Below are 122,503 nucleotides of genomic sequence, written 5' to 3'. Positions count from 1 at the left end.
GACACCGGCCCATCAGAAATCCAGGTTTTGTCACTCAGAAGATGTTAGAATTTAGACTTTCAGCCCCACAATTTGGTTAGCTGTTGGTCTTTTTTTTTTTTTCAAACAAAAGCTAATGTAAATATTGGTGGGATTTTCCTTTGTTCACTAGAATGACAAATTTAAAGTTTTTTCACACTGATGTGACCCCTAATACAGGGGTGGGGCCTCAAGGGCTGGCGGCTGAGTTCACTACCAGGCCTCATGTGAACTTCAAATTATTAAAGAGGACTACTGGTCCTAACTGGTCCAATGAGGATCAAGTGGATAACTAAATGCATTTTAAAATGTTGCAAAGCCACAATCTACTCATAAAACACTCACCATGAACTCCTGCACCAAGATGTTGCAATTGTCTTTCACACAGATGCGGAGCACTTTGATGAGACTCCCTTCGAGCATTAATGTCATCCTAAAGTATTATAACAAAGAAAACAGAGATTTGTGAACTTTTCAGTAGCACAGAAGAAAATGATCCCAGACCAAAACATAAACCAGTCAACATGCAACACCAGCATCTACAAAGCAATATCAAAAGTTCCTGTTTGACATCAACTTTATGGATATATAGTTTCCAGAACATTTATTTTTTTAAAAAGATCAATTTTTCTCAGTGGGCCAGTAAATGCATGACGAAAATTATGGCATCCTTTTGGTGGAATCAGTACTCACAGGTAATAGTTGACTGTTTCAATGGATGCAGCATAAAAATCTTTTACTGACCTAATGCAATACATATACACTTTGTAGTTAAAGAATTTTAAAGTTCTTACTGTCATCATGGCAGCTACATCCTTTAGCTTTGTGCCCTGTTCCCCCGATCACTTTGCAAACACTTTCAGCAGACTGTCAGAGAGAAACTCAGCTCCGTCAGAAACCTGTAAAGGCATGGTTGGGATGCAGTGGAATGCTGCATTTCATCTGAAATGACATAAAATTATTTTGAAATAACAGCAGGCACTGTGCTTGGTTAATAATCAGTAATGTTTTGTTGAATAAAAACTGTGTTTCCAGATCTTATGGGATTAAAAAAATCCAAAGATGTTTATTTCTGATTTGCAACCCAAGAACCCACAAGTTACAACCTCATTTTAGTTCAAGTGTGCATTAATGTGAGTCCAGTAATCACCTTTCTGACGATACATACAGGTATAAGTCAAACCTATGGCAGATTTTGGATTTCTCAGTTGTATTAATAGGGTGGTCTATTTGAGTATGCATGCACCTAATAATTATAAAAAACCTATTATAATTAAGTTACAGAAACCTTAAGCGAAAATAGAATATACTTTCTTACCATAACACCTTGAACCCACAATCCATCAGCTGACTCCTGGTGAAATGCAGAATAGATGTGGTCTCTCAATGTGCATCAACAAAAACAAAAACAAAAACAAAAGGACAGCAGGTGAGGGCAGGAGGGGTAGGGATGTAAGCTAGCATAATACCGCTGATGATATTAGCTAAAGCTGTTCAATGTCCAAAATCTCACTAACACCACGGTGCAGTAAATACACAATGTAACTGAAGAGTCAGTTGACAAATCTATTCACACAGAAAACCAAATTATGTTATGAGTGCCTCGTAATTAGGTTTAATGTGATATTACGGCTCTTGTGCCAAAGACAAATTCAAACGAAAAAGCGCCAATTCTTTGATAACAGATAAAACAGCAAATAAGCTAACGGCTCTTTTTTAGCATGTTACATGGCGGCACTTTAGACGTTTAACTACATTTGGCTGAAATATGGTAAATATTAATTCAAAAAATCAAGACATACCAAAAAACGTAGAGTTGGCTGCTCGACTTGACTGAGATGGATGCATTTTTTAAACCACGATCCAAAGCCCGCGAGATGAAATCACGCGTGGTTTCACGAGATTTAACGTTGCTATCTTATTGACTTACTTCACCTGAACATGATATAAACAATTTAATACACCCTTTCTGCATATCATGTAGTTTTTACACTATATAGTTACATTTATCTTTAAAACATGAGGCAATTATGTTAAATACATGCAAGATGCTTACATAAATCCAAGAGATGGCCAGTCCCTTTTTTTCAGTGTATAATTGAGTGATTTGTGTATATTATTATGTATTAGATTTGTAAACTTTGTACCATATTGTGTTATTTAAAAAGTTTAGTCTGTTACTGTTACTGAAAAATCTGGGAGATGAAAGGATTTCTTTCAGTTGTAGTTCTGCATTTGGCCATTGGGGCAAATATTCCATCCACAGCATCAGCTCTAATACAGTTTCTAATAGTAAACGATGACGCAGCCTCTGGATTTTGACCCACTGCGGCACTCCTTTGCCAGTGTTACACTTTACTTTAACACTAGTTACAACAGTATTGACACTTGATATGCACCTGTCATCATTTCCTTTTTTTTCATTTTTTTTCTCTACGCTTTCTGCTGCTGTTGTGCAACACAAATCTCCGATACTTCATTCCTCTTCTGCATCAGCTGCTGTTTGGCAGTTTTCCCTTTCTCCTTCATCCTGTCGCATGTGACGGCACGTGTTGGATACATAAACCCAGAGTCCAGGGCCAGGTTTTGGGTTTTCCTTTCAGTCATCACTGCTGCTCCTCCTCCTCCTCTTCATCCTCCCTCCATTCAGGCTCCAACTTGGAGAAAACATGTCAGTTTTTGGCTCTGTGGCTGTTCTCAGCATGCACGTGTGAAGAGAACGGATGTGTTGTGATGTGGGCGGAGCTTGTGTGTGTGTTTTTGTGTGTGTGTGTGTGTGTGTGTGGCTTCCCATCGTGCTCAGGTCCAGGAGCAGCGAGGCCACCGAGGACGCTCTGATTTCACGAGTTTTACTGCGAGCACGTGCAACAAACCTCAGTGACCCAAACACATTGCTGCTGTGATCAGTGTGTGCATTGACAGATGTCCCACTGACAGACGCTCGTCACAGTAGTTTGTCCAATTCTGTGTTTGTGAAACATCCCCGGCTGATATACATTCCTGTCGTTCCTGTCAGTACAACCCTCAGAGATCCTCCCACACAGGTTCCACATCCAGATGCTGCTCTGTGAGCCAAACAACAAAACGTCTGTTATCAACATCATTTAGGTGATGATGGTGAAACATGAGGCTACAATTATACAGAAATTAAGTACAATAAACACTCTTTATACCACAAGAGGTAACTCTTCTCAACAAGCTGTCAACATGTGCAGCCCTTACATATATGATTAAATTACTCAATGAACTGGAAGGGGCTTCAAGGTCAAGGGCCCCTGGGCCTTATCATACTCAAAACCACAACTAAAGGACACAAAATAACAACAAAGTGTAACAACATCTACACAATTAAAAAGCCGCAAGGAGAAACAAAACAACAAGAAAGACAAAAAACAATAAAGAGAACTGAAAGAAATCCAAAAAAGTCAAAACAACCACCAACAGCCACAAAACAGAGATTAAAAATGATCAAAAAGAGTCTAAAAGACCACAAAGCAGAGAAAACAAAAGGATACGATGTAACAAAAATGCAAAATGATACAACAAACTAACCACAGAGCCACAAATCAACACTAACAAAAAAAGTCAAAAAATAGCTAAAAAAAAAATAGATAAAACTGCTAAAAATTGAAACAAGAAAACAACAAAAAGACACAAAAGAACTGAAGAAAGAAACAACATGAAAAAACAAATTGTGCACAACCAGAGTGTCATGATTCGGCCGTGTGGCAGGCAGGATGAGGACCCAAATTGCAAACTCACAGACACGGGGGATAAACTCAAAATGCAGCTTTATTGCTGACAGGTGATAAACAATAACGATGATACAAAAGCAACGCAAAACTACACTAAACTGGGAAAAGCTAAAGTAACATATACCGGAAGACACGGGGAGAACCACACACGGCATGAGGGAGAACGCGACGCCGAACAGAGGGAGACGCAGACAGAAATACACAGAGGGTAAACGAGGAAAGTTTGAACACACGGGGAACACAGGTGACGCTGATAATCATAACGAGACAGGGCGGGGTGAACTGAACATGACATGTACAGGCGTGAGAGTCACAAAGTAAACAGGAAGTGCACAGAGGTTCAGACAGGAGGAGAGAGAGCACGGGGAAAACACAGGCATAACGGGCTGGGGAAACATGGAATAAAACATAAGGAGAGACGAGGGCTCAGATACACAGAGGGGCACACAGGGGGTGAGAGTCACAACGGGAAAACACATAAGGAACAACGTAACAGATCAACCCAGGAAGCATGGCCTAAATAAAGAACAAAATACAAAAATACATGAAAACTAAGAATACTGGGCCCACATGGCCCAGGACCATGACAACGAGAAATGTCTCTTACACTAATATGATTTTCTAACTTTTACATTAAAAAAAAGTCTTGGCACAGATAAACACGGGTGTTACAAACAAAGAACAGACACTAAATGGATGATTTCACTGTTGACACAGTTTCTGACGTGTTTGTGGTTCTTTGTGATCACAGCCTGCTGCTAACCTCCTGCTCTGAAGTGTCCAACAGCCAAACCCTGGAAAACAACAAAATGAGGAAAGGGAGGGGTGAGGAAGGAGGAGGAGGTGTGCATGATGAAAAAAGCAGAGAGGGGGTAAAAGAGAGAGAGAGAGAAAAAAATCATGTTTGAGGTCCAGAGAGAAAAGGGAGGGGTGCAGGCTGCCGAGAGAGGAGGGCATGTACAGTAACAGAGGGCCGTATGTGGGGCTTGGAGATGCCTTCCAGGCCACGCCCACCTGCAGAAGCTATAGATGTTGCCGTTTCAGTGGTCCCCCTCTTCACAGCGAGGACGTCCAACAGCTGAACAAGTCCTAAGTCCGACTGACCAACTGCAGGGAGAGGCACTTAGTGAAGTTGTCCAGCACCTGGTTGCTCCTCATCCTTTAAATCTGCGCCCCATCTTCATCTCCAGGCTAATCCCAGAGGCTGCATCCTCGCCTTCATCCTCGTCTCCTGCAAGCTGAAGCTTTGAGAGGTCATGCCGGGCATCGCTCCCCTCCTCCGAGTCCTCCTGCTGCTGCTCGAGGGCACGACTCTCCTCAGCGGCATCCCTGCACAGAGGATCAGAGGCAAGTGCACAAAACGGCATGCAAAAAAACCCAAGTTGCATAGCGTAATGGGAAGTCAACGGGGTAGCACGGGCATGAAAGAGAGCAGAAATAAGTAAAGTAACAGAGCTGTAATAATAAAAATGCAAAAACTAAAAGAGTAAATGGCTCATTTCATGCATGAATGAAACAGATTGGCATAAAGTTGTGAAACAAAAGATGGTGACATGCTTACAAGTAGTACTAAGCAATAGGAGGTTTGAAATAAATGAGGAAAATGTACAGAAATAAATGCTAAAAGAATGGAAGTAAGTGGGTGAAATGTCTACAGAAAAGAAACAAATAGTTGTGAAACAAAGTGGCATCAACTTGATAACAATGTAATACAGCAAATGTAGAATAATGTTTGCAGCAACAAAAATGTGTCCGTGGGTCTGTCAAACAGGATGGATGTAATAATTAATATGTGAACACGTGTGCATAGGATGGCAAAGTCGTGAGGTGTGAGAAGAAAAAAAGTCAGGTTTAAGTCACGAAAATGTGGAAAAGTGCAAAGATGAAAGTAAATGGATGTAGGAGATTTAGGCAGGAAGCAATGCAGGTACACAAGAGTGAAAATAAATGGTTAAATTATAAAGTAGGAGTAGGGATGAAAAATCTGTCCACAGAAGACGCATAAACATAAGAGAAAAAGAGAAAGCATTAAAGTTATGAGGACAACGCTAGAAGTGCTAAAGTCAGCATGATGATTGGGTGCAGGCAGGCAAATATCTCAAACGTGTCCAAATTAGTTCAATGTGATGAGTTTATTGAATCTTTTGACACATGAGGAAACCCTGAGGAAACTGAATGTTTAAGAGCTGAACAGCGTTTTCATGCTGCTACTTGTCCCAAGTTTTAGCAGAATTAGCAGATTTCCCTGGTTGGAGCGCCTGCTTATCCTTCAGTGTTCCTGCACATAAAAAAAGACTCATTTGTGAATAGATTTGAGTTTTTGTCTTGCTTAATCTGCCATGTGTGCCGTTAATGACCTGTGCAGCTCTTCGCCTGCAGGTGCTTGCCTGATTCTGTCATCAGTGCGTTCTCTCCTTTCTGCTGACTCGGCTTCTTTGGCTGCAATAATGGTCTGCAGCTGCGGAGAAGTGACAGAATACTCTTTCAGAACACTTTATAATACATGCATTTTGGCCTTTTCCTGATTGCCTTTTGGCTGAGTGTTGAGGTGGATTTTGGTTCGGTGTCTTTGTCAGCTCCTGCAGCCAGGCTTTGCTGCAGGTTGTGCCTGCCCCGGCCCGATGGGAGGAGGGGCTAATTCATGAAATAACCTGTCATTTTTTTCTGCCTCATTGAGCTTTTTATGTTATGTAAGATGATAAAATCCCCCTCATTCAGAGAGACACGGTGGGCTGACGTGACAGCTCAGAGAAGATTACCTCACCAGGTCAGAGACAGCCAAGAGCAACATAGAGGGACAGAGAGAGTGAGTGATGTGTTTGGAGGAGCTCCGTGGTTTTTTTTTTTCCAGTTTGTTTTATCTTTTTTTGCATATATTTTCCGCAGTTCTTTCTTTATAGGGAAGTTTATTGGTGGCAAAAGTACAGAGTGAGCAAAAATGTAATTAATGTGGTGAAGAATAAGAAGCACACAGGGACACGTGTGTAAATGTGGAACAAGTTTCGTGCTAAGTCCTGCTTTGATTTTGTTTGTTTCAGCTGGCTTTGTTTCAGATTCGGGGGATCCTTGACAACAGTTTCATCAGGCCACGCCCACATACAGCTGTTAGATTCAGTTTTTATACCGAAGCTCTTAAAGGGAAAAGTTAACTAGCCAAACAGGTTATTACGGGGCTCTCAGTGTTTGTAAAACAAAGACCAGTTGCAGGGGTTTTGTCATTGTTAAACTTCCATACACCTCCTGTTTTAGTTTTCTGGGCAGCTGCTTCAAAAAACAGCTGTTTCCCATTATTTTCGTTGAATACATCTAGGTACAAATAGAATTCGAGGGTTATAATTTTGCACGTGTAACTGTTTCTTCACATTTTTCCCTGTGCAAACTCAGAGTGGATGTAAAGCTTGTCCTATCAAAGAAATGCCATGAAATATTGCAAAAAGATTTCTCTTTTGACTTATTGTGTAAAACGATAAGGTGTCACTAACAATAATTTTTTTCTCTATTCTTCATTTTTATTAAATACCTCTCTAATTTGTTTGGTTTCTCTTTGAACTGTTTCTCCCCTTAAAAGCAGCCAAACTGAGTTTTTTTTTTTTAACATAATGTTGCAGTTGACCTGAAGGGGCCCCCCTTTTTCGCCTTTTTTTTGGGGTCATTTATATGAAAAAAAACAACCCAAGGTTAGTCCCCACTTAAATGCTAAAACATGCAATATCTTTTGAGGCACCAGCAGTTAGTCAGTCCCCACAGACTCCCCATTAAAATGTCCAGCTTTACTCGAGAAGCCAACATGTTTGGAGTCGGATACACAAACAGATTTAATTATTACAAATGTAACTTCAGTTGCAGGTGACCTGCAGGGGGCACTAAGTAACATTTTTGTACTTTCATTGATTAGTTGATGAATTTTAATTGTATGAGTGGGTGGGTTTTTGATGCTGTTTCGTAGCTTACCTTTAGGGTGCCGTGACACATCTCATGATAACTAACATTTTATGTTCAGTAAATTAAATCCAGTTACACAAAAACCATCTGGAGGTGTGGCCAAAAGGGGGTGCAGGATCAATGTGCAGTCTTTTTCTCATGGAGTTTTTCAAATAAATAACTTTGAAGATTATTTCAGGATCAGTTTCAGGCTTAAAGTTGAGTTTCAGCATGTTTTAGTTCTTTGTGTATTTTCTTTTGGGGGGATTTCCCACCTGAAAGATGATAACAACCCTCACTGAAGCCAGCAGCAGGAGCAGACGCTTGGAGGTTTAAAGATACCGGGGCCTGTGCTGTATCACAGACGACTGTTTGAGTTCCACCACACTGTTTTACCGTTGCTGCTAATGAGCTGGCTTGCTCTGTTGTCTGGTGGCATTTCTTCCCTTAAAAGGAGCTGCTGCACACTGAGTGTGTGCAGAAACAGACTCCAGACTGCACGCAGGTGATTTCTTTTGCTAACTGGAAAATGTTATGTGTGTCTCTCTGGTCGTCCGACTACGACCAGTACCTTCTAATACTGCATCTTGTGTGGTGGTTTATTGTTCATGTTTTGTTGCAGTACTCGGTGACTCATGTATCACTTTTTGGTACAACATTATCTTTCAGTTCATTTTGATGTTTTGCTGTACTTCTAATGTAATTCTTAGTGGTAGTTATTTTGGAACCTTTCTGGGTTATGAGCAGTTTATAGCTGCTCTTTGTGCATAGTAATACTTTATGTGTTCTTTGTGGATCAGATGCCGTTTTATAGTACTTTGGATTGTTTTTTCCCACAGTACTTTGATGTAACAGTTTGGTTTCTTGTAGTATTTTAGCCTTTGTTAGGACTTTGTGCTCCTTTTTGGTACTTTATTTTGAGCAGTTTTGTGGTACTTTCCGATTCATAGCAGTGTAAGTTTAGAGTAGCTTTATATTTACTTTGATGCACTTGGTTCATTACTGTTTGTTTGTGCTACCTGGTGACATAGTTAATGTATAGTTCTTTATACTACATGGCAGTACTTGTTCTTTGGTTTTCATATTTTGCACACTTGGGTGATTTTTCTGTACTTTTACCTCCTTGTGATACCCTTTTCTTGTAGTAAGATGAAGTAAAAGACCTGTTTTAGTACTCTTGTTGGTAATTGTTGAGTTCTTATGGTTGTTTTTTGTGCTTCTGGGCATTTGGCTCTGTGCTGTAAGAATTTATAGAAAATGTTATGCTTTTTTGACTGTCTTTTGTAAAGTTGCAGGTATTTAATGTAGCACATGTGATGATGTTAGTTGATGAGAACACTGATAGCTTTTTGAGCTATTACTGTTTGTGGGTTTATTTTAAGATTTTTTATAGTACTTTTGGTTACTTGCTGGAGTACTTTTTCTTCCATTTGACGCTGGTTTCGTGGGTACTTGTGGTATTTTGTTGTACTTAATGTCTCTTCATTAGGGTCCATTTGTTCCTAAGGAAAAATGAGAGTCATTACAGAGATATAAGAGTTTGACACACCGAGAAAACTGCTGCAGCTGGGATATGTTGTCCATGCTTTTGGGAGGGGGAACCCTCGTCTATATTAAGCACTGTTTTTTGTTTGTTTTTTTCCGTGGGGGTGGGGGGCTGATGTCTGTCATGATGTTGAGGTTTATCCCTCCGCCTTCGACAGGCCAAACAGCGGTGCCAAGAATGAGCTACATGATTCCACACGTCCAGCATGTTGGCCTCTCTGCAGGCTTTTCTCATACTGATCTGCATGAACAAACAGCCCAAAGAAAACCTAGACAAGATGATGGACTGGATGTACTTGAACACAATGACATGCTTGGAAAAATCCAAACCTTACAAAAATAAAAAATAAAAAATAAAACACTTGTCTAGTGATTGGGCACATGCCGTTCCTCGCAGGAGGCTTTAATGCCTAATTAGACCTGATTGTTCCACTGAGCTTCTGCACAGAGAGTTAATCAGCTAAAACAACAGTTCAGAAACAGAAAAATGCTCCTCTGCTGGAATTTATCACTTCAAACTGCTCAATTGGGCTCCACATTAACCTGTAGTCACTTCTATGAAAGGATGTGTCTTCCAGCAGCAGCTGATTTAACCTTCCTCTATTTAAGGCTGAATAACCGCTCACATAAACATCACAGAGCCTCAGTTGATGGCTTCAGCTGATAGAGATACTTGGATCATAAAAGGTAGGAGCACAATTTACAGATCACAGTGTTTTTTATGAAAGGTTTGAGGCAATAAATCTTCGTTAAAGACCTACAAAGTCAAAAATTGTCAACATTCCAGCATTCAATATCATCTACATGGGCTTTGCAACACCATTACAATTCAGTTTCAGTTCAGTTTTATCTACAGTATATGGCACTAAACAACAGTTGCCGCAGGGTGCTTTATATCAAGAAGGTAAGGTGAAGACTGTACATAACACAAAGAAAAGACTGAAACTCCAACAATCCGATCACCTGCCTATGGGAAAGTGCTTTGGCCACAGTGGGAAGGAAAAACTCCCTTTTAACAGAAATAAACCTGCAGCAGAACCACACAAAGCAAGGGGCAGCACCTAAATTGGTGCACATTAAGTTGCTGCAGCAATCTTAAAAAAAACTGGACATTTTTAAATACAGTGTTTTTACAAACAAATTTGTTTGTAATATTACAAATTTGCAACGTTACATGGCATTGTATTTGGATCATAAATGTACCGGTATATAAAAAATCCTTACAATTTTCTGAGATACTGCATTGTGGTGACAGCTAGACAAGATCTACCTGATAAGATAGATTATCAGAAGCTAGAGAATAATAACAACTGTGTAGTGAAGTTCTGTGTTCAGAGTAGAAACATTTTAAAGACAGAGGAATTTTTGGGATTACATGTGGGAAACCTTACAAAAATCCAGCTAACAGGTTCGTTATGCTGGGACTGGTTTGCAGTTCGTCAGAAGCCAGTCTGAATGTTACCATAGCTCGGAAAGCCACATGAAGGCACGGAGAGGAACATGAAGCGTCACATGTGTGATTGCCTCGTCATTGAGTTTTCATGGTGTGGATTCAAGAGAAAACCAAATGCAGATGAGCTCTTAACAGCTTCATCATGTTCAAGCAAGTCGGTCCTCTTTAAATGGTGGGAAAGTGTTGGAAAAACAAGCAACCCTGGCTGATGTGGAAAACTTAAAGAGGCTGCAAGTCCTGCTGATTCAGCCATTTTAGGTTTAGGACTTTCCAGGTCAAAGTTTGAGTTCTTCTGGTGTATTCACATGAAATAACCTTGTTTTGGGTACAGTTGGACATTCTCAGCCTGTATCACTTCGCGGGTAGTTGAAGTGTCTGCTGAACTCTCAGTTTACAGTGTTTCATTGATGTACTGTTACTGTGACGCTAAAGGAAAACTGAAAACAGACTGATTCCCAGGCAGCTTCTGAACGTCTTTTCTCCAGTTTCTGAGTGGATTATCAGAGATAATGATGCACAGGAAATGGAAGTCAAATCTGTTTCATGTCTGTGAGTTCTGACTCTGAGGAGGCTAAGTTTGATGCTGGCTTGGTTTAAAGCAGCTTATTCACAGAGTAATTTGGACCTCCTCGTGCTTTCCTGTGTTTGGACACTGTCAGAGCTCTGGGGCCTGGAAAATAAAAAGTTTATAGAGAAAACCCTGCAGGACTGAAACATTTTGTCCTTGTTAAAATTTTAAGTGTGGACCATGATGATGCACTTGAACCCTGCAGACAGAGGTCAGGAGGATCTGCCACTGGACACCAAACATGCTCATTAACTGCTTGAGCAGAGGCTCTGAGGGAAATCGTAAAAGCCCATGAAAAACAGAGATATACAGACAGTGGATTGTAGATGAGATATCCATCTCAGCGTGAAATGTAATCAAAGCATGACTTCCCCTACAGAACAGACTGTATCTTCAGACTGGAATGTTCAGTCCAGTCAGAAACTTCCATGTTACTGGACTATAAACTGGACAGAGCTTAGAATAGAGCCAGTATTCATCCAGTTGAGGTGGTTCGGCCATCTAATCCAAATGCCTTCTGGACACCAGCCCAGGTTTTCTGGGCATGGAATGCCAAGCTCTGAGGAGACCATAACGTACACCAATATCATGAAACCAGTTGTATATCCCATGGATCTCTCTCAGGATCCCACAGGAGGAATTGGAAAACCTGAGGAAAGGATTGTCTTGAATATAACTTTGGGTAAGAAGAAGAAAATTGACAGACATAATTCTTGTCTCTTTGAAATAAATTTCTGGCAGCTTCATTTTGTAATAAAAGTGTTGGAAAACTCTAAAAACTCTTTCCATCATCAGGAATTTAATATAGCATTTATTCCAAAAATGACGTCCCCAAACATATAAAACAGAATCTCAATAACCTGTCAAGGGAAATGTGGTTTCTCTCCAACAAACAACAAACAAAGCAAACAAAAACAAGAAACATTTTAAAATTGTCTCGTTTGAAGACATCGTGCAACACTGGCCGTCTGTGTTGCAGGATTCTATATAGGATCTCTTTTGTCATTGGTCCTCCAAGAGAAAATAGCATTATTTTAGAGACCTAAAAAATCCACGCTGTGCTGATTGATTATTGTGCTGTTCATGTAATTGACATGTTAATTCTGAGAACTGGTTTGTGTCCTTTATGGACGTTTTATGAACTTGGTCTAGATTCTTGCTTAGGTCCAGGCACTAACCTAAACCTGCATGGTTTAGGTTTTTTTTTGATGGAGCTTTAAATCAATAAAACTTTCACCATGGTTTGTTTTTACTGCCTTTGATTTCTAAAAACATAACCTTTACTCGTTTTTTTTCAGTTGCAGTGAGATTATCTTGGTTTGTTTTAGGAAAAGGTCCTGCTTTGTGTTAAAATAAGTCCCTTGAGAATGCAAAACCACATGTTAGGAAAAAAACTTTTGTCATCTGCAACAAGTTTCTCCTTTGTTTTCATCCTGTGACAGTGGCTACACCAGCAAAGAACATGTGGCCACAGTCTCATGGTTTCTATTTCAGACACCATGGAAAAAGATGCTAAAGGGGTACCCGCTGGATCACAGTGTGACACTGAGTGGGCTAGACTAAGCTTCAGTGATTAGCTTCGAGTGCAAATACCCTCTTTAATCATGTTACAATAACTTTAAATAACTCCTGCAGTAAGTAATAGGCCACACTTTTAACTGTTGATTTTTCCCCATTTCTTTCTAAGCTAATTTCTATAAAAGTAAAGTCTTATAGGCAGTAGAAATGTTCTCTCCAGACCAGTTTTAGAGTTTTGGGCATCTTATTAGAAAATCCTTATTTGACTGACTTGAAGATTCGATAACATGCCATGTTTCAATCACTTTTTGAATTAAAAATTTAAGTATCTTGTCTTTGTGTTCATAAAGACTATTTAATTAATTTGTACTTAGAGTGAAATGTGGTTGAACTCTGAATTCTTACTTGATATCCAAGATGATTGACTGTAAAAGCTCAGAGCGACACTGGAGCTGGTGTAGAGTTTGAGTCCTTGTCTGTCCCCACTTTGGTCTTTGATTTTTCTGTAAAGCTAAAACAAATGGTTCCTCTCTAACTGTTTGTGCTAATTTCGCAAAGTGTTCAACTGTAATTATCATCAGATTGATCTGATACTACCTGTTTGGGTTTGACAGAGCTCAGTGGCACACTGGCAGGAGAAAGAAAAAAAAAGAAAAACTGAAATGGCAACATGACTATTGGAAAATGAAATGTTATTCCAATTAACATAGTTTTTTATTATGTATATAAAATGTTTTTGATACATTTCAATTTCTTGAAACTTAATTTATAGTGCATTTTTTAGATGCAAATTATGGGTGACTGCAGCAACCTGTTAGTGACCAAAGCAATCAAAAAGAGATTTTTGGTGGAGCAAAATAGTAAATGGCCTGCATTTGTATAGCACTTTTCTTAGTCTCTAAGGACCCCAAAGCACTTTACACTACATTCAGTCATTCACCCATATTCACACACTGGTGATGGGAAGCTACATTGTAGCCACAGCTGTCCTGGGGCACACTGACAGAGGCGAGGCTGCCGGACACTGGCGCCACCGGGCCCTCTGACCACCACCAGTAGGCAAACATGGGGTTAGTATCTTGCCCAAGGATATTTGGCACGCAGCTGGGAGGTAGCCTGGGATTGAACCACTAACCTTCTGATTAGTGGTTGACCTGCTCTGCCACCTGAGCTACAGCCACCCTTTTTATGACTGATTTCAACTTGAGACTTGCAGCAACCACTCATTAGCAGTCGTTTTTACCTATCAACCAGATGTTGCCAGTGGGTCTTCAACCCATATTTATGCCTTAGTAAATCAGAGCTTGGTCTTGAAACATTTAAATCTGGTCTTGGTACCAATTTTTTGAGTCAAAAACCAAAATGTCTTTGAAATGTATCACACAGTTCTGACTTTGTAAATTTTTATTACATGAACTTTGATTATGTTATGATTTTTTCTCACCTTGAGTATTTGTTGTTGAATTCCTGATATTCCCTAATAGTCTTGCTTCTTCTCTTCCTTAGTGCGTCGACAGAACATGAAGGTTCGAATCAACGCCACTGGTGACACCATTGTGATGAAGTTTGTGCGTCCAAGTCCAGATGTGAAGTTAGAGGGTTATATTCTGGGTTACGGCAGCAGCATGTTCTCCAAACAGTTCATCCAGCTGCCTGAAAACGGACAGCCCTACGAGACTGAGATGGGTAAGACCCACAAATATTTCTTCATCTACAGTATGTGCATATTTATAATGTTTTTCTTTTCCAATTTACTTTTCCATTTGTTTTAATCAGTATCAAGTTGTTGATGAAGATGGTCTTTGCAGATAAAAGGCAGCAGATCTTTATGAATTTCCTTAAAAGTTTATTAGAAAAAAATAGTACACTTGGGCAAAATGAAACCTTCCACTCCCTTTTCCGAATATTTTCCCTTTATACAATTCTCAGAAGCTGAATGTATTAGTGTCTGTCTTTAAAACATTAAACAGGTTCATGAGGAGATGATTAAATCTGTGCCAAACCACGACTTTGTGTTGTTTTGATTCTGGAACTTTTGTTTCTGCATCGGTGTGACCACCAAACCTCCATGTCTAAAGCTTTACACTCGTGGGAAAGTGAGAGTTTCTGTAGGAATACTTTCGGGAAAAGAAGAATGTAAGAAGCTTTGAGAAGCAGCAGAGTCTCACAGTGACAGCAGCAGGTGGCTCGGATCCGTTTTCTGAAGCGCAGCCAAGAATTTTTATCCCATCACACCAAGAAAGCTCTAAAAGTTGCGATGGTATGATGCATATAATCGGCCACAGTGAGAGGGTTAACAGAAAACCGGCTGAAAGTCATCCTTCAACACCAGTTTTCATGCAGGATGAGTTTCTTTGCACTCCTGCAGACTTGGGACTAAATGACTGCAGCAGCTTTTGGAATTTAGACCAGAATTATGAGGACTTTTCTCCTCAAGCAGGAAAGACCATTTATCATCTAATGACAAATATTGGCTCTGCATTATGCTCACAAAAAAGCACCAGATTTGGCTGAAGTTTGTTTATGGTCTTGGATACATTTGCTTTAGTGAGAGATGTGGAAGTGAAAAAAACATAAATCCTGGGTCAAAACTGCTTATCGTGTTGGTATTATGAAACATTAAAATATGACTAAATTTGGCTGAGGTTTTGTGGTGATCCTTTGTGTGAAAACCCAAAATTTGCTCAGTATTGCCGTGTATGTTGGCAGAATTAGAAGTCAAGAGGCTACAACATTTCGGTTGATGGACAGGTGCCAAAACGCTCAACTTTTCTTGCCTTTTGGATGTTTTTATCCAGGTTCTCTTAGCCTTGAGAGCTTAATTTCTTGGTGATGAGAGTGTAGCAAATTTAGCTTTGTACTTTCTTTGAAATCAACTAAATTGGGCTGTTCATGAATGACATTACTGATTTTAGATGCAGTTGCAGTTCTTATCAGCTTTGAGCTTTTTTTCATCCTGCTGGAAGTAGTTTCATACTATGTTTAAAATTACACAGACGTTGGCTGAGGTTTAGTGGTGCTATTTTAAATACTTTATTCACTGCGTCCCTACTTTTCTGATTAATGTACAGTAATAGTGACTTTGCTCCAGTCTCTCTGTGTGGGTCACTAAGATACTAATTCAATGATGAAGAGGCGGCTGAAGGTTGGTAGACAGGCCCTCATTTACTCGTGTGATGATAAATTTTTGTCTTTTTTTTTTCTTCAAATCTTATGGTAGAAATAGCCAAATTGTGCCAGAGTGTCTGGCACTGGTTTTCTGGATAGATTTCTGGTAAAAAATAAATGTGGTAGTTTTTCCTCAGATGATTGATGGAACTTCCTTAAAAGTTGGCATCAGTTTTGGTGGAGACTTCAACAAAAAGAGCCCAAACTTTTAAAGACAATTTTCTCATCAACTGCTTGATTGGCTTTGATGAAAACATCCGAACTCTGGCATAATATTTTGCTCGTGTTATAAATTGGTACAACATTAGTAGTTTGCTGAGAAACATCAGCTTTACTCCAGTCTCTCTGTGTATCGCATTAAAGATACTTAAGTCAGATATGGAAGTGAAGTTCCAACTTTTGATTAAGTTATGGTCTGTTTTTTTAGTCTTTTGGATGCTGTATGTTTTCTGACTCTCTTTGAGCAACTGTGACCACATAATTTCCTCTGAGACTAATAAGCTAATCTGATTCTGATGATTCTGATTAAAAATTGCCAGAATTTGCATGGTCTAGCTTTGATTTTCTTGGTATATTTCTGATGACATAAAATATATTTTGCCATTGATGATTAATTAATATGACTTAAAATTTGGCTTAGGTTCGGTGAACAAAAAAGCTTTTCTCATCAATTGTGAGCTTCATTTCTTTACTTAGTAGCTTCCCATATGGAAAAGAAATAGAAAGAAATTATAAAAGACTTGCATCAGATGTGGCCTACTTCATATAGTGAATTATATAAGGCTTATATGATTTACTCATGAATGTTGCCACTTTCATATATTGTTTTAGTAAGTATCCAAAACATACAAGTTTCATTTATATAATTTTTCTAAGGATCTTATATCTGTTTTCACTCTTGTATGCTTTTCATATAAGTTTCACACAAGACAGATACAAACTTTATAAGATTTATTTATATCTTTTCCATATGGGTTTGTACCTTGTTCAAACTGTGCAATATCTGGCTGAGGTTTGGTGGACAGCTCACCACACATCCAAACATCTTCAGATTATTTGATTTGAATAATTCAGATCTAAGTGTTTCTTCCTTTCTTGGCATTATGAGACATGCTGAGTTCATGTGCTGCTGGGAAAATCAGGTATCCCATTCTTCCATGTCATGTTTACTTTCCTCACTGTGGGAAAATTAAATCCAGCAGACAGATGATAAACACATATAAACAGTTAGATACAGGAGGATCTTGGAGCTCCTCTGGGAGAATTTTAATTTAATCTCCTTCTTCATTTTCACCACTCATCTCTCATCACTGCCACTTCTGCCTCAAGGTCATGTCATGTCAGTTTGACGATCTGGGCGGGACTGTGGTATCAGAACTGCTCTTAAACATTTCCTGCGGTGTTTACCTTCCTGTTTAAAAACCCTCAATGGAGGATCATCCATCAGCAGTTCCAGGAGGACTGCAACCGCAGTGTTGACTCTTTAAATCCGATGCTGCCGGTGGTTTCGGGGTTTTGGTTTTTTTAGCCACATGAGACACAAACATGGCTTCATGACGACTCAGGGATACTTCACCATTTCCTCTGCAGGCAAACTGTTGCTGTTTCAATTTAAACTTTACTGCACGAGAGTGGAGAAACAGTAGCACTGTATGGTGTTAAAAACATCTGAATTTTGGCTCAAGTTTGGAGGATGGTTTGGTAAATACAGACAAATCCTTAATCTGTTTAGGGCATGTGATAGATGGGGCCATTTGGGGGGTGGGACATGTTTACACCTGTAGAGATGAATACAGTCTCCTCTCAAACCAACAAAGACACTGGTTTGTTTTTGGAAAAAAAGTTAAACATCACTCAGTCCAGAGAACTGTCAGAAAACGCTGTAATTTTAAATGAAGTCATTTGAATGAGGAGATTGTGATAAAGAAGCATTTCATCAGCTGACAGCGGCTTTGTTAGATGCTACAGAACATCGTGATACAGGAAGAAATTACCGTATTGATCGCACAGATGGCTGAAATATTAATCAAATATGAGGAGCTGAGTTATTGATCACAAAAATCAGGCGATATTTGCAGAGTAAATGTGCTCAGTTTGACAGTGAGGCATTCCTCCCCCATAACTGGTCATAAATAAAAAAGCTGAATGGTGTCCAGGCTAAAGGCAGGAAGAAACAGCAGCTGCTTTAACAGTCATTCATCATTTAAAAAGGTCTCCAGAGAGGTTTAATAAGTGAGGGTGGAACTTTTACTTTCACACTGATGACTGAGTGAAACTCAGAGAGCTCAGTCATCAGGAGGAGTTCAAAGGTCACTAAGAAAGGAACAATGATTTTCAGTGTAGGCTTACAAATGATTTTGACCTGTAATTTTTATTCTTTAAAACCACTTCATAGCTGTTTTACAAAACTTTGTTGTTATTTTATAAGACTTTCTGGTGCGTTCACCTAGTTGTTTTGCAGTTTTGTAGCTATTTTTACATCATAACTGTTTTATCATAACTTTTGTAATACTTTACTTTTTTTTTTTTTACACCTCTTTAAAACTCTTTGTAGCTTTTGTGATTTTATATTTTGTAGTGTTTTATGATACATATAGTGCCGTAGTTATGTGTGCTGAATATAATATCAGTGAGTTCTCAGTGATTCCCAGACATTTACAAAAGTTTCTTTATTTTCACGGGGATCTAGGCCAATGTTCCTGTATGTAAGCCACACTTTGCACTGTTAAATTGACTAAAGAAAGTCAGACTAAGAGATGAGTTTTTGCTGGAAAAGGAAACCGTGCATGTGGGTGAGAACAGAAAAAATGACAGATAAACACAAAAAGGTTGAGGCTGAACTCTGGAGTTAAAGACGCAAAGAACAAAAGCAGAAAACATTTGACTTGGATGGAAATCAGATTATTATGAAAGAAGATGTGAGTGTTTTCACATGTGGATGTTTAAACTGCCATCCTTGTATTTCAGCAAAGAAACTCTCTCCTTATCTATAATCATTCACATCTGTGTGTCTACTTTCTGTCCATGTGTGGGAGGAAGGCGGGGGAGGGAGGGGGCAACAATACCCGCCATGACATAATCACCATAAGAGAGTGCAGAATTCCTCACATGTTTCAGCCTCTATGAACTCCCACATGAGATGTTCATGTTTCTGTAGGGAAGGTTGCAACATACTTGCCATGGTAGTTGCAGCAGTACAGGTTGTAACTGTACCACTATTTGAAAAAAAAAAATGGTACTGTCTGCAACTGTGTGTTGTGGTTTTATCCAACTTTGTTGTTGTTGGCTTTTATTCTTCTTTGTCTGCATCATTCTGTTGGGTGTACATCACAAAGCCTGACCTCATTTGACATGTTTTTTCAGATGCAGAACCAAAGTACCTGGTGGCCGTCCAACCAATCCCAGCTAACGATGTGAAGAAACACTGCACAGGTATGCTGGCAGCTACATGTGGGCTTCAAACTGATAAACAGGCCAACACATAGTCTCACTCTGTACTCACTTGTCCCAACAGGTAAAGTGAACCTGGAGAAGCCGCTTCACCTGGTGATTGGTTCTATTAGCCCAACCGCTGTGCTACTGTCCTGGGGAAACTATCTGAAGACACCCTATGAAGGGAACATCATGAACGAATGTCTGGAAGACGGGTGATTAACTTCACTTGTTGTCCCAATGCTGATTGCATGTTTTGTCTAAGCTGTACACTGAGCTCTGTCTCTAAAGCTTTGAGCTTTCAGGGATATTTTAAGGAACAGTTCATAGTCTGGTAAAATATTGCAAATTAATTTTTGGGGTTTACCTTTATGATGAGTAACTTCACATATGTCACAGATTCATCATAAAACCAGTTTTGGTTTAGTGAACATGAAAGCTTTTTACCTCCTCTCATGTATTTTATGTTTTATGGACAACCAGAAAGCCCTGTTCCAAAGCTCGACGTTACTCAGAGACAAATCACCTTCAACCAATCAAGATGATGAATTACAACCCTGAAATCTCCACTGCTGTTGAGCTTGAACTGTCCCAGTGTGTTGAGTGATATTACACCGACTGAGACTCACCAATGCTCTTTTCCATCACCCCTTGATCTCTGCTGCCTCTAATAATACATATTTTTCCTTCCCTGTCAAACAAGTTGGAGGAGCCATTGGAAAGCCTGACCTAGGCGTCCTCTGCCACTCTGGGCGTCTTATTAAAACCTAATGTCAGCTCCATCTGTGGAGGGTTTGGCTGCTGCCTCAGATTTTTGGATCCCTGCTCTGAAAAACAGAACTTGAAGGAGTGAAAGTGGAGATTGGCTTTGTGGTCGCCAGAGTTAACAACACCTAATGGACAAAGTTGTTTCCACACTGAGGTCACGGTGGATACAGGCAGCCAGAGAGAAACCGCACGGCATGAAGACGCTGGTACTGGATTGTGTATGTCATCCATATGTCGTACCACTGGGACACTTCGATGCTTTCTGAAACCTTCAGCCTTGTGATCAGGGAAACTTTGACAAGATGCAGCCGAACACATCTTGCACAGTCTACGAAGCAGACCTGCAACCACAGTCATCAGTGATTTAGTTTTGTTTACTTCTGCATAACCCAGTTTTTCTACCTATGAATCTCAGACATTATGGCTCCTTATATAGTTTCAAATCCCTTTAATATCAACTAGACACAAAATTATAGTGTATTTAAAGTGGGTCAAAGTCTATTAAATGTAAAAGCTGCACTTTGAAAGCACATTCTTTTTGTTCTGCAGCTCTAAATGGGCTCTTTAAGCATCTCTCTGATTTTAGTTTTGAAAGTTCAAAGCATTATTTCACTTAACAGCAATGTATAAAAACAGTTGGTCAGATATTAGTACAATTTCAAACTGCTTAAGTAAGATAGTGGCCATAGTTTTGGATTGCATATGAACTTTATATCAGTGTCACACAAGTTCCTGTTAATACCTGCCTCTTTAACAAAGAGCAGCCAAAGCAAAGACTTACAGGGGAGTTTGTTCCATTATTTGGGACACCATCTGGCAGTCTGTCCTCAGTCTGTAACTATAAGCATTTTGTTATTTTAATAGCTAATTTAAAAAAAGGTAAAATAAATAAAAAACTATTTTTGTGATTCCCTAAACTGTGGTAAGTGCTGGTTAGCCAAAGATTTATTTATGTACAGCACACTTTCAATGGATACAAATACACACCAGTTGTAATTTGTAGACAAACATGTACATTTTTTACACAGCTGTATCTGTAGGTAATTTTTATTCCTATCCTTGATAAAAATCTTTACCATAATGGTATTATGGCATTAATTTTTTTCAAATACTTGGCTTGCTATTTGTGTTTATCACAATATAAACCTAAAATATGAGGAGCTTGAGTCACTCCTCCAGAAATGTGTGATACTGTCAGCCTAATTAACCCATTTCTTTGTATTTTTTCGAATTAGTATTAGGCAGCTGGTTGCTAACATGTTTAGATCAGCTGCTTTACCTGTTTCCTCTGGGTAAATTACAAAGATAACCTTTGTGTTTTATAAAAGTTAATGAATGTAAGCATGGCCAAATCGATGTATTGCTGAAACACAACCAAGCTATTGAGAATTTTAAAAAAAAACCCAAAAAACCCAAAAAACCCATTACATATAAGCATATGAAGTTAAAATACAATGGACCAAAAATAGAACTCTGAGGAGCTCCAAGGGCAGTTTTCAGACAATCTAACCACCTTGCTGTTGGTAAAGGCATTTTTCCTTTTTCTCCATCAGATTCTACACTATCCGCTACAGAGAGAGAAACAGGAATTGGATCTACCAGACATGCCCAACAAGCGACACAGTCATTGATAACCTGAAACCCAACACGCCTTATGAGTTTGGCATCCGCTCCAACAAGGATGACCGCAGTGGCACATGGAGCAAACCGGTCATCCACAACACCAGCATGGGCAGTAAGGAGTTACTTACGTACTTGTCACCACTGGAATCATAAAGGCTCAAGCTAAAGAAAACATCAAGCCTTGATTTTGATGTTAAGAAAAAGTTTACAATCTCTTCCAAGAAAAGTTTTTATTATCATTTTTTTTGCAAAGCAATGGCTAATCGATCTTTAATAATAATAATGATTAATTTTACTGCTTTTTCTCTGCACTTTTTTCACAGATAAAAATAGACAGAAATCATACAAGCCACGTAACAGTCCTCCAGTCAAGCTGGGGGTAAGTAACCTGCTGTACTGTAACAAAGTAAATGCTACTACATCTGCGATGTAAATGTGATGACCTTTAAAATGTTTAAATCATGGATACATGTAGAATAGACTGCTTCAAACTTTATATTTACTTAAATACCTCAAAATGTACTTGAAAAATATTTAATGAAGTAAATAATAACATGAACAAACTATGCTGCGCTTACTTTATGTGACATTAATAACATTTTTTACTGTTTGCTTTTGTATAATTATGGCTATTTATTATGGTTAAATTCTAAAACATCAAAAAATGTGCCATATTTTTAATTTGTGTATTTGTTTTTGGTCAGTAAGCTTACTTCATATTTAATGTAAAGTATTATGGCAATGAATATGCAAAAAAGGTTTTCTTAAATTAATAAAACTTGAAGAAAGAAAATAGGAAGATATACAAAAACATTGTAAATAAAATTAAAGGTGAAGATAATAAGTCTTCATTAAAGGAAAATTACCTCTGGGTTTCCACAGAATTTAAAGGTTGAGGTCAAATTTTTCAAAGCAGTGCATCACGAGCTTAGGAGTCCTTGTGTTTATGTATATTTGATTTAAACATGTCTAAAGTTGACATTCTTTGTTCTTTCTTTTTTTTTCTTTTACAAACAGACGCCCCTCTTTGCTCCTCGTTATGGTAAGATTTATGATTTTGTCTTTAATTAATATATAGTCTGTTCAGTCATTATCTCTTCCTGGCATGATTTGTGGAATCTGTTTGACTTCAGTTTAGGTATGTACAGTCAGTAATGTGTTCTCATAGGCCACCACAACAAAACAGGTTCAGGCTGGTTCGAAACACTCACACTTTGCAGTAGGAAAAAAACAACAACTTCCAATTATCCTGAAGTTCAAGCCAAAAGCTTTATGCACCAAATATAATAGCTGCTCATCTTTCTGAAAACATCAGTCTTGTATTGTGCACTTTGACATCTGTCTGCTGAACTGCTCATGCTGAACCATTTCATTGTTTTTCTTTTAACATCTTTGTTGACTTCTTTGCAGCCCTCCACAACGGAACGGGCCCTCGAACACCTACTTTGTTCAAAAACCCAGGGTTCCCTGGAGCTCCACGCACGTCCTTTGGTGATTACCGCTCTTTCTTTCTTTTCTCCCTGTCTGCATACTTTTACTTTTCTTCCTCTCTGGGCAACAGAGAAGTTTCTCACACAGCACAGCACAAAAGCTTCCTTAAAGGGTTCCACTGATGGAAAACAGGCACCAAAATGCAGTTTCAATCCTCACATTGCAGATGTGAGAAAGTGAGAAAGCAAATAATAGTAATACCAACATTCTTTAAATGTTAGAAAAGTAAGAAATTCACAGCACTAAAGGATGTTGAAGATTTGTTTATAAAAAAGCCTCATCAGTCTAACCCAATGGCTGCTTTTCCCAAACTAGGTTTCACAAAGAATTGATTGTCTCTCCAACCCTATCCTCTTTAATTTTGACATTTTTCCTCTTATAAACCCACCGTGTTATTTCCAACAGCACCTCCCGAGAGCCAGCAGGAAACTATCCCTGTGCCTGGCTCTTCTGAGCCCAAATTTCCTCACGTGTCCCCGGGTAACGAAACAGACGCTCTTTTATTCTTTAATCATCAGCTTCACTCATTTGCAGTCCATCTTTACCTGCTTCGCCTGAGCCTGTGGTGCACCTGGGAGGGGTGGAGGTGGGGTGTGCAGCTATTGAGATTGGCTGCATGTTAGCATGTCTTAAGCCCAGTTAGAAAGTCAAAACAAGGCGAGGAAATGATGTCCCTGGAGATCAGTAAGTTCCCCTTGGCCTGCCCATTCCAAAAGTAGCTGCAGCTCATTTTTTCAAACCACACTGCTGAAATGTATATGACAGCCATCATGCTTCAGCATTCATCATCAATTTTCTTTTCTCCTTTCAGCTGCTTTCTTTGATCAATGATATTTCTCTTTCTTAGACTTTTCAATTAATACCTGATATTTTTTACCTCTGAGAGGTACAAGGGCTCAACATTACAGCATTATCATTAAATATGTAGATTATATTCAAACCATCAGCTATTTAAAGTAAACCAGTTTCAGTCAGAACTCCTCCATTCCTCTGTCATCCTTCTTGTCTGTCTGTCCAGCTGTCCCCATCCTACTTGTTGCAAGTCACCGCTCTCTTCAGTCAGTCTGCATGTCAGGAGTGCATGTCAGCCAGTTCAGACGCAGACGTGGTTGGAATTTCCCATCCAGGAAAGCCAACACAAGTCGTTCTGCAAAATCCTCCCAAAGTACAATGTCTTCAAACTTTTCTGTATTTCTCTGAGGTACGAGATTATAGGGAACAAAATCAAATTCTTTAGGCATCTGTTTGAAAATAAACAAATCTTGTGGAATCTAGGGCTGGGTATCTGGTATGAAACCAGAGATTTCTAATTGGTTTTAACAGAAATATTAGATCTTGATCTACAACAGGAAAATGCTGGCTAAATACAGTGGTGTGAAAAAGTATTTGCTCCTTTCCTGATCTTCTGTTTTTTTTGTATGTTTGTCACACGTCAATGTTTCAGATCATCCCAAAAGAACTCAATATTAGACACAGATAGCACAAGTAAACACAAAAAACAGTTTCTGAATGAAGGTGTTTATTATTAAGGGGGGGGGGGGGGGGGGACAACAAAAAAAAAACTGCATGTGCAAAAGGGATTTCCTGCTAAACCTAATAGCTGGAACAAGCAGCAAGTCAAGCATTTGCGATAACTGGCAATCAGCACTGTGGAGGAATTTTGGCTTACCCCTCTTTGCAGAATTCTTGTAATTCAGCCACATTGGAGGGTTTTTGAGCAATACCTGCCTCTGTAAGGTCATGCCACAGCATCTCAGTCAGATTGAGGTCAGGACTTTGACTAGGCCACTCCAAAATCTCCATTTTGTTTTTATTAAGAGGTGGACTTGCTGGTGTGTTTTGAATGGTTGTCCTGTTGCAGAAACCAAGTATGTTATAGCATTCTCCTTCAGGATATTTTAGTAGAGAGCAGAATTCATGGTTCCTTTTACCATAGCAAGTCTTCCAGTTCCTGAAGCAGCAAAACATCCCTAGACCATCACACTACCACCACCATTTTTAATGATGGTATAAAGTTCCTTTTCTGAAATACTGTGTTACTTTACATCATATTTAATGGCATACACACCTTCCAAAAAGCTCAGCTTTTATTTTGTCACTCCACAGAGTATTTTCCCAAAAGTCTTGGGGATCAGAAAGATGTTTTCTAGCAACACTTAGACAATCCTTCATGCTCTTTAGCTCAGCAGTGGTCTTGGAACTCTGTCATGCAGGCCATTTTGCCCAGTCTCTTTCTCATGGTGGAGTCATGAACACTAACCTTAACTGAGGCAAGTGAGGCCTGCAGTTGTTTAGATGTTGTTATGGTGTCTTTTGTGACCTCTTGAATGAGTCGTCGGTGTGCTTTTGGGGTAATTTTGTTTGGCCGGCAACTCCTGCGAAGGTTCACAGCTGTTTAATGTTTTTGCATTTGTGGATAATAGCTCTCACTGTGGTTTGCTGGAGTCCCACAGCTTTAGAAATGGCTTTATAATGTTTTCCAAACTGAGAGATCTCAATTAATTTGTTTCTCATTTGTTCCTGGATTTCCTTGGATTGCATCATAATGTATGTGTTACACCCCGGCCTAGGCAACCGGGGTGCAACGTAGAAAAACAAAGATACGGAAAATAAAACCACGAAGGCCCTCCACCAAAATCCCAAAACGAAGGTGTCTCAAACGAAAATATTAACAAACCCATTCACAACTATTTACAACAGACTATTTATTTACAACAAACACACCAAACTATTTACAACACGGGGGAGATCGCGACCATGACACACTGAAACACAAGGCTTAAATACATAGAAGGGGCAATCAGGAAAATGGACAACAAGAGGGAAACACAGCTGGGGCAAATTAGAACTGACGAGACAGGGAAAATGTAAACTAAACACACTAAGATAACAACAGACCTTCAAAGTAAAACAGGAAACACATGACAGTCACGCAAAAACAAAACACTGACAACACCGAAACGTAACAGTATGACATTGAGGATGTTTTGGTCTATTCCACTCTGTCAGGCGGGTGCTATTTAAGTGACTTCTTAAACCTGTGTTTAAAAACTGCATTCTGTGTTTTGCCTAATATTGACAGTTTTTGATGATCTCATACATTTAAGTGTGACAAACATAAAAAAGAACAGAAATCAGGAAGAGGGCAAACACTTTTTCACACTACTGCATATCACCAACCAATAAGCCAGTGAGGACCCTTCATTATGAACATGTTTTATTTAGTATCAAATGAAGTATCTATACCATGTCCTATCCTGACAGAAAAGCTAAACAACTTTCCAGTTTTGAAAGACATGTATCTGATGACTTGAATTTCTCCAGAGTTGCTGGATGAAATTAGTCAAAATGCATGTCTATTTTATTTTATATCATAGTGTACACATCGTGCAAAAACAAACACTGACCAGTTTCCTATGACCTCAGTACCTCTCTTCTCTTTCATCCCAGAAAAAGGAAACACAATTAGAAACAACAACACCCAACCAGCGGATATTCCCACTCCTGCCCTCCCCAAACTTCTGTCCACCAAAGCCCCCCATGCCAACATCACAGCCGTCCTTCTTACTAAGTTAGCCTCCAGAGGTGACTCCAGTCATGTGCAAACCACTAAGGCACCCACTAGTGCACCTGAGAAGCCTCGTAACCCCACTGGTAATTCCTCCTTACAATCTTTTTTTTGTCTTTCTTTCTTTTTTTTTGTCTGTGACATAATCATTACGTTTTAGAAAACATACAGTTTTATCATAGTCAGCTTTGGTTGAAAAATATCTGTCTTGTCTATCCATGTCGCTTAATACTTAAAAATGTTCTAGACTCAGTGTATGGTGTCCATGAATATAAAAGCATCATCTGCAAATAGTTTCACTGCATTTGCCATATTCTGTCCCAAAAATGCCAAATGTTCTTTTCAAAAGTTGGCTTCTTCTAAAAAATCCTCTTTCTGCTTCTGTGAGATGTTGTATCTCTCAATATCTAAGCCTTTTGGGGGTGTAAGTAATGCAATGTTGTTCTTCAAAAATGAGTATGAACATAGTTAACAATGTTCTGTGTTTAATTTTTCTTTTCACCAAATGAATCAGTGTATTTTCTTTTCTTTTTAAACTGTGTGGGCCCACAAAAATAAGAGTTTCATCCAACAGTTGAACTTTACAAAGAAATGTAGCACACTCAGCTGCTGTCAACAAAGTACTTTTTAAAAAATGTATAGATCTTAAAATCTTTTTATCACACATTACCTAAGGTGTTGAAAATAATCATAGCAGTTCTACAAAATTGGTTGGTTTTAAATGTATTTTTTTAGACAGCTGAGACATAACTGACTGAATACTTACTTTTATTTAGATTTAATTTCTGCCTCCGTAAACTGCTCATTTGAGGTCAAAGGGCCCTGGCGACTGTTACTATATCACCCTGTTACCAAGGCAAGTGCCAGATGTACTTTGCACTATGTGAAAAGATCTGGTACCAGGAGTTGGTGGACTATTGGCTAAAGACAGCACATCCCACACTGGTCACATACATTTTTTTAGGTTCTACACCACCTTTGTAAGATTTTGAGGAAAGAGCTCGTGATAAGTCTTCATAGTCAAATCCTACTTCTTAAATGCACTTTGAATCCAAATGTAACCGAGGCTTTAAAAAGTCTTGCCATTCGTGTCTTACCTTCTCAACAGTCAGTTCTGCTTGGCAAACTTTAAGAAGAATATTTACATTTTCAGGTTTTAATTTGACAGGATGCAGACCATCTCTCAAACTGAAAAAGGCCTTCATTTTTTTTTTAGTGTTCAACCTTCTTTTTTTCATACAGCTGTTGGCAAATCACAGGACGGCTCATCACTGCTGAGATCAGCACTGGCCAATGAGCGGGCCAAAACTAACACATGGGGTAATAACAACCTCACAAACAGCTTCCTTCATCTTGCAATCAAAAGCAACCTTGCTATGTCTGTCTGCTGTTAATTTGCAATCATCTCTTTCCCTTGAGCTTCCAGGCAGCTTCCAGTGAAATTAGTGCTAAAGGTTTTTTTCCACAGGAATGGCTGCTCAATCCAGGAGTATCACCTTCATGCACATTTCATCTGGTGTTTGCATGTAGCACACAATCTTCCAGTTATCAAAATTCATCAGCATCTTCGATGACTGGTTTTTCAAGATTGTGAGCGCTTAAAGAATCATCTTGGTCCCATCATGCTCATTTGTTTATTTATTCCATAAATTCAATGACATCAGATTTAATGGTCCATCACTAACGATGCTGCACAGGGCTGCTGCAAGCTCGCTTGTCTGCCAACACAGATAAAGGTCAGATCAGACTGTAACACAGGCCGTGCAACTGTTTTTGATCTTTTAGGTCAAGGAAACAAAAGAAATCTCACTCCATCGCTGCCCCTGCAGCCCTACAACCCAGCAGCTACCACAGTTACCGGATCCATGAGGCCTGCATCGAGAAACCCTCTCTTTCCCTTCTCTAATGGCTTCAGACAGCCCCACTCCCCCTCCTCTAGATCGAGTAACTCATCCCCAACTTCAGGGAAACTTGGGGGTAATCCTCCTTGTACCTGTTTCTTTTATGTTCACTTTGCTGCTTTGCTGTCTTTTACTGTCCAAGGGGAAAATGTTTTGATAGGCTAAGCCATGAAATATATCTAATTTCAAGTACTCAAGTTTAAGTTTGACTTTTCTTTTCAAGTCAAATGCAAATTGGAAAAATACTTACAGGCTTATTGATTATATTTCTCTCTTGTTCAAGATTCTAAAATCAAGTCGATAAAAATTGATACCAAAAAGAACTGAAATATCAAATATACCTACTATTTAGTGTAGCGCCTCTACTCAGGACCAGTACACTCTCACTTCAAATAGAGACCCTAGACATCTTTCTAGGTTCAGGAGGAGGTTTTGTTTTGGAGACTCACAAAAGGAGTTGGCTTGGAAGTGAATAACTGGGACCTTTATTGCCTCAGTACCATTTATACACATATACAACACAATAACCCAAATTGCACGCTAATAGTGCATTTTTAAAGGTGAATACATGTAAAACAAAACAAAATAAAGACATTTAAATGGAAGATTTATACTGAACAGTATCAGAGCTCTTGGGAATGGATGAAACAGATTAAAGTGTTCCTGTTGTGAAGTTTGAATTGTCCAGTCTGAATTGTCCCTTAAAGTCGTTGAAAACCCAAACAGGTGTACTGTAGGGGAATTGTCAGTGTGCAAACCCTATTATCCGGGTAGGAAAAGTAGTGCATAGGGCTTATCTGTAATCCAGGGTTGCTTGAATCAGTTTCTCAGGCAAATCCCACAATCCGATCGCATGGCTGGCCACACCATTTCACGATCATCCAGGATCTCATTTGGGCTGTTCTCGCCGTCAGTGGTTCTCCAGAATCCTTCTAGTAGTTCAAAAAAACCAATCTACACAAACAGTGCAGAACAATCAATTTCTTTTCCCATTTTGTGTTCTTAACATGAGCTCATTAACTTCTTTTCCAAATGTATTAATCACAAATGGCATTCCCTTTAGCTTTACCAAGTTACAAGAGTTACAGTAACTTGTTTGTACCAGTATCAACAATTTTATCAAAATTATATCACAACAAAGAACATCAGCAGCTTAAACTGTAATGTAAACAGTCATAGCAATGAAAGTGACATTCATCCTTAAGGCTGACAAGCAAATGTAACTTAATTCAGTGCAAACACGATTAAACTTGAAATATGCTCATATCTATTAAGACATAACCATTCTAATATAAACAGAGCTATTGCTTCTACTTGAATACCTCCCCGATCGGAATATGGCTTCAGCGGGGTGGGGTGGCTAACAGCTATTAGCAGCTAGCATCGCATCTAGCATCGGCATCGTTTAGCTCAAAGCATTCAACACTTATAACACACTGTAAAGAACAACAGGAGAAGTGAAACAACACGCCAGATTCTCATAGCTCCCGATTGGTTTTTGTTCAAAGGTTTCTGAGCTGAATCGGCTAGTGAAATACATTATCTAACTTAACAGGTAGCTAACGAAAGCACGTGACTCACCGGGATTTTCAGACACAAATAACTTGACAGACGTTATTCCCTTTGTGGTCAGAGTTCGGGGCCTAATAAAAGAGTACCTTATTAGCATTTATACGTAAAACAATCTGGTCTCATTAACCGGGTTGCAGTATTGCATACCAAGATACTTTTTCCATGCGCTCCGACACGTACTTGACCGCCATCAGAGGGAAGATCTCACAGGAAGAGAGAGGTAATACTTCCTGCGCACTAGACGCAAGGTCGTCAGAACACAAGACTGCATCACAGCGCCCCCCCTGTGACAATAACAGGCTATAGCCTTAGATTACAAAAAGGGATTTTGCAGCCCTGTATTTCACATGGGTTACACCCTCCCCCTTTGACCCAGCATGAGCCCCTTCATGCGTCACGCTGTGGTCTACAGATGAACTCTCATAGTCACCTATTGTATAAAGTGCTTGGTTAAAGCTCTCTATGAGGCTCTGCGCAAAGGAAATTAAGGGATTTCCCAACTCAGGATAATGGAAGCGCCTTGGTGGTCGACGTGTCCTTTCTGACTTACGAACATGGTCATTTTTTTCTCCACTGTCAACAGTTTCCTTATGCTCCAGAGCTACCTCAGGGGTTTGTGGGTTCAGATCAATGGTTTCCGTAGCTATAGGAGCCTCTACATCAATGGACGGTACATCAATGCTGTCTTCGGCCACAGCTGATTTTTGATTAGTCATAGTTGGTAAAGTTACATCGTCTTCAGTAGGGTGTTGCTCAGCCACAACATCTGGCTCCTCTCCTTCAGCTACTTCAGGAGGTACCCCTACAGGCTCTGCAGGCAGCAAAGGGGAGCTGCCTCTGCAAGGCTCATTCTGAGGCTGAGGGTTTACACAGTCTGCTGGCGTAGCTGGTATACAACTACCCTCCGGTACTGTTTTTCCGGTTTGCTGTCGTCTCTTCGGGATTTCAAACACCTGAACCAACTTTCCAGGAATGACAGAAGACTGCCTAGGATAGACAGGTGAGTCGTCTTCAGATTCTGATTGCTCCTCCAGTAACAGAGGCTGACTGCGCCTCGTTCTTGGCCTGCAACTCTTTGGCTTGACCTGGTCAACTTCCTCAGCTTCAGATAAGTCACCACAAGGGAGTAAGAGATCCCTGTGAAGAGTTCGAATAGGACCATCTCCATTCATAGGCTGTACAACATACACAGGTAGGTCTACCATCTTTTCCACCACTCTGTACATGGTTGACTCCCACTTATCTGCAAGTTTGTGTTTATTCCGAAGTCGCAGGTTCCGCACTAGTACTTGATCACCTTTCTCCAAAGTTGACTCCCTGACAGTTTTGTCAAAACGGCGTTTATTCCGTTCAGCAACCTTCTGAGAGTTTTTGGCAGCGATCTGATAGCTCTCTTGAAGGCGAGCCTTCAGAGCTCTCACATACTGAGAGTGAGATGTAGGAGAGCCATCTTTAACTGGCAGGCAGAATGCAATATCCACGGGAAGCCTCGGCTGGCGACCAAACATTAACTCGTATGGGCTAAACCCAGTGGTCTCGTTCTTGGTGCAATTATAGGCGTGAGTTAGTGGTTTCACATAATCGCGCAATGAGTTTTCTCTTTGTCTCGTAGAGTTCCTAACATGCCAAGAAGAGTTCGGTTGAACCGTTCAACTGGGTTTCCCCGTGGATGATAAGGACTGGTGCGCACCTTCGTGATACCAGCTAGGGCACAGAGCTCTTTAATGAGTTGTGACTCAAAATCCCTGCCCTGATCACTAAGCAGGCGCTCAGGAAACCATAATGCACCAGAAACTGCTCCCAAAGACACTTCGCAAACTGTTGTAGCCTTTTGGTCTTTTGTTGGCATAGCAACAGCGTATTTGGTGAAATGATCAGTTATGACCAGAATGTCTTTGGTGTTGTGACTGTCAGGCTCCAAGGATAAATAGTCCATGCATACGAGTTCCATGGGACGGGTTGTTTGGATACTCACAAGAGGTGCTGCTCTTTCAGGAAGGGTCTTCCTTCTAACACAACGTCCGCAAGACTTAATCTTTCTCTCTACATCAGTTGCCATTTTAGGCCAATAAAATCTTGACCTAACCAAGTCGAGGGTTCTTTCCAAACCCATATGCCCCATGTCGTCATGGAAGGCAAGTGAGAATGGTGGACCTTAAAAGACTCAGGGACGACAAGCTGAAAGGTGACATTTTCACCTGATTTGCGGGTTCTGTAGAGGAGACCATTTTTCAGTTCCAAACGTTTCCACTCTTTGAGCATTAGTTTAAGCTCTAAGGATGCAGAGTTAGGATTGGAATTTGCTTCACCTCCATTTTCTAACATGTTGACCACATACCCAATAATTGGGTCAGACCTCTGATGTTGTTGGAGTTCTACCTCACTATAGGTAGGTATGACAGAACAACCTAATGTTCCATCATCTGCGTAGACGTCTGGCACCGCATCGGTATGTAGAGCAAGGGACTCTACCAAAGTGATAGAAGGTAGGCTATTGTCAGATTCACCTAAGAGATGACGGTGGCACAAGACACTGAATGTGTCAGCTGTCACATCTTGTCTGTTGGGAGATGAAGAGAGATGATGGGAAGCGAATTGTTTCATTCGCTCTTTTTCTTCAAGAGAAGCATAGTCATCATCCACAGTATCATGTGGCCGCCTAGAGAGGCCATCTGCATCTTGATTGCTCTTACCAGCACGATACTTAATATTAAAGTCGAAGGTGGAGAGAGCGGCCAACCAGCGGTAGCTGGCAGCATCAAGCTTGGCTGACTTCAAAACATAGGTTAATGGGTTGTTGTCCGTTAAAACCGTGAATGTGTTCCCGTAGAGATAATCTTGGAACTTCTCTACAATGGACCACTTTAATGCAAGAAATTCCAGTTTATGAGCTGGATACCGCTTTTCACTGGGTGAAAGTCCTCTACTTGCGTAGGCAATAACCCTCACTTCACCATCCTGTTCTTGATACAAGGCTGCCCCTAACCCAGAGGTGCTCGCATCAGTATGGAGGACGTATGGTAATTTTGGGTTAGCATATCCAAGCACTGGAGCTGATGTCAGTTTCTCTATGATTACCTCAAAAGCTTCCTGACAAGCAGGTGTCCAACGGCTGGAAAGAGGCTCTTAGGGTTCAAGTATCCGCTAGGACCGGGTGTCACCTTTCTGCCCTTCCTGTATGGTGGGTAGCCTTTGGTAAGATCATTCAGGGGTTTGACAATTTTTGAATAGTCCTTCACAAACCGTCGATAGTACCCTGCAAAGCCTAGGAAAGACTTGAGGTCACTGAGCGTCTGGGGTCTTGGCCAGGTTTTGAGAGCTCTGACCTTCTCAGGATCGGTCTCTACACCTTTGGTAGACACGATGTGTCCTAGGTATCGCACAGAACTTTGGAAGAAGGAGCACTTTTTGGGAGAAAGTTTCAACCCATATTCTCTCAGTTGCTGAAGGACACGTAGAAGCCTGGTTTCATGTTCCTCCAAAGTGCTGGAGAACACGATGATGTCATCTATGAACACCAGAACTTCTTTCAGATTGAGGCTGCCCATACACCGTTCCATTAAGCGCTGGAAGGTGCTGGGAGCGTTGGTGATCCCCTGGGGCATACGGTTAAACTCGTAAAATCCCAAGGGGCACACAAAAGCTGTCTTGGGCTTATCACATTCCTCCATCTCAATCTGGTAATAACCAGACTTGAGATCCATTACTGAAAACCATTTGGATCCAGCAAGGGCTGAGAAAGCCTCTTCAAGGTTTGGAAGTGCGTACGCATCTCGTATTGTTAACGCATTGAGCTTACGATAATCAATACAAAGACGGACCTCTCCATTCTTCTTTTTAACCACCACAATCGGTGAAGCATAAGGGGACTCTGATTCACGGATTACTCCTGCATCAAGGAGTGCTTGCAAGTGCTTCCTCACAGCTTCATAATCATTTGGGTGGATTGGCCTGGACTTTTGCTTAAAGGGTGCTTCTTCCTTTAAGTTTATGTGATGTTTCACTTTAGATACATGTCCAAGATCCAAATCATGCTGGTCAAAACATCAGCATAGGCACTTAGACGCTGGGTAACCCTCTCTTTCCACTCCTGCGGGAGGGGAGAATTGCCAAAGTCAAATGTCAAATCTGGGTGAGCAGGTTCATCAACTGGCTGTGCAGTAACATTACAACATTTCACAGTGTCATCATTTTTGGTTGAAATGGGTGATTCGTCATATATCTTTTGCAGGACTATGGAGCTCTGCAATGACACATCTAGAAGGCAGTGTTACGTCATGCTCAGTTTCATTTCTCACCCATATAGGTAACCTATGAGGATGCTTCTTGGGCAAAGTGACAAGACAGCACTCCACAAAAATTCCCCCTGGTAAGGTGGATGTCGTTGGCTGTTCAACAATGGCACATTCACCAGCACTGCTGGATCTGACACAGCCTTCAAGGAGGACCCTCCCTTGAGCTGGTACTACGTGTTGCACCTTGCCCTTAAGAGTTACAAAGCCATCGTTTCCGGCTAGGTTTATCTCTCTCCTGACCTTGAGTGTACGGAGGATCTGCCTGTAGCCATAGACCGACGACAAATCATTGGGATCTTTACCTTGACAATATTCGTCGTACAGAACATCAAGTGCATTTGTCCCAATCAGCACAGGCAAGTCACAGTTAGAGCGTAAGTCAGGTACTACTAAAGCAAGGCTAGAAACCTCAGGCTCAGTTTCAATAAAGCTTTTTGGAAACTTAAGGCTGATGGGTATGTATCCCAAGTAAGGAACATTTTGGCCACTAGCAGCCTCAACATCCAGGCCACTGATAGGCTGAATGGGATGTTCTGAAAGATTGGTGTTGTAAAATGAAGCGGACACTGTGGTCACTTGAGACCCAGTGTCAAGGAGACAACTGCAATTGACTCCCGACACGGTAACATTTGCTGTACATTTCTGTCCTACAAGTCCCTTGGGTAACCTAATCTGGGGTCGTGCTGCACGAGAGAGAGAAGATACTTTGCTCTGAGGTTCCGGTTTGGGACGTTCATGATTACTTTCAGTTCCTGGTAGTCCCTCCCCAGAAACTGATTTTAGTTTAAGCTGACATATTCTGTTCCTCCCAGACTTGTAGTTTTTGGTTGAACTCCTTACGTTTCATTTCAACTAGTTCAGGGTTTGGTTCATTGCTGCAAGAGGGAGCAATATGACCATCCTCGCCGCACCTGAAGCAGTACCATGGGCGTGGCTTCTTAGTGGGCTTAGTCTCACTTGGGTCAGATTTCTCTTTAGGAAGAATCTTGAACTTAGGTTTGGTTTTCTTATTTGGCTTGTCAGAGTTCTGGCTTGAGCTGTCAATAGCTGATGCTCTCAGTGAAGCCACTTGGGCTTGTAGCTTTGCAAGTTTCCTTTCTAACTTATGTGCATCAAAAGGCACTAGCCTATCATTAACAGCTGATACGTCTGTATCATCAGTGACATACTCTCCTACTTCAAGGGAGTTCAAATGTGCCTTAGGTTTAGAAATGCCTAAGTGCTGTTTCATTCGGCTGGACTTTGCCGCTTGCCGGTCCTCCTCAGTACGTAGCATGAGGAGCAACTCTGGAAATGAAGGTGGCTTGTCCTTCTTCTGCTCAAGCTGCAAGGTTGTGATCAAGCTGTTATTCCAGCAACCTCTACAAAACTGTTTAAGCAGTTGGCGATCTGAATCATTTGTAGTGATGCCACCTCTTTTAATGACTTTACTCAGGGTTATCTGCAACCGCTGTAAATAGGCAGAAGGCTTTTCACCTGAGTTCTGGTTTGTGCTCAGGAATTTGGCAAAAAGCTCATCCCCATCATCAACAGTACCATACGCTGAGTCAAGAAGGCTGAGATAGTCATGGGGAGAAGCGTTAGGACCAAGGTGCTTTACAATGTTAGCAGCTGGTGGAAGAAGGCTCTCAACTATTTTCCTTACCATATGTTTGTCAGATATGGTACAATCTATGAGGTGGAATTCAACATTGTTGCGCCACGTATCATAATCAGCTTCGAAAGTAGAGCAAGGGGTTTTCCCCGAGAAGGGCCTGAGCTTTGCATGACCTTGAGAAGGCATTTCATTGTTCTTAATGACATGCTCAACTACTACTCTCTGTACTTCAGGTGTAGTGAGCTGTTCAGGTGGTAAGTAGATAGTGGTTTTTCTGTGCGAGGGAGTCACTTCTACACTTGGAGAGGATGAGTGAGAGTCATGCTCAGGCAAGTGGGTTAAATCACTGCCCAGTTTAAGAGGACTTTGATGCTCTATGATGGCTGGTTCATCTTGGTCTGTGTCACTAGTGAGCTGCAGATTCTGATTAGGCACTGTTACATTTGGTCCAACTGCGGGATCACTCTCAGTGGACTTCTTCATTCTGGCCAGCTCATCTAGTAAAACCTTCTCAAAATCTGCACCACTCAGTTTAGCAAGCCCTTTCAGTTCAGTTAGGTAAGAATGGGTTAAACATGAACCCCTGTCTGCAGCATACAGCGCAGACAGAAGCTGGATATGATGGACAACACTTGGGTTACGGCTTTGTCTTTTGCAAGGCAAGCTATCCTTAAGGAACTGGACTGGTTCACCTGATTGGAACTCCACAATGGCTGTGTTTTTAAACTGTGCCTCTGTGCTAGTTACTTTGATTACTCTTCCAATAGAACCAAACTGCCCTAAGTAATCAATAACCTCATTGTCAACCTCATCGCCTGTTAACCCTCCTACTAGGACAGAGTTAGGTACTTTGACACCTTCACTTTGGATTACATCCATGTTGTCTTATTGCTCCAACCCAGAATGTCATGGACAATTGTAATGATTTGACCCAAAAGGCATGAAAGCACCAGTTGCTCAACTTCCAAAATAAAAGGAATTAAACCTCCTGGCTGGCTCGCCACGTTTTGTGTAGCGCCTCTACTCAGGACCAGTACACTCTCACTTCAAATAGAGACCCTAGACATCTTTCTAGGTTCAGGAGGAGGTTTTGTTTTGGAGACTCACAAAAGGAGTTGGCTTGGAAGTGAATAACTGGGACCTTTATTGCCTCAGTACCATTTATACACATATACAACACAATAACCCAAATTGCACGCTAATAGTGCATTTTTAAAGGTGAATACATGTAAAACAAAACAAAATAAAGACATTTAAATGGAAGATTTATACTGAACAGTATCAGAGCTCTTGGGAATGGATGAAACAGATTAAAGTGTTCCTGTTGTGAAGTTTGAATTGTCCAGTCTGAATTGTCCCTTAAAGTCGTTGAAAACCCAAACAGGTGTACTGTAGGGGAATTGTCAGTGTGCAAACCCTATTATCCGGGTAGGAAAAGTAGTGCATAGGGCTTATCTGTAATCCAGGGTTGCTTGAATCAGTTTCTCAGGCAAATCCCACAATCCGATCGCATGGCTGGCCACACCATTTCACGATCATCCAGGATCTCATTTGGGCTGTTCTCGCCGTCAGTGGTTCTCCAGAATCCTTCTAGTAGTTCAAAAAACCAATCTACACAAACAGTGCAGAACAATCAATTTCTTTTCCCATTTTGTGTTCTTAACATGAGCTCATTAACTTCTTTTCCAAATGTATTAATCACAAATGGCATTCCCTTTAGCTTTACCAAGTTACAAGAGTTACAGTAACTTGTTTGTACCAGTATCAACAATTTTATCAAAATTATATCACAACAAAGAACATCAGCAGCTTAAACTGTAATGTAAACAGTCATAGCAATGAAAGTGACATTCATCCTTAAGGCTGACAAGCAAATGTAACTTAATTCAGTGCAAACACGATTAAACTTGAAATATGCTCATATCTATTAAGACATAACCATTCTAATATAAACAGAGCTATTGCTTCTACTTGAATACCTCCCCGATCGGAATATGGCTTCAGCGGGGTGGGGTGGCTAACAGCTATTAGCAGCTAGCATCGCATCTAGCATCGGCATCGTTTAGCTCAAAGCATTCAACACTTATAACACACTGTAAAGAACAACAGGAGAAGTGAAACAACACGCCAGATTCTCATAGCTCCCGATTGGTTTTTGTTCAAAGGTTTCTGAGCTGAATCGGCTAGTGAAATACATTATCTAACTTAACAGGTAGCTAACGAAAGCACGTGACTCACCGGGATTTTCAGACACAAATAACTTGACAGACGTTATTCCCTTTGTGGTCAGAGTTCGGGGCCTAATAAAAGAGTACCTTATTAGCATTTATACGTAAAACAATCTGGTCTCATTAACCGGGTTGCAGTATTGCATACCAAGATACTTTTTCCATGCGCTCCGACACGTACTTGACCGCCATCAGAGGGAAGATCTCACAGGAAGAGAGAGGTAATACTTCCTGCGCACTAGACGCAAGGTCGTCAGAACACAAGACTGCATCACAGCGCCCCCCCTGTGACAATAACAGGCTATAGCCTTAGATTACAAAAAGGGATTTTGCAGCCCTGTATTTCACATGGGTTACATTAGGTTGTAGAATCTTGAGATATTCTAATCAACGCTGATTGGTTTTGCCTCTTGTGGACTCATTATCTTCCAGTTTCCCATCTATTGTTACTGTCTGAGACATTTTGGGGGCTTTTGCAATGGTTTTCTATGCCACTATTCTTTCAATTTTAAGAAAGAATTTCTTATGTGTCTCAACACTGTTTCGCATCTCATCACCCCTCAACACAATTTTACTTTTGCCTTTTTTCTGATTAAATGCTGTGAAACTTCATTTTTGTTAACTGTTAGCTGCTAAATGAACCTTTCAGGTGAACAACCAAACAAGTCCGTTAAAAGCTTTGGCTAAAAGTTTAATAGATCAACTAGTGGGATTTTATATTGCTTCCAGAATAAATAATGCACATTAAGGTTTATCTTTGGTTCATAACTGATCCATGACAAGAATTAAGGAATTCTGTACAGTTAAGGAAATGGACAAAAGTTGGGGAAAAATGGGAAAAGTAGGTGTTCCAAATAGTCAAGACAAGTAAAAAAAAAAGAAGATTTATTTGGTTAGAAAAGGACTTGGTTGATTGTCCTCTCATCAGGTTCAGTTTTCAGAGACAGTTTCTTTCCCTTCATAACACTTAGTTTTCTCCCAACAGTAAATGGACAACCACACCGGGGCATTTCCCCACCTAAACCGGCCATATGGTCCCGACCTCGATTGGGTAAAAAAGACCTTGTTTGTCTTTCTGTGTTTCATCATTAACCCTTCACTCGCTTTTGCAGCATTTTCACCTCCACTGCAGCTCTTGTTGGTGTTTTTTGTGTCCCTCCATTTTTTATTAATACTTTAATGTCCATGCACTATTCATCCATCCATCCATCCACCTGTTTGTCCACCATTGGTCTGTCCATCTGTGTTGTCTTTTTGTCCCACATTCGCTGCCTCAAGCCAGTTTTGAGCAAAGCTTCAGTCAGAGAGATTTAACTAATCAAGACGATGCACATGGTTGATTATGTGAGTTGGTTACTTAAGCTCAGCAGCTGATTGTGTCCCTCTGTGTTCTACAAGTTGTTGGTGGTGGGGAGTGTTTAACCATCTGGTTTAAGGTTGTGGTTGGGGAAACTGTAGCAAATTCAGAGACCTGAGACTTCTTCAACTCTTTGGGTGCTGGGCTAAAAACCATTTCACTGCTTCACTGTTTCACTGCTTTGCTCTAATAACCATGTAGAATATTTCACAAAAAGTTTGAATTATTCCTTAGAACCAGTTTAAAAACATTAAACTCTGACCAGTTTGAAATAATGTATATTTTCTTGGATGAACTCCATCTGCAGATGAAAATGGTCAGATAATACACTAAGGTCACTGAAAAAGTTTGTTTGTGGATGTATGTTTAAAGATTGTGTTTTACAAAAGTATTGAATAATTAAGCTATTTGTTGTCTGCAGGGTTGACTATTGATTTTTTTAAACTTTGGCCATTTCCCCAGAATTCAAACTTTTTTATGCTACTGCACAGTTTTTGCAGTTTTTGGGAACATTAGCATGATGTTTTTTTGTTTTGTTTTTTTAAAAAAAAAAAGCTGTGTGTAGTTTAAATAGTGTTTCCAGAGTTATAATCTAAAGAAAATAGTCTGTTATCTGCTGAAAATGATAAAAATTGACAGAAAATAACCTGTCAAGATTATTATCAAGAGCTACAAATTGATTCGAATCCTTTTTCTGAAACTGGCCTTTTAAGTTTATAGAGAAATATCTAAAAATATACATATAAGGCATCAATGTTATTGGGAGTGTTGTTACTCTTTTAGTTAAAGTAATGCTTCTAAAATGTAACTTAGTTAATGAGAGCTGGTGTAGCGTGTTATTGCTGGCTCAGACCTGCCTACACTTGTTGAGCTTTACTCTGTACATTGATATAGTAGTAGTTATAATAGTTGCTATATGGGCTCTCTCTCAAACTCAATACCATTATTTTATTTGTAGTGTTTGGTTTACTTTCTGATGATTTGGAGTAGTTTCCAACCCAACTAGGAAAGAAAATAGTAATTTTGCTCCAACAATTACTTTAATAGGCTTAACAAGTTGTTGGCGCAAACTGGCTGCAATATTTATTTGGAATAGGAACTAACGTACCAATGAAAGAAAAATATTAGAAAATTTTTTTTTTCATTTGTTTTTTAGGAGAATAAGCATACATATTTTTTTTTTGTACCAGCAAAAGTGTTTTTAAGTGTATAGAAGTTATTCTAGTAATACCTTCAGCAGAGGTTAAACTCTCTGCAGTGACTTTCAAGCATCAGAAAATTCAATAGAATTTGAAGTCTTTCATAAGCAGCTAAAAAAAGAGGGTGATATGGGTTATGAGAACTTTCACTTTAGATTCAGTTGTATTATGAGTTAGGCCACCCTCAGAACTCATCTGACAATTGAAACCCGGTCAGATCACAGTTTACAAAAGTTTATAGTGAATTATACAGTTAATGATTTACATTGTGCATGGTGTCATGGTGGGCATGGTCTTCCTGTCCAGTATGCATGAGCTGGTTTTGGTGTCATCAGTTTTCTAGTTTTGATGTTTTGTCTTTTGTATTTTAACACCCAGAAACCACTGATCTATGACTTTTTGACAGAAACTTAAAAATACAAAACCGAAAAATGGCCAAGGCATCTCAGGGCTTTATTTCAGTATTGAATACAAACTCCAGTTTTAATCGCAGTGCCTCTCCTGCTGCAGTGAACAACTCATTGCTGGAGGAAAAGAAGTCTGAACTCCCTGAAGTGTTTGGTCGTTCGGGTCCCACGACAGAAGAGTGGGTTTATGGTTGGTAACGGCATGAATTTCATTTGTCTGCACCCAAAACTTGCCCATGCCGTGTGCTGACTGCCGCTCCAGTTGCTCTACATCGTTAAGACTGCATGGTTTGGTGGTGTTACATGTCCAGAAACAAATCTTTAGAAGGACCATGAAGGAAAATACTGGCCGTCAGCTTGAAAGTTTTGGCCAAAGGCTTTGGAAAGTATGCGCTCCCCTGATCGTTAGCTTACTTTTACAGAACCTCACTTTGCAGAGCTTTGCGCTTTTTCTCACCACAGAAATTAAAGGAGGAGACTGTTTCTAATTAGCCTGTGATGAACCTGGCATCTCGACTGGACCTTTGGTATTATTTTAAAAAAGTTCTGTCCAGGGTCCAAATGCTTCAGCTTGTGCTTCTTGCCTGATTGCGAGTGCGATGAGCTTCAGACATCTTGCTGCAGAGATGCCGTGTTTAGAAAACCCTCACGCGAACCAGGACAGCATGGCGTGCATTGGACAGTTTTCATCAGAATGTGGAAACCTCTGTTTGATTTTTATTTTAGAATTATTTGTGTGAAAAAAATCATACCAATATGTATTTATTCTAGTTCTGTATTGTAATCACGAGGCATTTCTGAACATAGGCTATAATTATAGCACAGTTTCCACTCTGACCTTCCAATATAATGATCCTTTGAGAACACTGTACCTCTTGTGGTTTCTTGACAAGCCTCCTAATTTATGTCCAAGAATAATACAAGGTTTATCCAAGTAAGCAAAATATCTCTATGAAGCTTAAACAATTTTAGCCAAACTTCATGTCAAACAACAGCAAACATTCATACAGGCAGCCCATCATACATATTTACATGCAACTGATTGAAAGGAATGCATCTGTGTTGTTTCATGTTACGAGCTAACATGTTTCAGGACTCCATCATCTTTCATGTTCCTGGCTTTGCATTTATTCTATTTAGTTTTGGAACCGAGTCAATTCCTTGATTGTGAAGAATTTGGCTTCTGCTTAAATAAGAGGAAAGGGGGCAGGGGTGGGGTGTAATTGGCTGCAGGTTCTGGACTTTAGTCAGAAAAACACAAAAGATCTTGTGGGATTACAAGGAATTGTTCATGTTTTAAGGTTCATTTGGCATTTGGAAATGGGTAGGGAGTTCTACCTTAGCTGAAAAAATATATATTTCAAGAGATTAGACAGCACCTGGCTAGAAAATAGATCCAAATTGGCTGTTAAAGCTTTATTTTTGCCTTATGTAAAGCAATACTGTCCACAGACTACAGAACAGGCCTGAATCTGATCTAAAACAGAGACATTCCCATCATGTAATACTTTAGAAAATTATTGCAGCACTTTATATGAATAGTAGTAAAATAAATTTGAAATGACTGTACATGAAAGAGACCCTTTAATACAAAAAGTCACAAGTGCAGAGATGGTTTAGATCAGGACAGTAAAATAAAGGCTGATAAGGTGGTTGTAACAAGATAATGTTTTTGTTTCTTTCAGGATCTCCTGCTCGTCCAGCAATACAGATCAACAAGAAGCCAAATTTGGTTGGAAAACCTGGAGAAACGGGTAGGAACTCAATAAGAAAAACAATGAACTTTGTCTACACCCTTGTTTAACTGCGACATTTATAGTTTTCTGAAGGTTGAACTGTTTTTGTTTACATATTTTCCATCAGACAAAGTTAACAACTTCAAACAGAATGATAAACTGCCTGTCCTGAAACCCAAAGTACCAGCAGTGACCGCCAAGCCGATCAAACAAGAACGGAAACAGACCACAACTGCAACACCAACTACTACTGGTACAAAGATTTCCACTTGGCAATCAAGTAGTAGTCATCAGCCCAGTTTCGTCCAGTTTACCACATGCAAACTGCAATTTAAGACAATTTTCTCCTGCTTATTTTGAAATGTTTTGCTAGTTTAACCAAATGCATGTGACCAATGATTGAACATGAAGTCTATTTACAATATGCTGCCAAATGGGGCCTTGCTGGGCACTTTAAAAGTTTTCATGTCAGTCACTGCTTTCTTTGAATAAAGCTTTTGGAAAATATAATATTTTTTAACTATATACTCACTCCCAAAAGAAACCCACAAAAACAAAACAAAGAAAAAAATATTTTCATGGACATGCACAATATGCACAAAATATCACAAACCAGCTTACAAGAAGTAGACATACCTTCTTGTAATATTTTGCTTTGTTTACAAAAAATGTTGCACATAGAAGGAAGGTCATTTTGTTCCAGAAGGTTTATTCTTGAAATTAGACAATTTGTGTTGTGTTTCTTCTTTCAGCACCTCGACAGGAGTCATGGGAGGAGTCAGATCTTTTTAAATCACAGCCATCCTCTGAGATTGACGCCATGGGCAAAAAACGTTACGTAGGTAAGCTGAAATGGTCACTTTAGCAGGACATTGGGTTTTACCATATAGCGATACAGACATCAAAACAAGCATTTTTTGTTCCAGCTCCAATTACATATACAAAGTGAACCTCAAAGCCCAGTGATACTTATGCTTTACATTCATGTTCTCTTTCTACAGCACCTCATGTCATCTACAAAACTGGAAAGAAACCAGATGAGCCTTGCTCTATTACCTCTTCCCTCAACTACTTTCCCGAAGATGAACCCAGTGAGACAAATGTGACATCACCACCAAAGACTCCACCCTCCAACCTCACTGTGGTGACAGTGGAGGGATGCCCATCTTTCATCATCTTGGACTGGGAGAAGACTGACAATGAAACCACTGGTACTTATTAGCTGAATTTTTATTGCAGCAGCCCAACAAAAAACTGAATGAAATTGAAACTCTTTGGTGACTAACCTATAACACTCCTATGGTGGTTTTAGCTGTGTTCTATCACGATTCTGTTGGTCATGTCCTAATTCTGTCATCCTCTTCTCAGAGTACGAAGTCATCTCCACTGCTAAAGGCCCAGATGGAGAACAGGTTTCCATCCTGACTACAAACCAGACTCACACTGCCGTAGAGAACCTCAAACCTGAGAGCAGGTAAGTTCTACCTAAATTCGTTTTCTTTCTTCAACTTTACTTTTCATGAAGTTGAAGTCAAAGTCAATTTCTAAATTGTAGAATTTGAGATTGGAAATCGACCAGCCTTGTGTACCATGTGCAAATTTTCACAGCCTAGCATCAAGGGTTATCTACAGATTTATTTACCATGATTTCATGTTATGAGATTGATTTGCCGTGTAGCCAAGAGAACCAGTCAATTTGTCGGCTACACAGAAGAAAGAGAAGACATGAAAAATGTGAAAACACTCCAAACCAAACCAGGTCATTACAATAAAGCAGGTTTATACATATTAATCTCTGGATGTTAAGTGTTTCTGCAACTCAGATCTGACTGAACATCTGCTGGTTGGCGTTGCAGCCATTTCATTCAGCTGTTCAAACAGCCCAAGTTAGTTGAGCCCAGTAAAATAAGCAGAGCATCTGTTACGCTTGCTGACGCTTTAACGAGCCGCGATGTGGGAAAGCTATTTGGTGTGAAGGAAGGTGGTTAGAAATTAAGTCTGGCCAATTGCAAGTCTGGACTCAAGTAAAACCATATAAAAATAAAGAGCTGTGAGCAGAGGTCATGGTTTTCACTGTCATGCACGGGTTGCATGATGTTTGTGACTGTCCAAGCTTATAAAACCTGTTTTAACAGTCAGTTGTGTAACTTTGATACAGTATAAAAGAACAGAAAACAATAGTTGTTGTATTGTTTTTTTAGTGACCTAGAGGAAATGGTTAAGGAGAAATCCTTTGTTACAGTAAAATCACCATTATTAACAAGTAGCTTCAAAGTAATTTGTTAATAATTCCTTAAAAGTGTATAATCAATAAAAAATAAAGGTAGTCTATCCAGAGAAATGTAGTATTAGAATATATTGGTACTTTAACTGTTTTGGGCTGAGCTGATGTCTTTATTTTATTTCCTACTTTACTTTGATAAATTATAGTTCTTAAAAAGATTTTGCAATATAGTTCATACCTAAGTAAGTTCTACATTTTCTTGTACTTTGTGGCATCTGAGTTTGCTGTGTCATCTTTGAAAAGTTATGACTCTATTCCTGATTATGTATTATTGTAATGCTATATTTCCCCCCATTTTTTTAGTTACGAGTTCAAGGTGAAGCCAAGGAATGAGCTGGGCTCAGGTCCTCCCAGTGAGCCAGTTACCTTCAACACAGAGTCAGGTACATTCCTGCTCAACTGCCTGTCTTTAGAGAATGCACAAGCCAAAGCAGTTGCAGTCAAACTGAAACTCCAGGACCTCTCTGTGACTTCAAATGTTTTAAACAACAAGTAGAAATGCTCCAAACTTTCCGCTCATCAGTTAAGACTAATGTTCACCCTCAGCGGCAGCTACTGTTTCTGCCCATTTCAAATTCACTTAGCAGGAATTGCAACTCATTGCAGATGTATAATTAATTATCGCTATTGCATAAAGGTAATTTCCTGCTAGAAATTTATCATAATGTGAGACTTGAGACTTCACTCCTGATTGCCTACAAAATACAATTAATCAGTTATGCAGTCATCCATAACTGGACTTTACTGATAGAATTACTAACAAGTCATTGATTTAGTTGTTTTTTAAATGCTGACATCCAGGATATTGATTTTTTCAAACATTGCACGAGTGAATTGATATCCTATATTTCAAACACAGAGAAATAATTAAATGTTCTGCTTCACTGATCTAGATGATGATGAAAGTTGCTGCTCACGTTATAAGAAGGCACTCCTGCATCAATGTGCAGTATCAGTTATGCTTTCTTTATATAAGCTGTTAAGACCCTGTTGTTATTCTTTCCTTAGCGGACCCCAGAGTGAGTGAGAACGTTTCAGGTAAATTAACATCCACCTTATGTCCACATGGTTATAAGAAAAGCCTTTGTTTAAAGGTAGAAAGTTATATTTATTTTTCTGTACAGGAAAAGATGCTATCTGGACTCAGTTCCCCTTCAAGACAGACTCATACTCTGACTGCCATGGCAAACAGTATGTGAAGAGGACCTGGTACCGCAAGTTTGTTGGTGTACAGCTTTGCAACTCACTTAGGTACAAGATCTACCTGAGTGAAACACTCAACGGTAAGTACAAATGCTGAATTTATTGCCCACTTTAACAGGGAAACTGATCCCAGATCTGATCTGTTTCTCTATATTTCCCCTTATAGGTAAATTCTACAATATTGGAGATCAGACTGGCTTTAGTGAGGATCACTGTCAGTTCGTTGACTCATTCCTGGATGGGCGAACGGGCAGACAGCTCAGAGCTGACCAGCTCCCATCCAGACAAGGTATAAGCTTTATTTCAGTTTTCCTGAATTTTTCCTGAGCTCCTTAGTGAGCATGCATTTTTTGGACATTAAGATCCAGTATACTGCATGATTTGTCTTAAAAAAATAGAAATTAGTTATACCTGTACTTACATCTCATTTCAATTCAATTCAATTTTATTTATACAGCACCAAATCACAACAACAGTCACCTCAAGGCCCTTTTTATTGTAAGCTAGACCCTACAATAATACATACAGAGAAAAACCCAACAACAATTATAGCACTTTGGCAACATTGGGAAAGAAAAACTCCCTTTTAACTGGAAAAAACCTCCAGAAAAACCAGGCTCAGGGAGGGGCGGCCATCTGCTGTGACCGGTTGGGGTGAGACATAACAGACAAATGTAAAACATTATATTTAAATCCAGTGTGACACCCACTTCATTGTCATTGTCTTTGATGCCCATCTAGAATAAGAGTTCAGAAACCAGAGAGGACATTTTAGAATCTTTTAGTTTTTCCATTTCCTTTAGAATCACAATCATTTATTTAGTATTAGATGTCTGTACATTTTTATTACAATAAATAGGAAATTCTGCTGCTCTTAATCGGGTGCTTTGATACAAATTAGATTGAATGTATCAGATTTAAAATATGTTCCTCATCACGTATTGTTCTTTTTTGTCCAGGTTTCTTCAGAGCATTGCGTCAAGAACCTGTCCACTTTGGAGAAATAGGAGGACATTCTCATGTCAACTACGTCTCATGGTATGAGTGTGGAACACCCATTCCTGGCAAATGGTAGACGAACAGTCATCCTCACAGAGGCCTATGATGGGATTTGTTGCCAAAGCTTGGATGGCTAAGCCGTGCCTCTGAATTCTCTCAACCATGTTACTCAGTGCTGTAAAAATGTACAGGATATACTTGTCAGGGACTTTGTAAGGAGAGAGCATTCATCATAAATGATATAGCAACCATGCCTCATTTTTAATATTTATCTAGCAGCAAGGCTAAAGTGATGTTAGAACATGAAGATTCATAGAGGTATCGTTTCTCTGACTCATGCTAGATATATTTTATTTTGTGTTGAAATAATGGGAAGCTGGCTCCCTGGATTACTATTTTCATAACTTGTGAGATGTTATTTATCAAAAAGTCTTTGATTGCATTGCTTCACGAGGGCCACAGATGGGAATTCACAGGAGGTTTTTTTTTTTTTTTTTTTTTTTTTTTTAGAAATGCCATAAAAAGTAATTCAAGTGAGAGGTTTTAAAAGATACCATCCTGCTTCACATTCATCCATCGGCAACTGGCAGTCACCCATATCACCAGTCTTTAACCAATGCTTCACTAGTTAGTGTAGCGAATATAGACAGCATCATGAGTGATAAATTTACTGGATATCAGCAATAAGAAACCTATTTTAAACATTAAAAGTAAATAATGTATTTGATAATATAAATACCAAATAATGTACTTTCTGCTCTGAAAGGTGCCCCAAAAATACAGTACGGTGATATTTTTCGGGAACTAAGTTAGCATTGTAGGTAACTAATCCAGCTTTGTGAATCTGCTGTTCTGTAATTAATTTTCATTATTAATTAATTAATCTGCCAGTTATTTTTGATTAGCCAAATTAGTCATCAAAAATAAAAAAGTAAAAAATAGCCCATCCAATTTCTGAAACACATATTTAGCTTACTGTCATGTAATTCTTATATTTAAGAAGCTGCAAATGTTTTACTTGAAAATAGACAAACAATTAATTGATCATCCATTAACTGATCTATTAATGGAGAAAGAGCTGCGGCTTTTTATCATTGTCCTTTAAAGAAAATATCAAGCTGGCCTGAGTTTTGGTGCTTTAAACTACATTTTTAGGTGAAATGCCTAAAATTCATGCTTTACATGTCAATACGTTGGATGTGTTGACTGAACGCTGAGCTTCGGTGAGAGGCTTCTACACTTGCATTTTGCACAGCAGAAATGTATTTATATGTATATGGAGAGAATGTATTTTTTTTTTCAGTACATTTTTGCAGATGCATTTCTCTCACCATGACCAAAAAAACAAAAGGAAAAAGAAAACCAAATGGTACTATAATATGCTCTTCTTTGTCCTTCCTCGTGCTAGAGCATGGTGGGAAACTAATATTGCTGCCTGATTGCAAGTCAAAAGCAGAATTATTTACATTTTAATAACCAGATTACATTTAAAGATTTTATTTCTAGTTAGGTAGGGTTAAAATATTCAAATGGGAAATTAACTTGTTAACTGGTCTTATAGATGGAAACTAATTGCCATCTGATGCCTGGTTAATCACATAAAACATTTCCCTAAATACAGTCTCTTTCTGTATTTTACCAAATTAACTCATTGGAGCCATAGTTGCCCCAGTGGTTTTTCAAGCTCAACAACAGACCCAGTCATGCAGGCCTAGCAACCCATCACATGGCAACCACCAGTTACTAGGGAAAAATATTGGGGATTGGTTGCTGGATGTCACTGGCTGAACCTGGTAACAAAGTAGGTGCTGCTCCAAAAGCCTACAGGACCTATAGATTAGCATGGAAGATACCAACATGCTTGCAAACACTCTTAAAATATTTTCCCTAGCAAGCAGTCTATAGGTCTGTGAGACGAAAGCCTAAAGTAGGGGCAGCGATAGCTAGATCAGGAATGCTATGAGTATCTGTTTCCTTGAGTAGCTAGACAACCAGCCTGTATGCAGTCTTCAAAGGAAACCTCAGACACCAGTTTTATTTACTTACACTATTTGTCACAATCAGATAGCTGCGGGAACAATGAGCCATCTGGCTCAGAACTCAGACATTTCAGTCTTTAAAGGGTTTGTATATATCTTCTTATGGAAATTATGCATGAAAATGAATCCTGTTGTATTGTTTGTGATATTTTTAGCAACACATAAGAAAGGCATTAATAACTAAAATTGAAAGATACCATTTTTAACAATTTTTAACGAATGTAAAGTTTCATCAAAACAAATTTAATGACCCAATGAACAACAAAAATGTCTGAGACAAAATCTGATCATAATAACAACATTAGTAAGAAAACAGTAATAGATAACTATAATGTGGCTGAAATGTTCTAATGATGTTCTGATGGCTAGCAAATCCAGAAATATCTGCATTAAACATGCTGTTTACTTAACCAACATCCGGAGATGGCAACTAAGTTAGAAAAAGTAATGGAGTGCCATGATCTGCCCTTCTACGTGTCTTCAAATGGGCATTTCTTTAAGGGCACCTAGTCTGCATTGTCTTACCTGTCATATGAATATAACATTAAGATGCTGAATGTTAATATTCGAGTCTCTAGGTTTCAAAGAATGAGGTTCAAGTAATCATTCTAAGCCAAAAGCTCAGCTTTCAAACTACTCTGAGTAGTCAGTACAACCAATACCAGACAGTATAACTCTGTCAACAGGCTTCCAAATGTTGGCCAATCAGAAGAAAGAAGGGGGAATGGAGTTGTTAGAAATGCTTAACAACTCATTTAATGAACTGAGGGGTTCATTAAAAGGAGGGCTTTATGAAGGGCAAATATAAGTATCGATTTTTATTTGAACTGTGAATCATGCAAAGCTACTCTAGTAGAGCCAAGAAAAGAAGCAGAGTGCTGAAAATTAGCAGACTAGGTACCCGTTCAATTAGTTGCAGTGTGTGTTGTAATATAAATTTTCTCCCTGGCAGGAAACAGATTACATGACTGTGGTATCTGAGAGGTGCAGTAATGAAAGTCGCAGATTAGGGCTATTAAAAAGCGCTATACAAATGCAGGCCATTTGCAGGCCATTAACTAAATTGCTAATCTATCTTTATAATACTTAAGGCTGCCGTTAACTTCCTGTCCTTCCACCAGCCTCAAACTTACCTACTGTCACACTAATAATATATGGTGGAGTGATGGAGGCAGAGACAGTAGAGAGCAGTGATATAATACAGCATTAGCGGGGTGTTTTCTGATTCTTCCACATAGTGTTGCACAGTCCTGCTTAGATGCTGTTTCCTGACAATAAAGCAGTGTACTTTGCCTTTACCTTCCAGCTGCAATCCTGACCGCCTTCATTTATAAAGTCCATTATTATAAAGCAGGGATCATTTAAAACAGAGGAGTGCTTTGTAAGGAAAAATAAGAATGTATTGCTGTTGATGTTTTTCTACATACATTTGTTTCTATATTGATTTTTAACAATAAAGAAGTTTTGAGTCCTTTTTAAAAAAAGTGTCTTTATTTACCCTCCACATGCATAAAGCTTTATCAGTTTATTACCTAGAACAGAACCTTATTATGTTTTTCTATTTTCTTAACTACTATTAATTGAATTAATCAATACCTAATTCAGAGTTGTCGAGATTTGGAGACTATCCCAGCTGTCATAGAGTGAGAGGCAGGGTACATCCTGTAAAGATCACTAATCGGTTGAAGTAAAATAATAAATTTAACCCATATTTCCTAACTCAGGACACAGGAAATGTGTTTCGTTGAAGATGAGAGATGAAAATATCAACAACAGTCACATCCATTATGTTTAAATTGGGAAATGCTCACAGGGATTAATCAGAGAGTCAGACAGGATGGAAAGGAAGTGTTTCTCTTCAGCTGTCTTCAATTGCTCATCTCCAGCCTCTTTACAGCTGAAAATTAGAAGTTGGTGAGTATCAAAGTAAACGCCTGTGACTGTAAGGAGGGAGTAAACGCCACTTAATGTTAACACAAATAAAAATCTGTTCTAAAAAATTTCAGTTCACACAAGCACTGAAATCCACCTTTAGTCACAGACAAGATTAAATTTTTGCCTTTTGAAGATGATCAAACAAGTTTAAAGAATCTTAGACATTAATTTTCTGCTTAAGCAACTTCTTGAAATGACCTTATCAACCTGTAGCATTTCAGTCTGGTGATTAAGTTTGATCACTATACTCAAAGACACAATAGTCTATATCAATACCTACAGGGAGTGCAGAATTATTAGGCAAATGAGTATTTTGTCCACATCATCCTCTTCAGGCATGTTGTCTTACTCCAAGCTGTATAGGCTCGAAAGCCTACTACCAATTAAGCATATTAGGTGATGTGCATCTCTGTAATGAGAAGGGGTGTGGTCTAATGACATCAACACCCTATATCAGGTGTGCATAATTATTAGGCAACGTCCTTTCCTTTGGCAAAATGGGTCAAAAGAAGGACTTGCCAGGCTCAGAAAAGTCAAAAATAGTGAGATATCTTGCAGAGGGATGCAGCAGTCTCAAAATTGCAATGCTTATGAAGCGTGATCATTGAACAATCAAGCGTTTCATTCAAAATAGTCAACAGGGTCGCAAGAAGCGTGTGGAAAAACCAAGGCGCAAAATAACTGCCCATGAACTGAGAAAAGTCAAGCGTGCAGCTGCCAAGATGCCACTTGCCACCAGTTTGGCCATATTTCAGAGCTGCAACATCACTGGAGTGCCCAAAAGCACAAGGTGTGCAATACTCAGAGACATGGCCAAGGTAAGAAAGGCTGAAAGACGACCACCACTGAACAAGACACACAAGCTGAAATGTCAAGACTGGGCCAAGAAATATCTCAAGACTGATTTTTCTAAGGTTTTATGGACTGATGAAATGAGAGTGAGTCTTGATGGGCCAGATGGATGGGCCCGTGGCTGGATTGGTAAAGGGCAGAGAGCTCCAGTCCGACTCAGACGCCAGCAAGGTGGAGGTGGAGTACTGGTTTGGGCTGGTATCATCAAAGATGAGCTTGTGGGGCCTTTTCGGGTTGAGGATGGAGTCAAGCTCAACTCCCAGTCCTACTGCCAGTTTCTGGAAGACACCTTCTTCAAGCAGTGGTACAGGAAGAAGTCTGCATCCTTCAAGAAAAACATGATTTTCATGCAGGACAATGCTCCATCACACGCGTCCAAGTACTCCACAGCGTGGCTGGCAAGAAAGGGTATAAAAGAAGAAAAACTAATGACATGGCCTCCTTGTTCACCTGATCTGAACCCCATTGAGAACCTGTGGTCCATCATCAAATGTGAGATTTCCAAGGAGGTAAAACAGTACACCTCTCTGAACAGTGTCTGGGAGGCTGTGGTTGCTGCTGCACGCAATGTTGATGGTGAACAGATCAAAACACTGACAGAATCCATGGATGGCAGGCTTTTGAGTGTCCTTGCAAAGAAAGGTGGCTATATTGGTCGCTGATTTGTTTTTGTTTTGTTTTTGAATGTCAGAAATGTATATTTGTGAATGTGGAGATGTTATATTGGTTTCACTGGTAAAAATAAATTATTGAAATGGGTATATATTTGTTTTTTGTTAAGTTGCCTAATAATTATGCACAGTAATAGTCACCTGCAAACACAGATATCCCCCTAAAATAGCTAAAACTAAAAACAAACTAAAAACTACTTCCAAAAACATTCAGCTTTGATATTAATGAGTTTTTTGGGTTCATTGAGAACATGGTTGTTGTTCAATAATAAAATTATTCCTCAAAAATACAACTTGCCTAATAATTCTGCACTCCCTGTAAATAAGCAAGTAAAATTCAGAACTTGCCAAAGGTTTCTGTATATCTACTCCAGGTACATATTAGAGCTAAGATAAGATAACCAAGCATGCTGACGTTACTTAAAAGCCCTCTTACAAATGTGATTACTTCTTTTCTGAAAAAATAACACAGCAGTGGTCAAAATGCCAATTTTAATCATTTTTATCATGCAAAAACACAACTTTTTCAAAATACCTTGCAGTCCTGTGAAAAACTAACTATACCTCAGTGTTTCCATGGGAATTTAAAGGGTAAGTAGCAGCCACATGATGCTGATTTGAATGCACTTGATGAAAAGCAGAAGTTTTTTTCAGTTTGCGGGTCTGGAACCTTCAGGTGTGTGTTAACACGGTGCCAAAGAGAAAATACATCAGCAATGAATTAAGGGGAGCAACTGTTGCCCATCAGTCTGGGAAGGGTTATGAGGCTATTTCCAAGGAATCTGAAGTCTATCATTCTACAATGAAAAAAAAAATTTACAAATCAAAAACATTCAAGGCAGCTGCCAAACTTCCCAGACACGAATGGATATCACAAGAAATTCACCCCAAGGTCAAACTGTGCAATATTCAGAGAAACTGCAAAAAGTCCAAGAGCGAAAAACTGTACTGAGTGTTGCCGTTCTTCACAGGTTCAATGGTCGTCTTAGAGAAAGTGAACCTAAGAGAAGACGTCTTTAAATTTGGAAAAATGACTGAGGTCTGGTTGGACGCAACTGCAGACTCCACACTGAAGTCATTAAAGTGAGGGACGAGAACATTTTTAAGGGATCATATTGTGTTTTTAGCCCCTTCTCAGATCATCCATCCTCATATTACCCACAAACCCCCTCATCCCCCAGTGTCACAAATTCAACCGCAATTCCAGTTAGAAACACCAGCAGTGATGTGACCGATTACATCAGTTTTCCAGTTCTGAAACCACCAAAGAAGGGAAAATAGTGACGACTTCTCAACTCTGTGACCAGAAAAGTGGAGGTTTGTTCACCATGAACGAGGAAGAGAGAAAAAAATCAGAGCAGGAAGTCTCGTCAGAATAAGAGCACCATGTCAGGTCTGCTGTAATTCCACCTTGTGATGTAAGACATGAACGCTCTCTCTGGATCACTAATGACAAATGGGACAACTGGTTGGTGAGGTAATGCCTGGTTCAGAGAGGCTGAAACAGAAAAAAACCGTGGGAGAGTTTGTCATTCACGACATGTTGCAGAGGTTGGTCAACATGTCAACAGCTGCACAGTTTCTTTAATCTGAATCAGTCTGGTACCAAAATGCAACAATAAACTTTTCCTTGTGTTGCTTGTTGCTGTTTATTTGTTGCTTTTGATTGTTGCTGTTTCCTGTGTTGATGATGATTTTTGTTATGTTTACTGCTGTTCAGTGATTCTTGCTGTTTGTTGTTCCTTTTTCTTGTGTTGTTATTTGTTCCTTTCATCATGTTATTATCATTTGCATTGTTGCCGTTCATTGGTTATTGCTTGCTGCGTTTTGCAGTGTTTTCCTGTATTTGTGTAGCTGTTTTATTGCTTTTCTATTTGTTGTTACTGTTCATTGGGTTATAATCATTTATTGCTTCCATTTGTCGTGTTTTGTCGTGATGTTGCTATTTTTCTTGCTTGTTACTTTTTGACATTTGAGGCTTTTGATTCTTGGCTGTTGTGGTTGTGTTGCTGTTGTTTCGTGTCTTGTTGCTGTTTTTCGCAATGTTGTCTTTTACTGTATTTACGTTTTAACTTTAAGTTGTGCTGTTACATTTTGTTGCTTTTTTAATAAATTTGCTTTTCATTGTTTTGCTTTTTGCAATCTGTCACTTCATTCCTTTGTGTAGTTTCTTTGTTGATTTCTTTTTGTTACCGTTTGTGTTGTTACTTTCAACCTTTGAATGTTCTCTTGCAATTTTTCATGTCATAGATGTTATTGAGAATGTTGATGCATGTAGCTTTGTTGATATTGACATGGGCTGCATCATATTTTCTTGTTTATAAGTGTTATATTGCATTGTTTTTATTTGTTGTGATGTTGCTTTCTGCGTTTAGAAAGACAGCGCTTGACCTGCTGTGGTTTGTGTACCAAGCCAGTGGATGTGTTTTTTATATAAGTGAGGCTAGTTATTTGTGTTTTTCATCATTTTTTTTCATGTTGGTGCTTTTTGCTATCGTTTTTGTTCTGTTTTTACCTTTCACTATCTAATACTTTTTTTTGCATTGTTATCGAGTTATTTTGTGTTGTTAGTTATGTTGCTATTTTTTGCTTCTGTAAATTGGATACTCTGTTTTGTAATATTTTAATGACCTTGTGGTTGAAGCCCTTTGGTTGAATCCTTTGGATTTTTCCCCTACGAGTGTTCAGAATTGTTAGGACAAAGGAGCATTTTCATCACAAACTCTGCTTCTCTGTTGTGATTTTTGTTTATTCGCATGGCATCGCATCAGGCTCCAGACTTGATCTGAGAAAAGAAGCACTGCATTCGCCTCGATCTCCAGGAAATTGAGATTTTCTGGTTTTAAGCAGGAAAGGCGAGAAGCGTGAGAGAAGGCAGCTGCATGCATTTTGAGGGATTTCAGACACAGTTGTAGCTGCATACAAACGTGTTGCATGTTCATAAAACAAGAATTTTTGCAGCGAAACGTGAGAGACTGTAAAATCATTTTGAACTTGCTACAGTTTGTAATTTCAGAGCCCCCAAAACAACATGGCAACTCTCCAGACTTTTTCACTTTCATTTGACATCCTGCAAGTTTTCAATATGTCTTTAGTAAACAAAAGTAGGTTTTTCAAGTTTACATTTGGTTAAGAAAAAAAAGAAAGAAACATTTCCAACAGAAATCACAAGAAAGAAACAGACATCCGCAGGTTTGTAGAGCTCAGTATCATTTCAGCTACTAATGAGGGTACTTATCAGGCTCACATTTAATAGAAAACAAGTAGAACTGAATAATTATACAATTAATCAGCCATTTAGTGATCAGGAAAATAATCTTTTAATCATTTTCAAGGAGACTACCAGGAAATCTTTAGTGTTTTATGTGGATTCTATCACAGACAAACTAATATTTATTGATTTAGGACCAAATAAATAATAAATCATTTCTGACAGACCATGGACTGGACAGTCTGTCAGATCCATTTCTACTTTGCAAATCTCATAAAGAATATCTTATTTAAGACGCTTTAGCCCATCTACATTTGCTGCAAGCTACTTTGTGACCCACCTCTACTGTAAGCTTTCTACTTGTGCTTTTTCTAATTCAATCAATGACATGCATTTTCTTACTAATTCTGTTTCTCTCCTAACTTTCCTCATTTCTCCCAGTTTTTGCATAGAAAATCCAATTACATTGAAGTTTGTGAAGTACCTAATCTATTGGACATCTTGAAGTGTATGAGGGACACTTGGAGTTCCACATTCAACTGAATAACTTCACGCTTTATTTTAATTACTGAATCACACTTAATTTGTGATTTGCTGCAGGTTGTAGGCAGTAAATCATCTCACATAAGTTAAAAAAAAGTTCATGAATTGGGTGAAAATTCAAAACGTGGCATTTTTTAAAAAGTTCTCTTTGTTGCACCATCAGCTCAGAAGACTCTCAGAAACATGGATAGCGTAGACATAAAACGTTCCCCCAATTTCAAAGTTGTGCTGACTGTAATGAAAAAAAAACACAATTTGTGCCCATGTACACATATTCACTTTTCATGGCGTTTTCACATATTGCCATAAGGCTGTTTTGGATGGAAGGTGAGGTTGCAAACCAGAGACCCATTGCCAGATATAAATGACTGAAAACAGAAAATGTCTTCTTGAAACTCTAGTCATCTACAGCAGCAAAAGGGGCTTATTTTATTGTTAAAGTGAAAACTTTCATCAAAAAGTCAGTTATTCTCATGTGCTTCTTCTGACCAAACTTTCAAACATTTCATTTTAGACAAAGAAGAACACTGGTGAACAAAGGTTTCTGCACAAAAAATGGATAATTGTTTATTAAAAGGGTTGGCGTGTACAAATGTGCAGCATTTTAGTCCAGCCATCAGGTAGCCATATGACTCACAGTGAAATTTTTGCCCAAAATGCTGTGCTGAAAAATGTATGGTTATAAACAGTTCAACAAAAAATCCTAATAATGTTCTATCCAAAAGAGTCAATCAGATACAGCAACCCCAAAGTACCCTTATCCATTAAATGGAGCGAAGGAAAAAAAAAAAAAAAAAAAGGTAACAAGACCCCTATATGTTCATGAAACCAAGACCTTAAAAAATCCAAAATGAGGTGAAATGTCCTGTTTTCTGAAACCAGTAGAACCTGCTGAGAAGTCAGGAAATGAGGTCACTCGTGTGGACTCTATTGAGACTTTGCAAAACTTTGATCTGTGAAACTCACGAAGGACAGAAGTTACATAACTGTGCATAAACTAGCCGAGAACTACAGGTCACAACTCGATCGTTTCACATGGAATAAAAGCTGCAGGAACTCTTTTACTTTCTAAAGTTTTCCAGGAGTTCTTGATAGAAACATGTTAATGAGAGCTCCAGAAACTCAGAGTAAGTCTTATTCAAGATGTGAGATAGTTAAATTCCAAATTGATGTGTTGCAAAAGGACTGAAGGAAATGAAAAAATTAGAAACTCCACCAGAAGAAATTGTGCCTCAGAGGTCACTAGTAGAGATTGCTGTAACAGCCTTTGTTCATGCAGTATAAAGCAGAGAAGTTAGCTTACATTAACTGCACTGTGAGTTAAAAAGAATATATATTGGAATGTATAAATTAATTTGTTGTTTTACTTCATTACTTTTCAGATTAGCGATATCTGTGACTGACTTTACTAAAAATGGTCTTTCTGTTCAAATAAACTGCATCCTAAGTTGAATTTTGTGGAGACTTTATGTTTTCCTAGGTAGCATGTTACTGGATATAAAGTTGACATTCATGCAAGGTGGAGGAGGTCATATACATCAAAAGCTGTACTCTCAGTCCCGAGTCCTAAATTAGAGTCCAGCGTGACAGTTTTGAGTCTCTGATTTTACTTTGGTATTAGATTTTCTATTTTAAATCTTTTTTACTAGAAGCAATGCTAATTTTTTTACAGATCTACTCATGAGTTTCTCTCAGTAGTTTACATGGAACACCAACTTGTCTAATAACACTTGCTAAACAATTTTACCTCCAGCCAACCAGTTGGGGAATACACAAACATTTTTCTGTTGCAACGTGTTACAGATACCGGGTGGCAGCACCTGTAGACAACTGTATATGTGTCCTGTAAACAGAAAAGAAATGATCAGACAGGGAGACGTGGCTTGCCGTTTCCTGAATACTCCACCATTATTTATTCAAATTCACAATTATGCACTCCTTTTATTACTTTTACAGTATTACAACTGTGTATTTACTTATTCTTAACATAGCTCACACATTCTCCATATGTGTTACCAACTGTTACCAACTAGACTAAAGAGAATTAACACATTCCAATGTTATAAACATGACCAATTTTCTTGTAAGACTTGGTTCAAAATGAATTCCAACAGGACAAATCTATAAATCTCAAATAGTTTGAAAGAATGGTGTAATCAGCACCATCTTGACATGTGCACTGAATTCACGGAAACACTTTATGGCAGAAAACAAGATACTAAAACAATACAGAATAACGGGGGAGCCGATCACTAACATCACAGAGCATAGGAGGTGTGCGACCCAAACTAACATGCTAACCATAGCATGCTGCTCAAGCCGTAAACAAATATTTACAAAAGTCTAATTTACTGTACTACACAATGTTGTACGCTTTCACTTTCCAACCGTAATGGTTAATCTATGGTATATAATAAATGCGATTGCTATTATATTCTATTTCGGGCACGATACAAACCTGTAAACAGGAAAGAAATGATCAGACAGGGAGACGTGGATTGCTGTTTCCTGAATACTCCGCCATTATGAGAAAACAGCGCAGAGCATTCGCGTCAGGCTGCTAACAACAGGCCAAACCATGGTCTCACACTGCCACCTACTGGTACAAAAATGGAGCGTCCGCTACAAATATCCCAGGGTAGTTAGTTACCTGTTAAAATTACTGTAGTCATTTAGGGCATTCCCAAATGGAAATATCACTTACATTGAAAGTGAAATTACTTAAATTAATTCACATAAATGTGATCACACATTAGTGGGTATCACAAACGCAGGGTTGCCAGGGTTGTTACCTACCAGTCTCTTGCCTGTGTGACCGAGGCCCAACAGACTCATAAAACACAAGAATTTCACTCACCAAAACCAACCAAACCTCTGAAATGGGCTGCATTACACAGCAAGCCATAATATTAGTCAGATAATGTATCAAACATGCTCTAATGTTTCTCATCAGGACTGATCAGAATAATAGTTTTTAACCAGGATCTTTAGCATTTTGATCAAGTCGCAAGTTAAAAGTTACAGTGCACCAGATACAGGCTTAGTCCAATTTAGAGTAAATACAAAAATCAGATCAGACTCAGCAAACCCTATAATTGTGATCAGAAAAATTTTATTGCTTTGTAACAAATCATGTTACTGCTTCAGATTTAACACCCTTCAATGTTCTTGAATCCAGCTATAATTCTGGTATTTCATCCAAACTCAAAGGTGGATTTTGTAAATTTAGATACATTTTATTGTCACCAAAGCTAATCAGGAAATTAAACAGCTCATCAGCAACCAATGAAACATCCTGAAAATGTGAAATCACAGCTGCTTTTTATTTCTGTCGTCAGGCAGCAGATGTGAAAAGGATGGAGGTGTTTTGCAGAGCAGGTAAACTATCTGTCACAAGTATTTTTCCTCTCAAGAACAACAGGAGCTTTAATTTTGTGAATTAAAGAATTGTGAAAGCTGAGTTGTGAGAGAGGGCAAAGTCTGCAGGACCTCACAGTGATGATGAGCTCCATATTAAAAACACGGCAACTCTGAAAAACGAGAGCCATTACTAGCGATGAGTATCAGAGTGGAAAGAAAACATCCTGCTGAGGAAGAGATTAACCTCAGAGGAGAGTAACAGAGTTTTAACATTTTCTAAATGTGAGTGAAAGGTCACAGAGGTCTTCAAAATGTGTAAAATGTCAAATACTCTCTGCCAGAGGTTCTTGATCAGGTTTTAGGGTTGTAGTTGTTGCAGAGCTAATTAAGGAGGCTTTAAAAAAGTAGCAAAGTGACCACAAAGTGGTCTCCTTAAATGCCTCTGAGACCACCTTAAGGCTTAAATAACATCAATAAAAACATTGTTAACATTCTAAATTCCATCCAAAGCCCTGATAAATAAAAAATCAAAAGTCCATGAGTAGTAATACAATGGCACTAGTCCAATATGGCGGCAAACCAAACCGGTTTGACAACCCGTTTGACCGGTTTCGTGCGTGTGCGCATGCGCGTTCAGGTGTGGAAACACACAGGGTGTCAGAGAGGTTATATGAGTTTAAAACGTAAAATAATTTCTTTCTCATCACATAAAAAGAAAAAAGAAAACAAAAATATTCAGGAATTAGAAAAAAACATCAAATCACTAGAAGAAGCCTACGCGTCCCACCAAGATCAGGAAACATTGAAAAAAATACGCAAAACAAAACTAGAATTAAATGAGATAATTGATAAAAAAAACAAAATTCTTAGTACAAAGACTACGCCTACAAAATTATGAACATGGTAATAAATCCGGTCAATTTCTAGCAAACCAGCTAAAAATAAATAAAGAAAAAACAACTATATGTGCTGTTCAAGATTCATCTGGGAACACAATATATGAACCGATACAAATAAACAACATTTTCAGGGATTTCTATAAAACGTTGTATTCAACACAAATAAACCCATCTAAAAAAGAAATTGATCAGTTTTTGGACAACATAACTCTTCCAAAATTATTGGACACTCAAGCAATGGCACTGGATTCACCACTGACACCAGGTGAACTCCAGGAAGCCCTGATAAGTATGCCCAATAATAAGGCTCCAGGTCCAGACGGCTTTCCTGCAGAATTCTACAAAGAATTCTGGTCGATTCTAGCACCAGTTTTCTACAGAACGTTGCTGGAAATTAAAGAAAAGGGCAGACTTCCATCAAATATGAATTCTGCAAACATTAATCTCCTGCTAAAACCAGGCAAAGACCCTGTATATCCCTCAAGCTATCGTCCAATATCCCTTATAAATGTAGACCTTAAAATAATCTGCAAAGCTCTCTCAAAGAGACTGGAGAAAATAACCCCCCTCTTAATTCATCCTGACAAAACTGGTTTCATAAAAGGTAGGCACTCATCAACAAATACACGTAGATTACTTAATTTGATAGACTACTCATACAGTAAAAACCTAGAAACTACAATATTCTCTTTAGACGCAGAAAAAGCATTCGACAGAGTTAACTGGAAATTTCTATTTGCAACTTTACACAAATTTGGTTTTGGATCTTCTTTCATAAACTGGTTAAAAATATTATATAATTCCCCAACAGCTTGTGTTAGAACAAATGACCAGACATCCTCCAACTTCTGTCTCTTGAGGGGCACCAGGCAGGGATGCCCACTCTCCCCTTCACTGTTTGCAATTTTTATTGAACCACTAGCAGCAGCAATTAGACAGAATTCAGTAATTAAGGGCATAAAATGCAAGAACGTGGAACATAAAATCAGCCTTTATGCGGATGATGTGTTACTCTTTCTCCAAAATTCACAAACCAATATCTCTGGGGTGATTGAATTGATAAACTCTTTTGCAAGAATATCAGATTACTCAATTAACTGGTCAAAATCTACAGTCCTACCGATTAATTGCTCCTTCCATAATTCCTCTTCTACACCACTGCAATCGGGAAATATAAAATATTTAGGTATTAATGTTTCTCCCAAGCTTGCAGATCTAACTAAATTAAACCGTATCCCACTTTTAAAGAAGGTAGAAGATGATCTGGCTAGATGGAAATGTCTACCCATATCACTCATGGGAAGGGTTGCCGCTATAAAAATGATGGTCTTACCAAAAATAAATTATTTATTCTCAATGATCCCAACTAAACCACCACAAGATTGGTTCAGATCGCTAGATTCATGTATGTCCAAATTCCTTTGGAAAAATAAACCTCCTGGGGGGTCATAGTTTGGTCCCGCCTTCACTGTTGTGATTGGTGTGGGGGTAGGGACAGGCTTAGGGCGTCGGGGGGTTCCCCGGAGGCATCTTCCTTGGGGGGCTCAACCCGGGGTAGCGGTCATGTCCGGTTAGGGGCTCTGTTGGCTCTCAGGTGACTGTTTCCTCGCGGCTGCGTGCAGCGGGGCTAGGGGAGGGTCTGTGCTGACGGACGTGGGTTACTGACCTGGTAGCCTGGCTGCCCCTGGGTGGGTCCGGGATGGGCGTGAGGTTCTGGGGGCGCTCCGTCTCTGGGCTGGGACCCGGACCGGGCCTCGGGGGCTTGGGTCCTGGTTGGTGTGTTGCCGGGGTTGTGGGCGGGTGGGTGCATGGGGGCCCAGCCCTGGAGCAGGGTGCCGCCGGTGCATCGAGCCACCTGGGGGGCTCTTCAACTGGTGGGGGAGATTGTCACATCTTGCAGGAGCTTTCCTCTCCTCAGGAGCTCCCTCTGCAGGAGGGGGGGATACAGGAGAGGTGGAGGAAGATCTCAGCCTGGGTGTTTATTGTCTTATGTAGTCTGGAAGATGAGTGGATGGTGGGGTGGGTGCAGTTTTCTCTGTGGTGGGGTTGGGAGGACTGTCCCGGGCTCTGTGGGGCCGGGAGGCGCTGCTGCACTGGGCCCCGGTCTGGATGGGCCTGGGCCCCCTTTCCCTGGCGGGTCGCGGAGTATGGGGGTGCCTACTGGGGTCAGCGGGGGAGCTGGCATCAGGGAGGGGTCACTTTCCCCTCCCTTCCTTCCCTCCCCATCTCCAGCTGCCTCCCTCTTCCCGCTCCACCACAACCACCCACACATGCAGGACCTTGGAGTAGGGGTATGTCACCAGGGTGCAGAGGAGGCTACCCCCCCCCCCCCCGTCCCCTTCTGGCTGCCTCTGCCTCAATTTTATCCCACAACTTAGACATTCACATTACCTACACTCTCATTACACATACATATAGGATCTTGGGGGTGGGCACGATACACGGAATCTAAAGTACCATCAGGATGTACACCCCACCCCTGGCGTCGTTGCCCACCTCTCAATTTTAAATACACGTAGACATTGAGGGCTAGCAGGGGGGACCATGCGCTTACCTCCTGCTCTCTGGCAGGTAGCTCCATGCCCTCCTGGGTTTTAAATGCACCTTAGAACACAAATGCATCAACACTACAATGAGCGGGTGGAGGGAGGTTTGGAGTCTCCTCTCACCCCCATTCTCTGCGACCTGCTGGAGCGGGGGGGCTAGGAGGAGGAGTTGGCCGTCCGACTGCGGTCTGGAGTGTGGGGCCTTCCTGCTGCTGCGGAGTCGGGGCGGTCTGCCTCCCCCCACCGCAGGGAAAAGGGTAACACCACCTGGGTCTGGGTGCAGTTCCCCCCTCCAGGGGCAAGGGTACCTAGACCCGGTTTGTAGAGTACGCTTGGGGAGTGTGATCGTGTGTACAGCGTCTCTTTATGTCTGTCTCCACGTTGGTTGAGTGTGGAGTAAGTGCATATGAGAGCATGAGGGTGGGAATGGATGTTTGTATATGTGTGTGTCTGTATGTCTGTGTCTATATGTCAGGTTGGGTGTCAGGCGTCACCTCTCTGGGGACATCTCAGGCCCTCCAAGGTTTGGAGGCCTATCTCCCCCTACCACCACTTCCCCTGCCAGTGGCGGACCCCCTCAGACATCGGTGCATTGGTGGTTCTCTGTGTCCGGGGATGGGCGTCCAGGTACACACCGGCTCACTCCTTGGCGGCCGCTTATCGGGGCCTGGAGCCTGGGGCTCGCTCGGGCCACTTCGGAGGTAGGGTGCCCCCGGCCTCTCGGCCTGGGGCTCGGTCACTCAGGCGTGGCTGACTGCCGGCGGAGCTCACGGGTGCGTCACTGCAACTCCCCCTGGCTTCTGCTCCGCAGCTGCTGGGTGAGCCCTCATCTGGGACTCTCCTCAGCTCTTTCTGGGACAGTGGCGCGGCTGCCCCTCTGTTGGTCTTCCTTGGTCTCTCGTGTTCTGGGGGCCTCTGGATGTCTGGAGTTTTGATCTCCTCCATACCTGCTTCATGCCCTGGAGGACGGGGCTGTGGCCCCCCCACACCCTCTAGCAGATTATTACAAGAAGGAACCTTTTAAAAAACAAAAAACAAGCGCGTCCATGCTCACAGGTGTACACACGGGTGATCACACCCACAAACTACACCCTTTTTGGCTCCTACCTCAAAGCACACTGTGTTCTGTTGATCTTATGTGCTGCACAATGATGTTTAATATTTGGTATTTGCTGTCATATTCCCATATATCATTGTGATGTTGTTTGTTCTGTTGCTCTTGTTCTCTTCTGCTTGTTTTCTTTTTTCTTTCTCAGCAGGTGACCCAGGTGATTGATATATGCATTTTTTTCTTCTCTGCCCGTTCTGTTGGTTTTTGTCTTTTGCCCTTCTCCCCCGTCCCTCTTCTCAGCTGTTTCTCTTTCCCTCTTTCTTTCTCCCCTTCTTTCTCCCCAGTCAAGTCTGTCCCGTATTCAGTAAGTGAAAATAAAAGAAACAATAAAAGGTGAATCAAATGGACCATTACGGCAAGGCTGGGATGGTCAATTTGGTAAAGTAAATCCGTTGGGCATCTTTCTTTGCCTTTAGACAACAATTCTGATGGCAAAAGAGCCAAACGGGACAGGCAAAAAAAAAAGAAAAAAAGAAAAAAAAGAAAGAGAGGTTATATGAGTTTATGTTTTTTTAACTGGGTTTTAATTTAAACAAACCATAGGGTTTTTAATTAAACTATTTTATCACTTTGGTGTGTCTCAACATTCAGTTATGCTGTTCTTAAGAGCAATTCTTTGTTTTTGTGTGGAATCGGTGGAAGCCGTTTTGCTTCACAGTGTGCATTAACAAAGCTGGAATGCTTTTTATTTACATCTAGTCAAAAGTGTTGGTAACAGTGTTTTAATCACACTAATTTTGTGATTCTGACAATGTCTCAGCATGCAGCGATTTTAAAAATGGCACAAATGAGAATTTCTTCTGAAAGGGCAATGTCAGCCTGTTCACAAGTGTTTCATTTAATCAAACCACTAGTTTTTAATCTAACTAGTTTTTAGGCATCTACTGGGGTTTCTTTCACAGGTTGATGCGATCATTTTATTTAAAAATCGGGATTTCAGAGTGTTGAACTAAGAGGGAGACAGAGCCAGCTAGTTTTTTAACACAGTAAATGGTCACAAATAACATTCAGCCCTTTAGAAAATTAACGCTATTGGACTACTTCTAAAACACGTTGCACACGATGTCACCTTTTCCCCCAAAGCAGCCAGTATCGCTCTTTCAAACTAATTGTGTTTTAATCACACTCATTTTGTGATTCTGATGTCACAGCATGCAGTGATGCAAGCATTTTATTTATTTAAAAACGGATCAAACGGGAATTTCTTCCGTAAGGGGGTTCATGGTTTCAGAGTAGTTTTTAACACAACAGATGGTTGCAACTAACATTCAGCCCTTTAGAAAATAAATGCTGCAGTGATACTTCTAAAACCAGTCGCACAGACCCGCTCCATCTTTTCAACAGCCGGTTAATTGTTTGAAATTGTTCAGGATTGCAAAAGCCCAACGCGGGTAACATTTAATTGTTGTGATTCCATAGGAAGACAAAAGATAGATGTATCACTTATTTGTTGAGAGTACCATGCGAACAAGGGCCCAACCTATTGTTTAAAGTGGCCGGTATCGGCTCTTTTTGTAATTCCTCGAGAAGGTAAAAGCTCCGCAGATGTACCAGTCGCGCAGGGTCTCGTATATTTTCTGAAGTAGCCAGCAACAGCGGACCCTTAGGCCTATCTTGGCCAGTTACACCGGAGCTCAGCAACTGCGTGCCCCACCCTCATTGTTTTAAACTTGCACAGCAAGGTGATGCCCAGCAGGTGTATCGCCCCCAGACTTATCGGCCCCCCATCTATTGGTTTTGGAAGCACCCGGTCCTATATGAAGCGTTCCTCAGCGCCGGTGCAGACCATCTTCTACCCACACAGAGCGTTTCTGACAGGCTGGCGTTGCTTATGCATAAGAGAAAAGCAACAATACAACACGGTTCTCTGCTCCAAGACATCCACAGTCCTTTCACACCGTAAGCATGTATGTTATAGCCGGCGCTTCATAAATGTCTGTTTGGCAGCGCAGATTGTTCAAACTGTTTTTAAAACGTGACTCATTTGTTGTCCAAAAAACATTTCCTCTGAATTTGCAAAGTTACTGATTTAAAAATATATATTTTTAAATATTTAGCTGGATGTCAAACATATGATAGACTCTTGAGCATATTTATAAAGCAAAATTCACAGTGGTATAACCACAAAAGATGCCCAACTGTGCACCATTGCACTCTAATGCAAGCCCTTAAACTGTATGCTGATAAGTGCCTCTATAGCTGAAAAGAGTCTGCATCCATAATTTGTGGATCTACTGATTTGTTTTTAATGTGGCACTTTTTTTTTCACGAACTGCGGATGATGAAATCCTCTTTATTTAAGAAAGTGTCCCTAAGTTATTGCTGCTCATACTTACTGAGTTCCCTAGCTACTTCTTTACTATGTCAGTAAACTTTTTGAACAAGGCAGGCATCGTAGCTTTAAAGACTGTCACAGGTAATGGGAAAATACGGACTCAGTCGCGGAGCTCTGGATGCAAACGGGCTGGTCCGGACCGGCCTAATTTGAGAAACATGAAACACGCTGTGTACCTTCATGTTCCGCAGGAGGGCCAGCTGGACAGTTACTGGATTCAGGACGGCTTGCACAGAAAAGGGTCCAAGGAACCGGGTAGCCAGCTTCTTGGACTCGGTCCGCAGAGTGATGTTCCTAGAGGAAAGCCATACCTGCTGGCCCACCCAATAAGCCGGAGTAGGGACGCGGCGGCAGTCAGCCAGTCTCTTATTCTGTGCGCTCGTACACAGTAGGCCGCTTGAGTCGCCGGCCAGATCCGTCGACAGCGCCTCATGTGATGTTGGACGGAAGGCACGGCCACCTCTCCCTCTGTGATGGAGAGGAGTGGGGGTTGGTACCCCAGGGATGCTTCGAAGGGAGAGACGCCTGTAGCGGCCGACGTGCTGGAGTTATGGGCGTATTCGGCCCACGCCAACTGCTCACTCCATGACGACTGTTTGGAGGAAATAACGCAGCGCAGCATGGCCTGCAGCTCCTGGTTCGCTCGCTCTGTTTGCCCATTAGTCTGCAGGTGGAAACCAGAAGACAGGTTGACCTGGACCCCCAGCTTGCCATAAAACATCTTCCACACCTGAGAGGTAAACTGGGGCCCACGGTCAGAAACATGTCCAGAAGAATGCCGTGAAGGCAAAAAACATGCCGGGTTAGGAGCTGGGCAGTCTCTAGAGCGGTGGGAAGTTTGGTAAGGGCAACAAAATGGGCAGCCTTAGAGAAACGGTCAATGATGGTGAGTATAACAGTTTTACCAGAGGATGGAGGGAGACCAGTGATGAAGTCCAGAGCGATGTGCAACCACGGCCGGCTGGGGACAGGCAGTGGTCTAAGGAGTCCCGATGGAGGTGAGTTGGACGTTTTATTTCGAGTGCACACAGGACATGCGGCCACATACTCCTGGACGTCCTGAGAGAGAGAAGACCACCAAAACAACCTTTATAAAAAGGTGACAGTTCGATTCCTATCTGGATGGCAGGTAAACTGTGCGGTGTGTGCCCAGTGGATAACCTTACCCCTGACCGCCGAGGGAACATACAATCTACCTTCCGGACCACCCTTTCTATCTCCCAGGTGAGGGTCCCCACAATGCACGAGGCCAGCAGAATGGGCCTCTCCTTCTCCTCAGGGTCTGTGTCTGGCGCGAACTGGCGTGACAAGGCGTCAGGTTTCGTGTTCCGGGACCCGGGCCTGTAGGTAATGGCTAGGCCAAACCGTGCAAAAAACAATGCCCACCTGGCCTGTTGGGCGTTCAGACGCTTAGCCGCTTGGAGGTAGGCAAGGTTCTTGTGGTCCGTCCAAACGACAACAGGATGTTCGCTCCCCTCCAGCCAGTGCCGCCACTCCTCCAGCGCCAACTTGATGGCCAGAATTTCCCGGTCGCCCACGTCATAATTCCTTTTGGCCTGAGAGAGATGACGGGAGAAAAAGGCACAGGGGTGTAATTTACCTTCCTCGCGCTGAGAGAGAACCGCCCCAACTCCCGAATCAGAAGCGTCCACTTCCACCATGAATGGCAGGGCGAGGTCAGCCTGGGCCAGGATGGGGGCCGAGGCGAACAGGCTTTTGAGACGGTCAAATGCTTGTTGAGCTGCTGGAGACCACAGGAATGGCTGTTTGGGCGATGTAAGTTGTTTGAGAGGCAATGCTACCCTACTGAAGTTCCAGATGAAACGTCTGTAGAAGTTGGCGAATTCAAGAAAACTTTGCAACTTCTTCCGGGCACAGGCCACTCCAACACCGCTTTGACCTTAGCCGGGTCCACTCGCAACCAGCCCTGTTCACTGATGAAACCCAGAAAAGAGACAGTTGAGGCATGAAACTCACATTTCTCCGCTCTGCAAAACAGCCGATTCTCCAGCAGACAGCGCAACACCAGTCTCACATGCTTACCACCAAGGAGCTGGTGGTAGACTTCCGCAGGCACAAGCATTCTCCACTGCAACCACTGAACATCCAGGGTATGGACATTGAGGCTGTGGACAGCTACAGGTACCTTGGTGTTCATCTGAACAACAGACTGGACTGGACTCATAACTCAGACGCCCTCTACAGGAAAGGGCAGAGCAGGTTGTACCTGCTGCGGAGACTCAGGTCGTTTGGGGTGGAGGGCCCACTCCTGAAGACCTTCTATGACTCTGTGGTGGCTTCTGCTATCTTTTATGGTGTGGTCTGCTGGGGCGGCAGCATCTCTGCTGGGGACAGGAAGAGACTGAACAGGGTGATCCGAAGGGCCAGCTCTGTTCTAGGATGCCCTCTGGACCCAGTGGAGGTGGTGAGTGACAGGAGAATGGCGGCTAAGCTGTCATCCCTGTTGGACAACGTCTCCCACCCCATGCAGCAGACTGTGACAGCACTGAGCAGCTCCTTCAGTGGGAGACTGCGGCACCCACGGTGTGGGACGGAGAGATTTCGCAGGTCTTTCCTCCCCACTGCTGTCAGACTCCACAACAAAGACTTTAACTGAACAAACACACACATCCACACATGTGCAATAACACTAAGTGCAATAATCTTTTCTGGCATCGTTGTATTTTGTATATAGCATTCGTATTCTATTTTTATCTTATTGTATATTTTTATTCTATTTTATTCTACTGTATATAGCATATTATTTTATTCTATTCTGTACAGCTGTGTACTGTATTTATTCTTATTGTATTCTAATTTTTGCGTCATAACTTTTGCACTGTCCACTTCCTGCTGTGACAAAACAAATTTCCCACGTGTGGGACCAATAAAGGTTATCTTATCTTATCTTATCTTATCTTATCTTATCTTATCTTAACGTGTTCAGCTCTGGATCTGGAGAAAATCAGAATGTCATCAAGATAAACAAACACGAAGTGGTTCAAGAAGTCTCGTAGAACATCATTTACCAGGGCCTGGAAGACAGCAGGGGCGTTTGTGAGTCCAAACGGCATTACCAGGTACTCGAAGTGACCCAGATGGGTGTTGAAGGCTGTCTTCCACTCGTCCCCCTCGTGGATGCAGACCAGGTGATAAGCATTGCAGAGGTCAAGTTTGGTGAAAAAGGTGGCTCCTTGAAGGAGTTCAAAAGCTGAGGCGAGCAGAGGTAGAGGATATTTGTTTTTGATTGTGATTTTATTTAGTCCCCGATAGTCAATGCAGGGGCGTAGGGTCTTATCCTTCTTGTCAACCAAAAAGAAGCCTGTGCCCAAGGGAGAGGTGGAGGGGAGGATGATGCCAGCTGCGCTATATTACGGTCTCGGGTTTCGAGACACTATAGAGTCGGCTAGTGGGCAAGGGGGCTCCCGGGAGCAAATCAATCCCGCAGTCGTACGGACGATGGGGAGGCAGCGATTGGGCCCTGTCGTTGCTAAAGACTTGACCTAGGTCGTGATATTCGGTTGACAAGTCCGGGCGAGTGGGCGGCCCCACAGGATCGTCAGACATGCAACCCGGCACCGCAGAGCGTAAACACTGCTCAATGGCCTGTATTTGTATAGCGCTTTACTAGTCCCTAAGGATCCCAAAGCGCTTTACACAACCAATCATCCACCCATTCACACACACATTCACACACTGGTGATGGCAAGCTACATTGTAGCCACAGCCACCCTGGGGCGCACTGACAGAGGCGAGGCTGCCGGACACTGGCGCCACCGGGCCCTCTGACCACCACCAGTAGGCAACGGGTGAAGTGTCTTGCCCAAGGACACAACGACCGAGACTGTCCAAGCTGGGGCTCGAACCGGCAGCCTTCTGATTACAAGGCAAACTCCCAACTCTTGAGCCATGATCGCCCCCACGATGGGGTGGAGCACAATGGGTGCTCCACCCCACGATACATCCCTTGGCCCAATCAATCTGTGGATTGTGTCCCTGGAGCCAGGGGAATCCAAAAACTAAAGGTGTGTCAGGTGCCTTGAAGAGAAACAGGGACATCTGCTCAGTGTGATTGCCAGAGAGAGTGAGTGTGATTTCTTGGGTGCAGTGAGTGACAGCAGCTAAAGGACTGCCATTAAGTGCTGACACTTGGAGCGCTTCAGGGAGAGGAACAACAGGCAAACCCATTTTGTGGGCCAAAGCCTCATCCAAAAAACTTTGTTCAGCTCCCGAGTCTATTAGTGCGTCAAAAGAATGGGTGTGGGAAAGAAACAGTAATTTAGCTGGGCAGCTGAGGTGGAGGAATGTATTAACCAGTGTTGGGACTAACGCGTTATTAAGTAACGCGTTACAGTAACTACGTTATTATTGTGGTAACGAGCACGGTAACTAGTTATTATGCCAAAATCAGGAACGCATTAGTCGTTACTGGGATTTAGATAGGGTCGTTACTCGTTACTTCGTGTGGTGGCTATCGCGGAGCTTCCACAGATTCAGTAACATTAGCAAGTGGTGGAAGCCAGCAGGTGGATGAAGGAAAAGGGACGCAAAAGGAAAAGAGACCCGAGGCGGCCGCCGGTCCAAGTGTGAACTGAACTTCAGGTAAGAAGTTAGACCTGCAGTCTCTCTGGGTCAGATATAAACCAAGTTTAGGTGGAGTTTATTTTCGTTATTCTGACTTTTTCCGTACTGCGTGCTAGCTAGCATGACGAAGTTTCTATACAGCTGGGTGGGTGCTATGAAGTTAATGATGTTGAACTTTATTTTGTTCATAAGTTATTAGAGTTGCCAACCGTCCCGTCTTGTATTCAGAGAAAATATTACGCGTTTCTTATTGAGGTGAAAAGGAACAGTTTGTCCCGTAATTCAGCTACAATGAAAAAGGCACAAAGCTGGAGTTATTCTGTGCTGCCTCTTCTTCTTTCATTCTCCCCCCTCCCTCTCCCGTTTCTACTTCAATCATGAAAACTGATCAATGATCAGCTGATCGTCTCTCTTGTTTGTTTATCGCTCACTTTGCGCCAGAAAGAGGAAACCAGCGGATGTCGCGCTAAACAACAGCAGCACGTTTAAGCTTGATCAGCTATTGTTAGAATTTATTTAATATTAATTTCTAGTATCAGCTGATGTTTGCTGGAGCCACAGCTGCAAAAAAGCTGCTGGTCATGATATGGTTTGGTTATCTGGTGAGAGGGAAACATGAAGATGAAACCAGGAGATGTCCTTACTGGATCATCAGAGCTGAACAGGTGATGGAGAAACAGGTTTACCTTTTAGGTGACATGAATGAGTTGAAGGGAAGTCATGAACTGTTTCTGAGAGACAAATAACACCAGGATCCTTTTCTATGTAGATGACAGCTGGTAACTGTGCAGGGGCGGATCTAGCAAAGTGTTGCCAGGGGGGCATGTAGGGCATTAACAGGGAAAGGGGGGCACAAAGAAATACTTTTCTTTCTTATCCTCATTTAAAATGTCTAGCTTTTAAAAAATTATTATCTGAATCTTACAACAAACGATTGATAGATTGATGCATATATACCATCAAAACAGTGTACATCTCTGTCACAACAGTGTTTATTTTCATTCAAAGGCTTTATGATTTTTCCTATAATGGTGGGCGGTCTCTAGTCAAAATGCCCGGGCCAATTTTCTGTCCCAGTCCAGCCCTGTATGCAGCTCATCTGCAGTCTGGTGTTGCCTACATCTTCCTATTCAGAAGACAGAATTTCCAAGTTCTGAGTACAATCGAAAGCACCACGACTGCAGTTTTTGTGTTGGATGTAAAAGGCTCACATGACGCTGTGACGTAGGCTAGAATCATGGCAGCAGTCAATGACGGTCCAGGCGTGGGATTTCTCTCGTGGAAATATGCACATTATCTTTTCCTTTCTATTGGTAGGTGGCACAGTGCACTTGTGGCAAGTAAGCAAGCTAGAAGACTGGCAAAGTTATGGAAGAAACACATTAACAAGAGAATTCTGAGTAAAACCAAAGTTACTTTCCCTAGTAACTAGTTACTTTGAAAGTAACGAGTAACTTGATGTAACTGAGTTACTTTTGAGAGAAGTAACTAGTAATGTAACTAAGTTACTATTTTAAAGTAACTTACCCAACACTGGTATTAACCGGCGCACCCGTCAGTATCCCCACCTTACCGACGGGCTGAGTCTTTTAACCGTGAGGGACAGGCGTCTGCGAAATGCCCCTTCTTCCCGCACCCAAAACACTCACCCACCAGTTGTCTTCTCCTCCGGTTGAATTTAGTCCATCCCAGCTGCATGGGTTGCTCCTCGTCAGCAGGTGAGTCCAGTCGGAACTCCGACACCCCCTACTGACCGTCGCCCCTCTCCAGTCCGCCTGCCAAACTCCCGCATATGGTCGTCTAGACTGACACACATGTTAACCAGGGCACTTAATGATTTAGGAAGCTCTTTAGTAGCCAACTCACGTTTGTGTTCTCATTTAAGCTCTTTAGAAAGGCTCCTCGTAGCGCCTTCTCCTCCCAGCCAGTCTCCTCAGCCAGGATCCAAAAATCCACGGAGAAGTCTGCCACGCTCCGCCGGCCCTGCTTTAATGTAAACATGTGATAAGCAGCACTGTCAGGGTTAGATCCTTTGTCAAACACACATTGAAAATCACTATATGAGATGGAAGGCTGGGCGCTCAGGACTGCTTGAGCCCACAGCAGAGCTTGTTAGTGATGTGCGGATCGATCCTGAAATTTTAGTAATTTAGGGTAAATTTGTAGTTTATCATTAACAGGAACACAGTGAAAAGAAACTATAACATTCGGATTGTCTACATTCAAAGGAACTACTTCCTCTTCCGCCTTTCACAGTTATGTGCGAAATACAGCTGTATAAATGTCTCGCAGCCCCTTGGCGCGCGCACTCACAACAATGGCTGAGCGTAATTGTGCGGATGTATTTGACCTCCATAAACACCTGAGACGTGGTTTGCGATACATGTGGCAAAAAAGTGAGGTGTTGTGGCCATACCTGCCAACCTTGAGACATCAGAATTAGGGAGACATTCAAAAGGGCTGTTGGGGAGGGGGGGGTGATGAATACATTTTACAGTGTTTATTTATCAGATAAAATACGTTAAATGTCACCGTTATTATTGGCCGGCCCAGAAACAGCGGGGGTGTCCAAATTCAGAGGCTGCTTCCACCTGAGGACTCGGCTTTCGCGGTCTAAAGAAAGCCGGGTAGTACGTCACGAGCTCCCTCGGTGGAGTGAAACTCTGCCGTCTGCTCCTTGCTATCTAAAATATAACCGGGCGCTGGCGTAAACTCTCGACCGTCTCACACTTTGTTTAATTAGTTTTCTGTTTGACGTTTATTCAGCTGTGTGAAAACCCCGGAGGAACCATCCTGAGGGATTAATAAAGTTAAATTTAATTTAATCTAATCGAATAACTTTAATCTCAGCCAAACCGATTTACTCACGAACAAATAAAACACTGAAAAAGCCAAACAACACTTTTAAGTTATCAAAGTGACTTATACATGTTTAACCTGAGTAATGAAAGACTGCGGGGGTTTGAAGACGATTTGTCGATCGGCTCAGATATTTGAAGTTTACACAGCTACATTCTCACCTGAAAATATGTTAAAAGTTTTTTGCGACCCAGAAAGAGTAATAAGAGCAATATTAAAACTAAGTAGCTGCTGTCATTGTTGGAGACTGGAATTGGCTGGGCCGCGCTATGAATTCTGCGATATGGTTTTTCAATTTTGTTGTCCGGGTGGAAAATCGGGAGAAATTCGGGAGAATGGTGGCTCCGGGAGATTTTTGGGAGGGGCACTGAAATTCGGTATTCTCCCGGAAAAATCGAGAGGGTTGGCATGTATGGTTGTGTCAACATTACTGACCTTGTCAAACACCTCAGAGTAAATCATATCACAGACTATGACGAGCGTATATTGAGGTGAACTGAAGAGGAGGAGAGGGACAGGTGCTGCTAGGGCGAGACAGACGTCTCTCACGGAGTCCTTCAGTGCTGCAGGGAGGCAATGTTTTCAAATAGCACAACTTCAATTTTTTTTTATTTCTATATGATGAACTCTGCATTATTAAGTGATAAGAACAAGAAATCTGATGTCCTGTAATCATTATGACGCTATAATGTGAGATACAATAAATAAAAGTTTTTGTACAAAGTATCGGTATCGGATCAGTATCGTCGATACCACCCTGAATATTACTTGGTATCGGATCGGAAAGGAAATCAGTGGTATCGGACAACACTAGAGCTTGTCCTGTCATGAGCTCAACCATGAGGGTGATCTTGGCAATATAAGAGGCATAAGCTCGAGTCTGCTGCCTAAAAATCAGAGAGCATTGAGTCAAAAATCCCCAGCTTTTGTCCAAATCTCCACTGAATTTTTCAGGTACAGGTAACGTGTGTTCTCGCTATGGCGGAGATGGAGGAAGAGGACAGGCCGCCGCTACATTTAGAAGCTCTACTGAACAAAAAACGTATTGTACCGTATCTTTCAAACAGCTACCCTGCTTATTTTTTCAAACATGCATCCAGATTTTTCTTTAATAAAACATGTAACCTGCATTTTACCACATTTTTAAAAGCATGTATCCTTTTTCAAAAATGTATCCTGATATGGCCACCCTTCCAAGGCCCTGAGAAATTAGCTGAATCACTATGGGTTAAGGATGAGGACTTACCCTATGAACCCACATAAACGGTGATGACTTGTGAAGTTACAAGTCTTTTCTGTAAAAAAAGCATTTTTATTTTGTATATAAATAAATGTTGATGTTTTGCGACGGGATTGTGTGCTTCAATTTTACTTATAATGTGCCAAATCAGCACAACGGACGGCTCAAGACGATGCCGTCCAGAGTAAGGATCTTGTTAGACACAGTGTTTACAAGATTTTCAAGTCCTGTTACAATAACCTCAGTTTTATCTGAACTTTGAAGCAGAAAATTAAAGCTCATCTATCTAAAACATCCCAACAGTTTAACCAATAAATAATCTGGGTATTATCTGCATAGTAGTGAAAATGTATGCTATGCCTTCTAAAGCATGTATAATGTAAACAGAACTGGTATTAGCACAGAAGCCCGTGGAGCTTCATAATTAACCTCAGTGTGTGTGAAGAGGACTCTCCATTTAATGATAGCTGTAATAAAATGTTATGGTCAGCGGTATCAGATGCTGCAATTTGGTCTAGCAGGAAAGATTTCAACATTTCAATATGAATGAAGGCTGAAAACTAATTAGATTAATTTCTGATTACCTTTTCTGTGGTTCTTCAAGTTTGTAACACCGAACATATTAAAGGATGATTTAAGGCTGTCTTGGACTTAAGGTTCACAGGAACAGTTTAATTAGACAGCCATTTACTATTTTTCTTTATTTTCTTGCTTTCATCACTGACATGTTCAATACGCTAACTATATCAGATGAAAAAATAAATCCCTGTGTAGTTAAAAAAAACTTTAATTTAATCAAACTGAAATGTTGCTGAACTCTGATGAACGTGTCTTTTAATCTTGTCAACAAGACTACGGTACCAAATCAACTTGATGAAGATCTCCTTTGAAAAATACATACTCACGAGTAGAGCTGGGCGATAGAACGATAACGATATGTATTGCGAAATAACTTTTTCTCGATAGAAAAACTAAACTATTGCGATAGGCCTCGCCGCTCTTGTCCTCTTAAAAAAAAAAGAACAGCCAATCCAAATTAAGTAGTGCAGAGCCGAACCAATCACAGCTGCAGCGTCACGTCACATGACTTGTTACGTACAGCACAAGTGCCAAGTCGCACATGTGTATTTGTTTTGGGAAGCAGCCAGCCGCCGTGCCGCCCGGGTAATGGAGGAAACAAGTGTGCCGACTAGAGAAAAATCAACCGAGAGCAGGACCGAAGGTTACCGAAGAGAAAACTGATGATGGTTCAAATGCCGGAGAGGTTGTCGAACGGAAGAGCCATAGAAGTTCCGTAGTGTGAAGGTATTTCGGCTATTTCAAGTCTGACAAAAAACAGAGTAGCGTGCACTGTAAATTGTGCCGAAAGCAAGTCTGGAAATACAATAAAGCGGTGCATGCTCAATCTCTGACTGGAAGCGCTAATTCGTCATTCGGCTTTTGTCACACTAAAGTAACTGTTAAAACTGTTTGAAAAGCTAAGCTATACAACAAGGAGAGATTGAGAATTTCCTTTTAGTTCTCAGTTTATTTGATATTGACAAAAGTTAGTCAGTTTTGTCTGTTCTATTGTAACACAAACTAAGATTCATTCTTAGAATTAAAATTTTGTTTCTAAGTGGAATTGACAATTTAGTAGCCTGTTTTGTTTGTTCTATTTTGAAACTTAAACGCTTTAGCGGCTGCCTTTTGTGTAGTTTGCAATATTTGCCGTTATTTATCTGAAAAAGTCTCATGTTTCTTAAGTACATCTACCCTGTTGAACTTATTATGGGAAATAAATATTTAAATCAAAACAAGCTGCTGATTATTTCACATTTTACTTGTGAGCAACGGCACATTTAAATCTTATAGTTATTTGGCTTATATCGTGATATATATCGTTATTGCCTGAAATGAAAAAAACATCGTGATATGAAAAAATCTCATATTGCCCAGCTCTACTCACGAGACAAAGTAAAAGCAGAGCCCTCACAGCTGGTAGTACAAAACACAGTGACAACTTGTGTATTAGATACCCTCACTCAAAAAGCATATCTCTATATATATGGTGTGATGGCCAAACCCGTGGCCACACTCTAAAGTCGGTAACTTTTGTATTTTCATTCTTCATTTTGAATATAGTAATACATTTTAGTTTCCAATAACTTTATTGATTGGTTTGGATACATTTGTTCTATTTGTAAGCGCGCACATTTAGTTTACTTATGTATTCATACTACTTCATTTCTTTGCTTTCTGACTAACCTTTGTCTTTTTATTTTCTTACCTGCCATCATCACTGGGAGTTGCTGGACAAAAGATGGTAGCCAGGGTTTGAAACCATTAAATACAAGGGAAGATAATTGGACCACACCACCACTTCCTGCTGAAGGGGGGGAATGTGTGTTTTCTTTACTTTAAAAACAAAGTATTTGTATTTAATTAAATATTTGAGTTTAGGGTTTAATGGGGTTTTTGATTTTCTTCTTTAGTGTTTAGTTTATTAACAAACTAGATTGTACTGCATTGTTTATGATTTATGATTGTGTTTTGTTTGTTACCCCTCATGTGTCACAATGGTCTGATCAGCCATTATATATACCCTTGTATGTCATTTCATGTTTAGGTCAATTATGTACGTTTGGGCAGTCATTTGGTTTGTTAAGGTTGCAGTCTTTGCCTGAGTTCAGTTTTGTTTCTTTGACCTCTTTTATGAGCTCAACATTTATTAGTCTTGTAAATATAATTTTTGGGGGTTAAATAAATGGAAATTATATTTTTCTAATAATTCCTGGGCTCCTCCTGTTTTTCAACTCGGTCCATCACATATGGAATCTCCAAGAATATCGTCCTAAAATTGCATTCAGGGGGTTGTTACAGTAAAATAATTTTTTTTTAAAAGTAGTAAAATTTTCATCTGAAAATGTTGAATTTTAGTAAAAACAATGCTTTGTTGCTTGATACTGTCACTACAGACAAAGTGGTTGTTTAAAAGTCTTTTGTATGAAGCGTTTGAAATGCAATATGTCTCCTTATCAGCTGGAAATATTAAAGCCAGAACTTACAACACGATACTTTTTACTTTATGTACAGGGTTTCCAAAATAAGTTTTATTTCAAGTAAACAAAAAATACATTTGATTCAGGTAAAACAGATCATCACATTTATTCTTGTAAAGGGTTTTCTAAAAGGTTTTATTTCATGTAAAGTGTTTCCAAGGCTGTTAGCCGCGTTGCCCTGTGTTGAACTTATTTACAGTGTGTCAGTAAAGGCCGACATGCACTTCTGGCCCCTGTGTTGAATGAGCCCATGTTGGGTTTGTGAATTTGACACCTTAAGGTTTTGAAGTTGGGGATACATGCTCCTGGTGAGCATAAGATGTCTGATATCAGCTTGACATCTCAGTTATAAATGGAATTCAAAATGTTTTTGGAAGTATGACTAATGTATAATCTGTCTTCTAAGGTAAGCACAACAAGGTCTAGAAGACTATGGGGGACAGTTTACTTCGTGCTATAAAAACACAGTCCTTAATCTTTGATCTTCCAACTGTATCTTTCTGTTCTGGCTTTAGAGTCTTTTTTTATTGAGTTGTACTTTGGGAATTCCCCTGTTGTGAGACAAGGGTACACTGGGAGAGAATATGGCATTATACAAGCAGAGTGTTTTGGCTGTATCAGTAGATCTAAGAAATACACCTGTTATTTGTTTTTAAAAAGAGTTAGCTGTGGTGGAGGTTTAATTTATAATTTTTGCATGAACTGTTCAAGAATTACAGACAGCTTTATATATTGATAGTGCAGGCATTTTTTACTTAAGTAGAAGCATAGCTGCTAGCGTCAGAAATACTCAAGTAAAAGTTTGATAATGTGCTCAAAGTAAGAAAGTCAAAGTAGTAACCTAGCTGAATATTGTGCTATAATAAAATAATATTAGCAGGTGAGACTACAAACTTAGTCTGGACTACAAACAAACAAACAAACAAACAAACAAACAAAAAACCTATAAACTAACCCCTTGTTTAGAGGTGATTGTCAGTTTGCTGGGTTTTTAGAGACACTGAGAGTGAGAGAGATCATGTTCTACATTATTTTAAAAGTGATTTTCAGAGCTGTTGATGTATGAAACAGTGTCTATAGAGACATGGATCAACTCTGTTTATGGCACTGAGTGTTAAATTGTGACAGTTTCAATAAAGCCTGCAAAATTCTTGCATTTATACTGGGGAGCAAAGAAAAGTCAGACGTTGGTTGTACTATTGAAAACCAGTTTCATAAAAAAAACAATTAAACAGGCATGAAGACGAGTGTGTTTATAAAACTAGCGGTAAAGTATGGGAGCTATAAGGCAGACTGTTTCTGCTATCAAAACAGTTTGTGTTGTTAATACTGAATGATTCTTGGTCACAACATTTTACTCCACACACATTTGGAAAATCGCATAGTTTAACAATAAATATCCCAGTAAAGACGCTTCATTTCTTAAGAAATATGCAGAGGGAGTGATCTTTATCAAAAGTAGAAGTTTTATCTGTAGCTAAACCGTTGTACACAAGATCTTTGAAAATCTATAGTGTGTGAGGTTGTGTAAGTAAGGGGTGGCTTGCCCTTTTCACCTGCGTGTGACAAACCATCTGTTGGATCATGGATTAGACACCTCAGCATTGTGAAAGTGTGGAAACATACTCCTGGCTGAGTATAAGATTTCTGTTTACAACTTAGAATCTCAGTTCTAATTCAAATTAAAAATGTTTTTTGTAAGTATGGATAATGTATACTTTGACTTCTAAGACATTCACACACACACACAAGAACAACATCAACACAGAGAAGAAAACAACAACAAAAAAAAACGCAATCATTAATCTTCCAACTGTATATTACTGTTCTGAATTTAGAGCCGTACTTTGGGAGTCATACTGTTGTGATACTGGGGAGAAAAGGGTAAGGTGTGTGAGACTAAACCATTACGCACAAAACTTCAAAAATCTAAAGAGTGTGTGAGACTGCTAGCTGTGTTGTCCAGCAATAAAAATAAACTTGTCTACAATGTGTTAGTAAAGAGCAACTTGTACTTCTGTCCCATTAAGCAATGGTTTAACAAATTTCACTGTAATCTATAAAAGGAATCTGGATTTAAATACAACATAGTAGTGTTAGATTAAGTGCAGGAAACACTAGTATAAGGTGTCTATGGAACAAATCTCCTTCAACATTCATAATGACCAAAGTGAGGACAACAGGCATTTCTCTCAGTCAGCTGATTGTGTTTAGGGAAAAAGCAGCTAAATACACTGAGATTGCTCCACATTTTAGTGAGTTAACTCTGGATTAGGGATGGGTATCGTTTAGGTTTTATCCGATACCGGTGCCAAACCAGTACTTTTGAAACGGTGCCAGTGCTTAAACGGTGCTCAAACGGTGCTCAAACCGGTGCTTAAAGAATGGAGAACACAAAATTGGTCCACAAACCTCTCATGTTCAGCTGTTTTTTTTGTAAAAAGATAACAATGTTAGCCTTTTCTGCAGCTATAGGGCATATATGGTATCACTCTTGGCTGGAAGCAGTGCTTAAACAATAGAAAAAACACAAACTTTGTCTAAAAACCTCTCATGTTTAACTGTTTTCCACTTTTTCTTTGGCCATTTTAGCCTTTTTGGCCAGGGTGAAGGAAGTATCTGCCATCAAACAAGAGGACAGCCGCATGTAACTACGACGGTGTTTGCTAGTTCACCTTACATGCATTAATGTAATAACGTGGTTAGCCTACTCAATGTAAATTATACACGAACAACATTAAGCTACTCACGCAGAGAAGAACGGCTGCTGCTGCATCATCATCCTCATCATTTCTGCTACACTGGCAGGGCTAGGGGCCAGGACTCTCCTCTTCGGGTTTTTGGGGGATGTTGCTAACTCCGGGTCCAATAACAGGCACCACACCCGCAGTAGATGCGCTCGGTGTGAGGTCTGGCAGCAAGCTATCAAATACAGCACATTTTTCGGCTTTTAAAAAAAACGCTATGCGTCGCCAGGTGTTTCATCGGATTTGAGGTGTTACTTCCTTTGACAGTATCACAGTATCAGCTTAAAGCACTTGTTGCAGGCTGCTGAGTTTGCATATTTTGCTGTGAAGTACAGCCAGACTTTTGACCGCTTCGCCTTGGGCATTTTTAATCTGTAGCTCTGCTCTAAAAAAATGTACATACCTGGATCCGCCTACTATCCTCGGAAACGTAAAATGATTGGCTAGAATTCAAAGTGTATGACATCTCAGGAAAAAAAAGCACCGAAATGTGCGCTGCTTTTCGGTCTGGTTACTACCGTCTATGTCAGAACCGGTACCGGTACCCATCCCTACTCTGGATGTCTGTGGGTTTTGTCAACATGGGGTGAACAAAAGCAGAAAAAACAGTAAAAGATTCAGACATTGAAAGTCTGGTTTATTTCATGAATACAATAAAACATTTTACAGTCCACAGAGCAAAGTAGCATACATGATAATGGATACTACAACATAACATGGACAGTGAGAAGCAAAATTCATCGTCTTACCAGCTGTTATGTTCTTTAGACTTAAAATAAACATTTGAAATTTAGTGTTTTAAGTCATGTATTTAAAAAATAAAAGTCAACACTTTTTTCTCTCAGCAGCATTACTGAAGTGACACTTTAACAATGCTTCATATCACAGTCTTTATGATGAAAAAACATGTTCTCTCATTAGCAGATGTAGCAGAATACATTTATTGCAATGTATGAGCTACACTTCTTGTAAAAAAAAAAAAAAAGCTGATTGGAAATGCATTAAAAAAAAAGCTCCTGTCTTGACCTTCGTTCTGCGAGCACGCATGCACGCATGCGCACACACACACTCACATAGTAGCACACACACACACACACACACACACACAGATCATTAATACAAAGGATTGCAGCAGCTTTTTGGATTTTCACTCTTTGATGGATTTAATATGAACAGCCACATAAAATTCAACCAAATTTTTTGCCTTTCCTTCAATTAAGACGTGTCTTTGTCATGGTCGGACGGATGACCTGCCTATGAGTATGTGTGTGTCTCTTTCTCTCTCCTCCTCCCCACCCTTGTTGTCTCCACCCAGCGGCCGACACACCTGCACCTAATTTGCCACCCAGCTGTCACTAATGATTCTTGGTTTGGGGCCGAGGTATTTAACGGTGTGTCCTTACTGCAGTCGACGCTGGATTGTACTGGAAGCTTGGTAGTAAAGAGTGTTTGTTACTTGTAACATAGCTTTAGCCAGCTACCCTTCTCACCTGTTGTTGTCGCTCGTTTGTAGGAGGAAGTGATATGGAGCAGAAGGTTGGAGAGAAGGAGCCCGCTGGATTAAGCTCTCGGAGGAGAAACACACTCAGATAATCACTTGGGAGACTCACCTGCACACCACTGGGAATTTGGAGAGGATCACCGTTGAATTTTTGCACTTCGCTTTGTGTTTTGAAACTGTTTTTGAGCACTGTAAATAAACGCACTGTTTGCTTCGCATCCTTTCCCATTACCCATGACAGAACAATCCAGCCAGCAATGGACTCAGTGGACTCAACTCCGTCCAGCGCGTGCTCGCTCTTCAAGCTGAACGGTTGGAACGACATGAAAAAATGCAGCAGCATGTTGCCAAGGAGCAGTCCGCGCTACTACAGGTGGTATCTGAACTGAAACGTATGTTGCTTGCTACACCCAGAGCACCTGTTCAACCACCAGAGCTCCCTGCACAACCACAACCACCAGTAGAGCTTCTAAATGTAGCGGTGGCCTGTTCTCTTCCTCCATCTCCACCTCCACCACAGCGAGAACACACGTTACCTGTACCTGAAAAATTCAGTGGAGATTTGGACAAAAGCCGGGGACTTTTGACTCAATGCTCTCTGATTTTTAGGCAGCAGAGTTAGGGGGAGTTGGGGCAGTTCTCTCTCAGCGCGAGGAAGGTAAATTACACCCCTGTGCCTTTTTCTCCCATCGTCTCTCTCAGGCCAAAAGGAATTATGACGTGGGTGACCGGGAACTTCTTGCCATCAAGTTGGCACTGGAGGAGTGGCGGCACTGGCTGGAGGGGAGCGAACATCCTGTTGTCGTTTGGACGGACTACAAGAACCTTGCCTACCTCCAAGCGGCTAAGTGCCTGAACGCCCAACAGGCCAGGTGGGCATTGTTTTTTGCACGGTTTGGCCTAACCATTACCTACAGGCCCGGGTCCCGGAACACGAAACCTGACGCCTTGTCACGCCAGTTCGCGCCAGACACAGACCCTGAGGAGAAGGAGAGGCCCATTCTGCTGGCCTCGTGCATTGTGGGGACCCTCACCTGGGAGATAGAAAGGGTGGTCCGGAAGGTAGATTGTATGTTCCCTCGGCGGTCAGGGGTAAGGTTATCCACTGGGCACACACCGCACAGTTTACCTGCCATCCAGATAGGAATCGAATTGTCACCTTTTTATAAAGGTTGTTTTGGTGGTCTTCTCTCTCTCAGGACGTCCAGGAGTATGTGGCCGCAGGTCCTGTGTGTGCTCGAAATAAAACGTCCAACTCGCCTCCATCGGGACTCCTTAGACCACTGCCTGTCCCCAGCCGGCCGTGGTTGCACATCGCTCTGGACTTCATCACTGGTCTCCCTCCATCCTCTGGTAAAACTGTTATACTCACCATCATTGACCGTTTCTCTAAGGCTGCCCATTTTGTTGCCCTTACCAAACTTCCCACCGCTCTAGAGACTGCCCAGCTCCTAACCCGGCATGTTTTTTGCCTTCACGACATTCCTCTGGACATGTTTCTGACCGTGGGCCCCAGTTTACCTCTCAGGTGTGGAAGATGTTTTATGCCGAGCTGGGGGTCCAGGTCAACCTGTCTTCTGGTTTCCACCTGCAGACTAATGGGCAAACAGAGCGAGCGAACCAGGAGCTGCAGGCCATGCTGCGCTGCGTTGTTTCCTCCAAACAGTCGTCATGGAGTGAGCAGTTGGCGTGGGCCGAATACGCCCATAACTCCAGCACGTCGGCCGCTACAGGCGTCTCTCCCTTCGAAGCATCCCTGGGGTACCAACCCCCACTCCTCTCCATCACAGAGGGAGAGGTGGCCGTGCCTTCCGTCCAACATCACATGAGGCGCTGTCGACGGATCTGGCCGGCGACTCAAGCGGCCTACTGTGTACGAGCGCACAGAATAAGAGACTGGCTGACTGCCGCCGCGTCCCTACTCCCGCTTATCGGGTGGGCCAGCAGGTATGGCTTTCCTCTAGGAACATCACTCTGCGGACCGAGTCCAAGAAGCTGGCTCCCCGGTTCCTTGGACCCTTTTCTGTGCAAGCCGTCCTGAATCCAGTAACTGTCCGGCTGGCCCTCCTGCGGAACATGAAGGTACACAGTGTGTTTCATGTTTCTCAAATTAGGCCGGTCCGGACCAGCCCGTTTGCATCCAGAGCTCCGTGACTGAGTCCGTATTTTCCCATTACCTGTGACAGTCTTTAAAGCTACGATGCCTGCCTTGTTCAAAAAGTTTACTGACATAGTAAAGAAGTAGCTAGGGAATTCAGTAAGTATGAGCAGCAATAACTTAGGGACACTTTCTTAAATAAAGAGGATTTCATCATCCGCAGTTCGTGAAAAAAAAAGTGCCACATTAAAAACAAATCAGTAGATCCACAAATTATGGATGCAGACTCTTTTCAGCTATAGAGGTAAAGGTATACTTCATGCACTTATCAGCATACAGTTTAAGGGCTTGCATTAGAGTGCAATGGTGCACAGTTGGGCATCTTTTATGGTTATACCACTGTGAATTTTGCTTTATAAATATGCTCAAGAGTCTATCATATGTTTGACATCCAGCTAAAAATTTGAAAATATATATTTTTAAATCAGTAACTTTGCAAATTCAGAGGAAATGTTTTTTTGGACAACAAATGAGTCACGTTTTAAAAACAGTTTGAACAATCTGCGCTGCCAAACAGACATTTATGAAGCGCCGGCTATAACATACATGCTTACGGTGTGAAAGGACTGTGGATGTCTTGGAGCAGAGAACCGTGTTGTATTGTTGCTTTTCTCTTATGCATAAGCAACGCCAGCCTGTCAGAAACGCTCTGTGTGGGTAGAAAATGGTCTGCACCGGCGCTGGTCCTGACGCGTAATAGCGAGGGTCTCACGCTCTGAGGAACGCTTCATATAGGACCGGGTGCTTCCAAAACCAATAGATATAGATGGGGGGCCGATAAGTCTGGGGGCGATACACCTGCTGGGCATCACCTTGCTGTGCAAGTTTAAAACAATGAGGGTGGGGCACGCAGTTGCTGAGCTCCGGTGTAACTGGCCAAGATAGGCCTAAGGGTCCGCTGTTGCTGGCTACTTCAGAAAATATACGAGACCCTGCGCGACTGGTACATCTGCGGAGCTTTTACCTTCTCGAGGAATTACAAAAAGAGCCGATACCGGCCACTTTAAACAATAGGTTGGGCCCTTGTTCGCATGGTACTCTCAACAACTAAGTGATACATCTATCTTTTGTCTTCCTATGGAATCACAACAATTAAATGTTACCCGCGTTGGGCTTTTGCAATCCTGAACAATTTCAAACAATTAACCGGCTGTTGAAAAGATGGAGCGGGTCTGTGCGACTGGTTTTAGAAGTATCACTGCAGCATTTATTTTCTAAAGGGCTGAATGTTAGTTGCAACCATCTGTTGTGTTAAAAACTACTCTGAAACCATGAACCCCCTTACGGAAGAAATTCCCGTTTGATCCATTTTTAAATAAATAAAATGCTTGCATCACTGCATGCTGTGACATCAGAATCACAAAATGAGTGTGATTAAAACACAATTAGTTTGAAAGAGCAATACTGGCTGATTTGGGGGAAAAGGTGACATCGTGTGCAACGTGTTTTAGAAGTAGTCCAATAGCGTTAATTTTCTAAAGGGCTGAATGTTATTTGTGACCATTTACTGTGTTAAAAAACTAACTGGCTCTGTCTCCCTCTTAGTTCAACACTCTGAAATCCCAATTTTTAAATAAAATGATCGCATCAACCCGTGAAAGAAACCCCAGTAGATGCCTAAAAACTAGTTAGATTAAAAACTAGTGGTTTGATTAAATGAAACACTTGTGAACAGGCTGACATTGCCCTTTCAGAAGAAATTCTCATTTGTGCCATTTTTAAAATCGCTGCATGCTGAGACATTGTCAGAATCACAAAATTAGTGTGATTAATTAAAACACTGTTACCAACACTTTTGACTAGATGTAAATAAAAAGCATTCCTGTCACGGCTGGCGGAGTGAGCCGTGTGGTGTGGAGGAAAGGGAGGACCCAAAATGCAGCAGTGACTGATGATACGAGTGATGTTTATTTACAAAGTGACAATGGCAGAAACAGGCAGTGAGGCATGACAAAACAACTGAAGAAACCTAAACTGGGAGAACTAAATGACAAACCTGAGACCATACAAAAGGGGTGCGGGGCAGAGAGACGCAGAGACAGGAACACCATAGAACGCAGACGAGCCGACAATGAACACAGACCGACACCCACTAAATATACACACACACAAGGTAATCAGGTAATCACACACAGGAGGGAAGAACAGCTGAACCTAATACACATGAGGACCGGAGGACACAAGCTGAACACAATGACAACAGACACAGACCTTCAAAATAGAATAGGAAATCCAGAACATGAGCCTTCAAAGTAAAGCAGGAACACACAGACTGATTTACAACACAACACGGGGACATGAACAGAGCACCAAGGACAGACACAGGTAGGGCTGAATACACACACCAAACTACAGGTTCAACCCTAAACCAATACAAAATCAGGATAAACACAAAGCACAAAAATGAACTTCAAGGAAACACAAAACGCTGGGCCAAAATGACCCAGGACCATGACATTCCAGCTTTGTTAATGCACACTGTGAAGCAAAACGGCTTCCACCGATTCCACACAAAAACAAAGAATTGCTCTTAAGAACACATATGTCTGCATAACTGAATGTTGAGACACACCAAAGTGATAAAATAGTTTAATTAAAAACCCTATGGTTTGTTTAAATTAAAACCCAGTTAAAAAAACATAAACTCATATAACCTCTCTGACACCCTGTGTGTTTCCACACATGAACTCGCATACCCTGAGCACACCTGAATGCGCATGCGCACACACACGAAACCGGTCAAACAGGTTGTCTAACCGGTTTGGTTGGCCGCCATATTGGACTAGTGCCATCTTATTACTACTTCCATGAAAAGCGCATTTGAATGCCAAAATTTCCATTTGAAGATCATGACATGTTATTTTTCTGTTTTACCTGCAGTTTTTGCCAAATAGACTTTTTCTCTTAATGCCTCAAAACCCACTATTTTGTGATATTTTTATGGACCAAAAGAGATTTAATTAGTTAAGCCTATTATCATAATTACATTGTAAACAAAGCTATAAAAAAATTAACTCCCAGTCAGTGCAAATATCCATATTATGAGAGTCATGTTGCTTTTAAATAATATCATTCCTATCTTTGTGTCTGTGAAGGTTCTCAGTCATCCAGGTCATCGTAGTCAAAGGAGCTTGCAAAGAAAAGCATCTGGACTTCTTTAAGTTACTTGAAGACGTTTCACCTCTCATCCGAGAAGCTTCTTCAGTTCTAAGGTCAAATGGTGGAGAGGTGGACCATTTGACCTTAGAACTGAAGAAGCTTCTCGGATGAGAGGTGAAACGTCTTCAAGTAACTTAAAGAAGTCCAGATGCTTTTCTTTGCAAGCTCCTTTGATTCCTATCTTTGGTTTTCCCTTACTTTGCAGCTTCAGAGGAAAACTGTAGACTGCACGTAAAGCAGATTTATCCATCATCATGTCACCCATTAACTTAGGCTTTTAAATGGGACTTCACTAAAGCTTTTTGAAACTACATGTAATGAGTGAATTCTGGACCTTCTTTGACCATACTTTTCTAAATAAACATGTTTTATTTAATAATATTTGAAACTAGCAACTGAGACCACACTCATCAGGAAAATCTTTAACCCTTTAAGACCTACCATAGAACCAAGTCCGCCAGAGCTTATATTATATTTTTACTTGCTGTGGAGCCATTTTTGGGAGCATTTCAAGTTGCTATACATCAATACAACCATTATAGCCCAGATTTTAATAATATGTATTCATTAAGTGCATAGTAATTACATAAATTGCAAAAAAGTGCAATAAACTACAAAAAAATTGAAAATCATTTTTGCTTTTTTAACATATATTTCTAGTTAGAGAAATTTAAGAGGCTTATCCCTCAAAACTGTAAATACAAAAAAGTTGCACAAAATAGTTTCCTACCACAGGAAACTTATTTTGAGTGTCTTCATAGTTTTATTTTTGAAATACACCAATTTTTATACACTGCAGGAAAAACGAAAATAAATATTATACTGCAAATTTGCAAAATGGCAGCATATGCATCAAAATAAACTATTTCCAGCAGTGCAATATGAGTCCTAAGCATCCCAGAAACGACACAGAAAGTCATAAAGTCAAAGATAACTTTTAAAAAGACCAGTATAGGCCCTGAGGCCCTGATGGTAAAAAAGACTACATTTCCACGAAAATGACGTCACTTCCGGTTTCGGGCAGGTAATGGCGGAAATGCAAAAGTTCGCGCTGACGTCTATTACAACGTAGGAAGTGTTATGAACAGCTGATCGGATCGGCAAAGCGTGTTTCTGGAATATTATGTTTTTGTTCCTGCAAGCGCTTTTTATGCAGTTTTTGCAAAGCTTTATGTGGAAGGAAACCGTGACCTAGGACAAGCTGATGGCATAAGATGTAAGTACAACTCCTCCGGTTTCATATGCAAAAAAAATTTTTGCGCTAGCTTACGTGGTTGCAGTGCTACCGGGATTTAAAAATAGTTACGCAAAACAGAGCGTGCCCGCTCCGATCGGCTCTAAAGCGTTAATGAGCTCAGAGATCAGGTGAGCATTAGAGTTGTTTAGAGACTTATATAACGCTAAATGTTTCTACTTCCTTAGTCTTTTTCTGTTAGGTCTCAGTAAGAAGACAAACTGCAGAGGACACATGAGGCAGTTCATGGACTAACCCTGGAATTTGATCCTGGTTTCTGAGAGCAGATTAGTTCCACATGAGGCAGAGGACTGAAAACTGATTCTAACATTCTCAGACCTACACTGGGAAAATGTGTTGCTGCTGGTGACAACATTCTCAAGGAGTCACCTGGAAACACTCACCTGCCCTGTTGCCCTCCATCTTTCCAGGAACAGCTTGTTCTGAGGCCAAACAGGGGACTTCTGGGTAATTCCCAGAAGTAATTTCTATTGAAATCTCTTGCTTATTGTCTCACTAGTTGCAGTGCTAACACTAGAATTGATTGTCTCAGAGCTCTTTAAAAACTGATAATGTGATCACATAAAAACTCTGATTAAACATGTTTTCACTGTAAAAGGATTTCTGGAGTGTTTCATCTTTTCCACTGAGTGTAGTGTCCAGGAGGCAAAACTGCACATCTGTTATTATTCAGTTAAGAGCATTATTGGGTGAAGAGTCTTTGTGGTTGCTTTAAAACTCATTCGCTCCACTTGATTTTGACTTCTTGACTCACAGAAAAACATTCAAGTGTGCATAGATGTTCTTCAGTTAATACCAATTACATTTTCACTATGCTAGCATGAAATAAACAGTCTGAATGCTTATACAGTTTTCTTGCTTTTCTTAGTGTTAAGTCTAATTGTTGAATGTCGCCATTGTGTTTCTTAAATTTGTATAGTCTTAGTTTAAGCAGTAGGATCAAAGCCATTCCTTTGATCCTGACCACCTCTCCAGCCACTCTGTGCTGGGGGAGGTTTTATTGTAGATACATCCTAACTTGAAGATCTGTTTGATGTTTGGTAGAGCTTCCTACCCTTTGTATGGTTTCACTGTGTTATCTTTGGTAAACCATACATTGGGTGTGGGGGAAGACTACCCTCTTTATGACCAAGGATGTTGTTCCTGCTTTTAGGTTTTATGACCCTTTGACCAACACACACACACACACATTCTCACATAACACACACACATTCTCACACACACACACACACTCAGTGTATACATTTACATACAGTGCCTTGTCTTTGTAACCAAAGGGGGGTTGCAAGGGGAGGTGTTTTGTAAACTATTGTTTGAAGTTTGTCAATAAAAGGCGGCGAGAGGAGGCCACCAGTGTGGTCATTTCAACGTGCTGGTCACAGACGAGAGGCCTCCCTTGCGCAAGAAATCGATCGAGCACTGTTGCCTTGCTTTTCTTTCATGGGAATAAGTCTTGGATACAGCGGGGTCTGAGTTTAGACCCAACATTTATTTGGTCCTTCGAGCCGGATCCTAACACATTGCATCCACCGAGGAGAGGAAGAGGACGCCACCGCAACGTCTGGGATGATTGACGTAAAGCCCTGGTGTTTTTGGCTTGCCACCAGGCCGGGAAGTTTGCGCCTGACCTCCCCTCGGGATGGATGACGATTGACGGGATCCAGAGACTCTTCCCATGAACGTAAACAAACAGTGAGTACAGAAGGCCTTAGAGAGCGTCTCTATAACCGCGTGAATGAATGTGGGATCCTAGAAACGCGTCACCGTGATTCTGCGTGAAACGTTTGAGTCCCGGGGAGCGCTGGTCACGAGAGCGCACGTGGACCCAAAACAATAGAGAGCGGCTACGGGCTGTGCGTTAAACGTGAGTCCGGGAGCGCGCTAGCCGCGTGAGAGAGACGCAGGCTTCTCCGCCGTTTGGGGCGTAGAGAGTTCTCCGCCATTTGGGGCGTGGAGAGAACCTAGGTTCAGAGTCCGGAATCTCCGCCATTTGGGGCGTTGGAGAGTGTCCGAAGGTTGAATTCTCCGCCATATGGGGCGTTTGAGAGTTTTCAACAGAGAGCGCAGGCTGTGCGTGCAGACGCAAGCGATAGGCCTATGTTGTGTGTGTGCGGGCCAGACGTGGTCTGCGTGAGTGTGGCTGATTGTTGTCTTGTAATGGAGAATAAAATGTGTAAGTCTGCCTTAGAAGGAGATGTAAAATTTATGCAGAAAGTTTTACCAGGCAGCACGCAGTATGTAGGTTGTTGGTATAAGAAATGTGGATTTGAAGGGACATTAGTGGAAGTTAAGTGTAAAATGCTGGTAGAAAGAATATCTGTAAGTGTAGCAGGTAAAACAGGTAAAGCGAAGCAGAGGAAGGAATTGCAGTTAGCAGTTGCTAAGTTGTGGCTGGAGCAGGCTCAGAGGAGGAGAGAAGCACAGAATGTTAAAAGAGCAATATTGCAAGAAGTAGTTGTGAAACCTGAGGATGAAACTACAGCTCAATCCACTGCAACTACTCTAGAACAACACCGTAGAAAAGCATTAGGAAGAGCAAGAATGTTAGCAGAAAGTAGAGTCAGAGAAGAGCGTGAGAGAGCAGAGGTAGAAGTGGAGGAGAGATTAGAGGCATATTAGGAGCAGCATTGAGTCCAAGACAGACTAGGCAAGAGAGGAGACAGAAAAGATGAAGAAAGTTTTTCTCCTGATCAATTCCGCGAGTGTGAGAGTGTCTGACGTCATGGTGTGTGTGAAAGGTATCCAGCTGGGGCAGACGTGATTCTGCAGGTCACCTGCCCAGTGGACAAAAAGAAATAAAATAGTTGTGTGGATGAATGATGGCACGAAGAGTGTTTGGTGTTTCTCAGTCTGAAACAGCTGTAATGCTATTTTCTGTTTTGGAGAAAAGTACAGTTAAAGAAAAAAAACAGAGAGAGATGTGTGTTGTTTTAAGCAGTGATGAGAATAATGGAAGTGTGGTGAGAGATGAACACAAAAACATACTGAAAATGCATTAACTATACTAACCCCACATGCATATACACATACAATGATACTCATGAGACCAGACAGCATCTTAAGCATGAGATTCTGTTTGTCATCTTGTCCAAGTCACTAGTAAGATGAAAGTGATACATAGACTAGTGGACTGAATATTATAGGAGGACAGATGGTTGCATCATAGAGGAGGAAACAGAATGCTGATGAGAGGTCTTAAATGAGTGAGTTGAGTGAGCTGATTGTGAGTTTCTGGTGTGTGAAGAAGTTTTACCATGGCACACATTTAGTTACATGAGAACTAAAACTTATTATGTGCTAAGACAACAGGGTTATGCTGTATGTTGTGTGTATGGCTGATTGGATGAATGTTTGAGATTAAACTGGCTGTTTGATTTGTCTTTATTACTAAAGTTGAACCTGCTAATTGGGTTGTTACGATTTATCCCCCTGGCATGAAGAACACGTGTCATGACTTAAACAAGGCCTTTCTTTCCATTATTTTCTTTGATTTCTTTTATTTTCTTTCTTTTATTTTGTTACTTTCATGGTGCACTGAAAGTTTTGTTTGATGATCTCTGTTGAGCAGATCTGCACGATTAGAATCGAAGCGTCGTCGAGAAAACTGTTGCAAAGTGAGCTTCTCCAAAATTAAAATGGGCTCTTATTTGGGACAATCAGGAAACAAGTTCCTGTCCAAAAGGATTCAACGAGGAAATCCAGTCTAAATTATTTTTCTTTTTGAAATGACGTTGTTTTGCTGAGCGTGGAAACGGATGCGACGATAATTTCCACAATTAGCTAAAGAAGGAATCACTGAGTGAATGAGTAAGAATTTTAAAATAAATGGGGAACTGACTGACTGACTTAACACCATTGTGTGAAGTCAACCCCCGCTTGACAAAGGTGTGGATGTATCTCTGTGTGTGTCTCTGTTACAGGAGCAGAAAGATGATAGCAACATCTGAGGTTGCGTGATGGTTTAACCTTTTAAATGCCATTTTTATGTTTGTGAATCTATCAGAGGTGTGTTATTCATGGGCTTGTGGTACTCACAGAAGTTACTGTGAGAAAGTGTGTACACACCTGCGCAGCGCTAACATTTGCATTTTTTCTTACAGCATTGCAGTTTTTCATGTGATTTGATGATGTGGTTTTTAGCAGAACAACTGGTGGATGTTTGTTTCTTTATTTCAGGTTTTGTTTTCTTTAAGAGTGCATGTAGCATTCAGCAGAAGTGGACAAGTGACATGAGTAAAACAAATAAGAGATTACGATATTTATGGAATAGTTTATTATGGGCTCATTTGCTGGCCACTTTTGGACCCATAATAATATATGAGTGGAGTGACTTTGCTTAAGGGAAGTCACCGATTACATTAATGTTAACTGAGCACATGGGATGATCCATGTTTGAGGCGAATTATGGTAACAATAGTGATTTAATGATTTGAGAAAACCTGCACATGACACTTGTCTTGCTGATGCTGAATGCTTGTTACCCTTGTGATATACTTGTTTATAAGTGTGAAGTTTGATTTTACTTCCAGATCTTGTTTTCCAGGCCATGATGGTGAGTATGCAGGCTCCTGGTGGAGCCAGTTTTTAAGGCAGGGATCCAGGTTTGGTGAGTTGACGCATGAGAGTGTCCATGCGTCAAGAGGTGGGGTCCAGAAGTAACATTAAACAATGTTTACTATTATTGTTGCAGTGATTTGTGTGATTAGCTGTTTATTTACAAGTATTAAACCTATGCAAGTGGTGCATCCATGTTCAGATGAGGCTTTGATGGCCTATAAGTGAAGTTCACTGATTACAATGTGGAATAACATTGAGATGTTAAATAATTTGGAATAAATTATGGGAAAACGTAGGAGTTTAATGAGTTTAGAATAAACCTGCAATGATACTTGTCTCTGTGATGCTGAATACTTTATTACTTTCATGATCTATAGTTGGTTGCAAATGTGAAGTTGTTTTAAATTTAAGACTTTGTCTTCTGTGATACAGGAGCTGGGAGTTAAACAAGTTGAACATTTAAGTGCTGACTAATGTTTTACACAGGGTTACAGCTTGGAGTGAAGCTGCTCCAAGGGACAAACCCTGGAGATTGTTTTAGGGAGACTGTGCAACACTCTTTTACATGTCTCATTGGGGAGTTGACACATGGCGAAAGCCGTGTGGCGAGAGGAGTGTCATTTTTTCAATTTGTAGATGTCGTGAGATGCCATGATGAGAAGGAGTGACTGAGAGGATCGCCCACAAAATGGAACCTGAGGGAGCGTGCCAAGCTCCAAAAAGTGACAGCGCAGAGGAGGTCCAGCGATGGACTTGTGGTTCTGTGAACAGCACAAATGCAAGGTGACTGTAAAATAACTAACAGCACTTTTTCCACAAGTGAAGCCAGTAACTTACTATCCTAAAAGATTAGCTCTAGTTGCTCGTGCTTTACCTCCATGCGTGAGATCAGTATGTGCAGCAGCTTAAGCTGTACAATGTTTCAATAGTTTATTTCACCTTTTGCAATTGTTAGTTCCACACGAGGTAGATGTCTACTACTGCAGACTAAACTTACATTTCTGTCACCTACAAGACACTTGTCTTTAATGTTACTGTTACTCTCACAACCACACATATTACCATAAAGTGGTGCAGAATTCTGAATCTGTCCAACCCTTTTTGCCAACGGAGGAGGGCACTTCTCATGAGTGTAGAGAGCGCGAGGAGAAGACGTGTAAGCTGAGGGATGACTTAATAGATGTGCCACTCGTTGAGGGAAAGGTTTGGTTTGTTGATGATTTGAGTTTTACAACAGCAGAGGGACAGACTAGAACACGTTTTACTGTAGCAGACAGTGAGAGAGAGTTATCTATGTAGGACAACTAGCATGTTTCATATTTGCTTGAGCAGCAGAGATGCTAGCTTTAACGGAAACGTGTAAAGCTGTAGAGAGACAATATACACTGATAGGCAGTATACATTTGCTACTGTACATTTCTTTGTAGTGCAGTGAGTGAGACGAGGTATGACAACCTCAACAGGGAAACCTGCAGAACACACCAAACTCTTGCAAAATCTGCTGGAGGCAGCGTTATTAACCAGTGGAATTGCCGTTTGTAAATGTGCAGCACACATGTGAGGGAAAGATCCGGTTGCATTAGGGAAAGTTTTTGCAGATAAGATCGCAAAAGAGGCAGCTTTAGTTAAACATGGTGTTAACCTTTTATCAGTACAGCATTAGCTGACATGCAGGCCCACTCACCTACTGCAGGACAATAGTTGTGACTTACAGAGGGAGCAAGCTTGCAGGATGATTTTTTATCTGTGTGATAAACCAGTACTGCCTAATAATTTGTATAAGACTGCTGCTATTTTGAGCCATTGGCTATACCATGTCTCAAACAGGAGGGAGATGAGCAGTCGTTATACTCACTCTAGGATTATTAAATACTTTTAAAAAAAAACTTTTTTGCAGAGAGAACTAATGGAACAGTAAAGTTAGGATTTAGGAAGACAGGCAGGACATGGTTAGACTGTATAGAATAAGTACACGAGGATTACTCCAACAGAGAATGGTCTGACTCTTTGAGATTACACATGTTAGAGGATTTAGAGTTAGAGTTAGAGTTCCAGTCTTCTGTAGTGATGATAGAAAAGCAGAAGAGAGAGCATATTAGCAGATTAGATGCTTGAAAATGTTTAAAAGTAAAGTAGTCATGAGAACAAATGATCTGCCAGATGATTCTGTTTCTTCGCAGGAGCAGAGCCTGAAGTCTGGAGATTGGATGATGATAAGGCCATGGAGAGGAAGTGCTGGTCCAGTCCATGGTGGGAAGGTCCATATCGGATGCTGCTGACGACGACCACAGCAGTGAAGATTGCCGGAAGGAACACTTGGATATATCAAGCGCACTGCAAGAAGGTGACACACATCCAGGCCAGCTCGGAGTAAGTGGCAGGAAGACCGGGAACAAAGGGGGGGGAAAGCCTCCAGGGCCCCTCGTCTCAATCCGGTGAAGAAACCAACTGAGCCACAGGTACTCATCAGAATGGCTGGGAATGTGCTGTGCATCTTCTTGTGCCTGTGGACCCTGAGTGGGATGACAGGAGCGCATTGGGACAGAGCAAATCACACCCAGTACCCGCATGGGTTTTCAACCAACTACTGGTGGCAGTTTAAGAACACAACCGGATAGCATCACTTGGAGTGAGACAGTTTGTTTGGTTGCTTTAGCAACACATCCAGGAACACTGCCAACTTTTCAACTGCTCTGAACCTGAATGGAAGGTTGATTCACCAGTAGCTGGGAAGGTGAACTGCTCTGGTGAGACAGACCTGCTCGTCTGACTCAAAGAATATGACTTGTTGCAGGACATTATACAGTTAAACGAACTGGAAACAGGCCAATTGCCTATGTGTACGAAGGACAATGGATTAGCCCAAGTTGGAGATTAACCATGGAACATGGCAACATCACTTATTCTTTTGTCTTTTGCAAGAAGGATGTAAACAGAGAAGCCTTTTGTCTACATTTACATCATGAACACTTGAGGTTTTGAGCCAAGAAGATCAAAACAGCTTGATCCAATTTCCTTTACAAAGCTTTTTCTGTGGTGACAACAGGACAGGAGAAGAGTTGTAAATGCAGATAATTCACAAGTTGACTCTAACCCCCACAGGATGCCTACAGTGAGAAGATTTGGGGGGTTGATAGGAGTCATAAAGAAGGGTGTTGACCAGGCTGCAGCTTTGAAGTTAGCTGAGAGCCACATGGACAAACAATAAAGTCAACTGATGCGTTTAAATACCTATGTCTGTATACAGTTGGATTGTAGAGACATATGATTTTTGAGAATGATGATTCTTCTTGTTTGACCTTTGACATTCAGTTGTGTACTTGAAGAAATACATAATGAATTGCACGACAGGAGTAGATCCGCCACAAGACTGGATAGCTTGGTTACCGTCTGGTCCTTGGTGGCATCTTCTTTTGAAAATATTAATTCCTGTTTTTGAACTGTTGATACTGATTTGCTTATGTATAGGATGTAGTTTACTGTGCATGAATGAAATCTACACTGACACTGTCAAACAAGGGGTGCATAAGTTGAAATTTAAGTATACAATGACAAAAAGGAGGGAAATGTTAAGTCTAATTGTTGAATGTCGCCATTGTGTTTCTTAAATTTGTATAGTCTTAGTTTAAGCAGTAGGATCAAAGCCATTCCTTTGATCCTGACCACCTCTCCAGCCACTCTGTGCTGGGGGAGGTTTTATTGTAGATACATCCTAACTTGAAGATCTGTTTGATGTTTGGTAGAGCTTCCTACCCTTTGTATGGTTTCACTGTGTTATCTTTGGTAAACCATACATTGGGTGTGGGGGAAGACTACCCTCTTTATGACCAAGGATGTTGTTCCTGCTTTTAGGTTTTATGACCCTTTGACCAACACACACACACACACATTCTCACATAACACACACACATTCTCACACACACACACACACTCAGTGTATACATTTACATACAGTGCCTTGTCTTTGTAACCAAAGGGGGGTTGCAAGGGGAGGTGTTTTGTAAACTATTGTTTGAAGTTTGTCAATAAAAGGCGGCGAGAGGAGGCCACCAGTGTGGTCATTTCAACGTGCTGGTCACAGACGAGAGGCCTCCCTTGCGCAAGAAATCGATCGAGCACTGTTGCCTTGCTTTTCTTTCATGGGAATAAGTCTTGGATACAGCGGGGTCTGAGTTTAGACCCAACACTTAGCAATCATAATGATACATCTGAAAGCCATACTTCAAAGTCTGGTTAAAGTCCACCAGAAAACAAGACTAAAACTGTTAGTTAAAAGTTAGTGAGTGTGTCTCAGTTATGGCAACATCAACCTGAGCCCCAACACCCCCGGTAGCAGGGGGGGGCGGGGGGCGGGGGGCTGTTCCATTTCATTAGCTGTGACACGAGGTCCGTTGTGCCAATATGTGCATATATGGTATCCACAGAAACCTTCAACTAAACCTCCAGCTAGAAGTACATATAACCCATTAATACAAAAAATCAGGCAATTAAAAGAGCAGTTATATCATTTTGCAAAATTTACAAAATACAAACAACACACCACATCTTCATTCGACTTAAGTTAACAAGGAAACGGAAAATTTTCTAAAAGTCGAGATTTCACAGATTCCAAAACTGCAAGTTTTGTCTTGCGCCGACCAAAATTAACTGAACCAGTTGCGAAAGAAGACCAAAAATATATTTGACTCTTAAAACACAATAACATGAAATCAGACTTACCTTTCACTTCCAAAAATAAATATCCATTCAAGACTACTGCTCATTTCCTGAATAACTTCATCTCCCACAATGCCTCAGAGCCATTTTCTGTTGAAAATCTAAATTTTGGGCCCAGTTACAGATATTTGATTGGACAAGAACGAGCAGCATAACTAGCGTCGCATGTATTTTTCACCTTGCAACTTCCAATTAGTGGAACATAATATTTACACCTCTGATGAAGTCTCACAAATGTTAGCTTCAATTTGATACCAAGATTGCTTACACACAGTTTGTAATTGCAGAGAAATACTGTGTTTTATATTGTATATAATATTACATATACAGTGGGATGCAAAGGTTTGGGCAACCTTGTTAATAGTGATTATTTTCCTGTATAAATCATTGGTTTTTACAATATAAAATGTCAGTTAAATATATCATATAGGCGACACACACAGTGATATTTGAAATGAAGTTTATTTGATTTACAGAAAGTGTGTAATAATTGTTTAAACAAAATCAGGCAGGTGCATAAATTTGGGCTCTGTTGTCATTTTATTGATTCCAAAACCTTTAGAGAAGCCAAGCCAAGAAATTGGCTTGGTAAGCTCAGTGACCCCTGACCTACATACACAGGTGAATCCAATAATGAGAAAGAGTATTTAACCTCCTAGGACCTTGCGCCCACATATGTGGACATCACATTTTGGGTTATTTAGACCAAAATACTCAATTTTGCTCTACATGGGCCTGATGTCCACCCATGAGGACATTATACTGGTACTGTTCTATCAAATTTTAAACAGAGTTCGGGTCTTAGGAGGTTAAGCGGGTCAATTGTAAGTTTCCCTCCTCTTTTAATTTCCTCTGAAGAGTAGCAACATGGGGTCTCAAAACAACTATCAAATGACCTGAAGACAAAGATTGTTCACCATCATGGTTTAGGGGAAGGATACAGAAAGCTGTCTCAGAGATTTAAGCTGTTTCCACAGTTAGGAATATATTGAGAAAATGGAAGACCACAGGCTCAGTTCAAGTGAAGGCTTGAAGTGGCAGACCAAGAAAAATCTCGGCTAAACAGAGGCGACGAATGGTGAGAACAGTCAGAGTCAACCCACAGACCAGCACCAAAGACCTACAACATCATCTTGCAGCAAATGGAGTCACTGTGCATCGTTCAACCATTCAGCGCACTTTACACAAGGAGATGCTGTATGTGAGAGTGATGCAGAGAAAGCCTTTTCTCCGCCCACAGCACAGACAGAGCCACCTGAGGTATGCTAAAGCACATTTGGACAAGCCAGCTTCATTCTGGATTAAGGTGCTGTGGACTGATGAAACTAAAATTGAGTTATTTGGGCATAACAAGAGGCGTTATGCATGGAGGAAAAAGAACACAGCATTCCAAAAAAAACGCCTGCTACCTACAGTAAAATATGGTGGTGGTTCCATCATGCTGTGGGGCTGTGTGGGCAGTGCAGGGACTGGGAATCTTGTCAAAGTTGAGGGAAACATGAATTCCACTCAGTATCAACAGATTCTGGAGACCAATGTCCAGGAATCAGTGACAAAGCTGAAGCTGCGCTGGGGATGAGACAACGGACATCCATGAATACATCACAAAGATGGCCCCAACTGACAGTGTGCTCAGTGAATACCTCAGGCAGCAGAAACCCAAGAAAGAGGAGGAAGGCGAGGAACCATCATGGGAGGACAGGCCACTGCACTGTGGTACCACCGGCAGATAGCTGGCTGACATCCAGAAATCCTACCAGGCTGTGTAAAGATGCCCCTTAGACAATCCAGCACATAACAGCAGGGTGCAAGATGCTAGCAGGCAGAGCATACATGGAACGCCATAACCAAGTGGCCGGCATAGTACACAGGAACATCTATGCATAGCATAACCTAGAAGTCCCGAGGTCAAAATGGGAGACGCCCCCAAGGGTGATGGAGAATGACCGAGCTAAGATCCTGTGGGACTTCCAGATACAGATGGACAAAACGATGGTGGCTAACCAACCAGACATAGTGGTGGTAGACAAACAGAAGAAGATGGCCGTAGTGATCGATGTAGCGGTTCCGAATGACAGCAACATCAGAAAGAAGGAACACGAGAAGCTGGAGAAATACCAAGGGCTCAGAGAAGAGCTCGAGAAGATGTGGAGGGTGAAGGTGACCGTGGTCCCAGTGGTAATCAGAGCACTAGGTGCGGTGACTCCCAAACTAGACAAGTGGCTCCAGCAGATCCCGGGAACAACATCGGAGATCTCTGTCCAGAAGAGCGCAGTCCTGGGAACAGCTAAGATACTGCGCAGGACCCTCAAGCTCCCAGGCCTCTGGTAGAGGACCCGAGCTTGATGGATAAACCGCCCGCAGCCTGATTGGGGATTTAAAATAAATAAATATATATATATATATATCTTTTGTGGGCATTTTCACTTTCCAGCTTTAGCTTTTGTTAGGGAGTTTTTATTGTTTTATTTGATTATGCTTCAAATGTTATGTTATACATATTTCACCAGACACAGTTTTCTGTAGAAACAGGAAGCTGACCCTGTGACACTGATATTTACCGCAAGAGACCAGTACAGAAATACATATCCGCAGAAGTTGACTTGCATTATATTATTCTTAGAAATTGACTTGCAACACACATACTTTGTGACACACACACACACACACACACACACACACAGCTTACACACAGACAGCATCAGGACCTGCGTAACAGGAAATGTGATTATATTTGCATATTGACGATGTAACCTATAAAAATAAACGAATGCTGCAGTACGGTGTGTCTCTCTGTCTGAGATTCACCCGTGCCGCACGTTATCAGTATCAAGTGTCTCGGTGTTGTTTATTCACCTGACCGTTTGTTAACTGTAAATCTCTGACAGCTTTCCAATTGATAACCGTATAAATAGGTGCAGATGCTGATTGAAAATTCCTGTTTTCATCTGAGAAATGCAAGGTTGCTGTGGAGCTTCCCGTATGTATGTAATCCACCTCAATGAGAGACCATCAAGCTTTAATTTTGGACCTTCAGTTTGCACACATTTGACTTAGTTTGCAAATGTTTGACTCAGTTTCTCATCACTTCTCTGCAGTTGCTAATAATAATGTTTTATCTCACACATTTAGGACAAAATTCACTAACACTGTGCAAATCTGTGTTCTATAAGCTCTGTCAATACCACTTAACTTAAGAGGCACAGTGCAAATGTTTTCAGGGCACTTCTTGTGTCTGACCTTGCTGCATATGTATTTGTATAAGTTTCCCTTTGAGAGTGCAATCTTTTGGGAGGAGAATATTCCACACACATCTCTACTGAAGTACTGAATGTTTCCCTCCTGCACCTGCCTGCAGATCATCCTGCTGTCCTGTCTGGCAGTCTTCTGAGTCTGTCCTCTGTGAGTCATTCATCTTTTCAACATTGTTTTCCCTTGGAAACATCCACCATGTACCATCACTGTTTCTGTGTTGCCTCCTTCCATATGGGAAGGTATTCGTCAGCAGGGGTCAAACTGTTAATTGTTTTCTCAGTGCTTCAGTTTGGCCCTGAATGGTGCTCTATGTTTGGATACTGTGATTAATGTTCCTCAGGACATTTGTCCGTTTTGCAGAATCAAGACCAAAGTCTGAGTTTCCAAATTAATATTCCTTCCTTTTAAATGTTACCAGTCCCTGACCTGAATCATCCTCACTCCAAATAGTGTTTTTATTAGAATGATAATATATCCTGTTGCCAAATTAAGTGGTTTAAGGCCGCACAAACATGCACACACCCACCAACAGAGTAGCTTTTGTACTTGTTAGTCTTGACTCCACTCTTTATGTATTCGAAACACAATTTGGATTTGAGTTGCTTTGGGACTTGACACTTTAGCAGTCCTTTTTGACAGATCTTATCTGACTTTTCCTTTGACGTACAAGATTGTTTTACATGGCTTTGACTCTGAATCAAGTCATGAATCGGAGGACTTTCGGCTTAAAGAGGACCAGCTTGTCTAGATTTAGTTTTTTATCTGCCTTGATTTGATACTTAGCACTTGATGTGCAGTTGCTGGTCTTGAATTGCTAGACTTGCAACTTTGGCATGATAAATTCTGACTCAACTGATTTGGGACTTGAAATTAAATTAAGTGATGAGTGAAAGGCAGAATTGTGGAACTGAGTTATGCAATTCAGTGTTAATAAGACCTTGATATATGAATCTAAGAACGTTAAGTCTAACTTGAGACTTGAAATTTTTATGGATTCATTTTATTTAGTCAATAAACTGTTGAACTGGCTCTGTGTTTAATCTCCAATGTTCATGTTGAAAGCTGTAGCAGAAGTTGGACCATCTTTGAATTTTGTTGTCCTCTGGAACTCCCCCAGACTTTCTGATCTGGACTCCAAATGTTTCCCTCTTTGTTTCCTTGCTTTTCTCTTTGATGTCTTCCTCCCTTGAGTTTTTCTGACAGATGACTTACGATGCAGAGGAATTCCTACCCTCTCATCCCTCTTTTTTTGCAGCCTGGGATTCCCTTGTTTTAGGAAAATAAGACTAGGCTGGGCTGAGCGTGGAGGATGATGGAAGGATGATGGGAGGTGGATGATGGGAGGATGGGGGAGATGATGATGAAGACAAGGCCTGTTAAAATCAGGGAAACCCTGGATACAGCTGCAGCAAGAGACTTGGGGACTTAAGACCTCAGCTGCAGGTGAGGAGTTCCACTGCTTAATATCTTATGCAGTTATTGGGAAGTACACAAGATCTTCCATCTTGGGGTTGTGGTTTGTTGATCAAAAATAAACATTATGATTGGCATGCATAAAATAAACTATTTCTATTATTACAAAAAAATCCTACAAATCATAGTATTTTTGGTTACTTCCCAGCAACACTGAGGACTTAAACCTCAAAGGGTTAAACCAAATCTTGAAGATTTTCCCCAAAGCCTTTTTATCAGACATATTTTTCTGACAAACATTGATTCTAAAAGTTTACCAAAACACATACTGGGAACTCCCTCTCTAGCTGCTGACGTACAGTGGCCAATATGTGGGGGCTTCTGGTGTAGCCAGTGGATTTCATGATGGAAAACAAATAACCATTTGAAGACTTCTAATGTGAGGTGGTCATTGTTTATGATCCAGATGAATTAATTTTAAAAAGCTGAAAAATAAGTTAATTGTTGTCAGATGGTAGCTGGCAGTTTTAAGACTGCCCTTCAGCTAATACAGTCCCTGTTTGGCCCTCTTCACTGACTGTGCTGCTCAAATGTGGTTTGTCAATAGAAGTCAGGATATCAACAGAAACCTACAAGTTTACAATACCAGAATGACTACATTGGCTATAAGAAATCATAGCAAAATAGATCGTATATATAATGTCAACCATTATATACCACTTACATCTGTTACGGAAACCTGATTTAACTCAGACAAACTGCGAGTATGCAAATTAATTCACTCCTAAAAGTCCAATAATAAAGGAGTCATCCTCCTTGAACTTTACTTTAAAATTAAATTTTCTAATGCTTTGTATTGTTTTTATTACTCTTTATATTTATATTTGTATTATCTGATGAAATTTGGTAGTAGCTTTAAGAGACCTGAAAGAGGAGTTTGAACATTATTGTTATGACTCATTTTGCGTCTTCTGAGCCATAAAAGGCTCAGATGATTATCTGTGCGTATTCTTGCTTGAATGAAGCATAAAATCAACCTTGAGATCCTCTGTCTGCAGGCAGACTGATTTCATATGCTGGCTGCTGGTGAGTCAGAGATCAACTCTCTGTTTTATACTAGTCTTAAGCAAAAGGTGACATCTTTTATCTACAACATTAAAATTAATTTACATTTTGAATGTTATTGTATGTCCTTCAGGCCTTCAAGAGCTGTAAACAAGCAACAGTATCTTATTGTAAGCATGCAAGAAAAAGAATGTAAAAGAATGTAAATTATATTCTCAATCTTGAAGTGCAGACCTGAAAGACAGCAGTGTAGATGTGAATATTCATTCAGATAATTTTCAGTGCTCAAACAGATGAATTTGGTTTAAATTGATCAGTACCACAAAGCTGACAGACGCTAAATGTAAACCAGAAGAAGACAGCAGGAAAACGGAGACGTATCAGCTCATCAACGCACACATGGAGCCATTCAAAATAAAGAAGAAGAAGAAGCTGTTATGTCACACATGGCTGAAGGTGAAGCCAGAATACCACAGAGAGATGAAAGGATTTATGTCACATTGGCTCAGTTTGAGTTTTTATGCCACAGAAATAAAGACAGACTTCAACAGGTTGGAAAATAAAACCATTTTCAAGTATGTGCTCACATACTGCTTAAATTTATGTTCACAAGAAGTCAGATCAGTGGGAGAAATCAGCTGAAAATGTTTGATAACATCGCAATCCCAAATCCTGTGACCCATTTTACCCACTGAGAAGCCTTTTTGCCGCTTGGTCTACTCCAAATTATGAACGTTCTGCTCAACTTTCACCTCAAATATAAACAATTTGACCTCAAGATTATCTGGAATTATCATTGTGCCTTGGAATTGTGCTTACTTCTGGTGCTGTTATCATGGAGGTTTAGAAGGGAGACTAGAGGACAAATGGATTGGGAGTAAGTCCATGTGTTGAAAGAACCTGTGGAGATGTTGGTCCATGAACTGCAGAACCGGTATCCATCAAACTCAGTTACACCATCCAGGAAATACCGGGTCCAGGAATAGTCGTACTTGAATCCAGAGGGAGAGTCCTTGTCGTGCCTGGACCGATTTCTGCCTCTGTGGTGTTTGATTTTTTTTCTCAGAATTCTTTAGAAATTCTTGATGTAATGTTCCCGACAGCCTTGATAGTCAGTGAGCGTGACCCTAATCATTACAGGCAAATGCAGTGTATTTAAAATGCCTTTGTTCAACATAAAATACACAGAAACGTCTTGACCCAATGTATATACTATATATATATATATATAATGTTCTTCCTCTACAGCCCCCCCAATTTTTGCACATGTCGAGGAGTGTGTCAGGCTACATTTCACTGTGTGTTATACTTGTATAACTATGCATGTGACAAATAAAGAACCTTGAACCCCTTGAACCCTTGAAACACTCAGCCTTTGAATCCTGAACTGTTATAAACAGCTTCTCCTGGGAAACAAAAGCAAGAATCGGTCAGCATTACAAATCTCACTCACTGGTACAGTTAAAAACAATATTACAGGATAAATTAGACAACATGCTAATGGGAAAACACTAAAGATTCGAGTAAGTTCAGTGTAGAAACTAACATGAGCAATAAAAAATAATGTAGGGTGTTGTTAAAATAAACTAAGCTTGGGACTGGGTAAGTTGGTGGGGGACTAAGAATGGGATAACAGTAGGCAGTGCAAAAACTAAGGTAAGTAAGATAAGCATAAAGCACGTTGAAGCTAAAATGCCTGACTGTGTGGTGTCAGGGACCTCTAATGGGCTTCTGGAAGGCTAAACTGGGTGCAAGTAGTAATAAAAGATAATAAAACGAGTGAAAATGAATCAAGCACAATGTAAGATTTTGTGGCCATTTCTTTATGGTTTATATGTTTTTTAGCTTCTTTTAACTTCTCAGTGTCATCTCAAGAGGAATCTGAAGGAAGTTTGTTCTTGCCACTGAAAATAAATTTCCATCTGTAGTTAATTTGAGGTTGTTATCTCAAAATTTAGAGTTAGGCATCTCAAGTTTCCACTTTTTGAAAATTGAGAAAAACATCTGAAACTTTGACTCATTAAATCAAAGTTTGGGGATAAGAACCTGAGGCAAATTGTTTTTTTCTTTTCTTTTTTTTTTTTTTGGTGGTGGTGGTGGTAGGGGGGGGGGGGGGGGGGGGTATTGAATGGGTGCCCTTTTGGGCTGTCTTGTCCTGTGTTTCCAGGGGTCTCCCAGGGGGATTTGCAGTATTGCAGGAGGCTATTGCAGTTTATTTTTAACTACTTTTCCTCAGCAATGTGCAGTGTGTTATTTGTGTGTTTGTTATGTGTCATAGCTGAGTTGTTCCTGTATATGTTTCACCCTCTGCTCTCATGGTGATTTTCCTCTTGAGTTTGAAACAAAAGCCTGAAACTGAACCAACCACTTCGTCCAAAAGACATCACTTAATCAGCGCTGGCCCCTGGATCTCCCACCAGGGTCTGTTCCAAACCGGCCCCGTCCAGGAACCTGATTACTCAAACAGACATGAAGCAGCGCCAAAAAACCAAAAAGAAAGATGATTGTTTAAGCAGTGAGCGAGGCTCGGTGTGGCTTTCAGCGGGCTGAAATTCCCTGCAGGATGATCTTAATCGAAGGTTTTGGATACGCAGGAGCTCTATGTGGAGCTTTCAGTCATGCCCAAAACAGCTGTGCTCTGGTCTGTATGCTTGTAATTAGACTTTCAGGGGAGTTACGTGGAGTGTTTGTGTCGCTCTGACAAGATGCCTCCATACAGCTCTTGCTTGTAAACTGGTAGATCAGATGACATGAGGGCAGTAAACATATAAGCTTGAGGATGCAGTCCCTGAGCTTATTTTGCAACGTTATATATCAACCTGCAGCCAACAGCAAGCTGCATGGCACACAGAGCTCTTTATAGCTCTGAGAATTAGTTCAAAAAAGCTCTTTTAAAACATAATTGGCTTCCTGGGGGCCTCTGTGCCATGTGAGGCCTCACGTGAGCCCGCTGTACCAGCATTTTAATGCAGAGTTAAATTGCTGCAGCAGCCTGGCTCTGCTCGGTATGGTTCTCATTCAGCAGAGGAAAATCCCTGCGAGCACAGCAGTTATGCAACAGTCTGGCGTCCAATAAGCAGCCTGAAGATGACACGCTGACAGCTGATGGGCAGAGGGTTTACACATCACTCATGGCTGCTTCAGAGGAAAGAGTCACCTGGGTTCAAAAATCTGACCAGATATGAGTGTCCAGCTGCAAACCTTAAAGGAGTAAGTGTAGTGCAGTAAAAGTATGAAAAGAACAAAAATCACTTCGAAGAGGCAATATGAATTAAATCTTACATCATATGATATCTGATACAAGGTTGATATATAACAGTTTTGATTTCTGTGTCAGCTGGTAAGTGGAAAAAATGACCTAGTAATACCAAACATGTTGGGGGATCTCCACCTGTTTGCGGTTTCCTCTCAGCATGTTTGGAGCGTGATAATCTTTTAAAATGGAGTCAGCAGGACATTGTATCCTTCCTGCTGTGACAAACTCATGTTATTATTGTGTTTCTGGTGCATGTCAGCTTCAGGCATTCGTGATCTTGTGAGTTGCCTGGTGTGTGACAGTAGCTGTAACAGCTGGTTCATGTCTGGAATCTTACTGACCTGTGTTTGAGGTCTGGTTCCTGTTTTGATGGGATTGTTCTTCTAGTGATGTTACTGGTGTTTTTGTTCTTGTGATTGAGTTCTGGCTCATGCACTAGTTCTACTTATATCACTGAGATTATCAAAGATTTAACAATGTGGTCTACCTGAACTCTTGCTGGAAAATCTAAAAGTGGTCTTAATTGTGTTTTTGAGACACTCTAAAATTAGTTATGGAGTTCTCCTGGGTTCAGCTTAGAGCTGCTAGATTTTTAGGTTTTCCTGTATTATTCAGGAGAAACGGGAGGTCTTTTCTGTTTATTTTTGTGGTAACACAGGAGCACTTGATGCTGTTTTTTAAAATTTAGTTTTCTTGTGCTTATGAGTTTCTGATTATGTTGTTTATCCGGCGATTCAGGATTATTCGAGGTTGTTTAGTTTCTGTCTGGTTTCCATGTTTATTTACCTCTCTGTGTCTTCTCTCTTGCTCCATCTTCTCCTGTGTCTCTCTGTGGCTCTCTCTCATCACAGACATGTCTGGGTGCGCTGCCTCCTGTTCCCATGTTCTTCCCTTTGTGTCAAGCTTGCAAGTCCTCGTCTCATGTGCATTGTGTTCAGTTTTGCTTCCCCCACTTCAATATGTCCAGTTTGTTCCTGCTGTGTTACATTGTGTTTCCACTTCACTAATCACCCCTCAGTGTATTTATCGTCTCTGTTTTCCTTGGTTCCTTTTCATGTCCTTGTGTCTGGCCGTATGTGCTCCCCTTGAATATAATAATGGGCATTGATACTTGTTAAACAGATTTTATGTCTGAAAGGAGATGTTATTGTATTCTAAATACTTTGTCATGGTCCGGGTGAGTGCTAGGCCTTCCCACAGGGCCGGCGTTTCCACCCCTGGGCGGAGCTGCCACATCATGCTGACAGACTGCACCTGAGCGTAATTGGAATTGCCAGCTTCTTAAGACCAGCGCTCACACTCACACCTCGCCAGATCGTCTGCAAACCTTTGTCAGTCAGGGCTTCCACAGTTTCGTCTGTTCATAGTTGTTTCATGTGTTTCCTGACGTTTGTACTTTCTCCACTCTCAGAAGACCTCCGGACAGGGCTGGAATAGGACAAAAAATCAGCCCGGGCATTTTGACTAGAGACAGGCCCACCAGGTATTATAGGAAAAGCAATAAAGCCTTTGAATGAAAACAAACGCAGTTGTGACAGTGATGAACACTGTCTTGTTGGTATATATGTATGATATCTCTACATTTTACATCAGATAAAAACGTTGGTTGTAAGATTCAGATAGTTATTTAATAAAAACTAGACATTTTAAATCAGAATAAGAAAGAAAAGTATTTCTTTGTGCCCCCCTCTCCCTGTTAATGCCCTACCTGACCCCATGGCAAAACATTGCTAGACCCGCCCCTGCACCCCCGTTTTCCCCACTGGCCTCAGGCCGTGACATACTTGCTGTTATCAGTCCCTTACATTTCAACTATCATTGTCCTTTTTTACCATCTGCAGCTTCCCGACTTTCTTGAGTCACCTGTTTCATCCATTGTATTAGATAACAAACAGAAAGGTGATGGTGATGAAAGGTTGACAGATGAGATCAGGCAGAAGTCTTTGTGGACTATGATGTTCACAGACAACGTTGCGATCTGTGAAAGCAGGGAAGAGGGCCTGGAGAGGTGGAGGTATGCTCTGGAGATAAGAACAGTATCTGAAATTCCCATCCAAGAAATGGGAAAATATCCAGCAAAGACCTGAAAAAGGACTTGAGAGATGCACCTGGACCTTCAGTTGAGCCATCTACTGTTTACTGAATTCTCATCAGAAATGGCCTCGGTGAAAGGGTAGCTGTCAAGAAGAGAAACAGGGAGGCTGAGGTATTCTGAATTACACAACTGGATTGAAAGTGAGCATCAAAAGGTCTGATGGAGTGATGAATCCAAATTTCAAATTTGTAGTTCAAATCATTGTCAGTAGAGAGAAGATAATGAGAGAAGTACAACAGTGAGTGTCTACACCGATATGTAAAACATGGTGCAGGCTCTGTGATGGTTTGGGACTCATCATTTCAACAAAGAATGGAGGAAAAGGGAGCCAACATTTGAAGAAGAGCTCTGATATACTTCAAGGAGCCTGTAGAACTATTCCAGAAAACTATTTAAAGAAACATGGACATCTCAAATACTGACTTCAATCTCATTGTCATACCGAGTTTGCAAGTGTTTAAATAAATTGCTGCGTTTTCCTAGAAAAATATATTGAAATGAAGGTGGGCTCAAGACTTTTGCACAGTACTTTACATGTTTTACAACATGGTAGTAAGCCCTGTTATGATCTGTGGTTAGGAGAGAGTGGCACTGACAAGAAACAGGAGGTTGGGCTGAAGATGCTCAGATTTTCACTGGGAATGACCAGAATGGATTAGAAATTAGTACATCTGTGGGACAGCTCACGCTGAGAGAAAAAAAAAAGTCAGAGAGACAAGGCTGAGATGGCTTGGACATGTGGAGGACGGAGAGTAGTTAAACTGGACAAATGATGTTTAACATTGGAAGGGAAATTAAGTCCAGAATAGGGGGCTTAAACTGAAGTGATGGTAGGCACATATTGGTGTTATGCTAGCACTGAAAGTACCTAAAAGGGCTGATCCAGTGCAGAAACATGACCCACTTAAGCATAAAACTGGAGTACACTCTGTGACTGATTTAGTATTTAGTATTTATTTATTTATTTATTGTCATTGTCAAGAACAATGAAATTGCGTTTGGGGCTTCCATACAACCCCCAAAAAAGAAGAAAATAATAAATACCCCTTAAAACCCAAGTGTACATATTTAACCCAGTGTGACTCCAATGCAATAAGACAATCCTTAGCAATAATGTTCGTAGAAATTCAGACAAAGACCTGAGAAACATGACAAAATACAACAATGCAACCCATTCAATATTATTATAATATTACTGTGAGATATGATATCAGATATGATAGTTATCTATTTAAGAAAGAGGGGGGGGGCAGGAGGGGGAAGAGAATAAAGATATGATGCACCAATGCAGACCAGTTCATTGCTATTAAGAAGTTGGATATGGTTATTGTCCGTGAGAGGGGGGCAGAGAGTTCAGGAGCCTCACAGCCTGTGGATACAGGCTGTTGGCCAGTCTGGATGTTCTGGCCTGTATAGACCTGTACCTTCTCCCTGAGGGCAGCAGATGGAAAAGGTGGCGCGCAGGGTGATGTTGGTCCCGCAGGATACTGTGCACCCTCCTCAGACAGCGAGTGGGGAAGATATTACTGATTTCTGGCAGACTTGTTCCAATAATTCTGCCAGCTTCTTTCACCACCCGCTGGAGTGCTTGCTGATCGGCCTTGGTGCAGCTGGGGAACCACACTAGAAATCCATACGTCAGAACGCTGCTGATGGCACAGTTGTAGAAGTTCAACATCAGAGATCTGGGAATGTATGCGCTCCACAGTCTCCTCAGGTAGTAGAGGCGCTGTTGGGCCTTCCGTGCAACTGAGGTGATATGGTTGCCCCAGGACAGGTCCTCGGTCACAGTTACCCCCAAGAATTTAAAACTGCTCACCCTCTCCACCGCCTCACTGCCAATGAAGAGAGGCAGATGGTTGTTATGACCCCTCTTCCGGAAATCTACAATGATCTCCTTGGTCTTTTTGGTGTTTAAGACCAAGTTATTGTCGTGGCACCATGACTCTAGTTGTTGCACCTCTGTCCTATAGTTTGTCTCATCATTGTTGGATATAAGTCCGAGCACTGTGGTGTCATCTGCAAACTTAACAATGAGATTGGACGCGCAGGAGGAAATACAGTCATGGGTGAAGAGAGTGTATAGCAGAGGGCTCAGAACACACCCCTGAGGGGCACCGGTGTTGACCACAAGGGTGGAAGAGGTGTTCTTACCCACTCTGACACTCTGTCTACGGTTAGTGAGGAAGTCCACAATCCAGTTGCACAGAGAGGAGTTAAGTCCCAGTTGGTGGAGTTTGGGACGGAGTTTGTATGGCCGGATGGTATTAAAAGCCGAGCTGTAGTCTACAAAGAGGAGCCGTGCATAGGTGTTCCTGTGTTCCAAGTGCTTCAGTAATGTGTGCAGCACTGTGGCGATCGCATCCTCGGTTGACCGGTTCTCCCTGTATGCAAACTGGTGCGAGTCCAGGGATGGTGGAAAAGCAGCTCTGATGTGTTTAATGACCAGTCTCTCCAGGCATTTGGCGGGAATGGGGGTGAGTGCCACAGGTCTGAAATCGTTCAGACATGTGACATTTGACTGTTTTGGGATGGGAACGATGGTTGCTGCTTTGAAACAGGATGGTACCAGTGAACAGGACAGCGAGGTGTTATATATAGAGGTGAAGACATCCGCCAGGTCCGCAGCACAGTCTTTTAGCACCCGGCCCAGCACTCCATCCGGCCCGGCCGCCTTCCTGGTGTTAATGCTCCGGAACACACGCCTCAGCTCATGAGTGCTCAGGACCGGAGCAGGGTCGGTTGAGGGGAGAGGGGACAGGACAGGGTCGGTGTTCTCCCTGTCAAAACGGGCATAAAAGAGATTTAGATCCTCAGCCAGAGTAGAACTGTCGGCTGAGGGTGATGGTGTTCTTCTTTTGTAGTCCGTGATAGCCCTGATGCCCTCCCAGACCTGCCTTGGGTTTGTGTTGTTCTCAAACCTGGCCTTGATACGCCTCCTGTGCTGCTGCTTGGCAGTCTTGATGCCTCTTCTCAGGTTGGCAGCACTGTATGCCTCCTGGTCCCCGGATTTGAAAGCGTTGTTCCTTGTTCGAATAAGTTGTTGAACTCCGTGTGTCATCCAGGGTGGATTATTAGGGAACACACGGAATCGTTTCCAAGTTGTTATATTGTCCACACAGAAACAGATGTAGTCCAAGACAGTGGAGGTGTAACTGTCCAATGCGACACGATTGTCAGTGTCCTGCACCTTGAATACATCCCAGTCTGTGCAGTGGAAACAGTCCTGAAGCATCGGAATAGCATCCTGCGGCCATGTTCTCACGGTTTTGGTTGTAATCCCAGTGCTCTTGATCTTTTGTGTGTATATTGGGTGTAGCAGAAGGGAGAGATGGTCTGACAGACCCAGGTGGGGATAAGCCTGGGCTCTGTACGCATTCGCCATGTTGGTGTACACCTGGTCCAACGTTCTATCTCCTCTGGTAGCACACTTCACATTACGGTGGAAATTGTGAAGTACAGATTTCAGGTCCGCGTGGTTAAATCCCCAGCCGCAATAAAGACACTGTCCGGGTGTGCTACCAGGCTGTTATTGATGCTGCTGCTCAATTGTGCTAACGCTAGCTTAGCATTAGCATCTGGTGGAATGTAAACAGCGCAGATGTAAACGGCAGAAAATTCCCGAGGGAGATAGAATGGACGGCACTTTAACACCAACAGTTCTACCTCTGTACTGCACAGTCTTTCCGTTACCGTGACGTTCGTGCACCAAAGGTTGTTAATATAGATGCACAGCCCCCCGCCAGTCTTCTTACCCGAGTCCGCAGACCTGTCGGCTCGATAGGCGGTGCGGCCTGCTAGATCGATAGCCGCATCGGGAATGGCGCTGTCCAGCCAGGTTTCAGTGAAAATCATGCACGAACAGTTATTAAAAGTCCGTCGAGTGGCGATCTGCAGTCGTATTTCATCCAGTTTGTAACGGATTGAACGGGCATTGGAGAGGAATATGATCGGGAGTGGTGGTTTAAACGGACTAGTCTTTAGCCGTGCCCACAGGCCTCCCCGCTTGCCTCTCTTCTGCCTCCGATCGCAACGTCTCCTCCTGCGGCTTGCTGTTGCGGGTAGCCCCGGGGGTTGCTTAACGATCTCCGGGGGGATGAGATACTTGGATGTTAGTTGAAGATCTCCACGGCTTAGTTGTAGTAGAGCATCTCTGTTGTATTGAAGTAACCCCAGACTGTGTGAAATAATACACAGTACCACCAAAAGTGCAAAAGTGTAGGAGCTCCGGGCCGCTGCATCTGTGCGCGCCGCCATCTTAAGTTTAGAGGACCTGCAGGATGAATGAAGAAAAAGATCTGTTGGTTTCTTGAACTAGGTTTAGAAAATTTCTTAAACATTATTTCTATAAATGTCCTTTTTTGTTGGATTTTGGAGATTTATTCTGATTTTTTTTTTTTTTTTTTACCAGTACATTGCTGAAGCCAATCAGCATCTGTGTGTCGAGTAATATGTAACTTGGAGGGTTTTCCTCTGGATGAGTGACACTTTATTTTGAGGTAAACTGCTCCTTTAGTTGAAATGAAGATTAATGGCAGCCTCCAGCTTGTGGCTCCGTAAACCTGATGTACTGCCTAGTTTCTACTTTATTAAAACTTGTGTTCAGCCTTAGATGGATGTTTTTATTTCTCCGCCAGCTACATCGCTCTGATGGATGTTTTTTCTCCAACCGAGTGACTGGCTCCGAGTCACCACTGAGTTTAATAAAGCAGAAAGTCGAAGGAAAATGATTGTCTCTGCAGCTTGCCCCATCATCACCATCAGCTTTGAAACATTTCACAAACTTCTTTTCATTTTTATTTAACATATTAAACCCACTCACACTTCAGCCGAACACATATAACACATTTCTTCCACCGTGGCTCAGCGCACGTGCAACGCTGTTTGCTTCAGGCTCTTCCTTAAAGGATAATTCCACAAAGTTTTGGTCTTCAATTTTTTAAATTATTTAATTTCTCTTAAATTCTTTTTGCAACTAGAAAAAAAGCTCTAGCAATAGAATAAGTGTTGAATGCATAGAACTTTTTATTCAATTTGAACTATCAAAGCAGTTTCTACATACATCCTAGCACATGCACACACATATTTATATGGTTCCTTTATCAGTGTTCAAGCAGTTTTATTCACACAGACACTTTGATGGATGCATCTGGGGAAACTCTGAGTTTACCGTCTTGTCCAAGTATGCTACAACACATGCATTGTTGAACCTTCTGACTGATAGAAGACCCACTCTATCACCTGAGCCACAGCAACCCCCCCCCCAACAAAATTTGGTCCAAGGAAAATATGGAAAATACTAACATACTCATCATCCCTATGATTACACTTCAAATACACTCTGAAGGTAAAATAAAAGCACCACACCCTGATCTCACACCCTGCAATTAGAAAATATTCTCTTCTCATAAAAACAGGTCAATGTCAGCTTGTCAAATTAATATGTAGAATGAGTTCATGTGTAAAAGTAAACTAATATACAATCACTTGATTGGAGCAATGTGTAACCACTTTCTGCACTGCTGTGACACGTGTGTAACCTGCTCCTCCAGCACTGCTAATACTCCTAAATCTCATCAAGCTGATCTGTTGTGTGTGCATGTTTTGCACAGCACCAAAGTGCTGTACATTTTAGTTGCATTCAGCTAATTAATGAAACCCAACCATCTGTTTTCTTCCACTTATCCAGTTCTGAGTCATGGTAGGCTGGAACCTATCCCAGCTGTTATGGGCTGATCAGTGGAGTTCATAGAGACATACAATCATTCACACCCACAGCTAATTTAGAATCACCGATTAAAATCTCTTCTCTCTCTGAATTTAAAAGTCTTCTTAAAACATATTTATTCGCTGAAGCCTTTGGCATTGATTAGAGGGGTTGACTCAATTTGTTTTGACATGTTTCAATTTATTTTAGTTTTTTAGTTATTTATTTTATCTTATCTCATTTTAATTTTCTTTACTTATGCTTTTAGCATGTACAGCACTTTGTGAACTCTGGTTTTATGTTAAAGTGCTTTATAAATAAAGGTGGTATGGTATGGTATGGTATGGTAAATAATCCAGCCCACCAATTTCCCTGAATGTGACGAGGACAGGATGGTAAGTGACGGTAAGTGATGGAAGTGACGGGAGAAGGTAAGCAAATTATGCTCTAGGTAATGTCAGATGCCGGAGATTTGGCAGAAAAAAGCAAATGGTAGCATAGAATTTTAAAAAACGCTGTCAGTTAACTAATCACATCTGTCCAACATCCACTATCTCCAACACCCTGGAGGACAACGAGGAGAGTTTAGACGCTCTCCAAGATTTCATTCCACGACCTAGTAATGAAGAAATGACCATGAGAAGCTTTATTAAAGCTGCCGGAGGACACGGTGAAAAACATAGGGTTTGAAAGAGTGCATCGCATCAGGGCTCTGAAGACAGGAAGCAGGAGACCATGTCCTATTGTGGCCAAATTTGGCCACTTCAAGCAGAAAGAGCAGGTGAAGAGTCGTAGCATAGAGCTGAAAGGAACAGATTTCAACGTGAACAACCAGTTCCCCAGAGAGATCCTGGAACGGCGCAAGGTCTTGTTCCCAGTCCGACGTAGTTTTATCCAGAAAGGCTCCCGGGACAGACAGCTCTACCGCGACCCCAGCACCACTCTGTGGCTGTATTGACCGCACAACAGATAAGAATCCGCTACACTATTCTATTTACTCACACTCTCTTGTATTAACATCTGTTAATATAAGTTTGCTAATTCAGTATAACGTCACCGTCACTCTGTCAATGTCTTAATTTGAATGTTTCCGTTTGTATTCCTCTTTTTCCTCTCTCTCTCTTATCGCTCACCCTGCTCTTTGGTTTCTTTGCTTCTCTTTTCTATCACTGCGTCGATCACCTGTTTCCCTACCCATCCACAAACAACACCCTCTATTTCTACATGCTCACTCAGCACGATCACGCACACACATGCATTTAAAGGCAACACATTTACAACAGCCTCACAGTGCACACAGATATAGGACACACACACTCAGACGTGCTCACATTTGCTCATATTAGTTCTTATGCACACACATAGTCAGACCTATGGAGCTTCTCGCCGTGCATTTTTCTTCTCTTTATTTATAAACAAATTATGTATTTCCATTTTCCTCACCCATTTAAGTGAGACACACAGCGTACATCATTCGCCATACACACACAATTATGGGCACACTAAGGTTTGTCACATGGAATGTGCACAGAGCTGGCTCCAGAGAAAAAAGGATAAAGATATTTAACCAACTTAAAAACCTACAGGCAGACATTGTTTCATTACAATACTCACATGCCTGTCACAGGTTTGAATAAACTTAAAACACTTGAGTTTCCTAATGTGTTTTCAGCCTGTTATAATTCTAGACAAAGAGGAGTAGCAATTTTAATACATAAAAATATTAATTTCACAATATTTGACACAGTTATAGATCCAGAGGGCAGATTCCTAATCATTAAACTATCTATATTTAATCAATACTTAATCAAAAGCTATGTATATATGGTCCAAATGTTGATGATCCCTCATTCTTCCACGGATTTTCAGTGCACTCTCTGAACACTTAGATGACACACCTGTTCTTGGAGGCGACCTCAACCTTGGACTAAATGAAGACATGGATAGGCTCAATACAGCAGGAACTCAGCATAATTGGCAGTCCACAAATATAATCAAACAGTATATGAGCGACTTTGGGCTTTGCGATGAATGGCGCTCCCTTCACCCCACCAGTAAGGAATATACTTTTTTCTCACATGTCCATCACTCTTACTCTCGTCTGGATTATTTTCTGGTCAGCAGCTCACTGCTGAACGACATTTCAGACACTGAGATTCACCCTATAGCTGTCAGCTATAGGGTGAAGCTGGACACTCTGGTGACAGTGGCAGAGAAAAGGACACTAAAAAAACTGCTGGACATTATGAACAATGCTGGGCATCCTCTTCACACGGCCATTAACAACCAGAAGAGTCTGTTCAGTGACAGGTTGCTTCTCCCCAAGACAAGAACTAACAGACTTAAAAACTCCTTTGTCCCACACGCCATCAGACTGTTTAACTCCTCTCTGGAGGGGAGAGGGAGGGGAAACAGGTGGACAAAGGAGGGGGGAACAACTAAGCTTTAGTGCCTCTTCACCTCACTGTGCAATACCTTTTGTGCAATACTTTTGTTAATAGTCAACGGTGCAATAGACTCCATACTTGAAATGTGCAATTCACTTGTATTTTTATTTTTATTCCTATTTATTCTATTATCTCAAAATTCTCTTACTTTGAATGAGAGTAAAACCGAAGTTATTGTCTTTGATAGCCATATCCCTCTGAACTGACTAAATGATACCCTTGGCCCCCTTGCTAGCAACCTCTCCCACAGTATAACAACCCCAGGGGTATTCTTGGAAAGCTCCTTTGCATTAGAGGAACAAGTATCTACAGTGGTTAAATCAAGTTTCTATCAGTTAAGTCAAATTTCTAAAGCCAAATGTCTGTGAAGGTTCTCAGTCATCCAGATCATCGTAGTCTAAGGAGCTTGGAAAGACTTCTAAAGCCAAGCCTTTTCTTTCCCCCCAAGAACCTTGAAAAGCTTTTTCATGCATTCATTACTTCAAGACTAGACTACTGTAACTCCCTTTATTTTGGCCTTCCGCACTCTTCTAAACACTTGCAATTAGTACAGAACGCTGCTTCATGCCTTTTATCAGGTGCCAGAATGCATGATCATATTACTCCGGTTTTAGCTAACTTACACTGGTTTTCCTGTGAAATTTCGTATTGATTTTAAAATTCTTCTCCTCACTTGTAAAATTTTAAACAATATGGTGCCTAGCTATTTAACAGAACTTCTCCATTTGTATAACCCCCAAAAAGCACTAAGATCCTCTTACCAGATGCTCTTAATGGAACCTAGGTCTAGGCTGAAAACCAGAGGCGATTGTCCCTTTGCTATTACAGCACCTAGACTATGAAATAATCTCCCCACTTTGTACTTCTGATACCATTCAGTCTTTTAAATCTTGCTTAAAGACTCATCTTTTTACTTTGGCTTAAACTCACTTGAGTTGATTATCATTTGGTAGGCTTCTATGTTTGTCTTGTGTTGCTGTTAGTAAATTATTTTACTCGCAGTGAAGCACTTTGATCGACATTGTTGTTTTTAAATGTGCTATATGAATAAATTTTGATTTTGATTTGATTTGACTGATAGAGGGGCAGAGAGAAAGAGTGAAAAGTTGCCCAGAAAGGACCATGACAGCTTTGCTTTCACTCACTTTTTACTTTTGCTTAGCTTGATGACATTGAGGCACTAAAACAGTTTGGTTAGAGTTTGGAAAATGCTTGCCTATTGTCTTTAAAGATGAATCCAAAGAATTCCTTTACAAGCTTCCAGGTGGCATCAGATGGGAACGAGATCCATCTCACTATTATTATATAGATTGAACATCAAAAGCCAAAGGACTTGTTGTGTAAACCTTTTTAACAAAACATCCGTTTCTGATGTTTAAAACAAGAGAGGACAATGTTGAACTACACAAATTGCTTACTTGTCCAAATACTTACCGACCTGATTTTGTTTCATTGAATTGCATAAAATTGTAATAATCCAGAAGAAAATTCATTCATCATGGCGGTCGGCTGCTTGCACACACAATAAAATAATTCTTTTCAATTCAGTTTTATTTATGTTGTGACAACAGTTGCCTCAAAATGCTGAATATTGTAAGTTGGAGACCCTAAACCCCAACAATCAGTGAATCAAAGATATATATAAAGAAGACCCCACTCCTGTCAGTCCCATCAGGACCATGAAATGCTCCTGCACTTTTCTTTTCTGATTAATTTATAGCCTAGCAAAAAAATAAATAAATACAAAAAACCCTTCACCCACGTAAAACACTTAGGCAACATGAAGGCCACCAATGAAAACACACTAAAATACTTCCCCCATTAAGATTTGCTCTGATGCTGAAAAGATTTTGACCTTACAAAAATGTTCCCTATCAATCAGATAAAACTCTGCCACTAAAAGCACATTTTCACAATCCAGCATTAAAATCACTATTTCCATTAAAGTGATCTCCATCTCTAAAAGTACATTTAACCCACACATGCATATGCACCTGCCAAACAAAGCATTTGACCTATAAAAGCACACCAAATATAATTAAATTCAGTTCTATTTTTATAGCACCAATCACAACAGCAGCTGCCTCAAAGCACATTATATTAAAAAATAATACAGAGAAAACACCAACATTCAGATGACCTCCTTTGAGCAAATGCTTTTGCGACAGGCACGTGCAGAGGGGGGGGGGCTAGAGGGGCTTGAGCACCCGCCCCTTTCCTGATGAGTGCCCAAAGTGCCCCTTTGTTGAAACAACTTTTAAAATTTTTTTATTTTTTTTATTTTTTTCATGTGTGTGGGCGCGCGGAGTCCTGTCTGTGCTCCTCAACAATAATATTTAACTATTAATCACAGTTTTGCTAAATAAAAGGATCTGGCTTGCATCAGTCACATGATCACATTTAACCAATGATCGCCCTTGACGGCAGAACGCGCTGGTTACGAGCCGGGAACGAGCTCACAAAGAGCACGCGCATTTTTTGCGGCTCGGAGCTGTAGGAGAAACACAAATTAACTCATAGACACAGACTTACTATATTTCTTCCATACAGACTGAGCGACAAAACCAGTAAGTAGGTGTACAGAGTACACTGTAGTGTATAGCACACAGGATTATTAGCTTATTATCAGTGTTGGGGAGTAACGGAATACATGTACCGCCGTTACGTATTTAAAATACAAAATATGAGTAACTGTATTCTGTTACAGTTACGTTTAAAAAGGTGGTATTCAGAATACAGTTACTTTGTTGAAATAAATGGATTACACTGCAGTACTTTCCTGTTTCATATTGTAGCAGTTCAGGACTGTTAGGGTTTTGTTTGACAGCTACGATCTGTTGTTCCAGGCGGCAGCGTTACGGTTGCCATGGTTACAGGGCGACACTCTCTCTCTCTCTGCGACTGTGTAGTTCCCTGGGTGAGAGAGCGCCTTTTCGTTGTTGTTGTTGTGCTAAGCTAACAGGCAGAATGCTACAAGCATAGCTCTAAAGAATGTAGCATCATGGGCAGTGTAGTCCGTGTAGCAGGGAGAATGGACTGCCATACACGTTATGTGTCTGTGAGCGCGAGGAGGGAGAAAAAGGGGAGTGGAAAGGTACGAGTTGTCACCGAGCAAAAACGGGAGCTGGAAGCATGTAAATATAATAATAACCACTTCAGCCAAGAAGAGTGCCTGACTAGCCCAGTTGTAAGTAAGCTATTAAGACTCGACTAATCTTCCCAAAACGGCTTATTATGTACACGTTGGTAAGCTGTCTTGTTGCAACTGATGAATTGAAACAAACGAGCGTGCTGTGTGTGCAACAGCGCCACAAACATTACCTGTCCTTTTATTAACTGCACAAGTAGTGCTGGTCATAGCTGCTGGCTACCTGTGTAAGGCTGTCATGGGTCTGTAGCTCTGTCACCGTTTTAGGGAACATATTTAGTTTTAAAGTATTTAGAAACATATTTAGTTTTAAAGTAAGTTTCCGGGCTTTTCCTGCCTTTCTGGAGGGATTATATTTCACTAAAAAACGATCTAATATGCATGTCCACATAATTATGCATTATTATAATTATAATATATTAAAAAACACACACTGTATTTTAAAGAACATACATTAAGAAGCAGATTATGTTAGATTTATATTTTAAATAAGACAAAATTTGGATTTTACAGCAGTAAAATTATTGTATCTCTACAGTTTAAAAATGTAATAAGCTTTGCCCCTGCACAGAGTGGATAGTGAAACAAATGGAATCATCATAATGACATTATTTCATATTTATTACTTCCCCCTCCTCTTTGCTTTATTATTGTAGCTCTAGTAATAAATAATAATGTAAGGATTCTGGATCAGCACAGTGATGCCCATAGTATATACAGTATTCTGAAGAAGGTCTAAAATGTCCCTGTGTGTGCGTGCATGTGTGTGTTTTATTTAGATGGATTTTTAAAAAAATATTACTCATGATATAACATTGTCCAGACATGCCTGGTAAGGACATGAGGAGGAAACAGTAGGAGCTGTGTGAGGCTACTAAAGGCAGTGCTATAACATTTTTCTGTCATCATTTTATTTTAGATTAAGTTCTGGAGTTGTTAGGTGTGGATAATTAAATTATAGTTTATTGCAATAGCAAGTTGTGCCTTGTTCTCAGATAGACAGCAAGTGGAGAGTGATATATGAAATGATGGGATGGAAGGAAGAAGAGAAGCAAAGAGTGATTCACAGGCAGAGCCTAAATTATTTCTCACAGTTTTTTGTTGCCTTATGGTTCCAAGCGCTGTCACCAATCTTTGCATTTTGTTATTATCTCATGACACTTGTTTAATCAGCTACCATCTCTCCTATGGA

General features: G+C 40.9%; 1 protein-coding gene across 9 annotated transcripts; it reads left to right on the top strand.

Annotated features, from left to right (window-relative positions):
• The first annotated feature begins 4,811 nt into the window (after nt 1-4,811).
• On the top strand, nt 4,812-51,123 carry LOC113015669 (target of Nesh-SH3-like). 9 transcript variants are annotated; one of them, XM_026157769.1, is made up of 24 exons: nt 4,812-5,120; nt 14,285-14,464; nt 19,310-19,378; nt 19,461-19,593; nt 21,700-21,881; nt 22,093-22,148; nt 22,787-22,811; nt 23,180-23,260; nt 23,666-23,740; nt 26,711-26,914; nt 28,071-28,148; nt 28,614-28,805; nt 39,407-39,472; nt 41,488-41,574; nt 43,070-43,138; nt 43,248-43,373; nt 43,873-43,962; nt 44,122-44,331; nt 44,489-44,594; nt 45,708-45,787; nt 46,413-46,442; nt 46,529-46,687; nt 46,774-46,896; nt 47,567-51,123. In XM_026157769.1, the coding sequence occupies exons 1-24, from the start codon at nt 5,030-5,032 to the stop codon at nt 47,680-47,682; spliced, it is 2,628 nt and encodes an 875-aa protein (XP_026013554.1). In that variant the 5' UTR covers nt 4,812-5,029; the 3' UTR covers nt 47,683-51,123. The 9 variants fall into 9 exon arrangements, with proteins under 9 accessions (XP_026013554.1, XP_026013555.1, XP_026013556.1 ...); XM_026157773.1 differs by lacking the exon at nt 4,812-5,120 and adding an exon at nt 8,143-8,199; XM_026157770.1 differs by lacking the exon at nt 23,666-23,740 and having other exon boundaries at nt 4,813-5,120.
• The last annotated feature ends 71,380 nt before the right edge of the window (nt 51,124-122,503 follow it).

The sequence above is a fragment of the Astatotilapia calliptera genome, chromosome 23 (genome assembly GCF_900246225.1).
Source record: "Astatotilapia calliptera chromosome 23, fAstCal1.2, whole genome shotgun sequence".
Classification (NCBI taxonomy): domain Eukaryota; kingdom Metazoa; phylum Chordata; class Actinopteri; order Cichliformes; family Cichlidae; genus Astatotilapia; species Astatotilapia calliptera.
The sequence above is the reverse complement of the archived record's forward strand: the minus strand, read 5'-3'. Positions and strand labels throughout refer to the sequence as shown.

What these genes read in the sequence shown, in the direction of transcription:
- LOC113015669 (XM_026157769.1), top strand. Translation starts at nt 5,030, where the DNA reads ATGCCGGGCATCGCTCCCCTCCTCCGAGTCCTCCTGCTGCTGCTCGAG. An exon ending in GACAGAAGAGTGGGTTTATG is followed by an intron (nt 41,575 to 43,069) that starts GTTGGTAACGGC and finishes TGTTTCTTTCAG; the next exon opens with GATCTCCTGCTCGTCCAGCA. An exon ending in TACCTTCAACACAGAGTCAG is followed by an intron (nt 45,788 to 46,412) that starts GTACATTCCTGC and finishes TTCTTTCCTTAG; the next exon opens with CGGACCCCAGAGTGAGTGAG.